Source organism: Chiloscyllium punctatum, chromosome 4, assembly GCF_047496795.1.
Source record: "Chiloscyllium punctatum isolate Juve2018m chromosome 4, sChiPun1.3, whole genome shotgun sequence".
Taxonomy (NCBI): domain Eukaryota; kingdom Metazoa; phylum Chordata; class Chondrichthyes; order Orectolobiformes; family Hemiscylliidae; genus Chiloscyllium; species Chiloscyllium punctatum.
Window position 1 is genome coordinate 101,997,267 of NC_092742.1, and position 144,179 is coordinate 102,141,445.

At 42.2% G+C, this 144,179-nt stretch overlaps 1 protein-coding gene across 4 annotated transcripts; it reads right to left on the reverse strand.

Moving 5' to 3' along the window:
- Positions 1–13,350: 13,350 nt before the first annotated feature.
- Positions 13,351–107,107, reverse strand: LOC140476596 (RNA-binding protein 25-like). 4 transcript variants are annotated; one of them, XM_072569432.1, is made up of 20 exons: positions 106,950–107,070; positions 80,866–81,002; positions 76,027–76,147; positions 75,366–75,415; positions 71,384–71,431; positions 64,846–65,028; positions 64,269–64,326; positions 50,922–51,082; positions 46,140–46,316; positions 40,954–41,037; positions 38,045–38,391; positions 37,389–37,503; positions 34,275–34,364; positions 28,827–28,900; positions 28,589–28,739; positions 26,580–26,898; positions 25,736–26,010; positions 22,815–22,913; positions 20,461–20,508; positions 13,351–14,223 (listed from the first exon to the last, which is right to left on the reverse strand). In XM_072569432.1, the coding sequence occupies exons 3-20, from the start codon at positions 76,130–76,132 to the stop codon at positions 14,131–14,133; spliced, it is 2,478 nt and encodes an 825-aa protein (XP_072425533.1). In that variant the 5' UTR covers positions 76,133–76,147; positions 80,866–81,002; positions 106,950–107,070; the 3' UTR covers positions 13,351–14,130. The 4 variants fall into 4 exon arrangements, with proteins under 4 accessions (XP_072425533.1, XP_072425532.1, XP_072425530.1 ...); XM_072569431.1 differs by lacking the exon at positions 80,866–81,002 and having other exon boundaries at positions 106,950–107,107; XM_072569429.1 differs by lacking the exons at positions 80,866–81,002; positions 106,950–107,070 and adding an exon at positions 106,693–106,881 and having other exon boundaries at positions 64,846–65,016.
- Positions 107,108–144,179: the final 37,072 nt, after the last annotated feature.

The window sequence follows — 144,179 nt, forward strand, 5'->3', positions numbered from 1 at the left end:
AAGCCTGCACAGATCATCATGCCCTAACTAAACCTAAAAAACAAACTTTCTGCCCTTATTTCAGACTGCATCCCTCTAATCTCTCCCTGTGTAACCATGAGATGACTTCTCTCTGCAAGAAAATCTTCCTTAAACTTGCCCCTCCTCACCTTGACCTTGTGCTCCCCTGTAATTGAAACTTCAACCCTGGGAAAAAACCTTCTATCCACCTCAATCAGGTCTCCTCTCAGCTGCTGTTTTTCCAATGAAATGAGTCTTTTTAATCTTTCCTCATAGACAATGCCCTTGAGACCATGCAACATCTTTGTGAATCTTCTCTGCACTCTGTCCAAAGCTTCCACATCTTTCTGGTAGTTTGGCAATTAAAACTGCACACAACAGTCCAAATGCAGCCCAATAAGGGCTTTATATAGCTGCAACATGGTTTGCTGACTCTTGTACTCCACACCTTGGCTGATGAAGGCAAGCATACCATATGCTTTCTTAATCAACTTGGCCACCTGAGTTGCCACTTTTAGGAGACTGTGGATCTGCACACTCAGATCAATCTGTTTGTTAATGTCCTGAAGGGTTCCGCCATTTACAGTATAATTCATAACCAAATTTGATCCTCCAAAATACATCGCCTCTCATTTGTCTGGATTAAATTCCATCTGCCATTTCTGTGCCCAATCTATATCCTGTTGTATCCTTTCACAACCGTCATCACTATCTGCAACCCCATCAACCTCCAGATCATCTGCAAACTTGCTAGTCAGACCACCCACATTTTCCTCCAAACGCAAAGGACTGAAGAGGAAGCATATGTCAGGTATAGACGGGATAGATCGAGTGAATCCTTAGAAGAGTATAAAGGAAGTAAGAGTATACTTGAGAGAAATCAGGAGGGCAAAAAGGGGACATGAGATAGCTTTGGCAAATAGAGTTAAGGAGAATCCAAAGGGTTTTTACAAAATATTAAAGACAAAAGGGTAACTAGGGAGAGAATAGGGCCCTTCAAAGTTCAGCAAGGTGGCCTTTGTGCGGAGCCACAGAAAATGGGGAAGATACTAAATGAATATTTTGCATCAGTATTTACTGTAGAAAAAGATATGGAAGATATAGACTGTAGGGAAATAGATGGTGACATCTTGCAAAATGTCCAGATTACAGAGGAGGAAGTGCTGGATCTCTTGAAACGGTTAAAAGTGGATAAATCCCCAGGACCTGATCAGGTGTATCCGAGAATTCTGTGGGAAGCTAGAGAAGTGATTGCTGGGCCTCTTGCTGAGATATTGGTATCATCGATAGTCACAGGTGAGGTGCCGGAAGACTGGAGGTTGGCAAACATGGTGCCACTGTTTAAGAAGGGCGGTAAAGACAAGCCAGGAGACTATAGACCGGTGAGCCTGACCTCGGTGGTGGGCAAGTTGTTGGAGGGAACAACTGAGGTTGTTCCTGAGGGACAGGATGTACATGTATTTGGAAAGGCAAGGACTGAGTCGGGATAGACAACATGACATTGTGCGTGGGAAATCATGTCTCACAAACTTCATCTGAGTTTTTTGAAGTAGTAATAAAGAAGACTGATGAGGGCAGAGCAGTAAATGTGATCCATATGGACTTCAGTAAGGCATTCGACAAGGTTCCCAATGGGAGATTGATTAGCAAGGTTAGATCTCATGGAATACAGGGAGAACTAGCCATTTGGATACAGAACTGGCTCAAAGGTAGAAGACAGAGGGTAGTGATGGAGGGTTTTTCTCAGAATGGAGACATGTGACCAATGGAGTGCCACAAGGATCGGTGCTGGGTCCTCTACTTTTTGTCATTTACATAAATAATTTGGATGCGAGCATAAGAGGTACACAGTTAGTAAGTTTGCAGATGACACCAAAATTGGAGGTGTAGTGGACAGCAAAGAGGGTTACCTCAGATTACAACAGGATTTGGACCAGTGGCAAATTGAGTTTAATTCAGATAAATGCGAGGTGCTGCATTTTGGGAAAGCAAATCTTAGCAAGACTTATACCCTTAATGGTAAGGTCCTAGGGAATGTTGCTGAACAAAGAGACCTTGGTGTGCAGGTTCATAGCTCCTTGAAAACAAAGTCGCAGGTAGATAGGATAGTGAAGAAGGCGTTTGGTATGCTTTATTGGTTGAGTATTGAGTACAGGAGTTGGGAGGTCATGTTGTAGCTGTACAGGACATTGGTTCAGCCACTGTTGAAATATTGCATGCAATTCTGGTCTCCTTCCTATCGGAAAGATAGTGAAACTTGAAGGGGCCCAGAAAAGATTTACAAGGATATTGCCAGGGTTGGAGGATTTGAGCTACAGGGAGAGGCTGAACAGGCTGGGGCTGTTTTCCCTGGAGCGTCGGAGGCTGAGGGGGGACCTTATAGAGGTTTACAAAATTATGAGGAGCATGGATACGATAAATAGACAAAGGCTTTTCCCTGAGTTCAGGGAGTCCAGAAGTAGAGGGCATAGGTTTAGGGTGAGAGGGGAAAGATATAAAAGAGACCTAAGGGGCAACTTTCTCACGCTACATGTTTGGGATGAGCTGCCAGAGGATGTGGTGGAGGCTGGTACAATTGCAACATTTAAGAGGCACTTGGATGGGTATATGAATAGGAAGGGTTTGGAGGGATATGGGCCGGGTGCTGGCAGGTAGGACTAGATTGGGTTGGGATATCTGGTCGGCATGGACAGGTTGGACCGAAGTTTCTGTTTCCATGCAGTACACCTCTATGACTGATCCCTGTGGAATACCACTACTTACCAGTCTCCATTCTGAAAAACACTCTTCCACCGCTACCCTCTGTCTTCTATGACCAAGCCAGTTCTGCATCCATCTAGCCAGCCAACCCGGAATCCTATATGATTTTATTTTTTGTACTAATCTGCCATGTGAGACTTTATCAAATGCTTACTAAAATAAAAAAAACTACATCCACAACCCTTTTCTAATCAATAATCTTCTAACAAAAGATTCAAAAAATTCAATCAGGTTGGTGAGGCATGACCTTCACGACAGAAAACCAGTCTGCCTCTCCCTAGCTAGTCCATTTTCTTCCAAATGTGCATACATCTTGTCCCTCAGTATCTTCTCCAAGAGGTTCCCTACAGCAGACATCAGGGTCACTGACCTATAATTTTCCTGGATTAACCTTGCTCCCTTTCCTCATTCTCTGAATTTTACTTACCTCTTCTTAGTCAATCCCTTAAAGATCTCCCAGTCTTTGGGGGGTATGAGCTCCTGACCTCTCTGAATTTTGAAGCAGCCGCTCCACAAAAAGTTTATTAAATACTCTGCCTCAGCTGTTTCAGAAACTGGCTTAAACCAGATTAAGCATTAAGCACAATTATTGAATCCTTGACGACAAGATTTCTTTTTTTTGCTCCCAGAATTCAGCTTTTTGTTGATGAAACGATTACGAATGGCCAAATTTTTGATAGTCAGTGAAATGTTTTGAATTTTATACTGAGTTCAGGAGGTTCGGTGATCAATTACTTTTTTGCATATTGAAGGTTTGACAATTTTTAGGGCTTAAATGAGTTTTGATTGATGACGTAAGCATTTCTTCAATTGAATTTGTTCTTCCATTCGTGCTACTTATGAACAAGGGCTTTACTGGCTGGCAAGGATTTATTGCCTATCCCTAGCTGCCCTTGAGAAGGTGGTGACAACAGAAAATTGCAAACAAAGTGACACCCAAGAGTGAGGAACATGGGTTAAGAATGAACATAAAGACACGATGGTGCCAAAAAGAAACCAAAGCCCAGAGTGAGAATTGAAGTCAACAGACAAATCTCAATGACCAAAATATCTCTCATACTTTGGACAGCTTGTCACAAACTGAAAAATGGTGAAATCTAAAGCAAATTAAAAGCAGCTTTGGCAGTCAACATATGTTGACATCATATGTTTTCATATGTCAACATCAAATCAAACTGTATTAGATTTGCTTGAATATGGGCAATGTGTTATTTGTAGCACATATGCAAATCGGGAATCAATCTCTTGTTCTTTGAACAGGTCAGAGCTGATCAGGTTATGGCCTCAACTTTACTTTCCTGCCGACAATGAATGCCCTTTCCACCCCATTTTCAATTGAGAATCTACTTAACTCAGTCTTAAAAATACTTCATCACCCAGTCTCCTTTGCTGTCTGGGTAAGACAGCTCCACAACCACCCTCAGAGGAATGTTCACTTCACCTCCATCTTAAAGACATGAACAACAAAGACACCATTGACAACCTTATTACATTCAAGATGCAGACAGAGTCATACAAGCATGGAAACAGACCCTTCAGTCCAACTTGGCAAAAGTGAGGACTGCAGATGCTGGAAGCCAGACTTTAGATTAGAGTGGTGCTGGAAAAGCACAGCAGGTCAGGCAGCATCAGAGGAGAAGGAAAATAGACATTTCAGACAAAAGCCCTTGCCAAAAGTCGATTTTCCTGCTCCTTCAGTCCAACTTGTCCATGCCCACCAGGCCTCCCAAATTAAGTAGCCCCCACTTGCCTGCATTTGGGGCATATTCATTTCAACCATTACTATTCACGTACCTGCCCAAGTGTCTTTTAAATGTTGTAACTGTACCTGCATCTACCACTTTCTCTGGCAGTCACTACCATATATGCACCATGTGAGAAAACTTTACCCCTCGGGTCCCTTTTAAATCTTTCTCCTATCTTAAAATCTATGCCTTCTAGTTTTGGACTCCTCTACCGAAGGGGAAAAGACCGTTACTATTCACCTTATCTATCCCCCTCTCATGATTTTGTAAACCTCAACCTTATACACTCCAAGGAACAGTAGTCCCAGCCTATGCAGTCTCTCCATGTAACTCAAACCTGCTAGCCTTGGTAACTTCTTTTGTAAATCTTTTCTGCACCTGTTCAAATTTAATACTATCCTTCCTATAGAAGGGCCACCAAACTGGATGCACTTCAAAACTGGTCGCACCATTGTCCTGTACAACCATAACATCACATCCAAACTCCTATACTCAATGTTTCAGCCAATTGCAATGGCTGGCTCTATAGGTCCCACTCAGAATGTTATAGCACAAAGTAGGCCCTTTGGCCCTCAATGTTGCATCAACCTATGAAGCCAATCTGAAGACCATCTATTCAACACTATTCCATTCAATGACCGTTTAAAATCTCTTAAAGTTAGCGAGTCTACTACTGTTGCAGGCAGGGCAGTCCACATCCCTATTACTCTGAGTAAAGAAAGTGCATCTTAACTTCTGTCCTGTATCTACCACCCCTCAACTTAAAGCTATGTCCCCTCATGCTAGCCATCACCATCAAGAGGAAAACACTGTCCACCCGATCTAACCCTCTGATTATCTTACATGTCTCAATTAAATCACCTCTCAATCATCTTCTCTCTAACGAAAACAGCCTCAAGTCATAGACTAAGAGATATACAGCACAGAAACAGACGCTTCGGTCCAACTCGTTCATGCCAACCAGATATCCCAACCCAATCTAGTCCTACCTGCCAGCACCCAGCCCATACTCTGCCAAACCCTTCCTATTCATATACCCATCCTGATGCCTCTTAAATGTTGCAATCGTACCAGCCTCCACCACATCCTCTGGCAGCTCATTCCATTTACATACCTCTGCGTGATAAAGTTGCCCCTTAGGTCTCTTTTATATCTTTCCCCTCTCACCCTAAGCCTATGCCCTTTAGATCTGGACTCCCCGACCCCAGGGAAAAGACTTTGTCTATTTATCCTATCCATGCCCCTCATAATTTTGTAAACCTCTATAAGGTCACCCCCTCAGCCTCCAATGCTCCACGGAAAACAGTCCCAGCCTATTCAACCTCTCCCTATAGCACAAATCCTCCAACCCTGGCAACATCCTTGTAAGTCTTTTCTGAACCCTTTCAAGCTTCACAACATCCTTCCAATAGGAAGACCAGAATTGCATACAGTATTCCAAAAGTAGCCGAACCAATTTCCTGTACAGCTGCAACATGACCTCCCAACTCCTGTACTCAATACTCTGACCTATAAAGGAAAGCATACCAAATACCGCCTTCACTATTCTATCTACCTGATTCCACTTTCGAGAAGCTATAAACCTGCACTCCAAGGTCTCCTTGTTCAGCAGCACTAAGACTTTACCATTAAGTGTACAAGTCCTGCTAAGATTTCCTTTCCCAAAATGCAGCACCTCAAATTTATCCAAATTAAACTCCATCTGCCACTCCTCAGCCCACTGGTCCATCAAGATCCCATTGTAATCTCAGGTAACCTTCTTCACTGTCCACTACACCTTCAATTTTGGTGTCATCTGCAAACTTATAACTATACCTCTTATGCTCACAACCAAATTATCTTCCATGTCCTTTTCCACAGTAAACACTGATACAAAATACTTGTTTAGTATTTTCCCCAACTCTTGTGGCTCCACAGAGGCTGCCTTGCTGATCTTTGAGGGGCCCTATTCTCTACCTAGTCACCCTTATGTCCTGAATATATTTGTAAAAACCCTTTGGATTCTCCTTAATTCTATTTGCCAAAGCTATGTCCCCTTTTTGCCCTCCTGATTTCCCTCTTAAGTATACTCTATGGATTCATTCGATCTATCCTGTCTGTACCTGACATATGCTTCCTTCTTTTTCTGAACCAAACCGCAATTTCTTCAATGATCTATGTTGCTTACACCTACCGGCTTTTCCTTCCACCCTAACAGGAATATACCTTCTCTGGACTCTCATTATCTGATTTCTGAAGGCTTTCCATTTTCCAGCCGTCCCTTTACCTGCAAACATCTGCCCACAATCAGCTTTTGAGAGTTCTTGCCTAATACCATCAAAATTAGCCTTCCTCCAATTTAGAACTTCAACTGTTAGATCTGGTCTATCCTTTTTCATCACTATTTTAAAACTAATAAAATTGTGGTCGCGGGAGTCGGTCAAGTTTTGCACCTTCTCTTGAAGGTACATCACATACTGAATCAGAAACATTTCTTGTACATCCTTAAAATTCCTTTCCATCTAAATCCTTAATGCTATAGCAGCCCCAGTCTATGTTTGGAAAGTTAAAATCCCCCACCATAACCACCCTATTAATCTTACAGATAACAGACCTTCTGATAAATTTGTTTCTCAAACTCCTGCTGACTATTAGGGAGTCTATAATACAAACCCAGTAAGGTGATTATCCCTTTCTTATTTCGCAGTTCCACCCAAATAACTTCACTGGATGTATTTCTGGGAATATCTTCCCTCAGTACAGGTATAATGCTATCCCTTATCAAAAATGCCTCCTCTCTTGCCTCCCTTTCTGTCCTTCCTGCAGCATTTGTATCCTGGAACAATAAGCTGCCAGTCCTGAGCCACGTTCTGTAATTGCTATGATATCCTGGATCCATGTTCCTAACCATGCCCTGAGTTCATCTGCCTTCCCTGTTAGGCCCCTTCCATTGAAATAAATGCAGTTTAATTTATCAGACTTAGCTTGTTCTCTGCTTTGTCCCTGCCTCAACTGTACCAGTCTTAGATTGGTTTCTTTCTTCACTATCTCCCTGGGTCCCATCCCCTTTCCTTCCCCCCCACCCCCCACCCTACTATGTTAAAATCTTCCTGAGCAGCTCGAGAAAATCTCCCTGCCAGTATATTAGTCCCCTTCCAATTCAGGTGCAATTAGTCCTTCTTGTACAGGTCATTTCTACCCCAGAAGGAATTCCAACGATCTAAATAAAAATCCTTCTCCCATATACCAGCTCCTCAGCCATGCATTCACCTGCGGTATCCTCCTATTTCTACCCTCACTAGCTCGTAGCACTAGGAGTAATCCAGATATTACTATTCACAAGAACTTCCTTTTTAAATGCCTACCTCTCCAATCTCCTTTCAGAATTTCAACCTTTTCCCTTCCTATCTTGTCGGTTCCAATGTGTACAATGATCCCCTGCTGGCCCCTCTCTCCCGTGAGAGCATTCTGCACCCTCTTTGAGGCATCATTGATCCTGGCACCAGGGAAGCAATACACCATTCTGATTTTTCGCTGCTGGCCACAGAAACGTGTCTGTACCTCGGACTAGAAAGTCCTCTCACACAATTGATTGCTTGGAACCTGACATATCTCTCATTACATTAGAGCCAATCTTAACAACCAGAAACTTGGCTGTTCATACTACATTCCTCTGAGAATCCATCACCCCCTACATTTTCCAAAACAGCTGTTTGAAATAGGGACATCCTCAGAAGACTCCTGCAGTACCTGCCTACTTCTCTTACCTCTGCTGGAGTTAACCCATCTACGTGACTGTATATGCGACCTTTCTCCCTTCCTATATATAACTGCCTCCATCACATCCCCTTGCTCTTGTAAATTCCTCATTGCCTCTGACTGTCACTCCAATCGATCCATCCAATCTGATAGGATTCACACCCAATGGCATTTATTGCAGATATAATCCTCAGTAACACGTGAGCACTCCCTAAACTCCCACATCCGAGAAGAGGAGCATATCACTCTACTAAGGGCCATTTTTGCTTCTTCTAATCTCCAGACCGAGAAAACAGCACCGTCTTATTCTTCTACAAAACACTGCTCCAGGCTAACTTAATACTGATGGCTTATATTTTTAAGAGACATATCTCAATAAAACATATAATCAAGAAAGAACCCACTCTACTCACTACTGCTACAGCAAGGCCACACTTAAAAACTATTCACTTACCTGTTTCTGTGCTGTGATCTCTCTCAAACAGGTTCCTCCAAGATCAGTTGGAAATTTCACTGTTTGTTAATTTTCCTAGATGCACTCCAACGTCCAGTGATTCATAAATTCAACAGCAAAGACAGTAACTGTGCAGGTTCACTGCTGTGTCAGCAGTGTGGATTCCCTCAGCCTTTCCTCATATGACCTTCCCTCCATACTAGGCAACATCTTACTAAATCTCTTCACCCTTTCAAAAGCTTCCACATCCTTTCTATAATGCGGTGACCAGAACTGTATGCAATACCCCAAGTGCAGCCGCACCAGAGCTTTGTACAGCTGCAGCATGATCTTGTAGCTCCGAAACTCAACTCTCTTCCAGTAAAAACTAACACACCATGTGCCTCCTTAACAACCCTACCAACCTGGGTGGCAACTTTCAGGGATCTATACACATTGACACAGAGAGCTCTCTGCTCATCTACACTGCCAAGAATCTTAACATTTGCCCTGCACTCTTCATTCCTGTTGCTCCATCGAAAGTGAATCACCTCATACTTTTCTGCACTAAACTCCACTGGCACCTCTCAGCCCAGCTCTGAAGCTTATCTATGTCCTTCTGTAAGCTGCAACATATTTCCACACTATCCACAACTCCACCGACCTTAGTGTCATCCACAAATATACTAACCCATCCTTCTACGCCCTCATCCAGGTCATTTATAAAAATGCCAAACAGCAGTAACTCCAAAGCAGATCCTTGCAGTACACCACTAGCAACTGAATTTTAGGATGAACATTTCCCATCAACCACCACCCTCAGTCTTCTCCGGTACCTCTGATTATTTTTGCACAGTTTAACAATGAACCTTGTCATTTTAGTTTATGTAAGGCCTCAGAGCTGGATCCTGTTGTCATCTGAGATCCCACAATTACACAATGAGCAGGGGTCTCTGTCCATTTGAGCAGTAATAGGAGCCTTGACTAACTTTCCTCTCCTAGGTCTCCCAAGAACTAAAATAGAAAAGTGCAATTCTGAAGGACAGTCATACTGGACATGAAACTTCAACACATGCTATATAGATGCAATAGTCTTCTCCAGCACTTGTTATTTTTTTAAATTTCAGAAATCCAGTGTTACACCCAGACCTTGAGTAAGGGTTCCAATTTTGTTACTGTTCCAGGTGAGATACTCCACAGTTCCTGAGAAGAGGAGAACTGCATCCCTTTCTTTATTCACCCAGCCCCTTGGCTGATAGCAACAAAGATTAATCTACCTTTGCTTTCTCTCAGACCCAAATGAACTTATGCTTTAAAAGGAATCAATCTAAACAGGCTTTCTTGAGTTAACAAAGAGTGAATTTACCGATGACTACATGTGAAAAGTATGTGCAATGCAGAGCGTGCGCAGACCAAAGACAAGAGGTGATATAGAAAAGCCATCCTACATTTGCAAAAAAAATGAAGAGAGTCTTTGCAGAGAACCATAAAACAGTTATAGTAATTTGGTAAAACTGAATTTGAACATTGCGGATTAAAAGACATTTTGTCAAAGCGCTTCATCTTGCGCTCATTGGACAATTTGTAAGAAATATCAAAGTAAAGGAAAAATGTGTACCTGATGAGAGGTGAATGCTGATTGGTAAAAGTAATACCATAGAGAATATGCCAGTTAATGATGACTGACAGTTAACAAACAGGTTTAGTTTCAATTTTAATCTGTGCATTATCTATATGGTATAAATGCCTTCTCTTTATTTTGGTTTTTCTTGCAAACTATACTGATGACAGTAAGATGTTAAAAGTTCAACAAAATTCATATTTTTCAGTTACACAATATTTTGGTCACAACATCAGAGTGAAAGGTAGCTCAAGACAGTTACTAAAAGGGAAAGTCAATGCAAATGTGCAGGAGAGGGAATCAGCAGCAAGAATTCATGATGATAGTTGGACTAAATACAGTTAAGTTAACCGAAACCTTCAAGGGCATCAGTATTGGAAATCCATGACAGCACACCTTCCAGAACAAAGAAATCAACAAACAAATGTATCAAGTGGATATCTAAATTGCAGCATGCCACAAGCTGCTTTATAAATGGACAGGTGTCCATGGAGAGTACACGTGTAACAGGTACTTCTTTATAGGGCTGCTGTTTAAATGCTGGGTGTGCAACCAGGATATTTGAAGAGGTGGTGTGCTTCTATTTAAAAGGATGGACACGTGAAGGATAAGTGTATAAATAGAGGGTGTGCAGATGTTAAATGAGCAGTTGCGAAACAGGTTGATGGGGAGGCTATGGTGAAGTGGTCATGTCACTGGACTAGTAATCTAGACCTCGGGCAAGGTCTGGGGAATAAGCTCAAAACCTTATTATTACAAAAAGGTGAAATTTGAATTCAGAAAACTCTGGAATATAAAAAAAACAGCCTAGTGCTGTTGTGGTTCTAGTGGTTATAGCCGGAGGAAACATCACAGAAGCGCTTCACAGGAGGCTCCCAAGCACTGAGGATGTCACCTAGACAGGGGACGAAATGTCTGCAACACAAATTCCCAGCTCGGCGAACAGAACCACAACAACGAGCACCCAAGCTACAAATCTTTTCACAAACTTTGAATCGCCTAGTGCTGACTAGGATGTTGGTTATCAGAAACAAAAAAAAATCTTTACTCGTCTGACCTGCAGGTGACTTGAGGCCCACAGCAATGTGGTTGACTCTTAACTCTCCGCTGGGCAATTAGGGATGCCTACATCCCATAAATGAATTGGTACGTAACAAACCTAGTATTGTAAGAAAGATGAGTAACAGACAATTGTATACCAAACGGTCCAAAAATGCATGTAACTATGACTTAAATGACTGAAGCACTGTCTTAAAAGACAGGCTTCAACTGTGACAAAACAACTACTGGTCAGAGAAACCACTCATGCTACACAACTGACTGGTCTTAGCCCATTCTCATCCGGTTCTGGTGAAATCAGATGCAGCCACTGAAATAGTTATTTTTAAAACATCTTTAAAATTTAACTTCCTCTTTGAATTTGTGGTTAACTAAACTTAGCTGCATTCAAATATATGAAACTCTATTGACTGTGCTTTTATCACTCATTAACATTACTGTGAAACCTATTCAGAAATTCTTGTTGCTCCAAGTGGACATTGGTCCTAAGAATAAAAGGACTTAATTCAGGATAATTCCTCCTAATATAGGAGCTTCCTATTCAGGAAAAAGAAAATCACAAAACAGTTTTTTATTCTGATCCTGAAAGGCATGAGAATAGGACTGACTCAATTTGAGATTACTTATTCAGCTTTCATTGCTAAAAGCAGGAGCAATGGCATAAATAATAACCTGGAGTGATTTAATGGCACCAACTGGAGTCTCGGAAAGGATCATTTTTAATACACTATGAGACTTGGAGATTTGTGAAGTGAAATTGTTTGTTGTCGTTTTCTGGCTTGGTACCATAATTCTGGCAACAGATAGTAAACACTGGGCATCATCACCAACAGTAACAGTACAGTGCAGTATTTCCATTGCACTTCGACCTGCTTCCTTCTCAGTCTTCCAAGAGTCAGGACTCATTACTTTCACCCTGAAACACACTGCTTTGTTTACATATATCCATATTACATGGATTTCACATGAATGTAACCCAGGAAATTTCTCTCTGCATAGTATTAGTAGGTAGAATACTGTAAAAGTCAGAGAAATTTCTACAAACATTGATAAAAATAATCCCAAAAATGCTACTTTGAGAAAAAGAAACATTATTTTTATGTAACCTTTGTAAAGAGTGAAAATGCAGATTGCCAAGCCAGTTGAACACAGATAAAAGCTGACTTAAACCAATCTGTTATTAATATTTCAATTCTGTGGCTTGTTGTGAAAGCAATTAACAATAAATCTCTCAAAAGTCAACCAAAGCTGTCCTTCCCTTCCACGTCCTTAACCTGCACCTGACAATTTCCAACTGTGTTAACTCTGCTCCTGACACAGCACTGTAGTTCAACAATGCAGTTCATCCTTCAATGCAATTAGGAATGGGCAGAAAATGCGGGCCATTGACATTTACATCCCTTGAAATAACGAAAAACAGCTAATAGTCCGGAAGAAATATAGATTTTAACAGCAAAATTCTATTGTTAACATTCTTTACAGTACTAATTCCTGTTTGTAATGCTCAACTGGGATTAGAAAAATTAACTTCACACTCTCTATTGAAAAGGTTAGTATTCATCTATATATGCAAATAGTAGTTATATTTCTTGCAATCTGAATTGTTCTCTTTTCTGTGACTTAGTGTCTGCAACACTGTCAAGCCAAGAATTTCAAACTTATTTTTTAAAAAAAAATACTGGAGGGGAAAACCAAATTTCATCACAGCATGTCAGGACTCCATAGAACACTTTTGATTTTGTGATAAATAATTGCAGCAGACAGATTTTGGAGTCCTCCACACTGCCCAAGTAGGCTGCTCAACATCTTGTTTTGAAGACTTTCTAAAATAAAAGCCTCCAAACCATTCCACAGCAAAATAAACTGCCTTGGGATAAAACTCAAGATAAAAAAAGACCATTAAAGAGGTAGCATTCCTTTTAATGGACCAAATAGATTGTATTTCTAAGCTAACCATGAAGCCATCATATTATAGCTCAAAACACATTACACCCTTTACAAACAAAGGTCATTTAGTTTATTAAAACTTCACCCCAAAGTAATTGTACGAGGCTGACAAAACAATAGCTTGCTCCTTGTATTCTCATCACAGACGATTTTGGCTACATAAAAAAAGGTAAATGTAAAACTTTATGAAGGTTTGATTTCAAAACACATTTTAAATTAAACCTATGTTGGCAACTAAAGGGGATACAGATCTCTTTAAAAAGTCAACTAAGACATTGGCAAACCTGTTTATTTATTTCAAAGCCATTTAAACCCTATTCTGTCGCCTGTTGGAAAATGCAAACATTTTAAATGCAACATTTAAAATATTTTCAAGAGTGTTGATGAGAAAACCATTTCTGCATCTTTCAAAGTATTTTTCTCTCATGAATTACTAGTTTCCAAACAATAAATGTATAAACATCTTAATTCTAACCTGCTCCTCCAATATCACAGGAACAACCTGGATATCAAGTGCAAATTTCTTGCATCAATACAGCACAACCTTCTATAAATGTAACACCGAGAGAACAGAAATCAGTGTGTTGGTGATGAAAATACGCAGAAGCATTCAATTTATAAAAAATAACCAGTCATTTATCTCAGTGAAACAAAGAGGGATGATTTAGGGATATGACAAACCAAAGGAAAGAGACAGGACTTCACATTATCTCTAAAGTAAAAAATACAAGCTTCACAAGTGCCTCTGAAAACAGATGAAAGTTACAATTTTGAAGAATGGAAGAAATGTTTCCAAAAGACATATTCCTATGCATAAGAATTACAATCTATTTAACAAGTCCTATCTTTTTAGCCTCCGTTTCATATATTAATAACCTCCACATCTTCACTATGAAGACTTCTGCTTCTTCATCCAGTACCTGTAGGAAGAAATAATATTTAGCACAAGATAATGTAAAGTAGATCGACACTGAACATCAAGTTTGCTCTCTGAGCTGATGCTGACTCATCCTGTGTTCCATGACCAATCCCAACTCTCTTGCACTTTCTTGTAATTAGCTCATTGAAAGATTTAGATATTGAGTATTATGACATAGAACATAGCAGCACAGGAGAGGACAGGCTCTCGATGTTGTGCTGACCTCTGGAACCAATCTGAAGCCTATTTATCCTACACTATTCCATTTTCATGCATATGTTTATCCAATGATCATTTAAATGCTCTTAAAGTTGGCATGTCTACTACAGTTGCAGGCAGGGGGTTCCACACTCCTACTACTCGGAGTAAAGAAACTACCTCTGATATCTGTCCTATATCTATCGCCCCTCAATTTAAAGCTATGTCCACTCGTGCTAATCATCACCTTCCGAGGAAAAAGGCTTTCACTGTCCACCCTATCTAACCTCTGATTATCTTCTTTGCCTCAATTAAATCACCTCTCAACCTTCCCTCTACGTTCAGAGATATTTCAAATTACAGCTGTATCTAGTCCAGATTTACACATGGCCAGATCATAACAATGAGCAAGAATCCTGGCTGAAGTTAACAAGGGGTTCACTGCCACTGAAAAGACCACTCTTGCGATACTCGAATATCAACACATCAGAATTGTTTCTCAAACCATGTCTGGATGAGTTGCAACTCAAGTTGCTAATTGAAGTGGATAGGATATAGGAAAAGAGGGGGAATTTGTTTTAAAGTTTCCCTCTGCATATGACATGTTGATATACGTTTCATTAGCCAGGGATTGAGTTCAAAGCCTTATGATTGAGGTTAAGCTGCAGCTCTATAAAACCCTAGGTAGACCAAACTTGGAATACTGTGTTCAGTTCTGATCGTCTCGCTATAGGAAAGATGAGGAAGTTTTTGAGAGGGTGCAGAGTAGATTTACCAGGATGTTGCTTGAACTGGAGGGCATATCTTATGAAGAAAGGTTGAGGGAGCTAGGGCTTTTCTCACTGGAGAAAATGAGGATGAGGGGTGTACAAGATGTTGAGAGGCATAGATAGAGTGGGCAGCCAAGAGACGACTTCTCACGGCAGAAATGGCGACCATGAGGGGGTGCAATTTTAAGATAATTGGAGGAGGATTTAGGGTAGATTTCAGTGGTGGGTGCGTGAAATGCACCGTCAGCAGTGGTAGCAGAGCCATACACATTAGAGACATTTAAGCGACTCTTGGATAGGCACATGGAAGTTAGTACAATGAAGGATATTAGGTTAGACTGATCTTAGAGTAGGATAAAAGGCTGGCACAACATCAAGGGCTATACTGTTGTATGTTCTGGATTGTAACGGAAACGTCAAACGACTGCATTAGCTAAAGTAACATGCTTATTCAAGAAAGGGTTTAACGACTGTCCTTGTAACTACAGGCCCATTAGCCTAACATTATTGCAAGCAAAGTCTTTGAATCCATACCAAGGGAAAGAAAAATAAACATGAATAGCTTTTTGGAGCTGTTTGATTAATGAAGAACCGCCACAGATTTAATTGAAAAATGTAGTTACGTTTGTCAAGTATCAGGTTAAAAAAATCACACAACACCATGTTATAGTCTAACAGGTTTATTTGGAAGGAGCAGTGCTCCGAAAGCTAGTGCTTCCAAATAAACCTGTTGGGCTATAACCTGGTGTTCTGTGATTTTTAACTTTGTACACGCCAGTCCAACACTGGCACCTCCAAGTTAAGTATCAGAGTAGACTGAATAAGGGAATGCAATGGAACACATACACGACTGATTTACAAAATGAAGGCATTTGAAATTGGAGGGTATGTCACAATCAGATAAAGAAAATGATTTAAGAAAGTAGGTAGCAAGTTGTGGTGGTTGGTTGTATCACCAACTGGTGGATTGGAGTCAGTTGCGTTCCCCTAGCGTTACCACTCCATCAATGATTTTTTTTTTGCAACTTGGACCTTAAAGTAAATTTGATGCAATCAAATGTATATAGGTTAGCAGAATGGGCAGACAAGTGACAGTTCTCAACACTGAGAAGGGTGGCAGGATATATTCAGAAAGCAATCACTCAAGTATTTGGGATCTTGGGCTTAAATAGAGCCATAGAGTGCAAAAACAGTGATGTTAAGCTGTGGTTAGGCCACAACTAAAGGATTCCATTTAAATTTGTCTCGCCACAGTTCAGACAAGGTGTGAAGGTCCTAAAGAGCGTACAGAGGAGATATACCAGAATCATTCCAGGTGTGCATTCAGTCAGGTTAGCTTGGAAAGGGTGCAGCTGTTTCACTTGACACAAAGATTTAATAGAACCAAAGTGCGTAATACCAGCTTCAGTAAGGCAGACAAGAAAAAATTAATTAGCAGCTAGCTGTACTAGAATTAAGGATATACTTTTCAGATTTCGGGCAAGACTTGACCTAGTCAATGAAGGTGGAGAATGCAAAAGACAAGACTTTGAAAGGATATGGGATAGTCACTTGAAGGAAATAACCTTGCATGTAGGTGTGGGGGTCAGGATGGAGCGAGACTGATTGGATTGCCTTGTGGAGAACTGTTATGGACACAATGAACCAAATGGCCTCTTTCAGTGTCTGAAGTAACTCTGACTCTCAGGGGCGGCACGGTGGCTCAGTGGTTAACATTGTTGCCCTCACAGCACCAGGGACCCACGTTCGATTCCTGCCTCGGCAACTGTCTGCGCGGAGTTTGGCACATTGCCCCCGTGCTCGGGTTTCCTCCAACAGTCCAAACATGTGCAGGTCAAGTGAATTGCAATGCTAAATTGCCCATAGTGTTATCTGCATTAGTCAGAGGGAAATGGATCTGCATGGGTTACTCTTTGGAGGGTCGGTGTGGACTTATTGGGTCAAAGGGCCTGTTTCCACACCATAGGGAATCTAATCTAATCTAACAACTCCATGACCTTACATTCCAATCATGCCTGGTAACAAACTTTCTTATTTCCATACTGCATTTATTACTAATGAAGAAAACATTTGACATGCAAATAGAAGTTGGGAATAAAATTCTTAGCGTGCCCAAGTTCTAATAGGCCTAAGCAAAAATGCAGGGATCTTGAGTGATCACAGGTGCCCTGCCAAACTTTGTCTCTGCCAAAGTTCAGCCAAGTCAAATGGCTGAATCGCCTTCTTACTCAATGATCAGAAACCAGGGTGCAACTGAGAAAAACAATAAACATGGAATAGAAAACAACCTAGCAATGCAGAATAACTCTACCAGTGATCAAAATGCTAGCATCAAATATCATTTCAGGAAGAAAGGAAAAAAGCCAAAGGTGAGGTTGCACTCTGAATAAGGGACAAGATCAGTACATTAATAACATGAGATCTTACATTGAAGGATCAAGACATAGCTGGAGCTAAGCTGCAGCAACAGACTGCAAGCATTAATGGAGCTTTTGTATATTACCAAAAAGTAGCAAAATGGGGAAACCTAATCAACACTAATACTGTGGAGTACAATATGCATTTCTCAAGCTATGTTGAAGAAACAACTAGGGATGAGGTTATTTTAGATTTAGTACTAAACAACGAGAAAGGGCTAAAACCTTGCTGCAAAGGAAGCCTTTGAAAATGGAGACTACAATACCTAGAGTACTACGTGCAGTTTTGGTCTCCTAGTCGGAGGAAAGACATTCCTGCTATTGAGGGAGTCCAGTGAAGTTTCACCAGATTGATTCTTAGGATGGCAGGACTGATGTATGAAGAAAGACTGGATTCGACTGGGCTTGCACCCACTGGAATTTAGACCAATGAGGGAGGAATCACTTGGAACATAGAAAATTCTGATGGACAGGCTAGATGTAAAAAGAATGCTCCCGATGTCGAGGAAGTCCAGAACTAGGAGTTAGAGTCGAAGAATAGGAAGTAAATCATTCAGGACTCAGAGGAGGAAGAATTTCTTTACTCCGTTGTAAACCTGTGGCACCCTCTACCACAGAAAGCTGTCAGGGCCAGTTTAGATTAGATTAGATTACTTACAGTGTGGAAACAGGCCCTTCGGCCCAACAAGTCCACATCGCCCCGCTGAAGCGCAACCCACCCATACCCCTACATTTACCCCTTACCTAACACTAGAGGCCATTTAGGATGGCCAATTCACCTAACCTGCACATTTTTGGACTGTGGGAGGAAACCCACATAGACACAGGGAGAACGTGCAAACTCCACACAGACAGTCACCTGAGGCGGGAATTGAACCCAGGTCTCTGGTGCTGTGAGGCAGCAATGCTAACTGCTGTGCCACCGTGCCGCCCATGATATATTTAAGATATATGTTAGATATATTTAAAAGGAAGTTGGATGTCACCCTTAAAGAGGTCAAGAGGTTCAGAGAGAAAATGAGAATAGGATACTGAGATTGCATGATCAGCCATGATGGTGCAGACTTGAAGGGCCAAATGGCCTACTCCTGCATATATTTTCTATGTTTCTATGAATTTTACATGAAATTTGACGATGACATACTTCATTCTGAAACTAGCATCTTAAATCTGAGCAAAGGACACTATGCAAATTAGGAACCAGTTGACTATGGTGGCTTGAGAAAATACATAAAGGTTTGACAATAGACAGGCAATGACAAATATTTAAAACTATAACAATTATACACTCCTTGAGGGCACAAAAAGCCAAGGGAAAGGTGAATCAACTATGACTAAAAAACAAGGGCTAGACTGCATTGCTTAGAAGGATGTGAGAAAACTGAGCCTGAGCAATTAAGGACCCAGAAAAGGATGACAAAGAAACTGCTAGAAAGAGATCATAAGAATGCTAGCTAGTGAGAATCAAAGGTTGCTTGTAAAAGTTTTTTCACGTGTTAATAAGGGCAAATGTGAACCTGTTACTGCCAGACACAGTGCAGAACAGGGAAACAGCACATAAACTAAGCAAATACATTCAATCTATTTTCACTGAAGATGATACAGAAAATTGCCAAGAAATATGAGCTAACCAAGGAATTTGTAAAGTGGACAGCATGGTGCTGGAAAAGCATAGCCGGTCAGACAGCATTCAAGGAACAGGAGAATCGAAGTTTCGGGCAAATGTGCCCTTCCTGAAGGGCTTTTGCCCGAAACGTTGATTCTCCTGCTCCTCGGATGCTGCCTGACCTGCTGTGCTTTATCAGCACCATTCTCTTGACTGTAATCTCCAGCATCTACAGTCCTGACTTTCACCTAAGGAACTTGTGAAGGTGAGTAAAAAAGTGCTTGTAAAGCCAATTGGATTGAAGGGCTCACAGAATTCTGAAGCAGGTGGCTAGAGATAGTTGATTGGTGTTTATTTCTCTCACACACCAGCAACCTTGCTCGCTCTCAAACCTGCACCAGTGCCCCTGCTTGCAACACACACACACACACACAGTCTTCTCATCCTCATCCTGACTCAAGACTTCCTTTTCTCATTCTGCCCTGAAAACAATCCACGAGTGTCTTTGCCACCAGCGTCACCACTCACTGTGCAAGCCTTCTTGTTACCACAATGCTGAACAAGCCTAGAGTTGATGGCGTGATAAATCATTTCAACAGGTGCAGACAGATCGAGACAAGAACAATCACCATCTGGTCGTGATCTGAAACAATGCCTTAAATGGGAGAAGTAGCAATAACTTGCCATGGCAATAGCACTCTTAAAAATGGCCCAATCCTGCAGGGCAAATAGAATGTCACTGGGTTGCTTCGTTCAACTGACAAAGCCACAATGGGCAATATGATCACCACTTGTTTCCATGAAAGGCGCATACGGATTTGGGAAGTAACCCATTCAAGGGTTTGACAGGACAAACAGGATTGGAATGCGACTGAGAGATTAAGGGTGGAATACTTGAGCAAATTAAGTTTTTAAAAAACAGGGTAGACAGTAACTTTGGATAGAATATCAGCTAGCACCTGGTCAGAGGAGGAATTCTGCAAGCCAGTCAGTCAGTCATTCAAGTGACAATGCAGTGAAGGAAGAGCAAGCAGGAAAGCATAACTTGGAAGGGGAAAAGGAAGACCCGAAATAGTTAAGAGCCACATTAAGGGGGAAGGCTATTCCATCTTCAGAAAACTCAAATCAGAGACCATTAAAACGATGGTAAGTTGGAATTTTGCTTCTGGGGATATTTGTCGAAGAAATAGTACAAATGAGTGGAATATAGATTCTCAGAAAAAAAACAATAGAGAAAAATAGCTTACCATGGCTACATCATCTAAAATGCTCTGTGGTGAACTGTGTGCCATGACCTGTGAAAATACATCAGTTCAGTCATAAGAGATCAAGCTAAATTCAATTCAAATTTTTAACAATATATTTCTGGAAAACACATTCACTGTTTAGTTAATATTCCAAGGACTCATACTGCCAACAGTTTTCACTGCAGCCTGGATGCAGAATTCATAAAATCAGGCAAAATGTGCATGCTGATAAGGTTTCAGAATTCCTTTTCACTGTAGCTATCAGACTTTTCCTATACAAATTCTTTGCTTCTGTTTTTTTTAAAAACTTACTTGCCCTCCAATTTCCATACTCAGTCATAGAACATAGAAAAATACAGAGCAGTACAGACCCTTTGGCCCTCGATGTTGCGCCGATCCAAGCCCACCTAACCTACACTAGCCCACTATCCTCCATATACCTATCCAATGCCCGTTTAAATGCCCATAAAGAGGGAGAGTCCACCACTGCTACTGGCAGGGCATTCCATGAACTCACGACTCGCTGAGTAAAGAATCTACCCCTAACATCTGTCCTATACCTACCACCCCTTAATTTAAAGCTATGCCCCCTCGTAATAGCTGACTCCATACGCGGAAAAAGGTTCTCATGGCCAACCCTATCTAAACCCCTACTCATCTTGTACACCTCTATCAAGTCACCCATAAACCTTTTCTCCAATGAAAACAGCCCCAAGTGCCTCAGCCTTTCCTCATACAATCTTCCTACCATACCAGGCAACATCCTGGTAAACCTCCTCTGCACCCTCTCCAGTGCCTCCACATCCTTCCTATAGTATGGCGACCAAAACTGCACACAATACTCCAGATGCGGCTGCACCAGAGTCTTATACAACTGCAACAGTCTAGTTCTTAATTCTAATATCAAGCTGATATCTGAGATTCATACCATTTGGTTGCTTTAATGTTCTCTCTTACCATCCAGAGAACTTTGTTTACCACGCCATCCCCCCAATAAAATCTTTGAGACTACAGCTTACTGTCATTAAACTCTTTCCTCATTGAAGATATCCGATTGTTCAGTTTCAGATTTGCTGACCAAACTTTGAATCCAAATCCTGGGATAGACTCCATTGAAGTTGGCCCTCCGCAATTAAGTATTTCATACTTATAAAGCTAACAAACACTGATACAATGATCATTTTTGCCTAAGTGTCTGTCCACTGACACATTGATCTGCCTCATTCTGTAGAAGCAAATGTATCCTCCTCTTTGGGATAGGATAATACAGATCAGTCATTTTTCCTGTGAAATTCCTCATTATAACTATTCCATAATTTTTGTACTGCTCCACAATTTCCTTGTAATCTGCACCTCTGCATCCTCCCACTAGTGGAGATCTGCAGGATACACTATTCTGGTATATTTCTTAATTCTGATTCAATATCTTCTGTCTGCAGCCCCTCAAGGGCATCTCTCTCTCTAGAGCTGTAACGTTATCCATAGTACTGTGCCTCCTCCACTCCATCTTTCCTAAACACCTTCCATATATTTAATCACAGGCCCCTGCCTGTATTGAGACAGGTCTGCATCATCACTGCAAACATCCTATGCCCATGTGGTAATCTGTACCTGCAGTCTTACTTACCAAGCATTGTGTCTTTATATACATATATTGCAAATCCAACTTCGATCTCATTGAATTTGTTCCTACTCTAACCTCAGTAAATACCTATTTTCTCTTCTATGCTGTTAGTTTCTTTCAATCCTTTGCTACCCTGGTTCTGTCCTCCAATTGCTACATTCCGGTCCTCTCTATTTCCACCAATCTTCCCCCGGTTACTTAAAATAATTCCCCAACACTAACAAAGTTCTACTAAAGCTGAAATGCTGTGAGACCCACTTTCCCCAGAACAAGTCCCAATGTTAGTGAGTTTTGAGAAGTTTTGTACCTCAGGTTGAGGTTCGGGATGTACCAGCGAGCAAACTTACACACAAGTCCCAACGTTCCAGGAATCTAAGGCTCTCCCTCCTAAACTAATTACATCCATCATGCATTTATAAGTTGCCTTCCTATAACTTCACATACTAATACATGAAATCAGAGATAAGCTTGAAAGCTCCTTCCATTCAGTTGATTTCCTAACCAGATCAATAACTTGTCTGCAAATCAGAGCTTCAATGTGAGCTAACAGTTTCATAAGAATATCAAATGCCCTCTAGAGGCCCATTCAACTAATCTACTTAGACATTCACCCGTCCACTATTCTTGGCACCCATTCAGAACTTTCAGCCAATTTAATCAGGTACATAACTAATAAGGACTGGCTTTAATTTACACAAACATATTTGTTAAAAATCTTGAAATCACCAACCTTTGAACAAACAAAGTCAACTAGTGTTGCTTCTTCTTCACCAATGTATTCTATTATTTTTTTATTGATCCATGGTCTAATGCGTCGGTCCATTAAGTTCTGTGGTAAAAAAAACAACCCAAATAGTACTATTCAATGGCAATCCAGAATCAGTACAATTGCAATCAACATTAAACAGTACATCCAGATACAATCGAGTGTTGAAGTGTACCCACAACTCTATTAAGCAATGAGTTTATTTTGAGAACGAGTGAGTGTTAAGGAGTTACCAGTAACATTAACTGCTGCAGTTTAATTTCCTGCAGTTACTTAATATAACTGCAGGGTTTATGAAGCCAACACAACCACTAACAAAACTGATTTTACTTCAGAATAAATAATCAACAGGACAGGCCTCCTGAACAATATGATTTTCAATAAAAAGTTAGTTGTCTTTGACTGATGTGGACACAGTTGGTCAAAAGAACCTTCTCCCGTGTTGCAGATCTCTATGACTCTAAGAATCAGCTGGGCAGAACTATATAAAACGCACAGCAACAGGCCAAAAAAGCAGAGCACCCAGATGTGTTCAGCATTAACTCCTCTCACCTAACTCATCTTAACCTCCTATTCCCTTTTCCACCAAAGAAATGGTTGCCCTAAAATGAAACTGATGAATCAAAACAAGAAAGTGGAGAAATTCAGGACTAGCATAACCTGTGACGAAAGAAACAGGATTAACGTTTTGAGTCCAATGAATCTTCTTCAGAACTGGACTTGAAATATTAGCTCCTTCAGCAATTTTTGTTTCAGATTCCCAACATTGCAGTTTTGTTTCATTTTACTGATTCAATTATGTTTGCCACAGTTCAGTTTCTCCTGGATTCTTCATTGAATTTATGAGATAACATACCTTCAGCTCCACTTCTCTTCCCCCTCTGATACAAGTGTTATCAGACCAACTTGCACCACAGATTGAGGTGTAGTTTTCTCAAGTGAAACGCTGGGAAAATCAGAGCCATCTGTACTTCAGGCCCTACCATATACTCTAGATGCTCACCAGTGTTTCCACCGTTTCTCACCAGCCATTGTTTCAGGTTGGAATAGATTTAAGGATCGGCGACTTTGGTGTCCTAATGAACACCAGATTGCAAGGATCACCCACTCACCCCTCCATCACAACCTCCGCTGAAATCCATTTTCCAGTGTGACAGCTGTTTCTCTGCCATCTCACATTATGAGAAACCGCTATAGAAATCGCACTGTAGAAGACTGCGCTATGGAAAATCCGCTATACCCGTTCAGCAGAAAGTTTGCATTATGCAAACACTGCCTAAGCCAATTTGTACATTGTAGAAGAACTACCTGCACGTCACTGTCTTCGGGTTGGACTATCCCAATGCTCAACTTGTTGAGTTTTCGTCTTTCACAAACTGCATGCCAGCAAAAATGTTGTGCCTGTACGCAAGTCCCAGCGATCACTTCTGTGATAACTGGCATACACAGCTTCCACTTGCCCAATTCCTAAAGTATCTAGTTCTTTTTTTGTGTATGTTTAATACTCTTCAAGCCCTTATGCTCTCATTCCTGCTTACTTCTCTTGCCCCTCAACTGCCCAAGAGCTCTGTACCACTAATACGAACAGACCACAATCAGGAGTCATGCCCCATGATATCAAAGTCCCAGGTTCTGCTCCTGATAAATTGTTGCCTCTTCAACTTCCTCACCTGCTTAAAAAACTTTTAATCATCACTCCAATATTAACTTTTATTTTTGCCCAATTTGACTTCAAAGAGCCACCTCAAAATGTCCAGTTGAATATTCTAGAAGATATTTGACTGAAAATGTAGTTTAGCTTATTTAATACTCATTCAGTTTCAAGCCGGGAAGCTTCATTTTAACTCAGTGCAATCAGTGCACAAATCTTTTTAAAAAGTTCCAGGACGCAGATCCACATTTTCACTCAGCAGTTAAATTAGCCAAGACCTGCATGCCAGGTTTTGTTGATACGCCTCCATTAGTTTCTGAAATATATTGTTATCAGACAGTTGCGGAAGTAATAAAAGCCACACTAACAGCCAGAGGTGGAAACCTTAAATCAATATACTTCTACCCAAACAAGAGATACAATGCTAGTCGGAATCCCACTACTGCCACCTCAGCAGGGATAAGCTACTCAGACAGGCCAAGGCTGCATTTTGGAATTTTCTGTCAGTATGGATAAATTCATCAAGCTAAGCATTCCCAGGTAATACGGTAAACTGGCTGAGCAGAAATTCAGTTTTGGAGCCATGGTTTCCAATTCAACAACCTTCCAATAAGATACCTGACTCATTTGTTCACGTTCAAGATCTCAACCTGATTCATTGACTTATTATTTATATAACAGTGGGTTTGTTCCTTTCATAGATCATAGAATCCCTACAGAGTGGAAACAAGCCCTTCTGTCCAACATGTCCACACCGACCCTCCAAAAGAGTAACCCACCCAGATCTATTCCCCTGTCCTGTTACTCTAATTTACCCCTGACTAATGCACTTAACCTACATATCCCTGAACACAATGGGCAATTTAGCGTGGCCAGTGCACCTAAGCTGTACATTTTTGGATTGTGGGAGGAAACCGGAGTGCACGGAGGAAACCCACGCAGACACAGAGATTGTGCAAACTCCACACAGTCACCCAAGGCTGGAATCGAACCTGGGTCACTGGCACGGAGGCAGCAGTGCTAATCACTGAGCTACCCTGTCACCCAAGAATTCCTTTAATCGGTCTGGCAGAAAGAGCAGGCATTAAATGAACAAGGACTCTACTTATACATCAATGACAAAACAGTGCAATGTACATTTCTCCTGACAAGCAACCCCAGTATGCTGGAAAATAGACAGGTTACTAAAATGCATATCAGCTACAAGCCTTCACAAAAAAAAACAGAAGTTTACCGTGTCCACAATCGACCAGTCAAGAGGATACGCAAAGAGCTCTGGTTTAGCTGTTGGGATTTTCTCAATCAGATTTTTTATATGTTTCCGTTTTTCTTCTGTATTTACATTTCCTTTAGAAGCACCTTTCTCATCCTCTGAATAATCCAATGGGACAAGTTTCCGCTTACGAGGAACTTCATCACTGTCTTCATCATCAAACTTATTGAAAACACTATCTACTGGAAGTTTCTTTCTTTTGACTGAAATTGTCTGACTTGGACTACTGGAGCCACCTGAGCAGAAAATTGGAAAGAAGTTTCAGTTTCACACATCAATTTACTGCTGACCGGGATCATATGAAGGATCATATTTACCATTAATCAAAGACTGAGTGTCAAATTGTGTGTTGAACATTAATTAGTCTGCCAACTGCTTGGTGACCTGTAACTTGTGTGCACACCTTCCTGCTCATCAAGCTTTCGGATACCTGAAAATTAAACAGTTTTTACTCTAAAGGTTTGGAGTCAGCCATCACGTCCTCATTCCTCAGCATAAGCATAATGCAATGCTAAGTCTCCTCCACACTTGGACTGTATCTGAGCAGGATCTTCGGTGCACACATTCTTATGTATCATAACAAACATTGTTGTGGCCTTTTTAGCTAACAAAGTGAGCTCATGGCCAACAGTAACCATCCAAAAGATTGCCATCTCGTTTGCTTGTGCTCAAGTCAAATTTGGGTTGCGACAGTGAAAAAAAGTGCATGTTGCTAAACATGTTTTGAATGAGAATGTCAATTTCATGACAAAGTAACCCATTACCAACAGCATTAGTTCTATAGTGTTAATTTATAACGCCTAACCTAATTTGAGACTCAGGCCTATTTTAGGCCGCTGCTCCTCTTGCTGTTGGTCTGGAGAGTTCTCATGTGGAATGATAATGCCACAGGGAGACTCGTCTGCTGGTGTATTAGGTGTAGCATTACCACTTGCTGATGAAACAGAAGGGACAGAACAAATTGGACGCAACGTGGGCTTAAGGCAGGGTTTCTGTTCTGGCTCTTCCTCCTCCTCTTCTCGTCGTTCCTCTTTCTCCGGCTTCTCCTCCTCCTCCTCCTCCTCTTCTGATTCTGGCTCCTGCTTGATTGGTTGCTGCCGCCGCCGTTCTGCTTCCTGCTCCATCTATTCACAACAAGATAATAACATGAAACAAGACTGAGTTATTGGCCAGTAAGCCAATCGCCCTCTTCCCTACCAACTAAAAAAAAAGTCAGGAAATGAGAAACTAAGAAAAATCACATTCACCAGCAATGTGGCACTGAATAAACTGCTGGAGATGCGAAGGGAATGGATCCTGACAAACTTCATTCTAGCATGTTACTAGATGTGGCTAGTGATATACATTGATTTTAACACTCCCAAATTCCCTTGATTTTGGGAAGGTAACACTAGATTGGAAGATAGCATATGCTGACTCCTCCAAGGCAACATATTTAAAAAAAAAGTCACAATATTGCTCACAATATTCTAAATGCGCTCTGACGACATCCCAATATACAGCCTCAGCAGTATGCTTGCCCACATACTCAAGCCCTCTTGAAATAATGCTAACATTGCATTTGCCTTCCTAACTACCAACTGTACCTGTATGTCCACATTAAAAAAAATCTTCAACTTCAGATTTCCAAGTCCCTTTGTGTTTCAGATTTCTAAAGCCTTCCACCATTAAGAAAATAGTCTACGCTTCTATTCTTTCTACTGAAGTGCATAGCCTCACTTTCCCATGTGGCAACCCTTCTACCACTTAAAAATCTGCCTTTCAGGGAGGAGAGCGCGGCGTGCTGTAGAGATCAGTGCTTGTACCTCAACTTTTAATGTAACTTATGGTAACCAAATTTGATGTCATTACGAAAGTACTGGAATGGAAAGTTCAGGAAAAAAGACAAGTTATGAGTGGGTAAAGGTGGCAAATAAGAGTATAATAACGATAAAATGTAAAATTGCCCATATTGGCAGGAAGAATAGTATCTAAATGGTGAGAGATTGCAAGCTAAAATTTTTAGAGGAACCTGCGTATTCTCTTGCATAAAGCCAAAAAGATTAGCATGCACATACAGCAAGCAATTAGCAAAACTAATGAAATGAAACAATTTGACAGTGAAATAGAGTACAGAAGTGAAGAGATTATGCTTCAGTTATACTACACAGAGACCACAACAAGAGCATTGGTCTCCTTATTTAAAGGACCTGCAAGTGAGTTGAAGATAGTTCAGAGAAGATTTATGGGACAAATACTTGGAAACAGCAGGTTGGATTAGAAAGGCTATGCTTGTAACTGTTAGAGTTGACTAAATGCTGACTTGATTGAAGCATACAACATCCTGAGGGACCTTCACAGAACACATGTGATGATGTTCTGGGAGAATCTAGAACTAGAGGCTGTTGTTTTAAAATCAGTGGCTACCCAGTTAAAACAAATTAAAAGAATTCTCCATCTCAGAAGGTCATAAGTCTTGGAATTTTTCCTGAGAAGTGGTGGAAGTAAAGTTCGCGATAAAAAAAGAAAGAGGCAAACAGATTCGTTAACCAAAAGGGCGAAAGATTATCCAGGAGAGGCAGGAACGTGGATTTCAAGGTTATAATCAGATTAGCCATGACCTCGTTCAATGGTGGAGCAAGCGTGAGGGAGTGAATGGCATATACTTTCTTTGTGTGCTTTCAAATCAATATTCCAAACAATGCAAGACTACTAGAGATTTACTGTTTTACACCTTCATTAAAATGACATGTCCGCAGTCATGTGCAATTATTACTGACAATTACACTTCAAGAATATACGAGATCAAGCAGTGACTGATATGCAATGACCTACCCTCTGAAGCTCTGCATCTGGGTCAGGATGCCCTTCTGCCAGCAAACGCTGCCGAATCTCCTCGTGCTCCTCCTTCTCTCGTTTGCGGTCCCTTTCGTCAGCTTCTATTTCTTTTTCTCGATCTCTCAGACGCTTCTGCAAAGCGCTCCCTCTAAAGTTAAACAAGAAGATCATTTCATAGAACACAGGCATATGACAATAAACTGTAAACAGGTATTGCAGAAAGACCTCAAATTACCTGTAATACTTTGGATCATCTCTGTCATCATCATAATCTTCCAAAAACTCTTTCAGTCTTTTTGCTTCTTTTGCCTATGCAGTGAAAGTCAATTATTAGCAAGACTTTTATGGTTCTTAATGTTTAACAAGTAAAATCGAACCTCTAACTTTAAAAACAGTGTTATTTCCTTCCTCCATTCCAGCACTGCACTTCAGTATTATGAACAACAGCACTCTGACAGTCTGGTCCCTCGTCTGCAGTACTTGCATCGGAGTCAAAAAGTGTGGTGCTGGAAAAGCACACTAGTCAGGCAACATCCAAGCAGCAGGAGAGTTCATCGGGTAGAGCTTTTGCTCGAAATGTTGACTCTCCTGCTCCTTGGATACTGCCTGACCAGCTGCTTTTTGAGCACCACATTTTTTGACTCTCATCTCCAGCATCTGCAGTCCTCAATTTCTCCTAGTGCTAGCATCGGAAGCCAGTAGAAGACAGAAGCCATAGAAGAATGCCTGAGATTGATCTCTCCTAGCCTTTCAGTCTCACTATCTCCAACTCAGCATGATGGCTGAGCAAAGGGACCGCCTTGAGGAATGCATTAATCACTATCACTGCTGGGTGAGTAAGCTCAACACAAAAGTGAAATCAAAAACTTCCTTTCTACAGTTAAAAATCAACACAAGGTAATAGTCCAACAGGTTTATTTTGAAGCGCTGCTTCTTCATCAGGTGGTTGTGGAGCAGAATCATACGACCCAATTTATAGCAACAGGATTGCAGTGCCATTGAAATGAAATGTGAAACAAATTTAGGTGGTCTTTCATCTTTTACAGTGATCATGTTAGTTTTGGTTTCTTTGTACGTAAATCTCAGAACTTTTTAAAAGTTACATTCTCAAGGTAGCTTTTAACAATAGGCGCCATCTCAGCTCAGATAACCGATTGAAGGTGAGAAGTTAATGTTAGGTCAGACTGATTCAGTGTGACTTACAGAATTTTACATGGATTTATACAGTTTTGGAGCAAAATAAAATGTAATTCTGCAAGTACAAATTCACCTCACAAACATACACGCATGCATGCATGCAGGGGAGACCAAGTGTGTGCATGTGCAGGGGTGAGTGTCTGTGAGAGGGTGAGTGTGTGTGAGGGGGCGTACGTGTGAGCGTATGAGAGAAAGGTTGTGTATGAGGGAGGGTAATGTGGATGTGTAGGAGTGTGTGCACGCACGTGGCCACACACAGGCTTGTGTGAGAGAGCGTATAGTGCAGTGGGGTCACCTGTCGTGAACCTGACATGAACCCAAGGCCCCAGTTGAGGCCATCCCCACAGGTATCAAACTTGGCTATCAGCCTCTGCTCGACCACTGTGTTGTTGCCTATCCCAAAGTCCACCTTGGAGGATGGTCAATCAGAGGTCAGAGGCTGAATGTTCCGGATTGCTGATGTGTTCCCCAACTGGGAGGCGTGGGGAAGGTGCACCTCACTCCACCGCAAACCCACGGATAACCTCACAATGCTATGCTTCTCTAGTTTCCACCCTAAACATATTAAAACAGCCATTCCCTACAAACAAGTGCTACGTATACACAGGATCTGGTCAGATGAGGAAAAATGCGATGGACACTTGGAAGTAGTCAAGGATGCCCTCATTGAAATGGGGTAGGATGCTCACTTCATTGACCGTCAGTTCCGACGTGCTACCTTAACCGGTATCTTAGATTCTCGTTGCACAACAGGTGACCCCGCTGCACTATACACACTCACACAACAGCTCTCTCGCATAAGCTCACACATGCATCCCACACACTCACACCCACCCTTTTACAGGCTTATATCACATTACACACCCACATATTCACTCGGTCTCCCCTGCACGCACACGTACAAGTTTTTGGGGTGAATTTGTATTTGCAGAAGTACATTTTATTTTGCTCCAAAACTGTATAAATCCATGTAAAATTCTCTAAGTTACACTTTAGAAATAGAATCAGTCGGACCTAACAGTGGAATACGGACAGACTTTAACTTCACACTTTCAATGCATTATCTGAGCTGAGATGGCATCTATTGTCAAAAGCTACCTTGAGAATCTAACTTTAAAAAAGTTTGGGATTTACACATGAAGGAACCAAAACTAACATGATCATTCAAAGATGGAAGACTCAAGCTAAATTTGTTTAACATTACATTCCATGACACTACAATCCTGTTGCTATAAATTCTGTATCATATGATTCCACTCTACAACCACCTGAAGCAGCAGCAGTGCTCGGAAAGCTAGTACCTCCAAATAAATCTGTCGGACTATAACCTCCAACATCAGTACCTCTAAATACTTTCTTTCTAAATGGCTCAATGTCATATAAGTAAGCAAACTATAAATCATCTTATCAATGGTTTTTGTTAGAACCTTGGTTGATTGTTCATTATTTTTGATTCATATTTTTCTCAAGTTTATTTTGAAGCTGAGAATTGAGAGCTGAAAATGACCTTTGGACTGTGAGTAGCAAAAAACAAACAAGCTGTTGCAGATTCTTTGACACCAGGGAAAAGCAGTATGATTAACCGGACAGATCTTTGACCATTGACAATGTCTGTATCTGGGAGTTGGTAATAAAAGCCTGGAAAGGAAGATGATGGTCAAACAGACAGGGTCGGAGGAGCTGGCTTTTTGAACTGGGGCTTTGGACTGTGCTTCAGGGAAGAGGGGTTTGGTTGTTGATGCTACAGAATGAAAATTTGGACAAACTCCCTGCCTAACCACGTACTAGCAGCTACTGTAAGTTCAATGAAAAAAAAACTAAATCTTAGGTGTCTAGAATTACAGATTCTGGGATTGATTATTCAACAAGTCTGGTTAGGAAGCATGGGGGTCAATTTTGAGGGTCCTTGAAGTTTTATTGATACTGTATTACAAATACAAGATATTTTTATTCAACCTGTTCAAGTGGGACTTGAAAATGGGTCTCCTGGCTTAGAGGCAGGGATACTCCCATCACACCACAAGAGCTCTCTGTGCTGCAAATATGAAGGTAGAAAAGCTGATTCAGCTGTCTGCATCCATGTCATAATACTTGTACAGCTCAAAAATAGCTGCAAATAGTTGAATTTGTCTATTCTTTTTGCACAAAGGCTCCAACTAACAGCATTGGAAGTGTAACACTATAAGCAGTTCTAAGATTGCAAACACTTAATATTAGTAGTCACTTGATAGACAGGAAGTGAGTTACGGATGAAAAAAGTTACATCAAACCTTTCACTTTGCACTCAGCAGAACAAAATCACAAGAATAGCAAATCTCAAAGGGAATACCAACATATACTGCATGAGAAGAGGTGCCTTATTGGTTGGCAAGTGAGCTCTGATCAGCAGCAGCATTGCTGGAGATAATGCGCCAGGAAATGACCCCCCCACTTCGAACATTCTGTCCCAAACCCTCCTTTCACCCTCCACCCACAAATGCATCGCCGTTCAAAATCACACTTCAAGTCATCGAGATGTACAGCACGGAAACAGATCCTTCGGTCCAAATTGTCCATGCCGCTCAGATATCCTAACCTAATCTGGTCTCATTTGCCTGTACTTGACCCATATCCTCAAAACACTTCCTATTCATGTACCCATCCAGATGACTTTTAAATGTTGCAATAGTACCAACCCCCACCACTTCCTCTGGCTCCTCATTCCATACAAATACCATCCTCTGTGTGAAAAAGCTGCCCCTTAGGTCCCTTTGATATCTTTCCCTTCCGACCCTAAATAGCAAATCTCAAAGTACTGGACACTCTCTCTCCCCCCACCACCAGGGAAAAGACTTTGCCTATTTATCCTATCCACGCCCTTCATGATTCTGTAAACCTCTATGAAGTCACCCCTCAGCCTCCAACGCTCCAGGGAAAACAGCCCCAGCCTATTCAGCCTCTCCCTTTTGCTCAAATCCTCCAAACCTGGCAACATCCTTGAAAATCTTTTCTGAACCCTTTCAAGTTTCACAACATCCTTCCAACAGGAAGGAGACCAGGATTTCACTCAACATCCCAACAGTGGCCTAACCAACACCCTGTACAGCCGCAACATGACCTCCCAACTCCTGTACTCAATACTCTGACCAATAAAGGAAAGCATACCAAACGCCTTCTTCACCATCCTGCGACTCTACTTTCAAGGAACTATGTACCTGCACTCCAAGGTCTCTTCGCTCAGCAACACTCCCTAGGACCTTACTATTCAGTGTATAAGTCCTCCCAAGATTGCCTTTTCCAATCACATGTATCTAAAGTAAACTCCATCTGACACTCCTCAGTCCCTCTGATCAAGATCCCGTTGTAATGAGGTAATAGTCTTTGCTGTCCACTATACTCCAATTTTGGTGTCACCTGCAAGCTTACTAACTTCTCAATAAAATTGCAGTGTAGTCTTCACATATGATGTCTCAAATCAAGTGCATGCTTGTTTCTGGCTTAGCATGCACTGTCTAACCAAAAATTGCTCACTATTGTTATGCTCCACACAACAAGGATTGAATGCTGGGGGGTGGGGTGATAACAACCATTCACTGGTCTTTCTCGCAATCTCTCAGATTTGCTGCTGATTTTTGCTTCACTCAACTTGTGACCTGCACTTCACTTAATTTTTGTCTGCATCCTGCAGCACGGTCGCACAGTGGTTAGCACTGCTGCCTCGCACTGCCAGGGACCCTGGTTTGATTCTGGTCTCAGGCAACTGCATGTGTGAAGTATGCACATTTTCCCCACATCCTCTGGGTGCTCCGGTTTCCCCTCTCAGTCCAAAGATGTGCAGTCTACGTGAACTGGTTATGCTAAATTGCCCACAGTGTTCAGGGATGTGGAGGTTAGGTGCATTAGTCAGGGGTTAATGTACAGTAAGACAGTAGAGGAATGGGTCAGTGTGGACTTGTTGGGTCCACATGGCCTGTTTGCACATGGCAGAAATTCTATGATTTCCCTTTCATTTTGGGAAGGACAACTTGCAGCATAATCTGTCAGGAAGATATTCAGTATTAAAACCTGGATTTCTTTTATGTGAAGGCCTAACAATCACTCTACCTTTGCTCATTATTACTGTACTACATGCACTCCCAATCCTAACAACCACGTTTCCAGATATTTCCCTCATCGCCCTGTAATCCTTTAAAACACATTACAATTGCTTTGTCATCTGCTGCCCAATTCCAGCACATTTTTTTGACTCCTTGCTTGTTGTACTCACCAAAAGGTAGTCAGTGTCCACCTATCACCTGCTCACATCACTTTTTTATTCTCCATTAACTTGAAGACTGCTGCCCCATCTGGTCCAGTTTGGCATCATTTGCACAATATTTCTAAACTAGTGGTGGGGCTCTTTCACAGGGACTGAGCGCCAAATCAAGGACAGAAATAGAATCATTTTTGGGCAGCGAAGTGAGGTCATATGATGTCAATAACCTGATCCCTTTCACATCACACTTACCATTTCTCGCCTTCTTTCTTCCTCCCGTTCAGCTTCTTTCTCATAGTCTCTTGCTTTCTTCCGTTCCCTTATTTCCCAATTTTTAAGACGCTGAATCAAAAAGCCAAAAAGTAATCAAAATAGTTTGAAATAGTGAAGTTCAGAATTCATACTGTAAAACAATCAAGTCAGAGGAGGGAGTGCAGCTGAATTAATTTTCAAGGGAGCAATGCAAGACTGGATAGTCTTGACTTTAATGCCAGGAATATCACAGGTAAAATGGCTGAGTTAAGGGTGATGACTGGTGCATGGAAGTGAGATATAGTAGCAACAGAGATGTGGTTGAAGGAGGGGCTAGATTGGCAACTGAACATTCCAGGGTATAGAATCTACAACCAAGACAAAAGAGGTGGGGAAAAAAGGGGAGGGGACATTGTATTATTGTATTATTAGTTAAGGAGATAGTTAGTGTAGTAAAGAAGGACAACACCTTGGAGGGAGCATCAAAAAGTGCCCAACGTGTTTCAGCTAGGGTGACAGAAAGGAGTAACAAGCCAGCGCACCATGGATAACCAGAGATATTCAGATGTAATGAGAAAAATAAATCAGGCTTTTTGCAGGTATAAGGGGAACACATGAGTACAGGCAGTACAGAAAACGGACAGTGGAGCTTAAGAAAGCAATTAGACAAGCAAAGAAGGGATAAGAGAAAGTTCAGACTGGTAAAAACAGGGAACACCCAAGATATTCTACAAGTATGGCGGCACGGTGGCACAGTGGTTAGCACTGCTGCCTCACAGCGCCTGAGACCCGGGTTCAATTCCCGCCTCAGGCGACTGACTGTGTGGAGTTTGCAAGTTCTCCCCGTGTCTGCGTGGGTTTCCTCCGGGTGCTCCGGTTTCCTCCCACAGTCACAAAGATGTGCAGGTCAGGTGAATTGGCCATGCTAAATTGCCCATAGTGTTAGGTAAGGGGTAAATGTAGATGTAGGGGTATGGGTGGGTTACGCTTCGGCGGGGCGGTGTGGACTTGTTGGGCCGAAGGGCCTGTTTCCACACTGTAAGTAATCTAATCTAAAAAAAAAGTATATCAATAGGAAAAGAACTAGGGAAAGAGTAGGACCTATTAGCGACCAATTATGGGTAATGCCTAGGAACACTGGTAGAGTATTGAACTAATACTTCACTAGAGAATAGGTGTTTAGGTATGGAACCCAAGGAGATGCTGGAGAAAACTCATTCAGGGTATGGCAAAGTATTGAAGGTGTTAGCAGGCTTAAAACTGAGCATATCTCCTTGTCTGGATGAAATGTGTCCCAGACTGTTGTGGGAGGGAAGTTGGGAAATAGCAGGGGTACGGAACCCAAATTTATAATGCCTGTCTAGCCATGGGAGAGGTGCCAGAGGACTGGGGTTTATTTGGTTCCAATATTTGAGAAGGGTTTAGAGATAGACTAACAACAATGGTAGGGGAAATTTTAGGAAAAAATTCTCAAGGTGAGCATTTATTTTCACTTGGAGGGGTTCGGCTTGATCACAGCTTTGTCAGAGAGAAATCAGACCTAACAAATTTGATTGGATTTTTTGAGGTGAACAGGCATGTAGATGAGGATAGTGCAGTTGATGTAGTTTATATAGAGTTCAGCTAGGTCTCACACAGGAAACTTTTCAAAAAGGCAAATTCACATGAAATACAGGGTGACTTGATCAAGTGGATTCAAAATTGGCTCAGTGGTAGGAAACAGAGAGGATGATGACAGAAGGCTGTTTTTGTGACTGAAAGCCAGTAGCATACCACAGGGTTCTGTGCTGGGTTACCTGTTACTAATTAACATAATATCTGGTCAGCATGTATGAGTTAGACCGAAGGGTCTATTTCCGTGCTGTACATCTCTATGAGTGGGGTTGGTTGGGGGAAGGGGTTGGTGTTGCCAGAGTATGCTTGCAGACAGAGATAGTTCAGATACTTAAGTGAGGTTGAGTGTCTTCAATTAACAGCCATGACAACAGGAAATACTGTAGAACAAAGGGACCTTGACTTGTTTGTCCATAGATCTGAAGGTGGAAGGGCATGTTAGTAGGGTGGTGAAAAAGGCATATGGGATACTTGCCTCCTTCAATCGAGGCACAGATCACAAAATCCAGGAAGTCATGTTGGAGTCGCATCAAACTTTGGCGAGACCACAACAGGAGTACTATATGCAATCCTGGTCACCAATTACAGGAAAAATGTGATTGCACAGGAGACGAAAAATGGAATAGACTTGGGTTGTTTTCATTTGAGCAGAGCAGATTAAGGGGCAATCTGATGTGTACAAGATTATGAGGGGCATGGACAGAGTGGATAAGGAGCAGCTGTTTCCCTTAGTTGAAGGGTCAGTCAAGAGGGTTCAAGGTGAGGGGTGAAACTTTAGTGGGCAGATATAAGGGATAATCTTTTTACCCAGAAGGTAGTGACAGTCTGAAATGCGCTGCCTGGAAGGATGATAGAGGCAAGTTGCCTCATATCTCTTAAAAAGGTATTTGGATGAGCAATTGGTACATCGTAACACTCAGTTATGAGCCAGTATGGTAAATGGGATGAGATTGAAGGTTAAGTGCTAATATGTCGATGCAGACTCCATAGACCAAAGGGTTTCTTTTACGCTATGTGACTATGAAATTAATTGGTATAAGGCAAGTGCGCTCGAGCATGCTGTACATATCCTTAACTGACTCAGCCATGCTTTGGCAGAAACAAACCATGAATGCAAAATTGAAGAAAAGGGTGGGCATTGTGTGTCAACTTTTGTTCTGTTCTGGAACGAAGGAGGACTCCAAGAAAACCAACTATTTCCAAGATCCAATACAGCACAACCAAACAACGCGAACCCAACACTCAAACGAAGGAAAAATACTATGTATACTGAAAATCTGAAACAAACATAATGCTGGAGAAGCCCAGCAGGTCAGCAGCCTATGTGGTGGGAGAAACAGATTTGAAGATTGAGGAGTCATTACAGATTTGGAACTCGCTCAGTTTCTCCCTCCAGCTTTCTGATTATTCCTACAATTTCGCCTAAAATCTAAATTTTTACTACACTAAGGCCAATTTGTAATTTTCACTAAAGACTTCCTTTGGCCTTTCAAAAGTTACCTCTTGGTAAGCGTTCTCCTTCTCACGAAGCTTCCGCTCAAGTTTCCGACGTTCATACATTTCTTCCTCATCTTCTTCTCGGTCCCTTTTCTTCTCCTTTTCTCGACTTTTCTCTCTGCAAACATCAATGAAACAGTTTTGGCTGTACAGACTCGACAGGTGAAATTGCTCTACTGTATTCTACGAAACAATGATTCTAATATAAGCAACTGATTTTAACAGGTTCTCCTTTAAAATACTATGATAATAAAACAGAGTTCTTTTGACAGCCCTCATGGTCAAAAAACCTGAAACATTCATTACAGGAGATGACAAACAGCATCAAATTATAAACAGCAGGAAGGAAAACTCAACTAAGTCCAGACAAGCTTCTTGTTTCCCCTTCATTCCCCCTGAGGTTTTATTGGTATATCCAATGATACAGCTTGTCTGCACAACATGAACTTGCTCCCAAATTACTTACACGAAAATCTGGTAAACTTTACAGCAATTGGGTGCCCATGGCATCATATCTTAATCAGAAACATAAAAATAAAACAAGCAGGGCAGGAGTCGGCCAACAATTACATCAGAGATAAGGGTAAGCAAAATAATTACAAGAACTGGAAAAGAAAATTTCTATAGTTAACTAATTTCCCAAAATCATCAGTACAAACCTAGATCTACTACGATCCTTGCTTCTTTCCCGATCCCGGCTTCTTTCTCTTTCTTTATCCCGTTCTCGCTCTCTTTCGCGGTCTCGCTCCCGTTCCTTGTCCTTAGTTCTTTCACGATCACGGTCACGGTCACGGTCTCTATCTCGTTCCCGCTCTCTTTCCCGTTCACGCTCTCTCTCTCTTTCACGTTCACGCTCACGTTCTCGCTCCCTCTCCTTTTCTTTCTCACGTTCTTTCTCTCTCTCGCGCCTTTCTCTTTCGCGTTCACGTTCTTTTTCTCGGTCTCTTCTTTCTTTTTCAACTTCTTGTCTTTCTTTTTCCCTTCTTCCCTTTTCTTCTTCTAGCTTCTAAAAATTAACAAAACAATTCTTACCCATTAGAGGGAATATTTAAAATATGAATTACAATGCTTTAAAGAAGAGTACATAAATCACAAAATCATACTTATTGTACACACAAAATGCAAGTTGATAGAACCTGCTAACTTTAGGAAGGCATGGTACAGTTTAGATGATCAATTACAATACTGATAAAACATTTATATTTTAACTAAAACTTTACAGTCCAGAATTCCTACAAGTAAATGGAAACATCAACAGACTACAATCCATCCTTGGAAGTGATTTGACTTACAGTGGTCTGCTAGGACTTGAACCGTCAAGACTGGATTAACATTGCCTATAAGCTATGTGTCTGGGAAGAGCAAGTAAATTGTTCACAAGTAATAGAACGACCAAGCTGTCAGCACCAGCAGATGCCAATGCTTTAAAAGAATCAACTTTAACAAATTTTGTTACATACAATATATCATTTCTCTCGCATTATTAAACATGACAAACTTTTAAAAATGTCAATATCCAACAATTCAAAAGTATTAAATAATTGTAAACACAAATTCTTACCTCAAGGCTCTTGCTGTTGATCGGTCACCAATGACTCGCAAATCAGCAGACAATCGTGAAAAGAAAGCTTTTACGATACATCAATTTATCCAACCACCACTGGGCAGTGCCAAAGCACTTCAATAAAATCACCACTACCCATTGCTGAATATACTGATGTAACCGCCATAATTAATGTTGAAAGCGATGCAAAAATATGTTTAACAAAGACTAAAAATTAATTAAGTGTAGAAGGACAATCTAGCCTATGCTAAATTATGAAGATGCAAAGGATTAGGGCAAATATTGATGCTGTTAACTTTCAACTCGAATTATTCTAAATTGTTAATGCAACTAATGTGTTAAATTAAACAATATCACCCATATAGAAAGCACAAACATGCAGGAATATTGTGATAAAAGCAACACAAAATTACAAGGGGCTATTCCTAGATGTGATGGGCAATTAATTCAAGTGTAACAAAATATTCCGATTTATATGAACTTACCTCTGCATTTTACTAAATGCTAATATTTTGGTATCAAGTAACAATATATTCTGCTACATACTTACAAAACTCTGATATCCCTCTTAGCTGAGTAGGTTATACTAGGATAAAGAAATATAAAAAGGCGGGCTTCAAGCTCTAGCTCTCCATACCTTTGAATATTTTGTTAAATTCCTCGGGTTTTCAATGCATGTAATAATCCTTCAATTTTCATTTAAACTAGTAAAAGAAATTACGATTAACTTAACTAATTGAGCATTTTTGTTTTATACTACAAAAGATCAAAGTTGCTTCAACATTAATGTGGCCTCTTATGAGAAATTATTGTAGTTGTAAAGGAAGCAGTTTAAATGTAAACATTTAAAACATCTATGATTTTGACACAGCAAATGCAAAATAATGGCAAAGGAAAGGGTAAAGGGCAAAGATAAGCTGGTTGGGTCTTACCTCATATTCTTCAGACTCATCAGTGCTCTAAATGGACACCCCCTGTTAAACTGAACATCTGACAGCAACAGTCTAAAAGACTGCAGCAAATACATTACAATATAAAAGAATCAAAACATGCAAAGGTTGACTGTGCAAGTATTAAAACATCCCAATATTCAAAATGATTGCATTAAACTGCAAGCACTGAAATAAAGAGTTTTTTCAAGATGATTGTAATTAGCTAGACTTTAAGGAATGACCAGTTACACCTTTGCATATTTCTAAGGGGGCATCCATGAATTTTATAAAAAAGAAACTGAAGCTCATACTTACATCCTATCCATGCATTTTCACAAGTTCTGAGTTCATCTTGCTTTAGTCACCATATGATCTCTATCATAATGGTGGGGGTCAATGAATAGATTAGCTTTAAGGGCATGTACATTATTCCATGCATGTTATATGGTACCTGTTTTGGATTTCCCCTTGCCCTAGCTGCTGCTTCAATATTCAAATATATGCCTACAATTCAAAAGTACTACATAACACCACTAACTTTTCCACTAGCCAACTTTTGGGCAGGACTCTATACTTTACTCTCCCTTCCCAAATTTTCTTTAACTTAACAATTTCTAGATTTGACTCTTGTAGTATGAAGTTTGGTTACTAAATGCACTAGAAGCAATAGTAAACTCAATGTATTAAAAGACACAATTAACCACTAGTCTATCAAGTGATACTCAAACTAACACTGACTAAATAAAACATAAGAAATTTAGCACCCACCCACTTCCCCACCCCCCAAAGAACTGATTTCTAGTATTTCTGAAAGAAAAAAAATCAGATTATACGTGCAAGTATTGATCATGGTTTAATTTATTGTCTACTGCCTTGTAATTCAAACTTAAAGTGGGCCAAATGTAACATCCATCCAAAAAAAATAAGGTTGCAAAGGTAAAATTCTGATTGCTTCAATTAAACTAAGAAAAGCTACTTTCAGCAACTAATGAACTATCAGCTTTCTAAAAAAAGTGCAAGTATGTGTAGTTTTTGTGCTCACATTTGTAGAAATAGTGAATTATGGTACTACCTTGTGAGTATCTCTGAATTTGCTAATTTCTCGAGAAATTAGGTCTCTTTTGTCCTCTTCCATCTCCATTGCACTTATGTCATCCTGAAGAATAAAACATGGCTGTCACCAAAATATATTGTTCTCTTTATTATGCCAGTGATACATTTGAAATAAAAAAAAATGCAGGACACTAACAACATGACATCCATAAGGATAAAGATTCAGTGCAAGTTTGGGGGAGGGATCCTTCACCGGATATGGAAAGAACAGACAATCAAGCAAATTTTCTGGATCAAGAAAATGAAGATACACTTCAAATTATATAGTATCTTTCAAGACCTTCAGATGTGATCAAATGCTTGACAATTAATGATGTCCGTCTGAAGTTTGCTTAGAAAGTAGGGACAACGGAGGTATCAAAGCAAGGTCACACAAAAAGCAGGAGAAAATGAGGACTGCAGATGCTGAAAAATGTGTTGCTGGAAAAGCGCAGCAGGTCAGGCAGCATCCAAGGAGCAGGAGAATCGACGTTTCGGGCATAAGTCCTTCTTCAGGAATGAGGAGGGTGTGCCAAGCAGGCGAAGATAAAAGGTAGGGAGGAGGGACTTGGGGGAGGGGCGTTGGGAATGCGATAGGTGGAAGAAGGTTAAGGTGAGGGTGATAAGCCGGAGAAGGGGTGGAGGCGGAGAGGTCGGGAAGAAGATTGCAGGTCAAGAAGGCGGTGCTGAGTCCGAGGGTTGGGACTGAGATAAGGTGGGGGGGGGGGAAAGAGGGGAAATGAGGAAGCTGGACAAAACTGCATTGCATTAGTCAGGGGTAAATATAGGGTAGGGGAACGGGTCTGGGTGGATTACTCTTCAGAAGTTCAGTGAAGACTTGTTGGGCTGAAGGGACTCGACTCGACTCGACTCGACTCGACTCGACTCGACTCGACTCATCCCTGAACACTCATGGGAAATTTTGCAGGTGTTTGAAGAATAAACAGGGGAGCATTTTGCTTGCAAGACCTCATGAAGGAGGTAGCTTGAGAAATTGTGGATGCGTTGATGATTATTTTCCAGAGTGCAATAGATTCGGGATCAGTTCCTGCGGATTGGAGGGTGGCTAATGTTGTACCACTTTTTAAGAAAGGCGGGAGAGAGAAAGCAGGAAATTATAGACCAGTTAGTCTGACCTCAGTGATGGGAAAGATGCTGCAGTCTATCATAAAAGGATGAAATTACAACACATCTGGATAGTAGTAACAGGATAGGTCAGAGTCAGCATGGATTTATGAAGGGGAAATCATGCTTGACTAATCTTCTGGAATTTTTTGAGGATGTAACTCTGAAGATGGACGAGGGAGATCCAGTAGATGTAATGTACCTGGACTTTCAGAAAGCTTTTGATAAAATCCAACATAGGAGGTTAGTGAGCAAAATTAGGGTGCATGGTATTGGGGGAAAGGTACAAACTTGGACTGAAAGTTGGTTGGTTGATAGGAAACAAAGTAGTGATAAACGGCTCCATTTCGGAATGGCAGGCATTGACCAGTGGGGTACCGCAGGGATCAGTGCTGGGACCACAGCTTTTTACAATATATGTTAATGATATACAAGATGGTATTAGTAATAACATTAGCAAATTTGCTGATGATACTAAGCTGGGTGGCAGGGCGAAATGTGAGGAGAATGTTAGGAGATTACAGGGTGACCTGGACAGGTTAGGTGAGTGGTCAGATGCATGGCAGATGCAGTTTAATGTGGATAAATGTATGGTTATCCACTTTGGTGGCAAGAACAGGAAGGCAGATTACTACCTAAATGGAATCAATTTAGGTTAAGGGGCAGTACAAAGAGATCTGGGTGTTCTTGTACACCAGTCAATGAAGGTAAGCATGCAGGTACAGCAGGTAGTGAAGGCAGCTAATAGCATGCTGGCCTTCATAACAAGAGGGATTGAGTATAGAAGCAAAGAGGTTCTTCTGCAGCTGTACAGGTCCCTGGTGAGACCACACCTGGAGTACTGTGCGCAGTTCTGGTCTCCAAATTTGAAAAAGACATTCTGGCTATTGAGGAAATGCAGCGTAGGTTCACGAGGTCAATTCCTGGAATGGCGGGACTACCTTAACGCTGAAAGACTGGAGCGACTGGGCTTGTATACCCTTGAGTTTAGAAGACTGAGAGGGGATCTGATTGAGACATAAGATTATGAAAGGATTGGACACTCTGCAGGCAGGAAACATGTTTCCGCTGATGGGCGAGTGCCGAACCAGAGGACACAGCTTAAAAATACGGGGTAGACCATTTAGGACAGAGATGAGGAGAAACTTCTTCAACCAGAGAGTGGTGGCTGTGTGGAATGCTCTGCCCCAGAGGGCAGTGGAGGCCCAGTCTCTGGATTCATTTAAGAAAGAGAGTTAGATAGAGCTCTCAAGGATAGTGGAATCAAGGGTTATGGAGATAAGGCAGGAACAGGATACTGATTAAGGATGATCAGCCATGGTGGTGCAGGCTCGAAGGGCAGAATGGCCTACTCCTGAACCTATTGTCTATCCTTTTTTCTACCTAAGCTGTCAGTACCAATATGTATGGTAATGTCTTATATGTTTGCTCTCCCCCTTCAGAATACCTTCCAGAGACATCCCTGACCTTGGGGCAGCAGGCAGGCAACATACCATCCCAGAATCTCTTCTGCAGGCAGAGATAACTGTTTTCCTTACACATGAATCCCCTACCACTACAACCTTGCCATTCATCATCCTCCCCTCCTGTGCAGCAGATCCATGCATAGTGCCATGAGGTTGGCTACCACAGCTTTCACTTGCACACAGTCATCTCTCCTAATAATATCCAAAACAGTAAGTCTGTCAGAAAGGAGGTTGACCACAGGTGAGTCCTCCACTACCTACTTTCCTCTATTCTGCCTGGTAGCCAACAATGCCCTTTCTGCCTGCTCAATTTGCACCTGTGGGATGATTATGTCACTGACTGTAGTATCCACAACACGGATGTTCCACAGTGAACTCACCAGAAGTTCCAGCTCTGAAATGTGATTTGCCAGTAGCAGCAACTAGACACACCTCCTGCACGTGTGCTCATCAGGAACAACTTGAGCCGGCTTTGCAGGATATCACAGGTGTGAACTCTGCTGCCGTGGCCTTCCTTTAAGCCCTTTACTCAGCTTTTTAAGAACAGTTATGCTTATGTAAGAATACTATTAACATACTTTCATTTCCCTGCTTGGCTTATGTTTATTATATTAGCACTGCAATTACTTATTTCTGTTGTTTCTTAGTTAATACCTTCTACCAAATAAACACTTACGAAAATCATGCACCAATCAACACACCAATTTTCTGTGATGTCACTGTTTCCACTTGTTTTCTCCAATCAGTAGACACCTGAAGCTGCAGATTTTAAACCATGACTCCCCTCCCTCTGCTTAGTTAAAGCTGAAGAATACAGCCTTACAAAGCATGAACCACACAAAGTGAAAAGCATCTCTTCCCCTCTGCATTCCCACAGAGCTCCAAATTCCCAAACACACAGATGCACTTGGGTTATGTCTCACTTATGATGTGTTCCCTCTCAACTGTTTGTACGAAGCTACCTTTTTTCTTCACATGATGAGACCGTGACAGGGAAGGTTAGCATTTGCATTCCATTCAAAACTGTTCTGTTAAACTTAACCCAAGTAGCTTGGTCAGTCCGCTCAGAGGCCAATTAAGAATCAAAAGACATCACTGTCTGTCTTGAGTCACATTCAAAGCCAATCCAGAAATCAACGCCAGATTCACTTCCACAAAGGACAATGGATAGTTAAGGTGGTAAAGATGAAAAGTTGATGCTTCCCTTCACTGAGCATGGCACTGAACACAAAAGCAGGTACATTTGGTCTCAGACGTTCGATATACACAGTTCTGATAACCGCATCAGAGGAAGTGCAGAATTGCTTGAGAGAATGCAGAGGAGATTTACAAGAATGCTGCCTACCAGCATGAAGAAAAGTCACATAGGCTCAGATTGTTCTGTGAAAGACAAAGGAGGTGGAGTGATGACTTACTGAGGTGTACAAAATAATTCAGGGCTTGGATACAAAAGACACGGAAGTTTATTTCCTCTTACAGAGAGGTTTAATACTTGGGGCACAAATTTAAGGTTATTAGTAGAGTTAGATGGAACGTGAGGAAAGACTTTTTCACCAAGAGGATCGAGGGTATCTAGAATTCATTGTCTAGTTTAGTAGTCGAGGTAGAGAGCCTCAAATCATTTCAGAGGACTGTCCCTGAAACATTATAACCTACAAGGCAACAGACCAATTATTATAAGGAGGTACTAGAATTTTCTGCTGTTCCAAGAACGTGATCAGACTAGTTTGGGTACAAAGACTATGAGGAAAAAAAATTGAACAGGATATCATTGATTACTTAGGAACAGGAGAACTTTAATGGTGGGGGTGGAAAGAAGAGAGAGAGAGAGGGAGGAGGTGGAAGGGGAGTGTGGCGGGACACAGTAAACGAGCGAGGGCGTAGTGCAGAGACAGAAGAGTAGCAAAGCATAGCGTGGAATAGAATCCGTACAGTGTGGAAACAGGCTGTCCACTCCACAATAACACATTCCCCTACCCTCTCCTCCTATATTTACCCCTGACTAATGCACCTAACCTACACGTCCCTGATCACTATGGGCAATTTAACATGGCCAATTCACCTAATGTGCATATTTTTGGATTGTGGGAGGAAAGCAGAGCACTCAAAGGAAACCTACGCAGACATAGGGAGAATGTGCAAACTCCACACAGTCATCTGAGGTTGGAACTGAACCCAGGTCTGAGAGACAGCATTGCTCACCACTGAGCCACCATGCCCTGGCAATTATGTGGAGTCTGAGATAGTGGTGCCAGAAGGATCTAATTACTATCGTAGAGAGGTTAATTGCATCAAGAGTTCAAGTAATCAACAGAACCATAGAAGGAAAATTGGGAAGCAATGTTTGCACCCAGAAGGCATTGGGTCCTGGAACTCAGCCTGAAAGGGTCAGAGACACAGAAGCCTCATCACATTTCAAAAGCACTTAGACATAAACTTGAAATGGAATTACCTACAAAGCTGTGAACCTCCTGTTAGCAAGTGAGAATTCCAGAAAAATCATCTTTCTGCCCAAAAGAGTTAAGATGGAATGAATTAATTAAACATTCATCATTTATGTAACACAAATAAATACCTCCTCTTTCTTTTCCTTTTTCTTCTTTTTGGGATGTGCATCTTGATCTTGAGAAGGTGCATTTAATTCACTGGAGTACTCTCTTATTAGTCCTTCAATTGCTCCTTTCACAATCTGATCTCTTCTCTTGGTATCCTCATCTACAACATCATCTGTTGAATCTTCCGTTTTTGTATCCTTCAGGGTGTAATCAGATTAAAATGAGACATCAAGGGCTGTTCAAAAACACCAAACAGCTTGTAGCTGAGTAACTCCCAGCTGAAACAAACGTCACTTCACCGACGTTTCAGCGATATTAAGACTTGCCAGCACACAATTACAATTCAACAGGCAAAATTTTGTCCTTCTGTTATGATCAACAATGTGATCCAGAAGATTTTTAATTGAGGTTGACCCATTTTGCTCTCAAGATCCATCAAACTAATTGGAAAGCTCATATATATGCAACGTATTTATTCTTTCAGTAAATTTGTTGATCTCTAAAACAACCCGATTTTGAATTTCTTTCACAGGATGTAGTCTGATGGCCGTTGGGATGAAGCAGCGTGGTCTGAAACCTTGTCAAAGAGGCCACTGATCCAGTGAAAAAGTCATTTAAAATACAGGAAAAGTAACCTATTCAACAATAAAAACCACGACAGCACAAATCGGATGTTGGAAACCAAAACACATTGAATGCTGCAGAATAATAAATTCAAATTTGTCCCTGCTCTGTCCCACTGGGATATCAAAGTAGAGTCACAGATATACACCATGGAAACAGACCCTTCGCTCCAATTCATTCATGCTGACCAGATATCCTAAATTAATCAAGTCCCATTTGCCAGCACCTAGCCTACATCCCTTCCTATTACACATCAAAATGCCTTTTAAATGCTGTAATTGTCCCAACTTCCACCACTTCCTCATTCCATACACACACCCACCCTCTGCATGAAAAAGTTCTCCCTTAGGTCTCTTAAATCTTTCCCCTCTCACCCTAAACCTACACCCTCTAGTTTTGCATTCCTTTACCCTGGGGAAAATACCTAGTCTATTTACTCTACCCATACCCCTGACGATTTTATAAACCTCCATAAGGTGACAACTCAGCCTGCAACGCTCCAGGGAAAAATCAGCTCCAGCCTATTCAGCCTTCCACTATAGCTCAAACCCTGCAGCCCTGGCAACATTCTTTTCTGAACCCTTTAAAGTTTCATAACAGCATTCCTATAGTAGATAGGCCAAAATTGCATTGAGCATTCCAAAGGTTGCCTACCCAATGTCCTGTATAGCCGCAGCACGACTGCCCAACTCCTATATTCAATGCACTGAACAAACATTTTCTTCACTATCCTACTGCAAACCCACTTTCAAGGAACTTTCAACCCGCACTCCAAGGTTTCTTTGTTTAGCAACACTCCCCAGGACCTTACTAATAAGAGCACAAGTCCTGCCCTGATTTTCCTTGCCAAAATGCAGCACCTCATATTTAATTTGATTAGATCGATTTATTGACATATATACAAAAGTACAGTGAAAAGCTTTGTGTACGAGACGTACACACGATCATAGTTAAAAATCACACAACACCAGGTTATAGTCCAACATGTTTAATTGAAAGCACTAGCTTTTGTAGCACTGCTCCTTCATCAGGTGGTTGCGGCTCCGAAAGCTAGTGCTTCCTATTAAACCTGTTGGACTATAACCTGGTGTTGTGTGATTTTTAACTTTGTACACCCAGTCCAACACCAGCATCTCCAAATCATGACACAGGTTATAGTAAGCAGGGATGCACAGATCGCGAAAGACTTAGACAAACATTACATTGCACAGGGCATGTGCTAGGTGAGATCAACACGAGCAAGATCAGCATGATGGGAGGCTGGCTCGACCATGCATCAATCTAATAATGGCAGGGAAAAAGCAGTTCCTGACCCTACTAGTGTCCTCAGGCTTCTGCATTTTCTGCCTAATGGAAGAGGTTGTAGATCATTATCAGCATGTGATGGGTCTTTGATGTTGGCAACCTTCCCAGGACAGCCAGCCATGCAAATGGAGTCCCTGAATGGAGGGCTGACTTCCATGATGTTCTGGGGCTATGCACCCCACGTTCTGCAGTTTTGTATAGGCCTGGCCAGAGCAGTTGCCATACCAGACAATTAAGCATCCAGACAGCAAACTTTCAATAGTTCATCTGTCAAAGTCAGGGAGGGTTCTTGTTGACATGCCAAATTTGCTGAACCACCTGAGGAACAGACTGTGTTGTCGTGCCTTCTTGACTGCCACATCTATATCAGAAGTTCTGGATAGGTTGTCAATTATCTTCACTGCAAGGTACCAGACGCTCTCCATCCTCTCAACCATTGTTCTGTTGATGTGGATAGGGGCATGTTCTCCTCCTTTCTTATTGAAGTCAATGATCAGTTCTTTAGTTTAGCCAATATTGAGAGAGGTTGTTCTCATTGCACCGCATTACCAAGCCCTCTATTTCTCTTCTCTATTTTGATGTGTCGATAGATATCTGTCCTACTATGGTGATGTCATCAAACTTGTAGATAGCATTCGTTTGGAACTTGGCAACACAGTCGTAGTACAGGGAGTGCAGATTGAGGACACGCCCTTGCGTGGCTCCAGTGTGGAGTGTTATTGTAGAGGAGGTGTAGTTACCTATCCTCTCTGATTGCGGTCGATGGGTAAAAGGCTGATGTTTTAGTTGCAGAGAGCGGAGCCAAGACCAAGGTCAGAGAGTTTTGAGCTCAGTCTGGAAGGAATAATGGTGTTGAAGATGCAGCTGTAGCTGTAGTCAATGAGCAGGAGTCTGATGCCCTTGTTGCCCAGGATGTTCCAGGGTAAAGTGTACGGCTAGGATATGACAACCAGTGTGAACCTGTTGTTATGTAGGTAGGAAAACTGTAGGGGATTGAGGCAGGCAGGGAGACTAGGGTTGATCTGGGCCACGTGGAACCTCTTGAAGCAGTACACAATTTTGAGGTCAGAGCTGTTGGACAGTAGTCATTAAAGCACACGGCATGTACTTTCTTCAGTATGAGGAGGATGGTGGTCTTCTTGAAGCAGCTGGGGACTTGGGCTTGTAAGAGGGAAAAAGTTTGAAGATGTCGGTGAATACCTCCACCAGTTGGTCGACACAGGATCTGAGTGCTCAGCTGGGGACACTATCTGGGCCTGTCTGTTTCCTTGGGTTGACTCAGAGGAAGACCGATCTGACATTTGCAACAGTGACCAAGGGGAATGGTGTATCTGGGGTTGTCGGACAGGCATTACTGCATCACTGGCATTCTGGTCAAACCAAGCACAGACAGCATTGAGTGCGTCAGGCAGTGATGTGTCTTTGTCCGTCATCTTGCTCTGCTTCATCTATCTAAAATAAAAACATTTGCCACTCCTTGGCCCATCTCAAATTCCCATTTTACTCTGACATTAAATTCTTTGCTCTTTATGACATCAATTTTGGTTTCATCTGCAAACTTACTAACCATACCTCTCATGTTCACATCAAAATCATTTATATAAACAACACAAAGCAGTGGACCTGCACTAATCCTTGTGACACACCGCTGGTCACAGACCTCCAGTTTAAAAAGCAATCCTCCACCATCACTGTCTCCTATCTTTGAGCTAATTCTGTAAGCAAATGGCTAGTTCTCCCTGTACTCCATGTGATCTAACCTTACTAAGCAGTTGACCAGTAGGAACCTTGTTGAACACCTTACTGAAGTCCACGTGGATTACATCCACCGCTTTCATCAACCTTCTTCATATTTCTTCAAAAACCTCAAGTTCGAGAGAGCATAGTCAGCCTCTCCCTAATTTTCCATACACAAAACCATGCAGACAATCAATCCTTGCATTTACAAATACATGCAACTCCTTTCCCTCATGGTGCCCTCCAAAGGCTTGCCCACCACTGATGCCTGGTGCATTGGTCTATAGTTCCCTGGCTTTTCTTTATCACCTTTGTTAAGCAATGGCACCACGTTAGCCAACCTCTAACCTTCCGGCACCTCACCTGTAGCTATCAAAAACACAAATATCTTAGTAAGGGTCCCAGAAATCTCTTCCCTCGTTTCCAACAAATTTCTGGGGTATACTTGATCAGGTGCCAGGAATTTATCCACATTTATGCATTTAAGAAATCCAAGACCAACACCTCTAATATGGACACTTCAAGATATCGCTGTTTATTTCCCTAAGTTGTCGAACTTCGTAGCACCAGGAGTAATCCTAATATCACTACAAAGGACCTACATTTTAATTTCCTGCCTAACTTCCTATATTTTTGCCTCAGAACCTCCTCCTTTTCTCTGCCTATGTCACAAAACTAATTTTTTAAAACAAACGACCTCTTGGAAGTCATAAGTCTACACAGCTGGGTAATATTCTTCCTCCCTTGCGAACTCCACCCCAAGTAAAATGTTCTTCAGTATTAATTCGTGGAGTAAGGGATTTGAGTTCCAACCTCAAAACAGGTCCATTTTGTAATGACCCATTTCTTTCATTTGGTAAGTAATGTTCAATTTACCTTCTCTCAAGCTTCCAAATTTCTTTCCTTCGTAAGAGCTTATTTGCTTTTACTGGCTAAAAGACACTGATTTATTATGGCTAACCAATAGCAGCAAAAAGTCGGACTCAATTCATTGAAAACAAGTTCTTATTCTTTCAATGCCAATTAAACATTAACTGACAACTGCAAGTCAGTGGTTACATTTTACTTGAAATGTAGATAGTATTTCGAATTTGCAACAATAAAACTGTTCAGATATTTATCTGAATGTAACATACCCCATTGACTCCCTTTTTTTTGGCCTTCCACTCATCCAGTTGGGCTTTGGTCTTCGCATCCACCTTTACAAGTAGTTTCTTGTCTCCCACTTGAAGCTCATGCAATAACCTTAAAGCACGTAGTGTGGATTCGGGTTCTTTGTATTCGCAAAAACCAAATGCTACCAAAGTAATGACATGTTTACAAAAATGACATATGACAACATTGGATTTTAAAACGGTTAAAATTAATAAATTTTTGTGCTTGATTATTTGCCTGCTTTACGAGTCTATGAAGAACAGCCAGTAGTTAGCACTGCTGTCTTACAGCATCAGTGCTAGCTGGAATCTCCAAGTCAATTTCAGCATTGGGGACTGTATGGAGCTTGCATGTTCTCCCTGTCTGAATGGGTTCTCACTGGATGCTCCAGTTTCCTCCCACAGTACAAAGATGTGCAGGTTAAGTGGAGTGGCCACGTTAAAAATTGCCTAGTAGGCTCCAGGGACATGTAGGTTAATCATGGTTAAAAACCCAGTTATGAGGATAGGATAGGGAAGTGCGTGCACGCTCATGTTCTTCAGAGGGTCGCTGCAGACCTGGTGGGCCTATTGGCCTCTTTCTGCACTGTAGGGATTCTATGATTCTGAGGATAAAAAAGTAAACTTGACATTTTTGCAAAGAACAATATTCCTAAAAGGCAAACGAAAAAATACACTTCATGTTAACTATCCAACATTGCTGTATTTGGATGCTAAACAGATAAACTTCATCTCTTAAGAAATATAAAGTACGGTATGAACCTTCAAAATACATCATTTTAATCCCTTCTTTTTCAGCACCATTTAAGTGGTTCTGGTTTGACCTGATCTTTTTCCAATTACCCCATAATCATTCTTTTAAAATCCCCTGGACTCGTTTTCATCTCTTCTAATATTGCCAGGGTCTGAAGAAAGAGGAAGGGGAATAAATCTTGCTGAGCCGAACACGAGAAACTCTTCTTTACTCATCTCTTCCTATATCCTCAAGATGCTCAAGCCACTTTATAACAAACCTTTACTAATCCCTGCCGTCCCCAAACATCATCTACATAAATACCGCAGATGCAAGAATTACAGAAAAGAGCTAATGAGTCACTTCTATCATCCAAATGTAGAGAGAGTTAGTTAGGAAAAACAGGGGAGATCTTAAGGGAATAACAGGTCCACAGTTAATATTAAGCATATCCAAAATGGATTTCATAAACAGAGTAAAATCAAGACTAGGCGGACAAATTAAGATGACGTGGCTTGGGTATCCAATGAGTACTAGGACAAGTTTTTATGACAGAACACTGCCAATGTCACAGAAAGGACAAGGTACTTTGAGAACATGCTAAGTCATAGAAACCAAAAGCAGGTGCTAGTTAAACAGTAAGTTGCAGTCAAAAGTAGCAAGTCACCTGTGGTTACTGAGGCAAAAATGGATTGTGATTGCATAAACTCTGCCAGTAATCTTTCACTCCTGCTTTGACATGAATGCAGTACGAGAACATCAGAGCATTGCAAATGCTAAAATAAAACAAAAAATGAAGGTACTGGAGATCTGAAACAAATACAGAAACTGCTGCAAAAACTCAGTCGGTCCAACAGCATTTGTGGAGAGAAAACAGAATTAGTGTTTTGAATCCAGTGAGCCTTTGTCAGAACTGGACATAGCTAAAAAATAAAATGGAAATAAGAGGGTGGTTTCAGCAAGCAGATAGGTGAAGACCAGAACACAAGTGAGAGAAGACAGGAGCAAAGCCAAGAGTGAGAGAAGACAGGAGCAAACAAAGGGACAGCAAGCCAGTGAAGAGATGCTAGCTATGTTAAAACAGGGACTATGAGCAAGTGAAAATGACTTGCTGAAAACAATCCATTTCAGGACAGGACCTGTGGTTGCCAGGATAGGTAACAAACATGGAGGACAGTGTCAACGTTCTGAAACTATCAACTTGATGTAAAAAGCCGATGGTTGAATGGAAAGATGAGGTGACATTCAACATGCAGCTTACTTTCAACCTCACTGGGTCTAGGCCAGACTCAGAAATCTCAGCACATCGTGGTGTATTGAAATGGCAAGCAATACAAATCTCAGTGTCATTTTTTTTACAGGAAGAACGTGAATGTTTTGCTAAGTGGTAAAACAGTCTGTTTGTCTCCTCAAAATAAGAGTATAGGAGAGGATTAGGAAATGGCATTCCGGTAGCAAAACAGTAGATAAGGTTGAACAAAGTGCAGGTGAATCACTGCCACACCTGGAAGGTGTAACAGTGGCCTTGGATAGTAATGATGGTGCTGAAACCAGCAAGTATTGTACCTGCTGTAGTTGTGGGGGGGTACGTGCGTGGAGGAGTGAAGCAGGATGTCCTGGAAGGAACTGTCCCTGCAGAATGCTGACAAGGGAGGGGAAAGTGTGCATCATGGTAGCACTGCTGGAGTGGAGTGACAGAGAACAAGAGGGATTGTATGTGTGCATGCAAGAAAGAGAGGTGGGGGGAGGTGTGGAACGAGGGAACAAGTGTAGGAAATAAGTCAGACACAGTATTGGGCTTTTCATCCATAATGGTAAGGAATCCTTGGTTCAGAGAAAAGATGGACCCTGAAGACCCCCATGAGAATGTGAAACGATCAGAACAGATGTGACGGAGACAGAAAAACTGGTGAATGGAATGGAGGAAGGGCGGTGTGAAAAATATTTAAATCAAGGTAATTATGGGTATTGTGGAATGTTGTACAGGACCTGCTTTAAAAATGGAGAGAGCAATAAAGTTGGTAACAAACAAAGTCAGCCTAAAGTCAATGCTGGGCAAAGTCACAGATATTAAATCTGGGCCAAAATTATTTACGTTTGGACAAGTATTGTGTTTGAGTGACTCAATCAAGTTCTTTGATCAAGCAAGAAAGGCTTGTTGAGGGTAGAGAAGTTGAGTTTCTGTCTTACAAAAGGTATTTGACAAAGTAGTTAACAGGAAGTTTGTTAGAACCAAACAAGTTTTTTTTAGTTAAAACCAATGAGATTTAAGGAATAGTATCAGGAAAACTACCAATATCAAAGCAAAATTCTGCATTTCTTCAAGATATGAAATAAAAACAAGGTGCTGGAAAAACACATCAGGTTTAGAAGCACCTGTGGAGAAAAACACAGAGTTAACATTTCAATTCTGATATAGCTTTTCCTATGACTGTAGAAGGGTGGAAAAGTAATGGGTTTCTGTTGTTAGAAAAAGGAGAAGGTTAGTGAAACAGAAGGGAAGGCTTAGGAAAAATGAGTAGAGGGAGATAAAGATCAAAGGTACCATCCAACAAAATGCAAAGGAACTAGTAATGGTTGTAATGAAAAAGCAAAGCCTTGGCCAAACTAAAACGTTAGCAGTAGAATAAAGGTTAGCTATTACTGAAAGCAAAAATACTGAAAGGGATATTGGTGTAAAACATATAAAAATGAAGATAAGAGCACATGGTTTGAAGTAATTGATCTCAAAGTTGAGTCTGAGAGACTAAGTATTTGATCAGAAAAAAAAATGGTATTATTCCAGCTTGTGTGAACTTAGTTAGAACACCACAGCAGGCCTGGGACCAAAACGTAAGCATGTGAGCACAATGGTGCATTGAAAAAGGCAAGAAAGCAAAAGAACAGGAGATTTGTTCCACAAAGCAGTCACCAAGACTACTTTTGGTCTCCATAATGTACTTGAACACTTGAAATATCGTAACATTCAAGGCTGTGGGCCTTGTGCTGGGAAGTACAGATTTGGCGGTACAGACTTTAACATAGAATAGCACAGTACAAGAGCAGGCCCTTTGGCTCACAATGTTGTTCTGAACACGATGCCAACTTAAACTAATCCCTTCCACCTGCCCTTGGTCCATATCCCTTCATACCTTGCATATTCACATGCTTACCTAAAAGACCCTTAAATGCCACTATTGTATCAGCCTCCATCACCATCCCTGGCAATGCATTGCAGTCTCCTATGACTAAAACAAACTTATCCCTCCACTCCTTTGAACTTATCCCCTCACATTCAATGCATGGCCCCTAGCATTATTTCAACTCAAATTTTACAGACTTCTATCAAGACCCCAGACCATCCATCCTCCCACCCCCACCCCACCCCAGGGGAAACAACCCGAGTCTTTCTACCTTCTGCTTACAGCTCATACCCTCTCATATAGCAGCAGCCTGGTAAACCTCTGCACCCTCTCCAAATCCTCCACATTCTTCCAAAAATGTGATGACCAGAATTGAATGCAATGCTCTTCAGTACAAACTAGCTAAAGTCTTATAAAGCTGCAACATTACAACCTGACTCTTGTACCTAAGTGCTCAGACTAATAAAGGCCGTATGCCTTCTTTACCACCCCATCTACTTGTGGGGTCACTTTCAGGAAGCTATGGACTTGAACCCCACGGTGACACAGTGGTTAGCACTGCTGCCTCACAGCGCCAGAGACCTGGGTTCAATTCCCGCCTCAGGCGACTGACTGTGTGGAGTTTGCACGTTCTCCCCGTGTCTGCGTGGGTTTCCTCCGGGTGCTCCGGTTTCCTCCCACAGTCCAAAGATGTGCAGGTCAGGTGAATTGGTCATGCTAAATTGCCCATAGTGTTAGGTAAGGGGTAGATGTAGATGTAGGGGCATGGGTGGGTTGCGCTTCGGCGGGGTGGTGTGGACTTGTTGGGCCGAAGGGCCTGTTTCCACACTGTAAGTAATCTAATCTAAAGTAATCTAATCTAATCTAATCAAGATCCCTCTAAGTCAATGCTGTTCAGGGTCCTGCCATAACTGTATTCATTTCCTTAAAATTTAAAATCTCCTGAAGTGCAGCAATTCACATTTACCTGGATGAAACTCCATCTGCCAATTCTCTGCCCATGTCTGCAACTGTGTCCTTTGACAACCTTCGGCACTATCCATAACCCCACCAGTCTTTGTATCACCTCCAAACTTACTAACCCACCAATCTATGTTTTCATCCAAGTCATTTTTATATATATATATATATATATCACAAATATCAGAGGTCCCAGTAAGGATCCCTGCAGAACACTACTTGTCATGGACCTTCCGCCTGAAAAACACTACCCTCTATCTTTTACAAGCAAGCTAATTCTGAATCTAAGCAGCTAAGTCACTGCAGATCCCATGAATCTTAATCTTCTGAAATGAGCCTACCATGAAGGACACTTGTTGAAAGCCTTATTCAAAATCCATGGTGACAACATCCACTGCTCTATCCTCATCGATCACCTGTGTCACCTGCCCAGTACAAAGCCAAGCTGACTGTCCTTAATTAGGCCATGCTTTTCCAAATGTGTGCAAATCCTATTCCTAAGAATTCTCTCCAATAGCTTCCTAACCACTGATGGGAGAGTCAGTGGTCCAAGGTTTTCTGGATTATTCCTATTTCTCTTCTTGAACAGGGGAGCAACATTAGCTACTCGGCAGTCCTTTAGGACTTCTCTAGTGGCTAGCAAGGATACAAAGATCTTGGTCAGCAATCTGCTCTTGTCTCTCTCAATAACCTGAGGCAAATACCATCTGGCCCTGGGGACATATCCATCTGTTGTTCAAGATATCCAACACCACTCCTTTCTTGATTGCAAAATGCCCAGGCATTTTCGCATGCACCACATTAATCTCCACAGCCTCTCCATCTTTCTCCTGGGTGAATACTGATGCAAATTACTCATTTAGGATATTGTCCACATCTTCTGCAGCCATGCATAAGATCCCTGCTTTGTCCCAGAGTGGTCCTAGCTTCTTCCTATTTATCCTCTTGTTTTTAACTTGGATTGCCTTTAACCAAACTAGCAAGAGTCCTATCATGGCCTCCTCTTTGCTGTCTTAATTAGCTACAAAAGTTCTTTCCCACTTTCTTTACACTACCCACAGGTTGAGTCCAATTTTAGCTTCCTAAACCTTACACATGCTTCTTTCTTTTCTTCTAACAAAATTCTCAACCCGCCTCATTTTCCATGGATCCCTTAATTTGTCACTCCATCCTTACCTAGGCATGCCGGTCCTGAAAAGTAGGTCCTTAAACCTTTTTTTCGGGGGGGGGGGGGGGGGGTGGGGAGTGCCTCAGTGGTTAGCACAGCTTCCTCACAGCACTAGAGACCCGGGTTCAATTCCAGCCTCCGGCGACTGTCTGTATGGGGTTTGCACGTTCCCCCAGGGTCTGCGTGGGTTTCCTCAGAGTGCTCTGGTCTCCTCCCATAATTCAAAGATGTGGGGGTTAAGTGAATTGGCCATGCTAAATTGCCCAGGTGCATTAGTAAATATAGGTGGAGGAATGGGTCTGGGTGGGTTACTCTTCGTAGAGTCGGTGTGGACTTGTTGGGCCAAAGGGCCTGTTTCCATACTGTAGGGAATCTAATCTACTCTACTCTAATCTAAACAACTGTGTCAAATGTGGAGTTGCCAATAACAGTTGTTCCCAATTAACACTCCCTCGATCCTGCCTAATAGTTGTAATTAGCTCTCCCTAATTTATTACCTTCCTGCAAGGTCCTGACTTATCTTAAAACCTAAGGAGTTGTGATCACTGTTTCCAAAACACTCGCCCACTGAAAGGTCGGTCACCCAGCCAGGCTCATTAGCCAATACAAGGCCCATTACGATCCTTACTCTACTTCGACTATCCACATATTGTCACATAGAAAGCCCTCTTGGATGCACTTGACAAATTCTACACCATCTAAGCCTGTGGCTCGAAGGAAATCCCAGTCAATGTTGGTATGACAACCCTGCTATTATTGCATCTTTCCATAATCTGTCTACGTATTTGTTCTTCAATGACTCAGGGTTATACTGTGGGCCCTCCAACAGCCACCAGAGTGACTGCACCCATCTTATTTTTGTACTCTATCCACATAGGACATAGTGGAGGAGCCCTCCACGATGTCCTAAGTGCAAATGGAACATTCTCCCTGATTAGTAACAAATCCTCTACTTCTTTCACCTCCACATTTCATCCAAGACAACACTGAGCAGTCTCCCTCTCAACCAAGTTTCTGTCATGGTCACATTATAGGCCCACGTACTGATCCAGGTGCTAAGCTCATCTGCCTCACCCATAATACTCCTTGAAACAAATCACTTCAGTCCATCAGTCCCAGCATGATCATTTATCTGTTTCTGCCTGTCCTTCCTTTCAGGATTTTTGGCCCTAACATCCACTTCCCCCTCAATTCCTTCAAGTGCTGACCTGCTGCTCTAGTTCCCAGCCCCCTGCTACTCTAGTTTAAACCTTTCCAAGTAACACTAGTCAAGACAGGAAGAAATGAATTCAGTGGAACATGAAAAATCTGAAACAATGGGTCTACCAAGGCAGTCCTGCTTTTCAATTTAAATGAGGAGGCAGAAGTGAGTTGTTTGGGATTAGGGAACAGTAAGGTGGAGATCAGTGAATGAAAGATCTCCAGAGGAGATACAGTCAGTGACAGTCACAAAAACAATGCTTAACATGGAGGCTGCTGTCTAGGGATGATAGGAATTATGTCTCAGAATAATACCAACACGTTAAGTGACATCAGCATATCTAGTCAATAAATTTGACGAGAAAGTCAGATTAGACTAGAGAGAAAAGTGCACTCAAGTTAGAGTGAGGGAGGGGAACACAGAAAGCCAATGTCACATTGACAGTTCCCACTGGACAGGTCAAGATTAGGTCAAGGACCACAGAGAGAGGTCTAGATGGAGGGTGAAAGGGCCTGGTGAACAGGGTCAGGATTTCTTCCCAAGGAAACTGGCATGAAGGCAAATGTGACAGTAAGTTTAGATCACATGGGTTCCGGGGGAGCTAGCCAGTTGGATACAAAATTGGCTCGAGGGTAGCAAGTTGCAAGAGAATGGTTGCTTTTCTGTCTGGAGGCTTGGGACCAGCAGTGTGCCACAAGGATTGGTGCTGGGTCCACTGCTTTTCACCATTTACAAAAATGATTTGGATGTGAATATGAGGGGCATGGTTATTAAAGTTTGGAGGTGACACCAAAATTGGTGGTGTAGTGGACAGGTAAGGTGGTTACCTCAGTCCAAAAGGATCAGCTGAGCCGGCGAGCTGAGGAGTGGCAGATAGTTTCATTGGGATAAATGGGAGGTGTTGCATTTTGGGAATGCTACCTGACGCAGGACCAACAGTTAACAGTAGGGCACTGCAGTGCGCTGCAGAACAGAGACCTAGGGGTTAAGATACATAGTGCCTTGAAATTGGAGTTGCACGTCGACAGGGTAGCGAAGGCGGCGTGTGGCATGCTTGCCTTTATTAGTGAGAACTAGGTAAAAACAATGACTGCCGATGCTGGAAACCAGATTCTGGATTAATGGTGCTGGAAGAGCACAGCAGTTCAGGCAGCATCCGAGGAGCAGTAAAATCGACGTTTCGGGCAAAAGCCCTTCATCAGGAAGAACATTGAGCACAGGGGTCGTAATGTCATGTTGTGGATAAACAGAACACTGATGAGGCAAATTTTGGAATACCATGTACAACACTAGGTCTCCTTGCTAGAGGAAAGATGTTGTGAAACCTGAGAGAGTTCGGAAAAGATTTACAAGGATGATGCCAGGATTGGAAGGTTTGAGTTGTAGGGAGAGGCTGAATAGGCTAGGGCTATATTCCCTCAGAGGCTGAAGCGTAACCTTATCATAGAATTATAGAAACCCTACAGTGTGGAAACAGTCCATTTGGCCCAACAAGTTCACATCAACCCTCTGAAGATCAACCCACCCAGACCCATTCCCCTGGGCTACTGTTCCAGTTTTACTCCTTGCTAACGCACCTACCCTACACATCCCTGAACACTATGGGCAATTTAGTATGGCCAATTCACCTAACCTGTAACCTACACGATTAGATTAGATTCCCAAAAGTGTGGAAACAGGCCCTTTGGCCCAACAACTCCACAGTGACCCTCTGAACAGTAACCTACCCAGAGCTATTTGCCTCTGGACTAATTAATGCACCTCACACTATGGGCAATTTAGCGTGGGCAATTCACCTGACTTGCACATCTCTGGACTGTGGGAGGAAACCAGAGCACCCGGAGGAAACCCACGCAGACATGGGGAGAATGTGCAAATTCCACACAGACAGAGTCACCTGAGGGCGGAATCGAACCTGATTTCCTGGTGCTGAGGGGCAACAGTGTTAACCACTGAGCCACTGTGCTGCCCAAATAGATTTATGGTCATCGTTCCAGATGTTTCTCGAATTCAAATTATACCATCTCCCATGGCTGGATTCAAACCCAGGTTCCCAGAACATTACCTAGGTCCTTGTATTAATAGTCCAGCGATAATACCGCTCAGCCATAGCCTCCCTAGCCTTTGGAGTGTGAGAAGATTCTGAAACACCCAGGGGAAACCCTGGGGAGAATGTGGAAACTCCACACAGATGGTTGCCAGAGGCTGGAATCGAACCCAGGTCCCTGGCACTGAGGCAGCAGTGGTAACCGCTGAGCCAAGCTGCCGGCCCTTACAAGGGTCTATAAAATAATGAGGGGCATGGATAGGGTAAATAAGGTATTTTGCCCAGGGTGGGGTGGTCCAAAACTAGAGGGCATATGTTTAAGGTGATGTGGAAAAGATTTAAAAAGAACCTAAAGGGTACCTTTTTCATAGAAGGTGTATAATGAGTTGCCAAAAGGTAGTGGTGTACGGTAGGCATCTGGAAGAGTTTAAAAGGCATCTGGAAGAGTATATGAATAGGAAGGGCTTGGGGAAATGGACTAAATGCTAGTCAAAGGGATTGCAATTTTGGTCAGCACAGAAGAGTGGACCAAATGGTCTGTTTCAGTGAGATATGACTCAATGCCATTTTCCACCCACAATTTACTGAAGTGGAGGCATATGGGATAAAACTGAGTCCTTTGATAAGTACCATTTGTTTGGAAAGTCAGAGGGGATAGTGAATACTCTAGTGGCCCATGTACTATATGCATTTCTGGAGTTAGGCTGTCTACTAATATCCATCTTAGGGCTATTGCTCCCACCATGACTTGGGCCGCCATACTTACTCACCATACTTCCTGCATCAACTTTCACTGGAAAGATGGCAGCTGAGAGAGGTCTACAAAATTATGAGATGCACAGATAAGGTGGATTTTCAGAGGGTTTTTCCAGGGTTGAAATTACAATTACAAGGGGGCAGAGGTTCAAGGTGATAGGGGAAACTTTTAGAGAGATGTACAAGGGAAGATTTTCATGCAGAGTGTGGTAGGAGTCTGGTATGCACTGATGAGAGAGGTGGTGACATTTAAGATGCATCTGGATAGTTACATGAATAGGGAATGAATAGAGAGATATAGACCAAATAAGGCCAGGTTTGGTTTTTAGTTTAGGTAGGGCATGATGATCAGCATAGTCACAATGTTGGTTTTTTTTAAGAAAGGTTACTATGTCCTTGAGTTTATTTCCCCCGGAGTAATTGGCCTGGCTCCAACAAGGCTGAGTTTGAAAGTTTTATTGGGGGGCCCATTTTGTTTACCCATAATAGATAATGTTTCCAGACTAAGACTTTCATGTCTTAAAAAACTGGTATAATTAAAGGGCAGTGGCCAGCTAGCTGTGTAGCTAGCCTTCATTTAGATCAGAGTTAGTTGCAACAGGGAATGTGTGAAAAAAAACTGCTGAACTCTCTGCTCTGTCTTGAAACCTGTAAGCCTTTGTTTAATTTTACCTTTTGTGCTAAGGGGTCTGTTTATGGGGATTAGATTAGATTAGATTACCGACAGTATGGAAACACGTCCTTCGGCCCAACAAGTCCACACTGACCCTCCGCAGAGTAGCCCACCCAGACCCATTCCCCTACCCTTTATTTACTCCTGTTGCAAGTATCTTTGGAAGAGCATCATTAAGTCAGCATAGTCTGTCAGGTTTGGATAGGAAGTTATCTGGTATTCTATTTTCTGTTCTTAATGTTTCATTCTGTAATTTTGTAACTAAATTCTGTTTGTTTAAAAAACTCAGCAGTCGGTCCAGCTAATTGAATCCAGGAATATCTACTATATACTTACCTAAAACAAATAGCAAAATTACAACCTGAGCTACCTGCTTAAAAATGTTTTGAGGGGTCGGGCCTGTTCCTGTGTTGTCCTTTCACTTTTGGTTTTCGTTGACTCCTTTCCTTTCTCCCAGTTTCTGAAGTATATTTTCTGATGTTAGTTTCCTCATCATTCTTCCAACATTGCTTCCTTTTTCTGCGCATCCCCCCCCCCCACCCCACACCCCCCACCACCACCCAAACTCAGGATCCCTATCCTTTTGTGGCAAACAAGACCTTCAATCATGTTCAACCCATTTCCTGTATTTCTGCTTTCTGCCCTGTCTGACTTTCCCTTTTGTTTCACTTATCCACTCCTCCCCATACTTAACAAGAAGTTGGTTAACAGCTTAAAGGTAAACAGTTGTTTATTTTCAGATTGAAGGGACATTACAATGTTGTAACTCAAGGCTATTGCAATCACTGTTCTTTTTGATGTGTTCTTGTCACTTGGACTTGAGTATTTGGTATAAAATCAAAGTTTGCAAACAACATTATGTCTTTCAAGGATCCTAACAGTTTTGGAATTCATCAAAGAAGCAAACAGATGACAGAGAAGATTTAACAAAGGCAAGTGTGTAGTGAAATAAAAACAGGTAGTGTTGGAGAAACTCAGCAGAACTTGCAGCATCTGTGGAGACAAAGAGTCCACTATGACTCATTTAGAATTGATGGGGGCTGGAAACGTGGCTTTTGTTTTAAACTGCAGAAAGCAGAGGCCAAACGGTAGCAGAATAATGATACAGAAAAAAGAAATGTTAACTGTAAGTATCAGTAGCAGAAAATAGATCGGCTCTACTAGGAACAAACGCATGCAAGCAAAGCTTTTGGAAAAGTACTTCTGTTTAGGGAGGGGAGAAGTTTCACATTGGTGGTAATGCATTTTGATAGGAAGGGGTAAAGAAAAAGATTTAGATAAAGGAATAAAGTATATAAGCAAATAAGATATGCCACATTCTGGACAGCATTCTTTAGGAAGGATATGAAATGGTTCAAGGGATTTACTACAATAATACCTGGGATAAAGGAGTTAACTGGACACTCAGCATATTCAAATAATGAAAAATTGAAACAGTTCATACGAAACTGTTTCCAGCGTCAGTAAGGTCAATAAGCAGAGAATGCAGATTTTTGCTTGACCAAAATGGACACTTGGTTTATCCCGAATGCTCTTCCTGAAAGGACAATGGAATCAGTTTCAAAGTAACATGGAAGAGGAAATAAATAAGGCAAAATGTGAAAGGGAATGGGATTCATTAGTTCAGCAAACAGCCAGCATAGACACAATGGCTCTAATGCTGTATTTTGCCCTATCATCCTCAAATGAAAACCAAATGATCTGTGGATGCTGGAAATCAGAAACAAAAAACAGAAAATGCTGGAAAAGTTCAGCAGATCTGACAGCATCTATGGAGAGAAATCAGGGTTGGCGTTTCAGGTCAAGTGACCATTCCTCAGAACTCAATTCTCTCCACAGATGCTGCCTGACCTGCTGAGATTTTTCAGCAGCTTCAATTTTTGATCCTATGATTCTAATAGGTCCCGCAAAACTAGTGAACAAAGTAGTGCAATGAGATAACAACATTTGGGTTTTATAATTAACTTTGCATCAATTCCCTGCTGACAGTGGCAAACAGAGGAGCCTCAATTATCTGAAGGACACTGGCAGGGAATATTTTGTTCAGATAATCGAATGCCGGATAACACAGTTTAGCCAAGTGTCGCGATCTTGTACGGATATTCTGAAATTTCGATAATCGACGCCAGATTAACAGGTTCCTCTGTACTCTCTGTCCAAAGAATAGCGCATTCCATTTACCTCACGAATTTGAGGGGAAAATTTCTGCCTACCTTCTCTGGGTAAAGGTAGTACCTCATGAGAAAATCCCTCCATTTATCTGAAAAGTGCCAGGTCAACATTTATATGTCAGTAATAAATCACAATCCCAGCAATATGATGAACTACCAGTCACTTAGGGTCTTAGTTTAACTTTTGGGTGAAAGGTTAATCAACCTAATCATTTGGGAGTCACCACAATAATCTGAAAGGAGTTGCTCTTGACAGGCACCCTATATATGCTCAATAGCTTCCAACACCATGGCCCACCACTCAATGTGGTATTTTGGAATAAGTTTTTGTTAAACATCAAACCAGCCCAACCAGTTACCCACATACCACAAACAAATGAAACAAAAGATTCAAATGGATAATGTACAAGTAATATACTTACAAACAGTCTAAAGTAGGCTAAAGACTCACTTGGTGAATTCCAACTCATTATATAACTCAGTACAAACTATACATACCTTGCAACTTTCCTGAAGCCCCTTGCACTCTCTTCCAGCTTAAAACCAAGCCGCATTTCTGAAAATTGGAGATCATTATTACCATGTTGTTTACCAATTGAATGTCAGCTTTTATAACAACACTGTAAAACACATTACGAGGAACCATTTTGTGAAGTCCACACATGAGCTGTAATCCACAACAAAGAGCAATTCACCACAGTTTATTTTCTAACAATGCGAAACAGGCATTTCAATTTGTGCTTTAGCAATCTGGGATGGGAGGCACAAACATGAATACAGCATCATCTCTACTTGAAAATGAAAATGAAACTGAGGCATTGGAGCCAGGACTTGGTGCAGGAAGACAGGATAGATATTTGTTTGAAGAAAGGGTAGAATTCATTTCTACTGACTTATCTCAATGGTTAGGTAGCCCGAGAGCAAAGATCTGTGTTCTTAAATGTGCCATTACCATCTAGGCACAGCGGCCACACACAGCACCATAACTCAGCCTAAGTCAATTACGCATTAGGGAGACAACTGCATCACTAACTTTAATGATGTTCGCCATATGACATTGCAAAAGGAAACTTACTGCAAGCAACTGCCTGATTAGCATATCTGAAGCTTTCTCAGAGATATTGCCAACGAACACCGTTGTAGTTGGACCACTGTTTTCATCACTATCACGGCTCCTCTGACTAGAATGGTCTTTCCTTGGTCCAATATGCTTTCCAACCATGGGTACAGAGGTTGGTACCAGAACCTGTGTAAAACACTGCAATGTTTGAATCTATTATTCAAGAAATAGAAACATCGAAGACAATCCTTTGTTCAATGTGGTAATACTGGTTCAACATCATATCAAGGAATTAAGGACGCCAACTTTCTGAACTTATTGATACCACAGTCCAATGTTCCTGTACAAATTTCATCACTTTAAATAGAAACAATTTGCTCAGACATAAGTTTAGAGATCATAGTAAACTATGCAAAATACTGCAAATCGTGAACATTAGAGGAAGTGGATCTAAAGTTGCAGGAGAATGGCAATTTGACATCCTTGTGTAGTTCAGTTTTTGTTACAAGAATCATAGTGGATAGATTTCATACTCTTAATTGGTCAAAACAGAGTTATGAAGTGGTTACTCTGATAGATTCTCAGGCAATCAATTTTTCCTGATAGAATGAGATATAATACTCCTTTCTGAACCAACCTGTGTGTGGAGGCTGCAAAGAATGAAGGAAAGGAAAGGCTACAGAGGAACAAAGAAAAGCACTAATGTTAAAAACCGTAAAAGAGGAGAGAGAAAATGGACAGTGACAAAAGTGGGAGAGGATTCTGGGTAATCCAAGATGGAGGACAGGAAAACCTTCTGGCTATAAGAGCTGCTCTTTTTTTGAGGTATTTTAGATGTTGGAGGTGATGTTCTCTAATTCCAGCAGCAGCAATTACTGTTTTATATGCTGTTGCATTATTTTGGAACTTCGGGAAAAAAGTCAAAACAACAGCAGTTTAAAAGGGAGAAGAGCAGACAAAGGAAGTACATGGTGAGGACAGTGCGGGAGGGAGGGAGACAGAGACAGCAACAACGACAGCACCTAAGTTGGAAGGGGACTAATATACTGCCAGGGAAATGTGCTAGAACTGCTTGGGAGGATTTAAACTAGTAAAGGGCGGGGGAGGGGGGGGACTCAGGGAGATAGTGAGGAAAGAGATAGATCTGAGACAGGTACAACTGAGAACAGAAGTGAGTCAAACGGTCAGGGCGGCCAGGACTAATAAATTGAACTGCATTTATTTCAATGCAAGAGGCCCAATAGGGAAGGTAGATGAACTCAGGGCATGGTTAGGAACATGGGACCGGGATATCATAGCAATTATGGAAACACGGCTCAGGGATGGGCAGGACTGGCAGCTTAATGTTCCAGGATACAAATGCTACAGGAAGGATAGAAAGGGAGGCAAGAGAGGAGGGGAGTGGCATTTTTGATAAGGGATAGCATTACAGCTGTGCTGAGGGAGGATATTCCCGGAAATACATCCAGGGAAGTTATTTGGGTAGAACTGAGAAATAAGAAAGGGATGATCACCTAATTGGGATTGTATTATAGACCCCCTAATAGTCAGAGGGAAATTGAGAAACAAACTTGCAAGGAGAGCTCAGCTATCTGTAAGAATAATGGGGTAGTTATGGTAGGGGATTTTAAATTGCCAAACATCGACTGGGACTGCCATAGTGTTAAAGGCTTAGATGGAGAGGAATTTCTTAAGTGTGTACAAGATAATTTTCTGATTCAGTTTGTGGATGTACCTACTGGAGAAGGTGCAAAACTTGACCTACTCTTGGGAAATAAGGCAGGGCAGGTGATTGGGGTATCAGTGGGGGAGCACTTTGGGGCCAGCGAAAATAATTCTATTAGATTGAAAATAGGGATGGAAAAAGATAAACCAGATGTAAAAATTGAAGTTCTAAAATTGGAGAAAGACCAATTTTGACGACATTAGGCAAGAACTTTCGAAAGCTGATTGGAGGCAGATGTTCGCAGTTAAAGGGACGTCTGGAAAATGGGAAGCCTTCGGAAATGAGATAAGAATCCAGAGAAAGTATATTCCTGTCAGGGTGAAAGGGAAGGCTGGTAAGTAAAAGGAAGGCTGGCAGGTATAGGGAATGCTGGATGACTAAAGAAATTGAGGAGTTGGTTAAGAAAAAGGAGGAAGCATATGTCAGGTATAGACAGATAGATCGAGTGAATCCTTAGAAAAGTATAAAGGAAGTAGGAGTATACTTAAGAGGGAAATCAGGAGGGCAAAAAGGGGACATGAGATAGCTTTGGCAAATAGAATTAAGGAGAATCCAAAGGGTTTTTCCAAATATATTAAGGACAAAAGGGTAACTAGGGAGAGAATAGGGCCCCTCAAAGATCAGCAAGGTGGCCTTTGTGTGGAACCACAGAAAATGGGGAAGATACTAAATGAATATTTTGCATCAGTATTTACTGTGGAAAGGATATGGAAGATATAGACTGTAGGGAAATAGATGGTGACATCTTGCAAAATGTCCAGATTACAGAGGAGGAAGTGCTGGATGTCTTGAAACAGTCAAAGGTGGATAAATCCCCAGGACCTGATCAGGTGTACCCGAGAACTGTGGGCAGCTAGAGAAGTGATTGCTGGGCCTCTTGCTGAGATATTGGTATCATCGATAGTCACAGATGAGGTGCCGGAAGACTGGAGGTTGGCAAACGTGGTGCCACTGTTTAAGAAGGGCAGTAAAGACAAGCCAGGGAACTATAGACCAGTGAGCCTGACCTCTGTGGTGGGAATCCTGAGGGACAGGATGTACATGTATTTGGAAAGGCAAGGACCGATTTGGGATCGTCAACATGGCTTTGTGCATGGGAAATCATGTCTCTCAAATTTCATTGAGTTTTTTGAAGTAACAAAGAAGATTGATGAGGGCAGAGCAGTAGATGTGATCCATATGGACTTCAGTCAGGCGTTTGACAAGGTTCCCCATGGGAGACTGATTAGCAAGGTTAGATCTCATGGAATACAGGGAGAACTAGCCATTTGGATACAGAACTGGCTCAAAGATAAAAGACAGAGGGTGGTAGTGGAGGGTTGTTGTTCAGACTGGAGTCCTGTGACCAGTGGAGTGCCACAAGGATCGGTGCTTGGCCCAAGGCTTTTTGTCATTTACATAAACAAGCATAAGAGGTACAGTTAGTATGTTTGCAGATGACACTCAAATTGGAGATGCAGTGGACAGCGAAGAGGGTTACCTCAGATTACAACAGGATCTGGACCAGATGGGCCAATGGGCTGAGAGGTGACAGATGGAATTTAATTCAGATAAATGTGAGGTGCTGCATTTTGGGAAAGTAAATCTTAGCAGACTTATACACTTAATGGTAAGGTCCTAGGGAGTGTTGCTGAACAAAGACCTTGGAGTGCAGGTTCATAGCTCCTTCAAAGTGAAGTCGTAGGCAGATAGGATAGTGAAGGTGGCATTTGGTATGCTTTCCTTTATTGGTCAGAGTATTGAGTACAGGAGTTGGGAGGTCATATTGTGGCTGGACAGGACATTGGTTAGGCCGCTGTTGGAATATTGCGTGCAATTCTGGTCTACTTCCTATCGGAAAGATGTTGTGATACTTGAAAGGGTTCAGAAAAGATTTACAAGGATGTTGCCAGGGTTAGAGGATCTGAGCTACAGGGAGAGGCTGAACAGGCTGAGGCTGTTTTCCCTGGAGTGTTGAAGGCTGAGGGGGTGACCTTATAGAGGTTTACAAAATTATGAGGGGCATGGATAGGATAAATAGGCAAAGTCCTTTCCCTGGCGTCGAGGAGTCCAGAACTAAAGGGCATAGGTTTAGGGTGAGAGGGGAAAGATATAAAAGAGACATAAGGGGCAACTTCCTCACACAAAGGGTGGTATGTGTATGGAATGAGCTGCCAGACGAAGTGGTGGAGGTTGTTACAACTGCAACATTTAAGAGGCATTTGGATGGGTATATGAATAGGAAGGGTTTGGAGGGATATGGGCCAGCTTCTGGCAGGTGGGACTAGATTGGGTTGGGCTATCTGGTCGGCTTGGACAGGTAGGACCGAAGGGTCCGTTTCCATGCTCTATGACTCTAAGAGTGTGAAGTGTATACAGTCGAAAATAAAAGTGAAAGACTGAAATAAATACAGGGAGACAAAAAGCAAAAGCAATGGTGAGCACAAACAAATGTAAAGGAATAGAGATTGACTGAGGCACTGCTCATTGTCAAGGAGAAGAATAGATGGAACGAACAACGCTTACAAGGAACTGACAAAGGAGACAGTCAGAACACAGACAAAAAGCAGAGATACGTAGCACAAAAAAAGATGAAAAGAAGTTTTCCATTTGTATGGTTGAGAACACCACAAATCTAAAATGCATCCCAGAATGCAAAATGCAATTTGTTTATTTAAGTTTCAGAAGGCTAATCAAAGGTTCTGCTTCTAAAATTGCCAATAAAACTTTAAAATTTAACAAGTTCAGGATAGAATACAGTGCTGCATATGAAGGTAAAGTATGGAGAAGCATCAATTGTGGGTATTTTGCTGGATTTGTGGAATAGTGTTCAATAAAAAAAGTGGGACAGCACAGTGGCTCAGTGGTTAGCACTGCTGTAGAATGGGATGTTCTTCAAAGGGTCGCTGCAACCTCAATGGACCCAATGGCCTGCTTCCACACACTATGAATTCTATGAAAAAAGCATACAGTCTCAAAGCCAGAGATAGAACTAAATGGATTCCACCCTGTCAATGTTATAACATGGTGAGGCTTTTGAACATGTTTACATCTTTCAGCGTTTTGTAAGCCTAAAAATTAAACAATTCTGGTGAGGTTATGCTAAGACTATAAAATGGATGGATCAACTGGATCAAATGGAACAGAGTACATAGTTTGTCATTCCAAAAATTGGGAGCTAGAAATGTTGAAAATGCCACAATGAAAAACAAGAAAATTAAAATGAGAAGCAGCTGAGCTGCAAAGTTAGTTTAATTCCTATAAAATATCTTATCCATAATTTCTACATTTAGCGGTCTCACCATGGCTAATCCACAATTATCTCCACAGTTCGTCTGAATAATATCATAGCCCAAATTATGTCTCAACGTTTCCATCATTTAAGATTAGAATATTTATCAATGCACCATTGTCCTTTAACAAAAACTGAACGACTTGTCAAAGAACAAGCATCTGCAATATATATTAAGAACATCGACTCTTGATTGCCACAAAGTAACTTACACAATTACCATAAATTAGCCATTTGCACACAGTAACAGAATCCACTTAGCCAAGTTTTACAATGCAGTTTCAACGTAATTACGGAACACTAAATTCTAACTTAGAGAAAATACATCATGTTGGGTCTATGTAGAAATTAACAAGATACTGTTTTGTGGCATTGATCATAGTCAACAGGGAAGTTTTCCTGATGTTTCAGCAGGGAGGAGGCTGGAAGGTTGCAACTGAGATCTAACAGGACTGGAAGCTTTGTCCATTTCTTCAATCAACCAAAATCTGTTGGCAACACTTGTTCCTGGAAGAATTCTATTCTCCCAGTTTCTCTATTTCTGCCACTTGTTCTAACTTTCCATAATAGTGCTTCCAATTAATCTTCATGTTTCAACAAGCGAAGGATCTCCCCTAATGCTGGTTGACGGCACTCAGCCATGTCCATTAGTGTTCTCAGACTTCTGCTTTCAACTTGAGAAAAACAGCTCTCTTGCTCTTCTTCTCACAAAACAATGGCCTCTGCACTCTTCAAATCAGCCCTGTCATTTCTGCCACCTTCAAGATGCCATGATCAAACCATCGTCTCCTCCCCTCTCAGTACTCCAAAGGGCCATGCCCACCTCAGCAACTGTTGCACTCCTCAATCTCACTCGAACAGCCCTTCCCCACAGCACGTATTTGAGCAAACTACACCTGCTCTTTTGCCTCCTCCCTAGGTCCGAACATTTCTTCCAGATGAAAGTAACATATGAATACTTTCCAATTTAGGAGATCATATTCGCTGCTCACAATGTGCTCATCTCTGCACTGGGCAGACCAAACACATGTCATACCAGCTGCCCAGACCTCCATACAGTCACAACAAGTGTGACCTCAAGTTTCTGATTGTGTTATTTTAATTCACCTTAAAAATATGGCACTTTGAGCATCATACTTGAAACACAGAATTACACTGAAATTATAGCACAGAAACAGGACATTTGGCCTAATTCTGTTTTGGTATTACCTCTTGCCCTGTTGCCATATTTGTTAATTTCCATTTTTCTACCAGTAGTTCTCTTAAATTATGTCATGTTCTCAACTGTATATGACTAATTCCAAGAATTAATTCTGATTACATACAAGATGCCCTTCTCTTTTTGCTGTTTAAATAAAATGTTTGGTGTGAGGAATTAGTGTCCATAATTCTACACATGGAATCTCCAAGTTCAGCAAGGGTGCCTGGAGATTTCACTGAGGAATTAAAAAAAGGTGTTCAGGGAAGTAGGAGAAAAGGGCAAAAGGAACTGATTTCATACAATGATTAATGTTCAGTTATAAACTGCCAATGGCAGCGGTCCCAGAACAGGTTACCTGTTTGCCCTCTGTTGGGCAACGGTTCATGGTGTACAGCATGGAGACCTGAAAAGGGGGAGGGAGACAACAACAGTATAAATACAACATATCTTACAGAACATGGGAATAAGTTTTTGTCACACATGGAAGACAGTTTTACAAATGGCACTTCCTATTCTAAACTGATCCCAGTCTGTTGTTAATCTATTTGCATGCACTAATAAATACACAAAACTTCCACATAAACCACTCTGAATATGGAATGACTTTTCAATGGATGTAACTGAAAATTAAGAAGTTTTAAAAAGGTGGTTTTTCCAAGGATGTTCACTTCAAACAGAGCTCAAATTACAACTCAATCATCAAATATGGTCGTGCTCAACTTAACTTTTTTTTTCTCTCCGAACTGCAAAAATGCCTACTTTGAGTTTACATTTTCACCCATTTCAATTTATACTGCCAGATTCTACTGAAAACTGTTAAGAACATTTATAAACAAAAGCTCTCATCTACACTGTGATTCACAAGACCATTGCTAATTGTCACCTCTGCACTTTTTCGACCTACCCCATATCTTTTGATTCTCTGTGTTAAAGACACAGTCATTAATTTTGAAATAAAAAAAACAACTGAGCACCCACAACTCTTGGTGTAGAGCATTCAAAGGATCTCTACTCTTAATGTTGAAACTATTCATCTGAATCCTTAATTAGTTGACTGCTAATTCTGAAACTATGAACAATAGTTTCCAGACTCTTCAGGCAAGGAAAATAGGCTGCCAGCTCATTGAGGAATTTTACATTAATAAGATCAAATCAATTTTCCTAACTTTCAGATAAAACAGGCCCATTTTGCTCATCTCTGACCTCATCATTACACCCCTATTTCCTATGTTCCTATTAGGCAGCCCTCTCATTTCAGAAAGATGTATTTACCTCAAGATTAAGCAGAGTGTGTAATTTCCCAAGAAAAGTCTTAGATTGGTTCAGAAACCATAAGATAATTCATGAAAGAGATGCAAGAATTTTCATTTTTACTTATTAATGGATCACTTCAATTTAGTTACTTATATTCACACAGTGGCATTAATATTTCATTTAGTGTGAGGCATAGAATATTAAATCAGTCTAATTTCCTTTTCTTTCTTAATGGGATTATTCAAATCATTTATCTTCAGGGATTGCACAAGCTTTCAGCTTTTAATAAACTAAAGTAGTTTGTTTCCAATCAGGAGATAGGTTTTTCCCTCACTCTACGCGAATGGGTCACACTCAGAACAGTAATAGGATTATTACTTCAGCACTCTGGGTTCAAAGACCAAAGTTTCCAGGTCCCTGTTGTAATTGGACGCGAGCACTTCTTAATGGCATAAATTGAGTTGTAGCCAGAGGGTCCCTGACACATTAATACTGGTCTGGGCAGCATTGAATAATACTGCAGAAAAGATTGAATGCTTACAGAAGCAAGAAAGTGATTACAAAAAAATAAACCAATTGTTATGAGCATTCAAAAATGGGAAATAACATTTCTTTTACATTTGGACTGTTCATTTCATTTCTACATTTCAAATAAACCAGTCCTCAACACAAATTTGGTTCTAATCCTCAAAATCAAAACATTTTGAAATAGAAAAATAAACGACTGGAAACATTCAAGAGGTCTGACAGCATCTGAGGAGAAAGAGTGGATGTAATGTTCAGAACTGTGACCTCTCGTCAGTACTCAAGGTCATACGTCTGGCACAAAACTGGCTCTTCTTCCAAGGTTACTATATCCTTGAGAACTTTTTCCCAATTAATTTTTATCCCCCCCAGAGAGGGGACTCCAACTAGGCTGGGTTTGAAAGTTTTATTGGGGCCCTTTTGTTTACCTGAACAGTTTATATCTCCAACCTAAGACTTTGATGTCTGAATAAAAAATGGTCTAACCAAAAGGATAGTGGCCAGCTAGCTATGTAGCTCGCCTTCATTTACATTGGAGTTTTTTTTAAATTCAGTTCAGAACTTTAGTGGGTTCAGTGGCAGCTGAGTGGGGAAAAGGTTGCAGGATCTTTTCTCTCTCTTTCTGCCCTTCTGACTTCACAAACTGCAAGCTGGCTGTGTCATTTTTAGTCATTGTGCTAAGGGACGTGTGTAATGGGACTGTTGGAAGTATTTTCAGAACAGCATCATGACATTGGGTTTGGAGAAGTTATCTGGTATTCTATTTTCTGTTTGCTACAGTTCATTCTGTAATTTTTAAAATAAATTGTTTGCTTAAAACTTGGCAGCCAAACCAGCTACTCTAGAAATATCCACTATACGCTTAGCTCAAACAACCAGCAAAGTTACACTCTGGGCTACTTGCTTAAAAGTGTTTTGAGGGGTCTGGCCGAGTCCATAACACCTCTGAAATTTTAACTGTTTCTCCCTCCAACACTGCCACACCTATTGGGTATTTCCAGCATTTTGTGATATCAGTTCAGATTTCCAGCATTGCTTTTGAGGTAAGGTAGAACTTGCTACCAGAGGTCAGTGGTAAATAGCATACATGTGCTCAAGGGGAATACTGGACAAGCAAAACAGAATCAAAGTTTGCAATGATAAATTGAAATGAAGAAACATTGGAGAAGGGTCAAGAGAAACATGACAATGGCACGGACTGGTTCGTGTGAATGGCCTGTTTCTGTGTTATATATCCTTTGCAATCCTATGTAATAGTAAAGCATTTTGCCCTGTTGTTCAATAGCATTAACATTTAAATTGAGCATCCAGACAGCCGTACACTAAAATACTTTCCCGATGTCTTTTTTCTGTAACAGCACACTGTCATTTGAACTATCACTTTTCAATCTGAACCTTTATGCTTTATGAACCAACCATTAACTAATTCACAGCAACTGCTTAGTCTATTAACAGAAGGCCTTCTGCACTTTCAAATATGATAAATTCTATTTTTTCACGTTTGAAACTATTAAGTTTCTGTCCGACACCAAACATATTTTGTGCTGGAAATCATAACAACGGGGCTGGGAAAATTTAAAGGTTAATGGATGTGATGGAATGTTGGCCTTTACCTCAAGAGAGCTGAAAAGCAAAGGATTACTTCACCAATACTCTGGTTAGACCTCATCTGAAGTGCTGCATTAGTTCTGAGCTTTCCACCTTTACTGCCTTGTCGAGAACACTTTGCTGATTGATCAAAACAATACCAGGAAGAAGACAGTTAATTTTTAAAGGCATGGTTGCATGGACAAAGCTTGCACTCCTCCTTTGAATACAGGTTATTGAGACTGTCCTAATTGAGGTATTTAAAATGACATGGGGAGTCAACAGGGTAAGTATAGTGAAATCAGAACAATTTGGCTGAACTTTAAGATTACACTTCCATCCCCCATGATGTCAAGAAGCACTTCATAAAGTAGTGGAAACAAGGAAGCATTACCCATAACTCCAACAAAAAAAACTGTTTAAAGTGGGGGGGGGGGGGGGGAAATCAACCATTTCAAGACCAAGATTGAAAGCTTTTGGTTAGATAAGGGCATGAAGAAGGGTGACTGGACCAAAGCATGTAGACAGTGTTAAAATATTGATCAAATAAACGAATTGAATTGTGAAACCAGGGCCAAGGAGCTAAATGGAGCATTCTTATTTCAGGCAACATCAGGCAAAGTATCGAATTTCAAAGGATCACTAATTGTAGGGGAAAAATCTCTTCTTTACTACCTGTCAGAACTAGGAAGACAAAATAATTAAAGAATCAAACTTGTGCAAAGAACTAGATACTCTAGTGTTAAATGTTAAAAAAGATTAGCAGGTCCAAGAGTTTTGCTTTAACCATTTATTCCACCTGCATTATATAAAACATCAAGTTAGTCATGGATAAGGGAGCAGATTTTAATTAAAATATCATTCAAACATAATCACAGGCTAACTTCACTTGTATCTCCAATTTGGTTCCAGGCACCATTACAAGCTATCAACATTTTTGGACAATAACACCCAAGCTTGGTAATACTTACAGTTGTGGCAGGTGTCATTATTCCCATTGGTACAGGAATTACAGGTGCCCCTAAAAATAGTAAACATAATGTTGAAAATGTCAAACAGATCTTGGTTCCAATTTAGCAGCTCATGCTACTCTATCCAGGTAGAGATCCACCAGAGCACACATTAAGGCTAGAACTTTTTATATGCCTATATCTCTATACTTTGGGAGAGATAGTGGACTATTACTCCAGAAACCCTGTTCAACTCCCATCACAGTAGGTGGAACTTAAATCAACCTAAAAATTTGGAAAATAAAGCTAATTTTAGCAAGTGACAACAATAATTATCATGAATTTCCCTAAAAGCACATGTGATACACTGATATGTTTTAGGGAAAGAAATCTGTTATTCTTACCCAGTCTGGCCTACACGTGACGCCTTATGCATTGCAATGCGGCTGACACTTAACTGTCCTGAAATGGCCTAAAGATGTCTCTTAGTTCAAGGACAATAATAGATGTGCAACTTATGCTAGCAGTATCCACATTTCATGTAAGAATAAACAAACTACATGTACTCACCAAACTATAAGAATACCTGCACATAAATGATAGCAAAAGACAGACTGCTGAGAAGACACATTTCAGTTTAATTTTTACTGCTTAATGAAAATAATTTATTCAATTTACATACCAGGTGGCACAGAAGGAGGAAATCCTGCAAATTGTGGAGGAGGAATACCCGGTGGTAGTGGAGGTATTCCCAAAGGAGGGCGATTCATGTGTGGTGGAAACGACATTTCTTCAGCACCAACCTACAAGAAACAATAGTTACAAGATTCAAAATTTTCTAACTTTGCTGCAATAAGGCAGATTTGTCAGAAAGTTTACACAAGAAATTAAGACACTTAATTATAATGATTATAACAAAGGCTTTCAGACATCTGCCGTGCCAACAAACATCACAGGCCCACTCAAACTCACCACTTGCCCAAGTTAAACAACATTCAGGGCTCTCTGGGCCATGCTGTTTGACTGAATTGATTGAATGCATCCAGTGCTGTTTTGTCATTATCGCCTCTTGACAGTCACCAGCTTGAAGGAGAGAACCTTGTGATCCCACAATCCAGTTTCTCAGTCCAGAAAACAAACAGTACCCTAGCCCGGAAGAACCCAAGAGGAAATAGCTTCCAATTCCATGAACACTCAAATATTATCTTTGTATTTTGGATCTAATTTGCTAGCTCCCATCTAAATTCTGACCAGCATGCCATATTGGGTATTTTCAGACGTCAGGCCACAGCCACTACATCATCCTCACCAACCCTACTGTCACTTGCTTGCAGCAAAAATGATGAGAAAATACAGTGAAGCATAAAAATAGTGAATGCTCTTAATAATTTAAGTTGGCAAAGTGATGTCAGCAAACAGAGGACTTTGGTTCAAAATAACTTAACAAAAGAAATCAAAGACATTAACAACACCGGGGGGGTGGGGAGAAAGCAGTTGGCCTGATCACAAATTCACTAACGATGAAAGGTGACGGAAACAGATTCAAAAAAGCATTGAAAAATAACGATGAGGAAAGAGTGAGTAAATGAGCCCAGACAGCTTTTTCAAAAGGTTAGGCACAGCGCAATGGATTGAGTTAAGGGATAGCTCTTTCAAGGGTTCATCATAGTACAATGGATTGTTCAGCCTCTTCATCCAAGGCAATGCTGCACAAGCTTGGAAAAGCATTTTTAGAACAACATGATTCAATCTTTACTGAAGCATGATTACGTCAATTTATAAAGTATTTTTACAGACAATTTAGAACAAGTGACATAGAACCTCCTCCTTTCCTCGTCCTGAGGACAGAACACAGCAAATTAGGCAGGAAATTAAAAAGTAGGTCCTCTAGGGTAGTAAAATCTGGATTACTTAGGGTGCCAAAAGCTAGTGAGAGTAGGAATAGGAGGATAGAGCAGATGTGCAATGCGGTTTAGAAACTGGTCCAAGGGAGAAGGATGCACATTTTTGCATCTGAGGAATCTCTTCTGGGGTAGAAGTGACCTGAATAAGAAGAACAGATTGCACCGGAGTTGGAAGGAGTCTAATTTACTGGTGGGGAGATTTGCCAGAGGAGCTCAGGAGAATTTAAACTATTAAGGAGAAGACCCAAGGAAAAAGGGAAAAGAGAGATCAGTTTTAGATTGGTGCAGTTTGACACAATCAAGCAGTCACGGCAGGTAGGAACAAAGCAGAGAACAAGGTAGGGCTGATACAATAAACTAGAAGAAAGTGAGGACTGCATTAAAAGTGGGGATACATTAAACTACATTTATACCAATGCAAGAGGAATGCGACATGCTGACAGATAAGGCAGATGAGCTCAGGATATGGTTGGGAACATGGGACTGGGATATCACAGATATTACAGAAATGTGTCTCAGGGATGGGTAGGATTGGCAGGGTATAGATGCTAAAAGTATAGAAAATGGGACAAGATGTTATGGCTATACTTGGAGGATATTCATGGGAGTAGGTCAAGGGAAATTATTTGGGTGGACCTGAGAAGAGATGATCACCTTTTTGGGATTGTACTGCAGACAACCGCTCCCCTCAAAACAAAGGTCAGCTAGAAATTGAGCAGCAAATTTTAAGGTGATCTCCATTATCTGAGAGAATAATATAGGGGCTAATGGTAGGGGATTTTAACTTTCCAAACAAGGACTGTGACGACCATAGTGTTAAGGGCTTGGATGGAATGGAATTTGTTAAGTGTGCACAAGAAAACTTTGAGATTCAGTATGTAGGTGTACCTACTGGAGAAGGAGCAAAACTTGATCTTCTCTTGGAAAAATAAGACAGGGCAGGTGACAGAGGTGTCCATGGGGAAGTACTCTGGGACCAGTGATCATAATTCTCTTAGCTTCAAAATTGTGATAGAAAAGTATATACCAGATCTAAAAGTTAAAGATTAAATTGGAGGGAGGTCAATTTTGACGGTACAAGGCAACGCGATGGCGCAGTGGTTAGCATTGCTGCCTCACAGCACCAGAGTCCCAGGTTTGATTCCAGCCTCAGGCGACTGTGTGGAGTCGGCACATTCTCCCAGTGTCTGCGTGGGTTTCCTCTGGGTGCTCCAGTTTCCTTCCACAGTCCAAAGATGTGCAGGTTAGGTGATTTGGCCATGCTAAATTGCCCACAGTGCTAGGTGCATTAGTCAGAGGGAAATGGGTCTGGGTGGGTTACTCTTCGGAGGGTGGGTGTGGACTGGTTGGGCCAAAGGGCCTGTTTCCACACTGTAGGGAATCTAATCATCGAATCTAATCAAGAACTTTCAAAAGTAGATTGGGGGTGGATAGTCACAGGTAAAGGGGCAGCTGGAAAATGGGAAGCCTTCAAAAAAGTGACAATGAAAGACCGTATGTCTCTGTTAAGGTGAACGGCAAGGCTGGTAGGCGTCGGTAATGCTTGATGACTACTGAAATTGAGGTTCTGGTGAAGAAAAAGATGGAAGCACATGTCAGGTATAGACAGAAGGCATGGAGTGAATCCCTAGAATAAGAGCAGTTGAGAGGGAGATCAGGAGAGCAAAAAGGGGACACGAGACAGCTTTGGCAAACAGCATTATGTAGAATCCCTTGGGATTCTCCTAATATATGCAGAACAAAAGGGTAACTAGGGAGAGAATAGGGCCCATAAAAATCTGCAAGGCTGCACAATTGTGGAACCGCAGGAAATAGGAATGATACCAAATGGGTAGATGTACCCTAGAACTTTGTGGAAAGCTAGGGAAGAGGGCCCCTTGCTTAGTTATTTGTATTGATAGCCACAGAGGAGGTGCTGGAAGACTACAGGTTGCCTAACACGATACCACTATTTAAGAAAGGTGGTAAAGAGCTATAGACTGGTGAGCCTGATATCAGTGGTGGGCAAGTTGTTGGAGGTGATCCTAAGGGAAAGGATTTACATGTATGTGGAAAGGTAAGCACTGCTTAGAGAGAGTCAACATCCCTTTGCGCATGGGAAATCGTGTCTCACTAACTTGAGTTTTTTTTAAAAGAAACAATGAAGAGAATTGAAGGCGGCAGAACAGTGGACGTGATCGACATGGACTTCAGTAAGGTATTTGACAAGGTGCCACAAGGTAGACTGGTTAGTGAGGTTAGATCACGTGGAATGCAGGTAGAACTAGCCATATGGATACAGATTTGGCTCGAAGGTAGAAGACAGAGGGCGGTGGTGGAGGCTCTCTTTTCAGACTGGAGGCCTGAGACCAGCAGTGTACCACAAGGATCAGTGCTAGGTCGACTGCCTTTTGTCATTGATATCAATGATTTGGATGGGAACACAGGAGGTACATTAAGCAAGTCTGCAGATGACACCAAAATGGGTGGAGTAGTGGACAGGCAAGTAGGCCAAGAAAGTAGCAGATGGAGTTTTAACTTAGATCACTGCATAGATAGATGGGAAGATTGAAGGAGGTGTTTGGTATGCTTGCATTTATTGGTCAATGCATACGAATTAGGAGGTCACATTGCGGCTGTACACGAAATTGGTTACACCACTTTTGGAATACAGTTTGCAATTCTGGTCTTCCTGCTATAGGAAGGATGGTGTGAAACTTCAAAGTATTCAGAAAAGATTTACAAGGATGTTGCCAGTTTGGACGGTTTCAACCAAAAAACGTGATGCTGGAAAAGCACAGCCGGTCAGTCAGCAGCTGAGGAGCAGCAGAGTCGATATTTCAAGCACAAGTTCTCCATCACATTCCTAACAAAGGAGTTATGCTTGAAACGTAGACTTTCATGCTCCTCGAATGCTGCCTGACCGGCTGTGCTTTTCCAGCACCCCACCTTTTGACTCTGATCTCCTGCATCTGCAGGCCTCACTTTCTCTTGGAGAGTTTGAGTTATTGGGAGAGGCTGAATAGGCTGAGGGCTTTCGTCAAGAGAATCAGAGGTCCAGTGGTTATCTTATACAAGTTTATAAAATCATGAGGGGATTAGATAAGGTGAATAGCCAAGATCCCTTCCCCAGAGAGGCAGTGTCCAAAACTAGAGGGCAGAAGTTTAAGGTGAAAAGAGAAAGTTTCAAAAGGAACCTAAAGGGCAACTTTTTCACATAGAGGTTGGTGCGTGTATTGAATGAGTTTCCAGACGAAGGGGAGTCTGGTACAACCACAACATTTAAAAGGCATCTGGAGGGGTATATGAATAGGAATGGTTTAGATGGATATGGGCCCTATGTTGGCAAATGGAATTAGATTAGTTCAGGATATGCAGTCGGCATCGGTGAGTCAAATTGAAGTTATAATCATGCCGTACAGCCCTATGCTGTACTATGAAGACTTGGAGTCAATAATAAAGCAGTAAAGGATAACATTTTACAAAGACTGAACAGGCAAGAGGTTCTAGCTGCTCAAGATCTTAAATTATGAAGGGGTTTTATATAGTTGACACTGATGAGATCCACAAGTAAAATCTAAATTACAGGCTGTAAAAAGACAGCTGATGATAAATCCAATGAAGAATTGAAGAGAAACCTCAGGTGGAATGCACTGCCATGTTGAATGGTCAAAGCAAGTAGCAGTAGGGCTCTTGTGGCACAGAGGTAGGGTCCCTACATCTGAGCTTGGAGGCTGGCGTTCAAGTGTCACCTGTTTCAGAGGTGTCTGAACATCTAAAAACAAAAAAAACAAAGCACAGAGCATTTAGGGGAAAAACTAAAGAAGAATGGGATAAGCAATTGAAAACAAAAGTATGATAAAGCTGCAAACTATGTAACTTTGTGGAGAAAGTGTTGAAGTAGTGACCTTTCAGAGAACCAACAAAAGCCTGAAGGGTCACAAACTTATAAAATTCAACAACATTATGGAAACACACCCTAAGGTATGCATTAACTTGACAATGTAATAAAATCAAATAGACAGGAATTGGCAGAAGTGCTCAAAACATTAACCAAAACACACTTCAGCTTAGGAATCTCCCTTTATTTGAACCAAATTCAAGCCACTCGTATAAGAGTTTTGAAGCAATCCCTTAGAATTCACAAAAAGATGCAATAATTTACATTTCTATCAGGCTTTTTGGACTGCAACATCTCAGCACTTCAAAGGAATACAAATAGAAAGCAGACAAACTAAAGAATGAAAGAATAGGATAGCTGATTAAAAACAAGACAGAGGAGTCCAAATTAAGGAGTATTTACAGAAGAGAATAGTTGTGAAACAAAAAAAATTTGAAGAAAGGAGTTGCAGACCTGAGGCTGAGACAGCTGGGAGCTGGTTAGAGTGTGGGGAATGCAAAAGATTACAGAATTAATGGAATCTAGCAATCTCAAATTGCTATGTGGTTACAGAGTTCAGGAGGGCAAAGAACATGGTTGGGTTTGAACACAAGGATGAGAATTTTATATTTGAGACATTGGTGGTACAGAAATCTTTATGGTTCATCAAGCAAATGGTTCAGTATGACATAGCATGTGCAAGGGATACAGGCAACACATTTTGAATGAACTCATTTACACAGGGTGGAACTGCAAGCACTAACCAGAACAGGATTGGAAATGTCCAATACAATAGTAACCAAACCATTGAAGGTTTCAGCAGCAGATTGTCTGAAACGGATGAGATGATACAGATGACAGTCGGGTGCCCTGCCTAGCTCAGTCTGCTTAGATTCAGAAAATCACATCAGTCAAAAATAATGGCCCAGGTGGTGAGATGGCTTCAAGAGTACAGACTCCATTTATGGCACGTTCCTACTATATTCAATCTTCCCACGATAACTTGAAGAACCCTTTTCTCACCCTTTGCAAGATGTCACACAAGCAATGTGACAGCCAAGTTAACAGAGATGATAGCTAGTCAGTCAGCTACAAGAGTCACAAAATGATTTATGATCAATATACAACTAAGCTACCAATACAGCGTCTTATCTGTTTTACTGTTTTTGTTTCTGTCACATAGAAGAAATGTTAGATGTGTTTGACAAAAAATATAATTAAGGATATTATTCCCTCTATTAAGTATTGAACAAATCACAAGTTATCAGTCACATGCCACTGATAACCTTGGGCCTTTATCAGATTGACTTCTTATTTGAAACTAGATCAGTCTCCCATCTCTCCTACTTTTCAATATTTCCTTAAGCCTCGGACTGAATTAGTTATACAGATGGCTTTTACATCAACTAAGCCTGCATGACTGTTTTCCATCATGCTTCCATCTCAGTAGAGACCAAAAACTTTATTTTGTGGAAATTGAAAATCTGTGAATTTATGAAAAAAGAATGGAGTCACAAAGTTTACAATTCACGCAAAAGTATTGTACAAAAGCAAGGTACATGAATACATATAACGAATCTAGCTAAATAATTTAAAGATGCTCAAACTACAAAAACATGGTTACTCAATCTAAACTAAATTTCTCACTTCAAGTCCCCAAGTAAAATATTTATTAAACTGCTCAAGATTAACCACTTAACCTGGGAACTGTTCCAGAGATTTGTAGGAAGAATTAAGCTTTCTTAAACCTTCTGTTTATTTTTAGCAAGTTTGTTACTGCAAATTTCATCCAACTGTCTCACAGTTGTAAGCAGAGTAAAGCCAGCACACAGAGTAAGGGAAGGTAACAGTATTCTTACATAAGCATAAATAATTATTCAAGAGAGTTGCTCAGGGGCTTGAAGGAAGTCATGGCAGTATTGCCTGCACCTGTGATATGTTCCTCCTGTGCAACGTGGCAGATCATGGAAATTTCAGTTGTCCCTGGTGAACCCATTTGTGGGAGGTTTAGCCAACTGCAGCATTTCTGGGAGATTGCAAATTATTTTAGGGGCAGTGCAACCTGCACAAGGCAGACAGATTGCACCTGAACCAGAATGAGACCAGCATGCTAGTGGATAAAAGTTAAAGCCAAAAAGTAGCAATCAAATTGCTGGGAAGGTACCACAGGGCTCCTTAAGAAACTGAACAGTAACATTTTGGAAAACTTAAAATGTGTGTAAAATTAATAGTGATAGTCAGGGACATCAACTTCAATACAACTGGGGTCAAAGAGATGTACAGCACGGAAACAGACCCGTTGGTCCAACTTGCCCATGCCAACCAGATATCCCAACCCAATCTAGTCCCACCTGCCAGCACCCGGCCCATATCCCTCCAAACCCTTCCTATCCATATACTCATCCAAATGCCTCTTAAAATGTTGCAATTGTACTAACCTCCACCACTTCCTCAGGCAGCTCATTCCATACACTCTGTGTGAAAAAGTTGCCCCGTAGGTTTCTTTTATATTTTTCCCTTCTCACCCTAAACCTATGCCCTCTAGTTCTGGACTCCCCAACCCCTGGGAAAAGAGCTTGCCTAATTACCCTATCCATGCCCCTCAATTTTGTAAACCTCTATAAGGTCACCCCATAGCCTCTGACTCTCCAGGGAAAACAGCCCCAGCCTGTTCAGCCTCTCCCTATAGCTCAAATCCCCTAGTCCTGGCAACATCTTTGTAAATCTTTTCTGAACCCTTTCAAGTTTTACGACATCTTTCCGATAGGAAGGAGACCAGAATTGCATCCAATATTACAACAGTGGCCTAACCAACGTCACAACATGACCTCCCAACTCCTGTACTCAATACTCTGACCAATAAAGGAAAGCATACCAAACGCCTTCTTCACTATCCTACCTACCTGCGACTCCACTTTCAAGGAGCTATGAACCTACACTCCAAGGTCTCCTTGTTTAGCAACACTCTCTAGGACCTTACCATTAAGTGTATAAGTCCTGCTAAGATTTGTTTAACCAATATGCAATACCTCACATTTATATGAATTAAACTCCATTTGCTACTTCTCAGCCCATTGGCCCATTTGGTCAAGATCCCATTGCAATCTGAAATAATCTATGCTGTCCACTACACCTCCAATTTTGGTGCCATCTGCAAACTTACTAACTATAACTCTTATAATCACATCCAAATCATTTATAAGAATAATGAAAAGTAGAGGACCCAGCACCAATCCTTTGGCACTCCACTGGTCACAGGCCTCCAGTCTGAAAAACAACCCTCCACCACCAGGTGAATTGGCCATGCTAAATTGCCCGTAGTGTTAGTTAAGGGGTAGATGTAGATGTCGGGGTATGGGTGGGTTACGCTTCTGCGGGGCGGTGTGGACTTGTTGGGCCGAAGGGCCTGTTTCCACACTGTAAGTAATCTAATCTAATCTAATCTAATCACCACCCTCGGTCTTCCATCTTTGAGCCAGTTCTGTATATAAATGGCTAGTTCTTCCTGCTAACCAGTATCAAAAGCCTTACTGAAGTCCATATAGATCATATCTACTGCTCTGCCCTCATCAATCCTCTTTGTTACTTCTTCAAAAAACCCAATCAAGTTTGTGAGACATGATTTCCCATGCACAAAGCCATGTTGACTTTCCCGAATCAGTCCTTGCCTTTCCAAATAAATGTACATCCTGTCCCTTGGGATTCCCTCCAACAACTTGCCCACCACAGAGGTCAGGCTCACTGGTCTATAGTTCCCTGGCTTGTCCTTACCACGTTTCTTAAACAGTGGCACCACCTTAGCCAACATCCAGTCTTCTGGCACCTCACTTGCAACTATCGATGAAACAAATATCTCAGTATGAGGCCCAGCAATCATTTCTCTAGCTTCCCACAGAGTTCGAGGGTACACCTGATCATGTCCTGGGGATTTATTCACCTTTAAGCATTTCAAGACATCCAGAACTTCCTCCTCTGTAATATGGACAGTTTTCAAGATGTCACCATTTATTCCCCTACATTCTATATCTTCCATATTTTCCACAGTAAATACAGATGCAAATACTAGTTTAGTATCTCCCTCATTTTCTGCAGCTCCACACAAAGGCTGCCTTGCTGATCTTTGAGGGGCCCTATTCTCTCCCTAGTTACCCTTTTGTCCTTAATGTATTTGTAGAAACCCTTTGGATTCTCCGTAACCCTATTTGCCAAAGCTATCTCACGTGCCCTTTTTGCCCTCCTGATTTCCCTCTTAAGTATACTCCTACTTCCTTTATACTCGAAGGATTCACTCGATCTATCCTGTCTATTCAGATATGTACTTCCTTCTTTTTCTTAACCAAACCCTCAATGTCAACCAGCATTCCCTATACCTACCAGCCTTCCCTTTCACCCTAGCAGGAATATAGTTTCTCTTTTCTCTCGTTATCTCATTTCTGAATGCTCCTCATTTTCCAGTCGTTCCTTTACCTGCGAACATTTGCCCCCAATCAGCTTTCCAAAGTTCTTGCTTAATATCATCAAAATTGGCCTTCCTCCAATTTAGAACTTCAACTTTTAGATCTGGTCTACCCTCTTCCATCACTATTTTAAAACTAATAGAATTATAGTTGCTGGCCCCAAAGTGCTCCCCACTGACATCTCAGTCACCTGCCCTGCCTTATTTCCCAAGAGTAGGTCAGGTTTGCCACCTTCTCTAGTAATACAATCCCAATAAGGTTATCATCCCTTATTTCTCTGTTCCACTCAAATAACTTCCCTGGATGTATTTCGAGGAATATCCTCCCTCAGCACAGCTGTAATGCTTTCTCTCATCAAAAATGCCACTCCCCCTCCTCTCTTGCCTCCCTTTCTATCCTTCCTGTAGCATTTGTATCGTGGAACATTAAGCTGCCAGTCCTGCCCATCCCTGAGCCATGTTTCTGTAATTGCTATGATATCCTGGACCCATGTTCCTAACCATGCCCTGAGTTCCCTGTTGGGCCCCTTGCACTGAAATAAATGCAGTTTAATTTATCAGACTTTGCTTGTTCTCTACTTTGTCCCTGCCTGCCCTGACTGTTTGACTTGCTTCTGTTCTCAACTGTACCAGTCTCGTATTGATCTCTTTCCTCACTATCTCCCTGGGTCCAAACCCCTCCCCACCCACCTTACTAGTTTAAATCCTCTCGAGCAAATCTCCCTGCCAGTATATTAATCCCATCCCAATTCAGGTGCAATCCGTCCTTCTTGTAGAGGTCACGTCTACCCCAAAAGAGAGTCCAATGATCCAAAAATGTGAATCCTTCACCCAAACACCAGCTCCTCAGCCATGCATTCATCTGCTCTGTCCTCCTATTCCTGGCCTCACTAGCACATAGCACAGGAGTAATCCAGATATTATGACCCTCTAGGACCTCCTTTTAAAATTCCTGCCTAAACTCTCTAATCTCCCATCAGAATCTCAACCATTTTCCTTCCTATGTCATTGGTTCCAATGCTGGTCCCTCTCCCCCTTGAGAACATTCTGCACCCACTCAGACATTCTTGATCCTGGCACCAGGGAAGCAACACACCATTCTGATTTTTTGCTGCTGGCCACAGAAACATCTGCCTGTACCTCGGACTAGGGAGTCCCCTATCACAACTGATCTCTTGAAGTGCAATGTACCCCTCATTGCATTACAGCCAGTCTCAATACCAGAAACTTGGCTGCTTGTGCTACGTTCCCCTGAGAATCCATCACCCCCTACATTTTCCAAAACAGCATACCTGTGTGAAATGGGATTAGCTACAGAAGACTCCTGCACTACCTGCCTACTTCTCATTCCTTTCCTGGAATTAACCCATCTATGTGACTGTATCTGTGACTATAACTGCCATCCATCACATCCTCTTGCTCTTGTAGATTCCTCATTGCCTCTGTCTCTCCAACCGATCCATTCGATCCGATATGATTCGCAACCAACAGCATCCAATGCAGATACAATCCTCAGTCACCCATAAACTCTCCCTAAACGCCCACGTCCAACCATTTTGCTCCTTCACAATCTACAGACCCAGACACTGTCTTATTCCTCTACAATACGCTGCTGCAGATTAATAGTTATGGCTTATATTTTAAGTTTAATCAAGAGACATATCTCACTAAAACATATAATCAAGAAAGAACCGACACTAATTGGCGGCACGGTGGCTCAGTGGTTAGCACTGCTGGCTCACAGGACCAGGGTCCCAGGTTTGATTCCAGTCTTGGGTGACTGTGCAAACTCCACACAGACATTCTCTCCCAGTGTCTGCCTGGGTTTCCTCCGGGCGCTCCGGTTTCCTCCCACAGTCCAAAGATGTGCAAGTCAGATAAATTAGCCATACTAAATTGCCCATTAGATGCATTAGTCAGAGGGGAAATGGGTCTGCGTGGGTTACTCTTTGGAGGGTCGGTGTGGACTGGTTGGGCCGAAGGGCACATTTCCTCACTGCTGCAGACTTACTGTAAGGCCATGCTTAAAATATTAACTTCTGCTTCTGTGCTGTGACCTCTCCGAAACAGGTTCCTCCAAGATTAGTAGTGAATTTCACTGTTTGTTAATTTTCCCAGATGCACTCCGATGTCCAGGAATACATGAATTCAAACAGCAAAGGCAGTAACTGTGCAGGTTCATTGCTCTGTCAGTTTCTTTCTCTCTCTCGCTCTCTCTCCTGCACTGACCTCACTGTGTGCTTCTTTTGTCTGTTTTTCTCCATGTTAAAACTACTGTTGTTTTGACTTTTTTTTTCCCTCCAAAGTTCCAAAACAATGCAACAGCATATAAAACAGTAATTGCTGTTCCTGGAATTCGAGGAAAGCACCTCCAAAACCTAAAATACCTCAAAAGAAAAGGAGCAGCCTGATACAGCCAGAAAGTTTTCCCCCCCAAGCTCCATCTTGGATTACCCAGAATCCTGCAGTCACAGAGTGCATGGCTTCGCTGTAGTGGAATTCTTAAAATGCTTCCAAACACTACCTTAAAAAGCTATTTTTGAACACCGCACAAGAGAGGGCAATCCAAGATTTAATTTTAGGGAACAAAGCTGGGAAAGTGTCTTAATTATCAGTAGGGGAGCATTTTACAGTCAGCGATTATAACTCTGATAGATTCACGATTGTTATGGAAGAGGATAAAAATGGGCCTGAAATAAAATTTCTCAGTTGCGGAAAGCTGATTTCAATTAGATCAGATATGATTTGGCCAGGATGTGCTGGGAACACGTCCTTGCAGATGAATCTAAGAATCTCAGAACAGTGGACACATTCAAGGAGGAAACATGGAGAGTAGAGGCCAACATGTTCCAATAAAGAGAGACAGTGGGGCTGTCAAATCCTGTGAACAATGGATACCAACAGATTTATATAACATTGAACATCAAACAACTCTAACCCTCTATGCCCTGACTGTTCACGTGCCTAAATGCCTCTTAATGTATCTGCTTAAAACTTTGTTAATGTAAATTGGGCTCTTTGATTTATTTTAATACTGAAAGCATCATTTTGGATAGCTTTTAAACTGAAAGTTATCCACAGTCATCGAATGAACCCATAGGGGTCAGTGTTGGGGCCTTTACTGTCTGTGATAGATTTAGACTTGAAGGTTGACCAGTAAACTTGCAGATCTCAAAAAAGTTAGTGTGATTATACATAGCAAAGAGGATTTAGTCAGGCTGTTGAGATGGGCTGATCAGTGGCAAATGGAATTAAATTCAGATAAATGGGAGGTGATGGACATGGACAGGTCAAACAAAACAAGGAAATACATGATGAATGACAAGACCCTTGAAGGATCGGGGGACCTTGGCATGCACATACATCGGCTCTTTAAGGTATCAGAACAGATGTATAATGATAAAGGCAGCACATGGGATACAGCCAACTGTGTTTTAACTGACACCATTGATAAACAGGCAAAAACTATATACAGCAAATACTGGAAGTTTACTCTATTATTTCTGTGATGTCAGAATCATCAGTTGAGGGTGCGAGTTAAGAGGCTCTCTGCATTATTATTTAAGTGATTTCTGCTGTAATTGGTGATAGGTAGACCCCTGCCTCATATTTCAATTTGTCTGTATTGTTACATTGGTAGAATATTCTGGTTGATCAATCAGTACATGCCTGGTCCCACAGGTGCCAGTGAATGAAAGGCTTGTGTACTTGCCTTTATTAATCAAGATTAGTTTAAAAAACAGGGAAGTGATATTGGAACTTCTAAAACTTTAATTAGGCCTCAGCTAGAGTATTGTGTGCAGTGCTGGAATCCACATAATAGGAGGAATGTGATTACACTGGAGACAGTACACAGGAAATCTACCAGGATGCTGCCGAGGATGGAGAGTTTTCGTTATGGAGAGATTAGACAGACTGGGGTCCTTAGAGCAGAGAAATTGAGAGGGGTTATGTCTGAGATGTATAATATAGCTAGGGTAGACAGGAAAAAAACATTTTCTTTGATGGAAGGACCAATGGCAACACTGCACAAATTTAAAGTAAAGGACATTAGATTTAGAGGAAATGTAAAGAAAAGGCTTTTCACCCTGAATGTGATGCAAATCTGCAACTTACTGCTTATAAGGGTAGAAAAGGAACATCACAACATTTAAGTGGTAAGTCGATGTGTACCTGCAATGCCAAGACACACATGGCTATGAGCCAAATGCTGGATGATAACACTAGGACAGACAGGTTTTCAACCAGTGCAGACACAATGGACCTCCATGACTATGACTCCTCAATTAACACAGGCATGCCTGATGTCCTAAGCATTGCCACCTTGGAGCAGAACTGTGCTGATTTCATTTGGAGCCCTATATTTAAAATATTCCCTTCTCCGCTTGACTAAAACTACAAGACCAACTCACCGTTGAGAGTTCTTCAACTGATGAGATTTAAAACTCTAATGCCCAAACACTGAAGTGGACCTCAATATTGATTATGCAGCTACCCGAAATCCTTGGGGCCAGTTGTTTTTTGGATTGCAGAATAAATGACATTTTCATAGTGAAATGAACAAAAGTTCCGAACAGCAGCCCACGTGTGAATAGTATGAGCGCTGAGACACAACTGATGCCTTCCAGCGTTGGGCCATGCCACAGCGGCACATCTAAATGACGTGGGTCAAGTGGCTGTGGAGTTGGGTCACCCATTCACATGTCAAACAACCTTGTAATACAGAAAAAAAACTTCACAAAAAGAAACTTCGGATTTCGGATAAAGGATGGTGTACCTATACTAGACGTTTCCTACATTTGCTTCTAAAATTAAAAACCTAGACCCTCCTACTCAAAACCAGAGCAGTACCCATAATCAACCCAACGCTATTAACATTTTGTTGATCCTTTTTTCCTATTTCCACCTTCAAGAAAATTTTTTAATTCCTCGCTGGCCACAGGGGAAGCATGAGGAGACTGCAGAATGGTTAATATGGTCCCACTCTTTTTTTTTTAAGAAGAGTGGTAGAAGTGAACAAGGAAATTACAGGTCGGTGAGTCTCACATTCATGGTGGGAAACTATTGTATTGAAGGAGTGAATTAATACTCACTTGGAAAGGTATGGGTTAATTAGGGGTAGTCAGGATGGCTTTATCAGAGGGAAGGTATGCTTACCAAATCAGTTAGAATGTTTTGAAAATGTGATGAAGTGTGTGGTTGAGTGAAGTTCAGTTAATGGCGTTTATGTGGACTTCTGACAAAGTCCTACATGGGTGACCGACTGATCAGGTGAGAACACAAGGAAACTTGGCAAGAAGGATCAGAACTGGCTGAGTAACAAGATAGAGGTATAAGGTCAGAGAGACTGGAGGAAGGTGCCCAGCAGTACACGACAAGGCTCAGTATTGAGACCCTTGTTGCTTGTTATATACATCAAATATATAGATAAAAATGTGGGAGGAATGTTAAGTGAATTTGCATATGACATCAAGATGGGTACAGTAGTTAATAGTGAAGACTGCAGGTTACAAAGATATAGATAGGTTGGTCAAGAGAGCAGATTGTATTTAACCCTGTTCAGTGCAGGGCAATGCACTTTGGAAGAAACAACAAAGCGAGGGAATATTCAATGAATGGCAGGACACTGGATAGCTTAGAGGAACAAAGGAATCTTAGGGTAATTAATCATAGATCCCTGAAGTCAGCAGGCTACCTGAGTAGCATAGTTAATTCTGCATACTGGACACTTGTCTTTCATCAGTGGTTGCATAAGGAAATAATGTTGGAGTTCTACAGTGTGTTAGTCAGGCCAGAACAGGAGAGAGGAACCTCAATTATCCAAATGAGATGGACGGGCACCATTTCATTCTGATAAATGATTATTCAGATAATCACTTTTAGCTTAAATGGGGGAAGCCATACCGATCTAATGCTGTGCTTTACTGGGGAATTTATTTAAATCTATAATTTTCATGAGTCTACCATTTAAACAAACTAATCTTTGCAATCTGCAAATTACAGGTTAAAACAAGAACTAAAGTCTTACCATGACATCCCAGCATTAAACAAGGTCCCAAACAGTTTTTACAATCGCAAGACCATTTACAGTATCAATTTCCAGGAACTCAGTCTTGGAAGAGAAAGACAGAAGCCATGCCTCGCACATGCATTTACGCTCTGTGTTTTTAAAAAATGAACAGCTTGGTAAAGTGGTGGGAATACTGTAAAATACATTTTTGCAAAGGGCTATGTAACAACACTTAAGCTAAAAAATATCCAGTCGCTGATGCTTGAGCTGCTTGTGTTTCTTTGTTTTTGCCAGCACTTTCACATCATCTTCAGTACAGGTAACTTGATGTAACTTTTTTTAGATTAGATTACTTACAGTGTGGAAACAGGCCCTTCGGCCCAACAAGTCCACACCGACCCGCCGAAGAGCAACCCACCCAGAGCCATTCTCCAACATTTACCAGTTCACTAACACTATGAGCAATTTAGCAGGCCAATTTACCTAACCTCCACATTTTTGGACTGTGGGAGGAAACCAGAGCACCCGGAGGAAACTCACGCAGACACAGGGAGAATGTGCAAACTCCACACAGACAGTCGCCTGAGGCGGGAATTGAACCGGGGTCTCTGGCGCTGTGAGGCAGCAGGGCTAACCACTGCGGGACCTTGAAATCTTCTTCGGATAATCAAAGTTCCTTTCTCCTGTGTAGTTCTGGTCACCCTACTAAGGAAGCATGCGATAGCAGGGTGCACCAGGATGCAGCCTGGGATGAAGAAACTGAGCTATAGATTGAAGGGGGACTTGATTGAGGTGTGTAAGATTACGGGGAATATAGGCAGTTTGAAGACCGTGCAGCTGCTCCCCTCGGTTGAGGGGTCAACTACCAGAAGGTAGTTTTAGTTTTAGGCTAAGGCGCAGGAGATTCAGAGGGAATTTGGAAAAAGCTTTTTCGTACAGCGGGTGATGGAAATCTGCAATGCATTGCCTGGAAAGCTAGTGGAGGCCGGAAAGCTTACTACCTTTAAGAAATATTTGAATGAGTACTTCAAAATGTCATAATATTCAAGGATACGGGACAGTAAATTGGGACTAGTTGGTGCAAGGGCCTTTCAGCTCTGTACAAATCAAGTCGCTAGAACAAAGCACGTTCTCAGAAGCTGTAGAGAAACCATTTATTCATCACCTGAACATAAATTTGAGAAAAGCATATCATTGAATCACTACAGTGTGGAAGCAGGCCATTCAATCTATCAAGCACACAGCGACCCTCTGAAGAGCATCGGTCCCAGAATCCACCCGCCTCACTGTATCCGTCCCTGCATTTTCCCATGGATATTCTGCCTAACCTGCACATCCCTGGACAGTATGGACAATCCATATCTTTGGACCCTAGTAGTAAACTAGAGCATCTGGGGAAAACACACACAGACTTGTGTCTGCGTGGTGTTTGCACAGAGGATGGAATTGAAGCCGGATCCATGACACTGAGGCAGCAGTGCTCGCTACTGAACTACCATGCTGCATCCCGGTTATCAATTAGACCATCTGTTTCATTGACCAATAATAATTCAACCTCCTGAACTGACAGCAATCAAGTTCAACAGAGAATTGACACCTGGAACCTTTTGGCCTGAATATCTTTTTACTAGAGGTAGCACTTTTTTTCATGAGGCCAGCAGTTGATAACACAGTTCAAGCAACAGAGTTGAATGACTTGACTTGGATTCGGGTGAACCAAGGAGGGGGGGGGCCTCTTTCACAGCACCTCCACAGGGCAGGCCAGCAGACAACTCCATTCTTAAGCAAAAGGTTAAGTGTAGCGTGCCCATCAAACACTCCCATTACAATTATTACACTGGATACATATAGAGTAAGCTTTGTCTATTCTTTCAAAAATGAAAACAAAAAATATACCTCAACATTGTTTGTTTGATGGGGACAATCTCAGGACAAGTACAGCACATGGCTTGTATCAAATTAAAACTCCACCTATACTGTCCCCCATCGGTGAAGTACAGGCACACCATTAGATATAGATTAGATCTCCCTCTACGCATCACCAAACACTTCCAGGTCAGGGACTGCAGAGAGATGGACACCGAGTAATACTGCCTCTATTTTTTCAAACCGAAATTAAAGCTCTAACAACACTGTACCGTCAAACAGACTCTGGACAGACACAGCCAGAGTGTTACAGACTAACGGTCCACCTCAAAGCTCAATTGCTTCAGCTATCACCCAAGAACTACAATAATTTCAGCACAACTACAACTCTCCTGTCTCAACAACTCAGCCTTTTGACTGCTTGCTAATAGCTGCATCAGTTACCTTCAGGCATCTCGTTTTCAATCTTCAATCCCTGTTAAAGCACCTTCAGCTCATTCATATCCGCCTTTAAACTAATCAGTTGAACCTACAGCTGTCTGAACCTACAGCTATGTTGATTCAAATTACACGTTTTGTTTTCTGCAAACAATCAGAATTGGAAGCGGCCACTCAGTCCATAATAATGCTCCATGGAGAAAAATTGTTATTATTAGATATCCACTGGAAGTTTATTTTCATGACATGCTGATCAAAGTTCCTTGTGCAGTCATCTCCCTGTTATGAAGACGCGGCCGTACTATACCTTTAAGAAAGTAAAAGCTAGCAGTGACAGCACCAAGTGTTCTCAATAAGACACAATGTAATATGTGCTCCAGCTACTGGGAGCTGGTTCCCTGGAAACGACAAAACAGATTCGAATTAGGCCAATCAGTTTAAATTATACAACAAAAAAATACCAAATTCCATTCAAGTCTGAACTGAGTATATTGACGTTCTTAAAAACCAATGACACACTCCAATGCTTTGGGATATAAGACAGAGGAAAACTAAACAGTCGGGGGAGAACTGCCACCAACCCAACAGCTATAGTCTGCAAGTGAGAACTCAGAGGTACCTGCACAGAGAAAAACCCTCAACTGACCTGGAGAGACAATCTACTGACAAAGACTAAGAGAAGATTCGACTGCTTGCTGGTTTTAACATTTGAATTTTTCTGTAAATCTTAATGGCAGTTTTGTCAAACTAATACTATAGAAGAGAAGGTAAGAAGATAGGTTAGAAGAAGGAATTGTAAACAGCTGTTAATTATTCTCTGTTATTCTTTTAAGAAATAAAGTTGTTAATTTTTACTTTAAATAGTTCTTGGACACTACTTTTTATAGATTACTGCGCGGGATACATCTTTTCTGAGTCGCTGATTTTAAATTAAGCAGGAGGGTTTACTCCATGTCATAACATCCCTCATAGGCAGCAAGTTCCAGTCACACTCACTCGCTAAGAAAAGGCTCTTTTTCACCATCTCTTTTTCTAGCCCAAAACCTGAATCGGCTGTACTATAGCTCTGGTACCTAAAAAAAAGGAAGGTCTTTCCTTTGTTCACTTTATTGAAACATGTTATAATCTTGTATACAAGATAACATTGAATGACAACCTGCTCTAGCTGTTTGTTGAAATTTGAAACTTAATTCTGGACAATGAAACAAAGTTAGATCTGATCTACAGATAACTGGCCTAATATTATCACAACAGACGGCTCTAGCAGTTTCTTCTTTGCTATAACTGACATTAGTTTAATATATAAAGACTTTTATTAGCAACTTATAAGTCTAACCCTGGTTCACCTGAGAACGTGTATAGGGTATAAGCAGGCAGGGAAAAAGTTCTGAGTTTTATGAAACAAGAAGTTCCGCTGAGCACGACTCAGATCAGATAAGAACTTGCAGTAAACAATGAGGTGCTGGAGGTAAGGGTAATGGCTTAACAAGGTGGAAAAGCATTCATTATGTGGAGCCATTTAACAAGATGAGGTAGCATTCAGCAACTGAGGTCAGTTTAACAAGGTGAAAAGTATTCATTACGTGAAGCCAGTTATTCATTGCGTAACAGCAGATGGTTTAATATTTAATGTTACCAGTCTCTGATCGTAACGGTAACCCAATTTATATGTATGTTGCCTTATCTGGATGCTCCTCCCTGTAAGATGGCTATATAGTTCATTGAGAAACTGCTCTTCCAGAGAAGACAGTGAACTCATGCCCCTGCGTACATGGGCAATCGTTCTCTCTCCCTCCAGGGCTCAGAATAAAGATGAAAGAAGTAAAACTATGCAGTGTCTGAGCATTTTCCTTCAGCTAAAGGGGGAACGGAACAACACACCTATACAAAGTATAGCCATTGTCAGCAATGATAAACATAACATGTTGCTTACCAAAGCAAAGTTGAGTTAAGCTGGTATTTTTTCAATCAATTTGAGAATACTATTTAAAAACATTTGTGCTTCTTGCACACATTGTCGTTTTGGTCGAATCAACGTTCTCAAAGAAATGTAACTTTGACTTGTTACCAGCTCAAAATGTTTTGCAAATGAAGTGGTTCCTTTGATGCCTTTATAACTTTAACCATAAACAGCTCAGCTACAACTTAGATAATTTCCACACTTACATCATCTCAATCATTATGATAGCAGAAACCATGTCAGAAACAAGCAATTTCCTAACATTCTCTATTCCTGCGAGTTAATTAATTGGATATTTTTTAAAAGTTCTCCCAGTGACTCCACAGTCAGAATTTGGCAGTTCAGAGCTGATCCAATCTACCAACATGACACTATTTCTCAGTAAAATATCACCAATCCAAGATATTTCACAACTTCCATAGGATACAAGATCCAACAACATATTTCTGGTAAGGAACAGCTCCTTAGTGCTGTGGTAGTGCCTGTACCTCTAACACAAAAGGCCCATCTGCCCCAAAGGTATGTTATAAGATGGTCAAATCGGTTCATTAGCAACAACTGGTTGATCGGAGGATATAATTCTCGTTTTAGTGCTCTTACAGCAAACAGGTAGTGTCTCTACTCTAGATCAGGAATCCTGGTAGGGGCATGGGAACAAATCCAACTTTGTACTCAAGTCAGGCCGGTGTGCTCACCAGTCCATTAACATTGGAACTCCGTGCAGAATAGAACTGCAAGTGTACTTGCACCGCATCTGGTGCCATGGTACATGTTAGCTGCTCACAACCTTTTCAAGGCTAATTAGGAATGGACAATCATTTGGACAGTCAAGCCCATTTCACCATTCAAAAAAATTGAGACGAATCATTTTACTTCAAACTTCCACCTAACCAACAAAATCCTTCTTGCTCATCAAGAATATTCCAAGATTCTGCACCCACTGCTAAGATTTCCAAAGATTCCCAATCGTCAGGGGGAAAAAAAGCTATCTTTGGTATGTTTTTGATTCATTCATGGAAGATAGGCCGGTATTATTGCCCATTCCTAGTTGCCCTTGAGGTAGCTGCCTCTTGAACCACTGTAGTCCATTTGGTTTTGGAAGATCAACAAAGCCACGAAAGAGGAAGTTCCACAATTCTGGTCTAGCGACTCAGCAGGAACGGTGATATATTTCCAAGTCAGGTGGTCAGTGGCTTGGACAGCAATTTGCAAGTAACATTTCCATGTATTCCTAACCTGGATCAGGAATCAGGCTATTTTCAAACTTGTAATGAGGTAAAGTTAGTAAATGATATCACTGTAAAAGATCCCTTAAGGAACAGCAACTATAACACGGAACAATTTATTCCGCAGTTTGAGAGGGAGGAATATGGGTCATAAACAAACGTGCTAAGCTTAAGTGGGAGGAATTTCAGTGAAATGAGGGCAATGCTAACCAAAGTGGACTGGGAAACTGGTTGAACAGTAAAAACAGTTGAGAAAAGATATAAGAAATTATTTCATGGAAATATATATCCCAGTGAGATAGGAGGATTCTAGGAGTTAAATAAGCCAACCACAGTTAACCTAGGAAGATAAGGACGTTAGATTCAAAGAAATAACATAAAACATGGCAAAGACCAGGAGTAAGACAGCAGATTGTGAAGATTTTAAGTAGTAAAAGACAACCTAAAATAGAACGAGAGATAAACTTGGCATGTAAACTTGGAAGTAATATCAAGAAAGAAATTCTTTAAATATAGAAAAATTAAGAAAAAGGCTTAAGTGAGAGAACAAAGCTGTGGAAATAATAATAAAAAATAACCAGGAAATGGAAGAGGCAATAATAAATACTTTGCAGTTTTTGGAGCAGTAGTACTATGCTAAAATAACATTGCAACGTTACTAAATGAAGCAGCAGCAAAAGAAAAAAAGAGGAAATAAACACCAAAAACATCATTAGAAAAAAAAAGTGTTTGAGAAATGAATGGGGCTAAAAACCTCAAGTCCCCTGGACACAGTCAGAGTTATAGAAATTTACACGCAGAAATTTATCATTTAGTGCAACTCATCCAGATATCCTCAATTAATCTTGTCCCATTTGCCAGCACTCGGCCCATATTCATCAAAACCCTTCCTGTTCACATACCCATCCAGATGACTTTTAAAAGTGTTGTCCCACCAGACTCCACTACTTCCTCTGGCAGCTCATTCCACACATGCACCACCTCCGCAGGGAAAAAAGTTGCCCCTTAGATCTCTTTTAAGTCTTTCCACCTCACCCTAAACCTATGCCCTACAGTTCTGGACACCCCGCCCCTAAACCACTTCAAGGAAAATACCTTGTTTTGAGAATTTATATAGTGTATGAGCAGGTAGGGAAAGAGTTGCGCTTTGAGTCTTGTGAAACAAGAGGTTCAGCTAAGCATGACTCACATCAAATAAGAACTTGCGGTTAACAATGGGGTGCTGGAGGCAAGGGCAATGGGTTAACAAGGTTGAAAAACAATCACTATATAAAGCCATTTAATAATATTGCAACCATTCAGTATGCAAGGTCAGCTAACAAGGGGAAAAGCATCCATTGTATGAATCCAGTTAATAAGTTTAAGAACGTTCATTGGATAACAGTAAAAGACTTGATCTCTGCTATTGATACTCATTGATTGTAACAGTCACCCAATTAATATGTATGTTGCCATATCTGGATGCTCCTCCCTGTAAATAATTATATAGTTCATTGAGAAACTGCTGGTCCAGAGAAGACTGTGAACTCATGTCTCTGTGCACGAGTGATCGTTCTCTCTCCCTCCACAGCCCAGAATAAAGACAGAGGTAAAGCTACACTGTGTCTGAGCGTTTTGCTTTGACTGAAAACGGGACAACACACATATTCTAATATTCAAATTAGACACTGCTTCTACTTAGCAGAGACTCAAACAAACTCTGCCAACCATCCAACCCAAACTTTGGGTCCGCTATGTGGATGACACCGTTGTCATCACTAAACAAAAACAAATTAGAGGAAACCTTCTAAACCATTATTACTACCCTTATTGGCATAAAATTCACTAAGAAGATGAAAACAACAAACCCTGCCATTCCTAGATGTCACAGTAGAGCCAACAGCCAATGGGGAACTTCAAACCAGTGTCTACAGGAAAACAACACATACAGAGCAAACATTGAACTACAGAAGCAATCACCCCAACATCCACAAATGCTGCTGCATCAGAACATTATTCCAACGAGCCACCACACACTGCAGCATAGAAGAACAGAGCAGCAGAAAATCACCTATACTGTGTATTCAAAAGGAATGGGTACCCTTGATTGAAACCTCAGGAAAAGAATCTAACAAACTGACCAAGGAATCCAAATTCGCTCAATAGTTTCCAATTTGGGGATAGAAACTAATGTTTATGGATAACTTTATGGATAGCTGTTATTCAGATCAATGAGTTTAAACAGAGGTGTTAAAATTTGTATGGTTTGATAGAAAGGGTGATTTGAAATTAGTTCCAATGACCAGTATGAACAGGATGATAAAGTTAAAACAATCACCAACAAAAAAATGGAAAGGGTTCAAAGATTACTCTCCTTCAGATAGTGAATGCGACACGAAAATACCCTTACAATCAGATTTTCCAATAATTAAAATGCTGTGGATAATTATTTCAAAGACAGAGTGAGCAATAAGGAAAGAATATTAACATTTTGAAAATACACCCATTTTCATCCTTCAGTCCAAAATGAATTCTCACTTATACACGCAAACTTCCAACTGTCTTTTGTAACTGGTTCCTTAGTAACATTCTGTTCCCAACTTCACACGATGTAATGCCTCTCTTAACAAGTTAAAAATCACACAACACCAGGTTATAGTCCAACAGGTATAATCTGGCATTGTGTGATTTTTAACTTTATCCATCTCAGTCCAACACTGGTTCTTCCACATCTCCTAACAAGGTATTACTTGCAAACTTGGATATACAATTCCTGCATCCTTTTACCCAAGTTGTTGAACAGGTAAAATGTTCCTCACACCCCTCATTCTCCATTCTGTATTTGATTTCACCAAGCAATTTCTACCCCAATCAAAAAATGACAAAGGTGAAGTCATCAAAATTAAACTGAAGACAGACAAAAATAAAAGTATTACTGAGAAGGCAATCTAGTAGAATCTTTTGAACTGGAAATCAATTGAGGGCCTAATCAAAACAAATTAAGTGCCAATGGGTATGCAAACAAAAAAGAAAATGAAAACATCTACAAGGAAAGTACTTGCTCATCAGTTAGAGACTGAATCTCACGCGAAACCTTACCAACTGTCTTTTGGAAATTAATACAATAATTAATACAGTAATTCCAAAGACATTCCATGTTAATGTTATTAGTGATTCCAGTTTTAACAGGGTCCACTAAACAAGACTCATTTAGCAAAGTCATACTACCAACTGCTCAATCACTGTACCTTTAATGACCGTTTCTACCAGCTTTCCCACAAATAACGCAGAACTGGCATGTATGCATCAGCAATTTTCTAGTCTAAGTGACAATTTCTGAACAGAAATAGAGATGATAACCAACTCGCCTGTAATTTCAACCTTCTTTAAGCACCCTGGTATGGACATGAAGTCGTGAAGATTTAATTATACAAAGTTCTATGTGTCTCCCACTATTAGTACTTCGTTAATGAACCCAATGAATTTTTCATTCCCTTTCTCAACTTTATTCTCAGCTTCCCTTCCATTTCAGGTATCTTACCATTTTCCTTCACTGTGAACATTTCAGAAACTTATCTATAACTTTAAATCTATGGCCATACCCAACCATGAACAGGTGTCAATTTTACTTAGAGATATTTATGAAAATATTTGTATCAATGCCATGCTTTCTGATCGTTCTTTCTGTAATCTTAATATTTTCTTTGTGACTTTGTTTTCTAAGCTTCATGCAGTCTCGTGGACTACTACTTTCCTGCTATTTATCGAAGTTACTTGCTTTAGCTTTGCATGGAATTTTACTTGACATGTTGACCATGATTGTTTGACTGTATAAGTGAATTTTTTGGCCTTTTGGGAGGTATTGTATGAAATCCCTCCAATTGTTTTTAAGTTTAGAGGCATTTGACCCAACTCATGACATTATAGTGTACTTTATTCCATTCAAAGATTAAAGCATGTATTAACGATTGGATCTTTATCATAGAACCCAGAGTGCGGAAAGAGGCTATTCAGCCCAAGGATTCTGCACCGACTCTCCAGTCAGCAATTCACCAGATCCAAGCCCCTACCCAATTCTCATGTCTACCTCATCTAGCCCGCATATTCCCGGACAATTTAGCATGGTCAATCCACCTAACCTACACATCTCCAGACAGTGGGAGAAAACGGAGCACCTCAAGAAAATGCATGCAGACACAGGGAGAATGTTCAAACCTCTCAGTCACTCAAGTATGGGATCAAACCTACATCCCTAGTGCTGTGAGGCAACAGAGCTAACCACTGAGCCATGCCATCCAAAATGGGCAGCACAATGACTGTGGCTTGCACTGCAGCCTCACAGTGCCAGGGTTCGACTCCCGCCTCTAACGACTGTCTTTGTGGAGTTTGCAAATTCTCCCAGTGTCTGGTGGATTTCCTCCGGGTGCTCCGGTTTCCTCCCACAATCCAAAAAAAGGGTGAATTGGCCATGCTCAAATGCCAGGTCGGGGTAAACACAGGGTAGGGGAATGGGTCTGGGTGGGTTACTCTTCAAAGGGTCGGCGTGGACTTCTTGGGCTGAAGGACCTGTTTTCATACTGTAGGGAATTTAATCTAAAACCCATTCTTCCCAAACTTTCACAAATTCAGTATTGTATGATTCTATTTGCAAACCAGGCAGATTAAACCTGAAGTAAAATCTTGAAAGTAAAACATCCCTGGTAGGAAGAGAAAGTCAGAAAGATTGACAATATGCTGACCATCATGACATGATGCCAGCAGGTCCAGCTACAAACCAAAGGCCAAAATCCTCTCAACTCACAGGATACTCTCAACTTCAACAACCCCTCAACCTTGAATCCACAGCAGTAGTTGATATTCTCAGAGGTCTTGCAATACATGTATGGACAACTGTCAATGCAACAGGCAATCAAACATAAAAACTAAAACCTGTGACCCCAATGTTGGTCCAGCTGAGGGTTTCAAAGATGTTCGGTTTTTTTTCCTCACTTCAACACTTTGTAGGAAAAAGAACTTGCTATCCCCAAACTCAAATGTGACGAGTAATTACCTTCAAGGACGGAAATAAGTGACTAAAACTTCTGAAGTATTCCTCATCATGACTACAGTAGAAAAACTTCTAACATTTTTCACCGACATCCCATAGCTACCGAAATCCTCTCAAACACTTGTGGCTTCACCCCTTCCAGAAAAATGCCTGATGCAGCCCTACATACTTGGCAAATCCAAGAAAAATGCCAAAGACATCAGGAACTCTTCATGGCATTCATTCATTTGATCAATGCATGTGACTCAATACGTCAAAAAATTCTGATGTTTGTCTTCAAAAGATATTATATTCAAAAAACTTTTTCAATAATATCTCAAATAGAATCTTCAAATCTACACCAGTGCTAAGTGAGGCTTGCGACAAACACCATGTTATTTGAAATCTGATAGTGCTATTCTTTTGTGCCAGTATTAAATACTGATGGAAACTCTAATCACAGTCACCTCCATAACAAGATGAAACTGACAATCATACACATATGATCTACGTCTGTGGTTCCTGATGAAGGGATTATGCCCAAAACGTTGATTCTACTGCTCCTCAGATGCTGACTGACCTGCTGTGCTTTCCCAGCAGCACATTCTCAACTACTTCTGGGGGTGACTGGTATGCCATTGCCCATTCTGTACAGGAATTGCAAGTTACTGTCAATTTCTTCCATTCCGCATAAAAACTTGCCCCAACGAAAGACGTACCAATTCGCACCTAGAAAACCAAATATTTCACCTTGAATATAGATTGAAGGAAAGACTCAGCATATGTTTCCCATAGGTTGGCAGCCACCTCTCTCAAAAAGTCACCAATGACTAGGAGTCGCAACACCTCATCAGGTACAACAACTCAGCCTTCTGCAAACTACTGCAGATAAACAAAGACCTCCACAAGTTGAAGAGTGTAGTGCTAGAAAAGCACAGCCAGTCAGGCAGCATCCAAACAACAGGAGAATCGACATTTTGGGCTTAAGCCCTTCATCAGGAATTCCTGATGAAGGGCTTATGTCCAAAATGTTGATCCTCCTGCTCCTTGGATGCTACCTGAACTGCTGTGCTTTTCCAGCATCACACTCAGAGTCAGAGATGTACAGCATGGAAACAGACCCTTTAGTCCAAACCATCCGTGCCGACCAGATATCCCAACCCAATCTAGTCCCACCTGCCATGACCCGGCCTATATCCCTCCAAACCCTTCCTATTCATATACCCATCCAAAGGCCACTCACATGTTACAATTGTACCAGCCACGGCCACATCCTCTGGCAGCTCATTCCATACACATACCACCCTCTGTGTGAAAAAGCTGCCCCTTATGTCTCTTTTATATCTTTCCCTTCTCACCCTAAACCTATGCCCCCTCGTTCTGGACTCCCCGACCCCAGGGAAAAGACTTTGCCTATTTATCCTATCCATGCCCCTCATAATTTTGTAAACCTCTATAACGTCACCCCTCAGCCTCTGACACTCCAGGGAAAACAGCTTCAGACTGTTCAGCCTCTCCCCGTAGCTCAGATCCTCCAACCCTGGCAACATCTATGTAAATCTTTTCTGAACCCTTTCAAGTTTCACAACATCTTTCCAATAGGAAGGAAACCAGAATTGCATGCAATATTACAACAGTGGCCTAACTAATGTCCTGTACAGCCACAACATGACCTCCCAACTCCTGTACTCAATACTCTGACCAATAAAGGACAGCATACCAAACGCCTTCTTCACTATCCTATCTACCTGTTACTCCACTTTCAAGGAGCTATGAACCTGCATTCCAAGGTCTCTTTGTTCAGCACACTCCCTAGGACCTCACCATTAAGTGTATAAGTCCTGCTCAGGTTTGCTTTCCCAAAATGCAGAACTTCGCATTTATCTGAATTAAACTCCATATGCCACTTCTTAGCCCATTGGCCCATGTGGTCAAGATCCTGTTGCAATCTGAGGTAACCCTCTTTGCTGTCCACTACACCTTCAATTTTGGTGTCATCTGCAAACTTACTACCTGTACCTCTTATGCAAATGACAAAAAGTAGAGGACCCAGCACCGATCCTTGTGGCACTCCACTGGTCACAGTCCTCCAGTCTGAAAAAACAACTCTCCACCACCACCCTCTGTCTTCTACCTTTGAGCCAGTTCTGTATCCAAATGGCTAGTTCTCCCTGTATTCCATGAGATCTAACCTTGCTAATCAGTCTCCCATGGGGAACCTTGTCAAATGCCTGACTGAGGTCCATACAGATCACATCTACTGCTCTGCCCTCATCAATCTTTTTTGTTACTTCATCAAAAAACCTCAATCAAGTTTGTGAGACATGATTTCCCATGCACAAAGCCATATTGACTATCCCGAATCAGTCCTTGCCTTTCCAAATACATGTACATCCTGTCCTTCAGGATTCCCTCCAACAACTTGCCCACCACCGACATCAGGCTCACTGGTCTATAGTTCCCTGGCTTGTCCTTACCACCCTTCTTAAACAGTGGCACCACATTTGCCAACCTCCAGTCTTCCAGCACCTCACCTGTGACTATCGATGATACAAGTATCTCAGCAAGAGGCCCAGCAATCACTTCTCTAGCTTCCCACCGAGTTCTCGGGTACACCTGATCAGGTCCTGGGGATTTATCCACCTTTAACCGTTTCAAGACATCTAGCACTTCCTCCTCTGTAGTCTGGACATTTTGCAAGATGTCACCATCTATTTCCCTACAGTCTATATCTTCCATATCCTTTTCCATAGTGACTCCGACTCTGATCTCTGGCATCTGCAGTCCTCACCTTCGCCAAAGGACTCCACAAATCAAGTCCTCATGTAGAAAGCAGCTGCCAGTACCATACTACAGTGACATTTGGACTATGCATCAGTGACACAAAACACCACTGGAAAAATCCTCCAGACTAAATGGGAGGATTAAGGCCAGCTCCAACAACCTCCTACAAAATCAATTTCAATGAACTGGAAATGATGCTTGTGGCAAAAAGCATTTGCATAACCAGGTTCACACTTTTCTCAATCTTCAAATGGGCCAGAGTTCAAACGAGACCAAAGAAAGTGATTCAAAATGCATTCTGAAGTTCTGCTTAAAATGTGACAGCATTGACCAGGACAAACTTGCTACTATTCCACATAAATGACAACAACTTAGTCATCATGCTGCTTCAAGGCTTTAGTCACAATGCCCGAATGATTACCACAGTAGTAGCGAAAAATAAACAAATCTTATACACTGGAACCTTGTATTCCATGGTGACATCCTGCCTCATACAGCCAAACTTCTGTGGGATTGAGAATCAGCCTATTTAGTCACACAAAGGCATATCGCAGTAAGTCAGAACCTCAAACTGAGGGATAAGATGAAGACAGGTTTGAAATTGGTTGGAGCTCCCCAGGTAAACATCAAACAGACTGCACATGCAGAAGACCTGAAACACACAAAAACAGTAACAACTGGAGAAACTTAACAGGGCTGGCAGTGTTGTGGAGAGAAAACAGAACTAACATTCAGGCTCGTAACCCTCAGAACTTCAGAAAAACGGCTCATTAGACTTGAAACATGAACTGTTTTCTCTCCACAATGGTACCACACTTGCTAAGTTTTGCCAGCAATTTCTGTTTTCCAATAAATATCATATCCCCAGCAAGAAATGAAAATCTTCAGTAATAAGTGTGCAATAGTGAACAATTCAACACAAGTCGAAACAGGTGGTCCTTTGAACCAGGAGTTTATGAAGTATCAATACCAGAATTACTTAAATAATCCTAACCTTCTACCTGTACAAAAAACAATTAGTTACTTACCTGTGGTGGAAAATTAGCCTTGTTAAAAATATACACACTTTATTCTAAAAAAAACAATAGCACTTTGCATCTCAGTGTAACAATTTACACATCAAACCTGGCTCCTCCGTACTCTTAATATAATCTTAATTTATCCAGAGCTAATTATTACCTTTCCACTTATGTCACAATCCTTTTATCAGATTTATACTCAATGCTTTAGTGGCTTAAAACTGCGATCCCGATGCAAAACTGTGGCAGAGGGAGAAGCCGCAGAAAACTGGATAAGACGAAGAGTGCAGTGGTTTCTGCTGAGAATCCCTGACTCAAGGTGGCTAAAAGGTAAAGGCCACGGGAAAGGAGGAGAGACGAGGACTGGCATATTCAGCAGGCCGGCTCTGCGGCCTAAGGAAAGGCCACCATTTTGTGGCAAAGTTTTATTGTGGCAACTGTACCATTTAAACAGGAATGATGTTGTTGTTGGTGGTGGATTGAGGAGGAGACACGAACGTGCCACCCACCCCCCAACCCCCCCACTGAAGGCTGGCAGAAAGCACCGACAACTCTCTGCTCTCCTCCCCGCCAAACCACCCCCGGAGGGGTGGGGAACACAGAAAAAAGGGGGCGAGTTAAGGACACTACCCTCTGGAAATACCAGAACGCTGCAATTTGATTTGATTTGAATTGGGGGGTGGGGGGAGGGCAGGGGGAGAGGGGGAAGGGCTCAGCTCAAGCCCGGGGACCTCCACAAAATGGCGAGAGAAGTCAGGGCCCTCCGACGCTCACAGCCCGGCGGCCTCTTGCCCCCCGCGCCACGCCGGCTATTTCCTCACCCGCGGCGTGAAGTAAGGCAGAGGGGCCCGGGCCGGTGCCCGCGGCCTTCCGGAAGGTGCTGGAGCCCGCCATGATCCAGGCCCCCACTCCCTGGACAAGCAGCGCCAGCGCTCGGCCCCCGGAGCTCCATTCGCAGGCAAGGCCTGAGCTTTCCAGCCCCCACCCCCCCACATCGGGGCTGACAAAAGGCCGATCTCGCCGGACGGACACCGCGCGATCGGTCACCCGACCGTTTCCGGGCCCCGCGAATACTCACCAGCGCGGGCTGCACGCTGGGAGCCCGGGCAAAGAGGTCTCGGCACTCGCTGGCCGCGGACTGGGCAGCAAAAAAAAAATCCTCAGGCACTCGGCCTCCTCGCTCCCGGAACAACAGCCCGTAGGCCCTGCGTCACTGCGTGCGCGCCTCCCAGAAAACGTCATGACGAACGCGCAACCCCGCCACCGGTCTTGGCAGCGCCCGCGGCCCACGGGCTTTGCGCGGTCACGTGGACGAGCCCGCCACCGACCTCCCCATCCGAAATAATACCTTCCTCAATCTTTGCAGCATCTTTCAATAAAAATCGTCGCCCTCTATAACCCCCTACAACCTGAGCTCACAATACTTCCCCCCCCCCGTCAACATGCCCATAAACAATTTCTACCCCCAAAGAGACTCCATGCCCCCACACTGCCCTGTAAACACCCTTCATACCTCTACCCTTCTGTAAACATCGTCAATACCACGCCACAAACATCCTCCACATCCCCACACTGCTCCATTCCTCCCCCCAGGAAACACCTTACATACCCCCAAAGGTCCTCCATAGGCCCATAAACATCTTCCATACTCCCAAAGATCCTTCATACCCTCACACAGCCCTGTAAACATCATCCATACCTCCACGTTCCCCACCCCATAAACATTCTCCATACCTCCACCCCATCAGAAAACAATGTCCATACATCCACCCCCCGACTCCGTAAATATACTCTATACCCACCCCTGCAAACATTCTCCATATTCTCTCAGAAACACCCCTCACCCTGTAAACCTCCTTCCCCCCCCCCCCCCCCCCATAAAGACTTCCAGTCGTGGAGATGGACAGGAAACAGTCCCTTCGGTCCAACTCGTCCACGCCTACCAGATATCCTAACCTAATCTAGTTCCATTTACTAGCACTTGGCCCACATCCCTCTAAACCCTAATTGTTCATATACTCATCCAGATGTCTTTTAAATGGTTTGATTGTATTAGCCTGCACCACTTCGTCTGGCAGCTCATTCCATACACACACACCGCCCTCTGTGTGAAAGAGTTGCTCCTTAGGTTCCTTTTATATATTTCCCCTCTCACCCTAACCTATGCCCTCTGGTTCTGGACTCCCCCACATCAGGGAAAAGACTTTGTCTATTTATCCTATCCATGCCCTCATTTTTTATAAAACTTGATAAGGACCCCCCTGAGCCTCTGACACTCCAAGGAAAACATCCCCAGCCTATTCAGCCTCTCCCTATAGTTCAAACCCTCCAACCCTGGCAACATATTTGTAAATCTTTTCTGATCCCTTTCAAGTTTCACAATATCGTTCCTATAGGAAGGAGACCAGAATTGCACGCAATATGCCAAAAGTGACCCAAACAATGTCCTGTAAAGTCGCAATATGATCTCCCAACTCCTAAATTCAATATTCTGACCAATAAAGGAAAGCATACCAAACACCTTCTTCACTACCCTATCTACCTGTGACTCTACTTTCAAGGAACTATGAACCTGTACTCCAAGGTCTCTTTGTTCAGCAACAGTCCCCACGACCCTACTTTAAGTGTGTAAGTCCTACTCTGATTTGCTTTTCCAAAATGCAGCACCTCGCATTTATCTAAATTGAACTCCATGTGCAACTCCTCAGCCCATTGGCCCATCTAATCAAGATCCTATTGTACTCTGAGGTAACCTTCTTTACTGTCAAGTACACTCCAATTTTGGTGTCATCTGCAAACTTACTTACTGTACCTCCAGTGTTCAATTCCAAATTATTTACATAAATGAAAAAGTAGTGGACCCAGCACCGATCCTTGTGGCACACCACTTGTCATAGGCCTCCGGTCTGAAAAGCAACCCTCAACCACCGCCCTCTGTCTTCTCCCTTCGAGCCAGCTCTATATCCAAATGGCTCGTTCTCCCTGTATTCCATGAGATCTAACCTTGCTAATCAGTCTCCCATGAGGATCCTTGTGAAACGCCTTGCTAAAGTCCGTATAGATCATGTCTACCATACTGCCCTCATCAATCCTCCCTGTTGCTCCTTTAAAAACATCATTCAATTTTGTGAGAATGATTTCCCACGCACAAAGCTATGCTGACTATCCCTAATCAGTCCTTGCCTTTCCAAATACATGTAAATCCTATCCTTCAGGATTCCCTCCAACAACTTGCCCACCACCAACATCACCGGACTTTTCCTTATCATCTTCCTTAAATGCTGGATCTTGTTGACTATGAAATCTTTGTTTGGGATTGTTAACCTGGGCCAATCAAGAAAATCCTGGTTAAGCCAATATAACCAGGGGATGGCATAACTGGCCATAAACAGATCCAGGCAACAATCCGTGGAGGGGGTCATTAGGGCCGACTGCCTGCCCCTCTTCCGCGGTTACCTTAGAGCCCGGGTGTCCTTGGAGAAGGAGCACGCGGTGTCCACCAACACCCTGGAGTTGTTCAGGGAGAGGTGGGCGCCGCAGGGAGTGGAGTGTATTATTTCTCCCTCCAACTCTATTTTGATTTAGTCCCTACCCTCCCCTTCACTGTTTTGATCACACAGCATTGCCCTGTGGTTTGAAGGGCAGTGCTTGTCACTAGCCACTCGGGTGTTTTTCATATCTTCCTGGTGGTGGAAATTGAATAAAGATTCGTGCACTTTATGTCCTTCACTGTGTTTTACACCTGCACACACACACACACCATGGGTGCTGGTGAAAAAAATAAGCACTACCGCAGTTAGGCGGTAGTGTGGGGGTTAAATAAAAATAACCAGGGGATTCACACAGCATTGCCCTTTGGTTTGAAGGGCAGTGCTTGTCACTGGCCACTCGGGTGTTTTCCCCCATTGTGTGGAGAGAAAAAAAAAATATAACCAGGGGATGGCATAACTGGCCATAAACAGATCCAGGCAGCGGGCCGTGGAGGGGGTCATTAGCGCCGACTGCCTGCCCCTCTTCCGCGGTTACATTAGAGCCCGGGTGTCCTTGGAGAAGGAGCACGCGGTGTCCACCAACACCCTGGAGTTGTTCAGGGAGAGGTGGGCGTCACAGGGAGTGGAGTGCATCATTTCTCCCTCCAACTCTATTTTGATTTAGTCCCTACCCTCCCCTTCACTGTTTTGATCACACAGCATTGCCCTTTGATGTGAAGGGCAGTGCTTGTCACTGGCCACTCGGGTGTTTTTCATATCTTCCTGGTGGTGGAGAGTGAATAAAGATTCGTGCACTTTGTGTCTTTCACTGTGTTTCACGCCTGCACACACACACAATGGGTGCTGGGGAAAAATAAGCACTACCGCAGTTAGGCGGTAGTGTGGGGATTTTAAAAAAAATTTTTAAAAAAAATATATTAAAAAAAATTAAAGGCCCACCTCCACTGCTGCAATCAAGGGCCTGCCAGGACTTGCCAGAGGCCTGCTTCCACCGCTGTTGTTGCCTGACGCCGGTCTCCACCGTCGCTGCCTGGGACTCACCTTGGGCACATCCCCAGGAGGAAAAAAAAATATAACCAGGGGATGGCATAACTGGCCATAAACAGATCCAGGCAACAATCCATGGACGGGGTCGTTAGGGCCGACTGCCTGCCCCTCTTCCGCGGTTACGTTAGAGCTCGGGTGTCCTTGGAGAAGGAGCACGCGGTGTCCACCAACACCCTGGAGTTGTTCAGGGAGAGGTAGGCGCTGCAGGGAGTGGAGTGCATCACTTCCCCCTCCAACTCTATTTTGATTTAATCACTTCACTGTTTGATCACGCAACATTGCCCTTTAATGAGAAGAACACTGCTTGTCACTGGCCACTTGAGTGTTTCCTTTCTTGAATAAAGATTTGTATACTTTGTGTCTTTCACTGTGTCTTACACCTACAGTCACACAAAAAAAAGAAAAAAAAACCACAGGATGGCCAAACTGGCCATAAACAGGTCCAGGCAGTGGACCATGGAGGGGGTTGTTAAGGCCGATTGCCTGTCCCTCTTCCGCCATTAGGTTGGAACCTGGGTATCTCGGGAGAATGAGCACGCAGTGTCCATCAACACCCTTGAGCTGTTCAGGGAGAGGTGGGCGCTGCAGGGAGTGGGGTGCATTATTTTCCCATCCAACAATATTTTGATTTAATCCCTTCCCTCCTCTTCACTGTTTGACCATGCAGCATTGCCCATTGATGAGGAGGGCACTGCTTGTCACTGGCCACTTGGGTGTTTTCTTCCTGATTTTGGAAATTGAATAAAGATTTGTACACCTTGTGTCTTTCACTGTGTCTCGCACCTGCGCACATACAACATGGGTGCTGGGGAAAAATAAGCACTACTGCAGTTAGGTGGTAGTATAGGGGAGAAAAGAAAAAAAAAATATAACCAGGGGATTGGAAGCTCCTCAGTTCAGGGAAATGATTCCATGCTGGCTGGCTACCCACAGAGAGTGCACTTGTGCACAAGTAAATAAAGGGGGAAAAACTTAGCAATGGGATACTAGTTTCTGTAAAATTATTTCAGTGGTAATGGGAGAAAACAGGACTTGCCTGAAATAATTTGCTTGCAACAGCCATCTTGGAGTTGGGGTAAGTATTTCTGGCATCTTGCCTTTATTTGGGAAGCATGACACATTTGATCCTGCTGTTGAAGACTGGGCCCTGCATGTGGAAAGAATGCAATATTTTTTTCTGGGCAATTGACATTAAGACAGATAAAAAGCAACAAGTAATCATTTTGGCTGCTTGCAGACCTGCAGTATTTTCAGGTATAAGGGGCTTATCTTTCCCAGAGGTACTAGACATTAACTCCTTCCAAGAGTTGATGGAGTTAGTTCATGAATATTAGGGGCCCAAACCTCCTAATTCCAGAATGCTATTGGTTTTACTTGTCTGTTCAACAACTGGGAGAATTTGTATCGGGATTTTTGATGAGGTTAAGTTGACTGGCAGAGGCATGTGATTTTGGGTTGACCCTGAATGAGGTGCTGAGATTTGGTATGTGGGATTAATGAGAAAATCATGCAGCAGTGCCTACTAGCTGAAGCCCAACTGGACTTCAAACAGGTACTGCAACCATATATTGAAATCATTCGGATGATTGCAATGTTTGAGCTGAAGAAGAAGCCACTGTGAATATACTGAAATTCCTTAATTCAACAAAATGAAATCCACCAGTGAAGCAACAAAAATAGTGGAAGATATCACCAATCGCAATGGATCCGCACTCTGGATATTGCAGAGGGCAAAGGATACTAGTAGCATTTATAGAACTTCAGTGTCAAGGTACATTATATGTATGTCACTGTCTGTATTATATAATTTTTATATCTCCTCCTTCATTACAGAAAGTATAGATCTTATATTCCATTATAAATTGTGTACATTATGTTACATTCCAGAGCTATGCATCATAATTCAATATAGAACTTTTCTTTTGCATTTCCAGTTTTGATCATACCTGTCAAAATCTACATTATACAAGTAGGTTTCATTTCAGAACATGAATGTCACAAGTTGATATAGCACATGCATACTACTAGGATCTCTATTCTAGAAGATGTGTAATCAATCTCCATTACAGAGAGTGTACACTGCCATCTTCATTTTAGTCCTTTGTGTTTGCCAATGTCCTCCTCACGGATCACAGGGCAGAATACCCAAGTAGAAGTCTCTTGCAGTCTGATCATTTGCCTGCTTCTATAAGTGTTGCAACACGCATTGGTCAGTACATTGGAGTTAGGAAAGTCAGGTTGCAGTTGGGCAGGACATTGGTTTGGCCATATTGGAATATTGCGTGCAATTCTGGCTTCCCTCCTATCAGAAGGATGTTGTGAAACTTGAAAGGGTTCAGAAAAGATTTACAAGGATGTTGCCAGGGTTGGAGGGTTCGAGCTATAGGGACTGGCTAAATAGATTCGATTCAATTCCATATCATGTAGAAAAAGGCCCTTCGGCCCAACAAGTCCACACCAACCCTCCAAACAATAACCCACCCAGACCCATTTCCCTCTGACTAACACACCTAACACTATGGGCAATTTAACATGGCCGATTCACCTGACCTGCACATCTTTGGATTAAGGGAGGAAACCTACACAGACAAAGGGAGAATGTGCAAACTCCATTATATCCCGAGGCTGGAATCAAATCTGGGTCCCTGGCGCTGTGAGGCAGCAGAGCTAACCACTGAGCCACTGTGCCATCCCTGGGTCTATTTTCCCTGGAGTGTTAGAGACTTAGGGTAACCTTATAGAGGTTTATCAAATCGCAAGGGGCATGGATAGGATAAATTGACAAGATCTTTTCCCATGGCTTTTTTTCCCAAAAACCAGAGGACATAGGTTTAAGGGGAAAGATTTAAAAGGGACTAAAGGGACAACTTAAGGGGAGGCAATGGCCTGGTAGTATTATCGCTCGACTATTAATCCAGAAACCAAGAAAAATGTTTTGGGGCCCTGAGTTCAAATCTCGCCTCGGCAGATGGTGGAATTTGAATTCAATAAAAGAAATCTGGAATTAAGAGTCGACTGATGACTATGAAACTGTTGTCAATTGTCAGAAAAACCTGTCTGGATCACTATTGTCCTTTAAGGAAGGAAATCTATCATCCTTATTTGGTCTACAAGTGACTCCGGAACCACAGCAGTGTGGTTGAGTCTCAACTGCTCTCTGAAATAGTCCAGTAAGCCACTCAGTTGTAACAATCGCTAGAAAGTCATAACAAAGAAATGAAACCAGAGGGACCACCTTGCATTGACCTTGGAACTGGAAAAGACAACGGCAAGCAGGGCAGCGGTAGATGTCTGGTTCATGGCCACTGCCATCCAACGCCCTAAAATGGTGGTGCTCGGACCCGACGTAGTGCACCAGTTGGGAGAATGTTCAGGTGAGCGGTGGAATCCCATCTGCGCTCACCCCTGCCCAGATGGAATTTCACATTGGTCCCAAGGTCCCGTACTCCCCCCGGGAACCTGTCCCCCACAACCTGAGCTGCCTCCGGAATTTTAGTTTTATCCCTTTTAAGGACGCAAAAAGGCAGGCTCCATGATGCTGCACAACATCCACCTCTTCTCCCTCACCCACCGCCTGGACATGCCTTGGCATGCCCATTTGCCACCAGGCGGTGGCGATCCCCAGTGGAGGGCTCTCTCCGTGGGAGTCCTCCCCCTTTCTCTCGGGGATGTGGGGTGGAGGGTGCTGCACGCAGCGGTCCCATGCAACCGCATTTTGCGGTGGCTCACAGACTCTCAGCCCAACTGCTTGTTCTATAGTGTCCGTGGACCATGTATATATTGGGTGTGGGTGGTTGCACTCCCTTTTTGGTTTTCTTAGAAACCTCCTTCTCTGTTTTTCGGTGCACTTCAGTCCCATGCTCCTGATCTTCGGACACCCGGTACGGAGGGGGGAGGGCAGGTCTGAGGACCTCCTCATGGGTCTGCTCCTGGGCCTGGCCAAACTGGCCATAAACAGGTCCAGGCAGCTGGCTATGGAGAGGGTCGTTAGGGCCAATTGTCTGCCCCTCTTCCACAGTTACGTTAGAGCCTGGGTGTCTCTGGAAAAGGAGCACAGGGTGTCCACCAACACCCTGGAGTTGTTCAGGGAGAGGTGGGCGCCGCAGGGAGCAGAGTGCATTATTTTCCCCTCCAACTCTATTTTGATTTAATCCCTGCCCTCCCCTTCACTGTTTGATCACACAGCATTGCCCTTTGATGTGAAGGGCACTGCTTGTCAATGGCCACTTGGGTGTTTCCTTTCTTCCTGGTGGTGGAAATTGAATTCGTGTACCTTGTGTCTTTCACTGTGTCTCACACCTACACACACACAGCATGGGTGCGGGGGGAAATAAAAAGAAAAATAAAGAACAGGAGTAAAAAAAAAGGAGTGTTGGCCAAATTGATTAAAAAAAGAAAAAAAAGAAAAAAAAACCAAAGAGTTGGAAACTCCTCCCTTCAGGAGACTGTGTTTGAGCTGGCTAGCTAAAGCCAGTGTGTACTGTTGGTTTCTTATTTTTGGGGAACCTGATTCCTGAACTGGCTGATCTATGCAGTCAGTTTGTTAACTGGTATTTTTTTTCCACTGAGGACAGATTTCTCAACTAGCTGATCTACACAGTCAATGTGTTACAGGTATGTTTGAGTTCACATTAGGGAACTGTTGTCTCACTAGCTGGTTACAGCCTGTGTGTTATTCTTTTCCTGTGCTGATTTTGTGGCAGGGCTTAATGCTTGCACTTTTTTTTGCATGTGTTTCTACTTTTTTTTTGGTGCTTGGACTGAGCCGATGTGGGATACTGCACCTTTCCAAGTGAACGGTTCCTCTACGGGTAACAGTTCCCCTGTGGGGAGACTAGGCCTCTGTAAAGTCTGAACAGCTGTATGTGTGCTGGGAGGTGAGCATTTGCTGCCTGTTGGAGTGGACTATTCTCTGAGTTTAGATTAGAGTGATACTAGAAAAGCACAGGTTAGGCAGCATCAGAGGAGCAGGAAAATTGACGTTTCAGGCAAAAGCCCTTCATCAGGAATAGAGCAGAAGGGCTTTTGCCCGAAACGTCGATTTTCCTGCTCCTCAGATGCTGCCTGACCTGCTGTGCTTTTCCAGCACCACTCTAATCTAGACTCTGCTTTCCAGTATCTGCAGTCCTTGTTTTTACCAATTCTCTCTGAGTTAACTACACTTTTATAACTAACTGTATTCGAGAGTGGGCCTGGTCCTCTGAGGATGGACCAAGCCTCTATGGAGACTGAACACCTGTGTGTATGCATTTGCCACCTTCAGGAGTGGACTCTGCCTTTGATTGTGAACTCTGCTTCAAGCAATGGATTCTGTGTACCGGAGAGGGATTCTGTTCCTGGGAATGGACTTTGCATTCTGAAAAGAATGGTGATGGATTCTGTGTACCAGAAGGGACTATATTTGTTGGTAATTGACTCTGTCTTGTTGTTTGTTGGGTTCATCTCCTGCACTGTCCGGTGTGTCCTTAGTCTGGCAGGCCTTACTGGGAGTTGGGAGACTTGTAGATTGTCCTGAAAGATGTCACCCTGAGAGCCAGAGGGTGGGTAGGCTGTCCTGATTGCTGTCATCTGGGGTGAGGAAACAGGATGCTGTTCTAGAGGTGGCCGGAAGGGGCACAGAGTGGACCAAAAGCCAGAAGGTGGGTAGAAGTGGGCTGCCTTTGAGTGGCTGGAAGGTGGGAGGGAAGGGTAGCTTGCTGGTTTGGCAGAGATGTTTGTATTATTTGCCTTAGTGGATTGTTGGTATATGATTGCATTTACGGTTTCATTTTTTGATCATATAAAGTGAGGTTTGAGATTCATTCTTGTTTCCCTTGCGAACTGGTCGGACAGTGGGATTTGGGGTCTGGCCTTGCTGCTCCTTTTTCCCTGTAAATTGTTTCTTGCACATGGCTGTTCATGTTCACTGTATTTTGTACTATTTAATTAAAATTTAAATAAAAATTATAGCCAGGGATTGGAAACTCAGTTCAGGGAACTGACTCCAATGTGGCTGGCTACCTACAGAGTGCACTTGTACACAAAGGGGGAATTAATGACAGCATGTAGGCCTCTATAGTTATTTTATTCATACTCAGTACCCCTGCCTTGCCCTCCCCATCCGTGTAAATATTCCATGCCCACTATAAACACTTAACCTCAACCTCTCCCATAAATACCCTCCCCCTCTACATTCCACCCCCTCCCACCCCATAAAGACCCATATTTCCTCTAGAAGGACCCTCACCATATACAAATTTCCCCCCACTTCCTAAACATCTTCACCCATGACAACACCCTGTAAACAGCCTCCCTATGTGTACACTCCTGTAAGTGCTCCCACCTTCTACACCTCACCCTCACTGATCATGTGCCATACCAGAATTTTGAGAGTCCAGGGCAGGGGAGAGTGCTTTCCATCATTTAAGTTGAAGGTGCTGGGGAAGCTGAAAAGGTCTGAAGGTGGTTTTTTAAAGCAATGACCCACAAACTAGTAAACACCTTTCACCAGTTCCTCACAAAAGGTTGAGGACCTGACCTCCACAGCTGACAGGATGAATGTTATCTACAAGATAACCTGCAAAGACTGAAAAACACTACATAGGATATATAGATGGAAAACTGTTAGATTAGAGTGGTGCAGGAAAAGCACAGCAGGTCAGGCAGCATCCGAGGATTTTCCTGCTCCTCGGATGCTGCCTGACCTGCTGTGCTTCTCCAGCACCACTCTAATCTAGACTCTGATCTCCAACATCTGCAGCCCTTGTTTTTACCTAGGAGGAAAACTGACCATATGAGTGCACGAACATCAGCTCGCCACTGCCAGACACAATCAGAGCATTCTCATTTCCAATCACCCAGACAACAAAGGACACAAATTCAACTGGAATGATGTAACCATCCCAGCACAGGCAAAACAGAGGACACAATGTACAAACCACTCATTCAGCGTCAAAAGTACCAAAAAACAGATATAAATAGTTTTTTTTTGGCGGGGGGGGGGGGGGAAGCCAGACAACCAACACCTTATCAAAGGGGAATTGATGATGTCACCTAGCAAGGCAATGAAACATTTGCAGAAAAACACTGGCTCAGTCAACAAATCCATAACTTCATTGAAGTAGGTTCTTGAAGATTTTGAAGCAGTAACAGGATTGATGAGGGAAAGGCTGTTGAAGTAGCATACATGAGCTTTTAAAAGGTGTTTGATACAATATCACTCAGCCTTGAGAAAATTGATAGGTAATGGAATAAAAGGGGCAGTCACCACATGTATTTAAAAATTTGGAAGGAAGTTTGAGTGGAAATCCCCAGGGTTGGTTTTGGGACTCTATTTTTCTGATAGAGATAAATGATCTTGATTGTGTTGTTCAGGGGACAATTTCAAGATTTGTGGATGGCACAAAAAATTGAAGAATTGGAAACTGAGGGGTACAGGACAACACTTTGAAAGAATATTGACAAATTAAATAGAGTGGGTACAAAGGTGTCAGATGAGGGGGAATATGGAGAAATGTGAGGTGGTCTACTTTGGTGCAAATAACATGGAGAGACCGTATAAAGTAAAGGATGTGCAGGATAAATACGTGCATAAGTCATTAAACATGGGACAGAGCTATTAACCAGGCATACAGTATACTAGGCTTCATAAATAGAGACAAACTACAAGAGCAGCGAGGTTATAATGAAATTACAGAAGACAGTGATCAGACCTCAGGTTGTATACAGTTCTGAGTGCCACACTATAGAAAGGATATGCATGCACTGGAGAGAGTGCAGAAGAGGTTTGGGGTAATGGCTACAAGGATGAGTCACTTCAGGTATTGAGTCAGAGTCATGGAGGACAGAAACAGGCACTTTGGCTCCAACTCATCCATGTTGACCAGGTTTCCTAAATTGACTAGTCCCACTTGCCTGTGTTTGGCCCATATCCCTCTAAGCCTTTCTGATCCATGTACCCATCCAAATGCATTTTAAATGCTGTAATTGTAGTCACCTACCACTTCCTCTGGCAGCTTATTCCATATAAGCAGCACCCACTGAGAAAGATTGCCCCTCCTGTCCCTTTCAAATGTTTCCCCTCTCACCTTAAAGATCTCTTCCTGGAGATTTGAACTCCTCAATTCTGAGGAAAAGACCAGCTATTCAGCTTTTTTTATGCAACTCAAGAGTTTATAAACCTCAAAAAGGACACCCCTAACCCTCTATGCTTCAGGGAAAATAATGTCCCATCCTAGTCAACCTCTCCTTGTAACTCAAATATTCAGTCTCAATAACATTCTTGTGAATCTTTTTTGCACTCTTTTCAGTTTAGTAACATCTTTCCTCTCGCATCAGAACCAAAATTGTACACAGCACTCCAAATGTGGCCTTACTAAGGTCTTGTACAGTTGTGAGATGATGCTCCAACTACTGTGCTTAATGTTCTGACCAATGAAGGCAAGTGTGGCAAATATCTTTAATCTGTCTACCAGTGACGCCATGTTCAAGGAAATACATACCTGCACCCCATAGGTCTCTTTCAGTTTGAGAACACTCCTCAGAACCTTATCATTGTGTACATCTGTCCTGGTTTGTCTTAACAAAACACAGCACCTTGCATGCATCTGAATTAAACTACATATGCTATTCCTAAATCCATTGGCCTCATTGAAGATCCCATTGTACTCTTAGATAACCTCCATTGTCCACTAAATGATTAATTTTGGTGTCATCTGCAAACTTACTAATCACGCCTCCTTTATTCTCATTCATAACTTTACATAAATGACAAACAGTGGAATCAGCACTAATCCTTGAGGAGCACCACTGGTCACAGGCCTCTCGGCTGAACAACAACCTTCTACCACCACTGACCTTCTCCTACCACGGTCACCTTTAAGCCAATTTTGTACTCAATTGGCTAGCTCTACCTGGATCCTATGTGGTGCAACCTTATTTCTTGGTCTACTTTGCAGAACTGTGTCTTCATGGACTTTAGCAACTCCTTCAACGATGTCTACTGCTCTGCCTTCATCTATCTTCTTGGTCATCTCTTCATAAAAATGCGTTCAACTTAGTAAGACACGATTTCCCATGCACAAAGCCACGCCGACTATCCCTATTCAGTCCTTGCCTTGCCAAATGCATGTAGATCCTGTCTGAAAATCCTCTCCAATAACTTACCATCACTGATTAAAAACCAAAAGAACTGCAGATGCTGTAAAGCAGAAACAAAAACAGAAGTGGCTGGAAAAGCTCAGCAAATCTGACAGCATCTGAAAAGACATCAGAGTTAATGTTTCAGGTCTGATGACCCTGCCTCAGATGTTAAGATCACCGTCTGTAGTACCCAGGCTTTCCTGTGCCATCTTTTTGAATTAATGGCACCATATTAGTTTCCCTCCAGTCTTCTAACGGCTCACAGTGCCTGTCGATGATACAAATATCTCCACTAGAGGCCCTGTAATCTCTTCCCCAGCTTCCCACAATGTCCTGATATAGACTTGATTAGGTCCTGGGAATTTATCTACTTTTTTTGCACTTTAAGACTTTGAGCACCTCCTCTTCTGTAATGTGAACACTTCTCAAGTCATGGGAGAAAATGAGGACTGCAGATGCTGGAGACCAGAGAAGAGTGTGGTGCAGGAAAAGCACAGCCAGTCAGGCAGCTTCCAAGGAGCAGGAGAATCAACGTTTCAAGCATAAACCAGACCCTGATGAAGAGCTTGTGCTCGAAACGTTGATTCTCCTGCTCCTCAGATGCTGCCTGACAGGCTGTGCTTTTCCAGCACCACACTCTTTGATTCTGATCAAAGACATCACTATTTCTGTCAGAGTTCCCGAGTATTCATGTATTTCTCCACTGTAAATACTGACATAAAATATTTGTTTTAAGATCTCACCCATCTCCTGTGGTTGCACATGTAGTAAGTATTGTTGAACTTTAAAGGGGCAATATTCTCTCCCTAGTTACTCTTTTGCCTTTAATATGCTTGTAGATCTCTTGGATTCTCCTATCTGCCAAAGCTACTGCATATTCCTTTGCAGCCATTCTGATTTCCCTCTTAAGTCAACTCTGACACCCCTTATACTTCAAGGGATTCACTTGATTTCAGCTTTTTACACCGGAGATATACCTCCTCCCAACCAGAGGCTTAATCTCTAATCATCAAGCATTCATTACTCCTACCAGCCTTACACTTTGCACGAACAGGATCATGCTGGCCCTGAACTCCTGTTATCTCATTTTTTTGAAGTCTCCCACTCTCCCTTTACCTGCAAGCAGCCTCCTCCAATCAACTTTTAAACATTCCTACCTAATATCATCAAAATTGGTTTTGCCCCAATTTAGAACTTTAACTTGTGAACCAGGCCTATCCTTTTTTCATAACTATTTTAAAACTAATAGAATTATGGTCACCGGTCCCAATGTGCTCCCCCACTAATACCTCAGTCACTTGTCTGGTCATATTTCTCTAGAGATCAAGTTTTGCTCTTTCTCTAATAGGACCATCTACATGTCGATTGAGAGCTTTCTTGAACATACAAATTTTACCTGTCCAGGCCCTTAATACTATGACAGTTTTAGTCTGTGTCCAGAAAGTTAAACTCCCCTGGCTATTACAACACTTATTCTTAAAGTTATTTGTGGTCTCCTTACATATTTCCTGCTGAGTGTTTAGGGCACCCATCATAAAATGCCATTAAAGAGAGGATCCCTTCTTATTTCTCAGTTCCATGCATAGAGCATCACTGGATGGTCCCTCAGGAATATCCTCTAAAACTGAATCCCTAGCCCCATCAGCTAGCCACTTATTGATCTGTCCTATTCTTCTGTTCCTATACCCACTAGCACCTGGTAGGGGGAGTAATCAAGAGATTACCACCTTGAGGTCCTGCTTTTTAACCTCCTGCCTAGCTATCCCTATTATTACTCTGCAGGACCTCATCTATTTTCCTACCCACATTGTTGGTACCAATGTTTATGAAGACCTGTGGCTGCTCAGGTCCCCCTTTTGAGCATTCGTTGCAACTGCTGCAGGACATCTTTTCACCCTGACACTAAGGAGGCAACATACCATTATGGAGTCTCACTCACGGTCATATCTGTGCCCCTGATGAGAGTCCTCTATCAGAATTGCTGACATGGATTTTTCCATGTCCTGCTTTACACCATTTGTGGTGCCAAGGATCTGGCTACTGCTGCTATTTTGCTCTGAGAGCTAGCCTCTTTAGCAGTATCCAAAATGGTTTGAGAGGGGTCTCAGCAAACTCCTGCACTACTTGCCTATGTCTCCTAATGGTCAGTCTACATGACTGAACCTGTGGTGTGACCACCTCCCTGAAGCCACTATCACACTTCCTATTTCCTGTAGGCTTCTCAGTGCATCCATTCTTTAGATCTGATCAGGAGCACCTAGACCACAAAGCAGCCCCTTGCAAAACTAGTTGAAACAAGACCACAACACCTCTCTCCCCCATTTGCCTAACCTCCCACACTTACCTCAACTTCCATCATTTTCACTCTCTTGCAGTTCACACTCAGTGCTGGGAGCACTTAAAATCACAGAATGTGGAAACAGGCCATTTGGCCCAAGAAGTTCACACCAACCATCTAAGAGCATCCCACCCAGACCTATTCCCCTCCTTTTATATTTACCCCTGAGTAATGCACCTAACCTACACATCCCTGAACACTATGGGAAATTTAGCATGGCCAATTCACCTAACCGACATATCTTTGGATTGTAGGAGGAAACCAGAGTACCCAGACAAAACCAGCACAGACACAGGGAGAACGTGCAGTCCTCACACAGACAGACAGTCACCAAAGGCTGGGATCAAGCCTGAATCCTCAGCACTGTGACTCAACAATGCTAACCACTGAGCCATCCTCAGGGCCTTGGTTTTATATTAGAAGATCTGCCCTGCTACAAGAACCACATCTATTCTGTTTACTTAATTTAAGTTAATGAGCTTGATTAGCTATGGCAAGAGTAGAATTTGTTTAAACTTTCCTTAGGCCTGAAAGAAAAAAATACCCTTTAGTTTTTATCTTTTCCTTACCCAAAGTTTTATATTTTAAGAAGGCAAAAGATTAAGATTTATACTCTTAAACTCCCATACTTAGCTCAACTCCCAGCATTTTCATTCTCTTCCATTTGTGTTTTATAGCATTGGAAAGAAAGGTTTTTTATAAAGAGTGAAGAGGTGGGGACTGCATTCCTTGGAGAGAAAGTGAAAAGCAAGTTTGATTCAAGTTTTCAAAGTCATGAGGGATTGGGACAGAATAAACAAGGAGAAACTATTTCTTCTCAAATGCAGAAGAAGCAAATGAGAATGGAGAATTTTTTTTTTTACACATAGTAGTTAGGGTACGGAATGCGCTGTCTGGAATTGTAGCATATAGGATCCCTACAGCGTGGAAACAGGCCATTTGGCCCAACAGTTCCACACCGACCCTCTGAGGAGTAACCCACCCTGACCCATTCGCCACCCTATTACTCTACATTTACCCCTAATTAATGCACCTAACCTACACGTTGCTGAACACTATGGGCAATTTAGCATGGCTAATACACCTAACCTGCACATGTTTGGATTGTGGGAGGAAACCAAACACCCAAAGGAAACCCATGCAGGCATGGGGAGAAAGTGCAAACTCAATACAGACAGTTGAGAGAGGCTGGAATTAAACCCGCGTCCCTGGTGCTAGCTACTGAGCCACCGTGCTGCATTCAATTGATGCATTCAAGAGAGCGTTGAATAAATATTTAAATATAAATGATATGCACAGATACAGGGCAAAGACAGGAGAGTGGCACTGAGCCATGTTACCTTTTGGAGAACTAATGCAGACACAATGGGCACTGTAATTAGTAATTCTCTAAGTTAGGGTGGGAGTAAGATTCTCTGATTCTCACAAAGTAATTCCAGACCAATTTGTCTTAATATCTAAATCAATATATTTAAAAGCCTTCAAAAATCTGACTTCCACCTTTAAAATCTATACTGAACTTAGCATCATAGAGCTGTAAAACATGGAAACAGACTCTTCAGTCCAACTTGTTCATGTTGACCAGATATCCTAAAATAAATCTAGTCCCATTGTCAGCATTTGGCCCATATCCATTTAAACCCTACCTATGCATATACTGATCGAGATGCCTTTTAAATGTTATTGTACCAGCCTCCACCACCTCCTCTAGCAGCTCATTCCATACATGAACCAGCCTCTGTGTGAAAAAGTTGCCCCTTAGGTCCCTTTTTAAATCTTTCCCCTCTTACCCTAAACCTATGCCCTCTACTTTTGGATTCCCTTTTACTCCAGGGAAAAGATTTGTCTATTCACCCTATCTGTGCCCCTCATGATTTTATAAACCTCTATAAGGTCACCCCTCAGCTTCCAACACTCTGGTGAAAATAGCCCCAGCCTAGTAGGGAGATCCCAATTGCACACAGTATTCCAAAAGTGGCCTACCCATGTCCTGCACAGCTGCAACATAACTTCTCAACTCCAATATTCAATGTATTCACCAATAAAGGCAAGCAACACCTTTTTCACTATGCTATCTACCTTGGACTCCATTTTCAAAGAACAATGAATATACACGTCAAGGTCTCTTTGTTCAGCAACACTCCCCAGGATCTTACCATTAAGTATACAAGGCCTGCCCACATTTGCCTTTCCAGCCAAGGCAACACCCCCGCCACTACACACTGTCTTGTACCTTCGAGCTAATTCAGTATCCAAATGGCTAGTTCTCCCTGTATTCCACGAGATCTAACCTTGCTAACCAGTCTCACGTGAGGAACCTTGCTGAAGTCTGTATAGATCATGTACAGTGAACTGCTCTCCTCAATCCTCTTCAATACTTCTTCAAAAAACTTAATCAAGTTAGTGAGACACGATTTACCACGCACAAAGCTATGTTTATTACAATACGATATACATGAACTGAGTAGATGGGCTGCTCAATAGCAAATGAAATTCAATCTGGATAATGTGAGATAATGTACTTGGCCAAACAAGGCGAGGGAATACATTATGAATGGTAGGACCCTGGGAACATTGAGGATCAGAGGTACATTGGTGTGCATATCCATTGGTTTTTTTAAGGTATCAAGATAGGTAGATAAAGTGGTTAAGAAACCATATATGATACTTGACTTAAGCATTCAATCAACTTTACTGGACTTTTGTACAGAGCTTAGAGTTTAAGATCTTGGGTAGTTATACTGGAATTGGATAAAACGATTAGGCCGCAGTTAGACTAGCGAACCCACATCAAAGAGTGAAATATGGCAGCACTGGAGCAGGTGCAGAGGAGACTTACCAGGATGTTGCCTGCTATGAAGAGATTGGATAGACTATGAACAGAAACAGAAATTGCTGGAAAATCTCAAGAGGTCTGGCAGCATCTGTGGAGAGAAATCAGAGTTACAGTTTTTTTGTCGAGTGACCCTTCATCAGAACTGATGGTAGCTAGGAAAAAGTTGCAGAAGATAGGGTAAGGCGATGGGTTAAGGAATAAATGATAGACTGGGGCTGTTTTCCCAGAGTAGAGAAGGCTGAGGGGGTACATGATAGAGATATATAAAATTATGAGGTGTATGTATAGTGTAGATGGGTAGAATTTTCACCTTGGTGAAGGGATCTGAGTAGAAAGAATAGACTGAAGGTAAGGGGCAGGAGATTTAGAGCAGGTCGGAGGAATTCATTTTTCACTCAGAAGATGGTGAGAATTTGGAGGCTGTTAAGGGCAGTAGAGGCAGAAACCCTTATATCTTTGACATATTTAGATGTGCACTTATGATGCCAAGGAATCAGCATGGCTGTGTGCTGGAAAATGGGGTTAGAATAGCCAGGTGGTTCTTTTTGACTGGCATGGATGTGGTGGGTCAAAGGACATTTTTCAATGCTGAGGATGATTCTATGACACCCTCCCACTCTGTCTTCTGAAAACATGGAGATACTACATTTATTTCCCTCATTATCATTTACTGTGAATAGCTGGGGACCCAAGCACTGAACCCCTGTGGTACCCCACTAATTACTGCCTGCTGCTAAGAAAAAGATCAGTTTGTTCCTACTTTCTGTTGCTGTTGGCCATGCAGTTCCCTATCTGTGTCGACACACTATCCCCAATTCCATGTGCTTTAGTTTTAAGTGTTAATCTCTTATCTGGGACCATCTTCAAGGAACTCAGTCCTTCAAGTAATTTTTTTCTCTTTCTGATTATTGTACCTGCCATTTCACATTCATTATTTAATTAGAATGTCTGCATCATTCTTCTCATTTGTGAAGATGGGACTTTGTCTTCACAACAACTGCATTGGTCGCTTCCACTTATATTTCATGGATCGATGGGTCTGTGACAGGTGGATTGGTGACAACTAGGTCAAACACAATTTGCCATTTTGTTGGTTTCCTCACCACATGTTACAGATGCAATTTAGCAGCTATATCCTTATGGAAGATACAGAATGTGGGGAAACAGATGGTGACATCTTGAAAAATGTCCATATTACAGAGGAGTAAGTGCTGGATGTGTTGAAACACAAAAGGTGGATAAATCCCCAGGACCTGATCAGGTGTACCCGAGAACTCTATGGGAAGCTAGAGAAGTGATTGCTGGGCCTTTTGCTGAGATATTTGCATCATCGATAGTCACAGGTGAGATGCCGGAAGAGTGAGAGTTGCCTATCGTGGTGTCACTGTTTAAGAAAGGCGGTAAGGAAAATCTAGAGAACTATAGACCGGTGAGCCTGACATTGGTGGTGGCCAAATGTTTGGAGGGAATCCTGAAGGACAGAATTTACATATATTTGGAAAGGCAAGGACTGGTTAGGGATAGTCAGCATGGATTTGTGCGTGGGAAATCATGTCTCACAAACTTGCTTGTGCTTTTTGAAGAAGAAAGAAAGAGAATTGATGAGGGCAGAGGGGTGGATGTGATCTATATGGGCGTCAGTAAGGCATTTGACAAGGTTCCTAATGGGAGACTGGTTAGCAAGGTTAGTTCTCATGAAATACAGGGAGAACTAGCCAATTAGAAACAGAACTGGCTCGAAGATAGAAGACAGAGTTGTGGTGGAGGGATGCTTTTCAGACTGGAGGCCTGTGACAAGTGGAGTCCCACAAGGATTGGTGCTAGGCCCACTACTTTTTGTAATTTATATAAATTATTTTGGTGTGATCATTGGAGGTGTTGTTATTAAGTTTGCAGATGGCACTAAAATTAGAGGTGTAGTGGACAGTGAAGAAAGTTACCTCAGAGTACAACGGATCTTGATCAGATGGACCAATGTGTTGAGGAGTGGTAGATGGAGTTAATTTAGATAAATGTGATGAGCTGCATTTTAGAAAAGCAAATCTTAGCATGACTTATATTCTTAATGGTAAGGTCCTAGGGAGTGTGCTGAAGAAAGAGTCCTTGGAATGCAGGTTCATAGCTCCTTGAAAGTAGAGTTGTAGATGGATAATATAGTGAAGAAGGTGTTTGGTATCCTTTCCTTTATTGGTCAGAGCATTGAGTATAAGAGTTGGGAGGTCATGTTGTGGTTGTCGGTTGTTCAGGAGATTGGTTGGGGGACTTTTGAAATATTGCGTGTAATTCTGGTCTCCTTCCTATTGGAAGGATGTTGTGAAACTTGAAAGGGTTCAGAAAAGATTGGAGGGTTTGAGCTATAGGCGGAGGCTGAAGAGGCTGGGACTGTTTTCCCTGGAACCTCGGAGGCTGAGGGGTGACCTTATAGAGGTTTATAAAATCATGAGGGGCATGGACAATATAATTAGACAAGATCTTTTCCCCAGGGTAAAGGAATCCAAAACTAGAGGGCACAGGTTTGGGTGATGGGGAAAGATTTAAAAGGGACTTAAGGGGAAGTTTTTTCACGCAGAGGGTGGTGCGTGTAGGAAATGATTTGCCAGAGGAAATGATGGAGGCAGGTGTAATTACAGCATTTAAAAGGCATCTGGATTGGTAGATGAATAGGAAGGTTTGGAGTGATATGGGCCAAGTGCTAGCAAATGGGACTAAATGAGGTTAGGATACCTGGTTAGCATGGATGGGTGTTTTTTCCATGCTGTACATCTCCATGACTCTATGCCTCTATGACTTAACCATCACGGTCAGCAGTGGTGCATTGAACCACTCTGGTGGATATTGAACTCCCCCACCCATTATGTGCCCTTGTCACTCGCAGTGCTTCTCCCAAGTGATTTTCAATATCAGGGAACAGAATCACCAGCTGAGAGAGGACATTGTGATATTTAGCAGGTCTCTTTGCCCATGTTTGACTTTATGCCATGAGAGTTCATGGCATCCTGAGCTGATATTAAGGACCCAAAAGCAACTCCCTGCCAGTAGGATGGAGTTGACCAGGATGGTGATACTGGTGTCTAAGGCAATATCTCTAACATATGATTCTGTCACTATGGCTATGTCAGGCTATTGCATTTGTCTGTGGGATAGCACTCCCAGTTTTGGCACAGTACCCTCTGATGTTTTCACAGAATCCCTACAGTGTGGAAACAGGCCATTTAGCCCATTGCACGCAGCCCCAACCCCCTTTTCCGTTCCTTGTAACTCTACATTTCCTTAGGCTAACGCACCTAATCTATACATCCCTGAACTATCATGGGCAATTTAGTATGGCCAATCCACCTAACCTGCACATCTCTGGACTGTGGGAGGAAATCGGAACACCCAGAAAAAACCCACTCAGACAAGAGGAGAACATGCAAACTCCATGCAGACAGTTGTCTGAGGGTGGAATTTAGTGCCAGGGACCTGGCACTGAGAGGCAGACTGAGCCACTGTGCTGCCCAAGGAAGGCTTTGCATTAGGGTTGGGCTTGCTGTTTTGCTTTGAGAGACTCGGTTAATGAGGGAGAAAGCTTGGTGAGAAGGAGAAACTGGAACCAGATGTAACAGATGTAACAAACATAAAAGGGAGGAGATGGGATTCAAAGAGGAATTTGGCAGGGAAGATGATGGAGCAGGAATGGTAAGAGTTTCAGGGAAAATTTGGGAGACGCAGCAGAAACTCATCCCAAGGAAGAAGAAACATACTAATGGAGGCAACCATGGCTGACAAGGGATGTCAGGGACAGAAATAAAAGCAAAAGGAAAGCATACAAGGTGGTAAAGATTAGTCAGAAGCCAAAGGATTTGGAAACCTTTACAAATCCAGTGGAGGACAACTAAAAAAAGCAATAAGCGGTAAGAAGATGAAATAGGACGGTTAGCTAGTTATTGTTTTTAGATATATAAAAAGGTAAGAGAGTGAAGTAAGAGTAGATATTGAACCACTGGAAAATGCAGTGGGAGAAGTGGTAATGAGAAACAAAGAAATGGCAATGGAACTGAATTCATATTTCAGTCAACTGGGTTCTGAAGAAGGGTCACTCAACCGGAAACATTAACTCTGATTTCTCTCTGCAGATGCTGCCAGACCTGCTGAAATTTTCCAGCAATTTCTGTTTTTGTTTCTGATTTACAATGTCCGCAGTTCTTTTGGCTTGGCCTCTGGAGAAGGTGTTAAGGAAGCTGAAAGATCTGAAGGTGAATAAATCACCTGGACTAGATGGACAATACCATGGTGGTGATCTTTCAGGAATCAGTGGAGTCAGGGAGGGTCTCAGAGGACTATAAAATGGCTAATAGATGGGAAGAAGGCAGAAGGTGGCAAATTAGATGGCAGTTAGCCTGACCTCAGTTGTTGGTAAGATTTTAGAGTCCACTATTAAGGATGAGATTGCAGAGTACTTGGAAGAACATGGTAAAATAAGGCTGAGTTAGTGTAGCTTTGTCAAGGGATGTCATTCCTGAAAAATCTGTTAGAATTCTTTGGGGAGCTAACCAGACAAAGGAGATCCAGTGGACATGAACTATTTGGATTTCCAGGAGACCTTTGACAAAGTGTTGCACAAAAGGCTGCTAAATAAGATAAGATACCATGGGTTTTAGGTGCTAGGTACTGGCATAAGTCGATGATTGGTTGACTGGCAAAAGGCAGAGTGTAGATAGCGGGGTCTTTTTCAGATGGCAGCTGGTGATTCATGAAGTTCCACAGGGGTCAGTGTCTTCACAACAATTATTCATCTTGTGCATTAATGATTTGGACAACAGAACTCAGGGTTTGTTAATAGGTTTGTAAGTGACACAAAGATAGGTGGAGGCATACACAGTGATGAGTCGTCGAGAGGATACTTCAAAAGATTCGGAGGAGCCGGTGTTGGACTGGGATGGACAAAGTTAAAAATCACACAACACCAGGTTATAGTCCAACAAGTTTATTTGGAAGCACACTAGCTTTCGGAGCGACGCTCCTTCACAATCACCTGAAAAAGGAGAGTCGCTCCGAAAGCTAGTGTGCTTCCAATTAAACCTGTTGGACTATAACCTGGTGTTGTGTGATTTTTAACTTCAAAAGGTATAGACAGACTAGGAGAGTAGGCAAAGAAGTGGTGGATGGGAAAGTATGAGTTTATACACTTCGGAACAGAGGCATGGACTATTTTCTAAATGGGGAAAGGATTTGGAAATCTGAATAACAGACTTAACAGTCCCAGTTTAAGATTCTCTTCAGGTTAACAGGTTCAGTTGGCAGTTGGGAAGGCAAATGCAATGTTGGCATTCATTTCAAGTGCTAGAATACTACAGATGTCCAGCTCAGGCTTTCTCAGGTTCTGGTCAGACTGTATATAGAAAACTATGAGCAGTTTTGAACTGAATTGAACTAGCTTTACTGTCACATGTACTCACATAAATACAGTGAAACATTTATAAGTTGCCACTTATGACGCCCTCTTAGGTACAAAGATACCTAGGTACAGACTCTTGGGTCCGTATGTGATGGAGTTTGTAAGGATGAGGGCGGATCACTTTGAAACTTAGGGAATATGACTGGATAGGGTGAATGTGGTGAAGATATGAGGGTACAGCCTCAGAATTAAGGGACACCCTTTTGAAAAAGAGATGAGAAGGACTTTCTTCAGCCAGAGGGTGGTGAACCTGCAGAACTCATTGCTGGAGAAGGCTGTGGAGGCCAAGTCATTCAGTATCTTGAAGACAGAGATAGATAGGTTCTTGATTTTTAAGGGGATCAAGAATTATGGGGAGAAGGCAGGATAATGGGTTGAGAAACACCAGACATGAGCAGACTCAATGGGCTAAATGGCCTAACTATGCCCCTATAGTTTATGGTTTCAGACTGAGTTGCCCATCTGATTTTGTTCCTTTCTTTGGGTTTGTAACAGCTTTATGAAATGTTGTGGCTTGCCAATTCATTTCAAAAGAGCAGATAAGCATCAATCATGTTGCTGCGAGTCTGGACCAAGACATAGGTGAGATTGGGTAAGGTCAGCAGATTTTGTTCCCTAACCAAGGTGACATCTGAGTAGTATTATCATTGGACTATTAATGCAGAGACCTTGACAATGTTTTGGGGAGAAAGTGAGGATTGCAGATGCTGGAGATCAGAGCTGAAAATGTGTTGCTGGAAAAGTGTAGCAGGTCAGGCAGCATCCAAGTAACAGGAGAATTGACGTTTCGGGCATAAGCCCTTCTTCAGGAATGAGGAAAGTGTGTCAAGCAGGCTAAGATAAAAGGTAGGGAGGAGGGACTTGGGGGAGGGGCATTAGAAATGCGATAGATGGAAGGAGGTCAAGGTGAGGGTGATAGGCCGGAGTGGGGTAGGGGCGGAGAGGTCAGGAAGAAGATTGCAGGTTAGGAAGGTGGTGCTGAGACAAGGTGGGGGGAGGGGAAATGAGGAAACTGGAGAAATCGGAGTTCATCCCTTGTGGTTGGAGGGTTCCTAGGCAGAAGATGAGGCGCTCTTCCTCCAGCCGTCATGTTGCTATGGTCTGGTGATGGAGTCGTCCAAGGACCTGCATGTGGATTGGGAGGGGGAGTTGAAGTGTTGAGCCACGGGGTGGGGACCTTGGTTTCAAGATCCTGCCATGGCAGATGGTGGAATTTGAATTCAATTACAACCTGGAATTAAGGGTCCAATGATGGCCATGAAATTATTGTTGATTATTGGAAAAATCCATCTGGTTCACTAATGCACTCTTGGGAAGAAAACTGCTGTCCATTTCTGGTCTTTTCCCACCCCCAACTTTGTCTTCAGCAAAAATACAATATTTTCCTTGCTGTTAACAGTTCTGATTGGACTCAAAATATTAATTCTGCTTTCTTTCCATAGAAGTTGCCAGACCTGCTGAGTTTCATGGAATCCCCACAGTGTGGAAACAGGCCCTTTGGCCCAACACCAACTCTCTGAAGAGTAACCCACCCAAACTTATTCCCCTACCCTATAACTCTACATTTCCCCTGATTAGTGCACCTAACCAACACATCCCTATGAGCAATTTAACATGGACAATTCACCTAAACTGCACATCTTTGGACTGTGGGAGGAAACCCACGTAGCCATGCGTAAACTGTACATAGTTGGGCGATGCTGGAGATCGGAAACAAAACCAGAAATTTCTGATGGCACCTGGTCCCTGGTGCTGTGAGGCAGCAGTGCTAACCACTGAGCCACCATGCTGCCCACCACTGAGCCAGCGTGCCATCAGCAATTTCTGGTTTTGTTTCAGATCTCCAGCATCAACCATTCTTTATTTAGAATTTCAGAATTGACTCAGCTGTGGCTCAGTAAGTAATACTGAGTCAGAAGGAGTGGGTCCAGAAACCCAATCCAGGCCTAGGAGAGAAAATCTAAGATCTGACACTTCAGTGTAGCTTTGAGTGTGTCAACGTTTGTTAGGTGATAACCAGAGACTCTTTTCGTGATAGACCTGGCTTGGCCAATCTGGATGGGTTCTGCAGTCTCCACTCATCAGAAAATACATCAGAACAGTACACTCAAGATGATGCCCCAAATAGTCACATTCTATTGTGCATCACACCCCTTGGTGCTGCAAAGTGGACACCATATTACAAGGGGTGAGTGCAAGGAACATCTGCAATCCTCAGGTTATCAAAGTTTGTTGAAGCCTTTCATGGAGCCAGGTAATGAAGAGACAGCCAAGGGATATCAGGAACAATCTGCTTTCCACAAAGTTCACACAACATTGACCACTGATCAATCACCTAACCGCACCCATGTTTGGACCTAGGCATACTATTATTCCTTGCAGAATTAACTATAGATGTGCATCTTGTACCATGTAGGATAGAATAGGGAATGGACTCAACAGTGTTTGCTGGGATCAAGAGTATTTTAGTGGTATGTGTACATTCATATAACAGTCAATTATTATCATTTAGCCTCATTTTTAAAATGCATTGATAATAGCTGGGCGGCACGGTGGCTAGCACTGCTGCCTCATAGCGCCAGAGACCCGGGTTCAATTCCCGCCTCAGGTGACTGACTGCGTGGGTTTCCTCCGGGTGCTCCAGTTTCCTCCCACAGTCCAAAGATGTGCGGTCAAGTGGATTGGCCATGCTAAATTGCCCGTAGTGTTAGGTAAGGGGTAGATGTAAGGGTATGGGTGGGCTGCGCTTCGGCGGGGCGGTGTGGACTTGTTGGGCCAAAGGGCCTGTTTCCACACTAAGTAATCTAATCTAATCTAATCTAATCTAGCTATATTTGAGATGAGCAGCTGCTAAATGTAAGAGTCTATATTTTTTTATAAACTGAAAACGGGATATGGAAATTTCACTGCTATAACTGGAATACCAGGACAGTTTTGAAACTTAAAATTAAAGGATAGCATACATGTTTTGAGCTGTATGGTCCAATATTGCTTTTTGAAGTAATAGAGGGGAGGAATGAGAGACTGAGTGGCACCAAGAGGCTTTGGGATTTAGGACGTCTTGCCCATTGATAGACCTGATTGGTTGAGATACAGTGTTTAAAAACTCTTACGTGTCAGAGCAACAGCGGAGAGAAACATCCCAAGCTTGCAATCAGAAACCATCTCATGTTCAGGCTCGGGTGTACCTGGAAGAGGTGGGCACCGCAGGGGATGGAGGGTTTTATTTCCTCCTCCAATTCCATTTTGATTTAGTCCCTGCCCTCTCTTTCACTTTTGATTTCACATAGGCATGGCTCACTCTGGGCTTTGCTTACCACTGGTTCCTTGGCCACATGGGTGATTTTCCTGGTGGTATAGTAATAATAAAATTATTTACACTTGGAGTTTCACGGCATCTTGCACCTACACATACACAAGATGGTGCTGGAGTATAAGCGGCAATGGTGCAGAGGGAACAGGAGGGAAAAAATAACCGAAAGAAAAATAAACCATCTCTCTCTCTCGGTCTCTGTCTCTTACCCCCCTGCCACCCCTTTCTCTCTCCCTCTGTGGGAATGAGATAGAGAAACTAAGAAAGCTGAAAAGATAGAATACTAAAGGAAGAGAAGACTGAAGTCCACTTAATCAACCATTATTTACAGACAATACAATGCCATCATTGTTTAAAAAAAAAAGAACTGTATGAGAACATAGTATTCCAACTAACAGCCTGAACTCTTATCTCTATAATTTTATTTTATCTGTATTCATTTTCAACCATAGTAATATGTATAATTCCATTAGTCTTTTCTTTGCCTTAATCGTGTGTGTTTGGGTGCTTTGGAAGGGTATATAGTTTAAGCTGTGTAGTTTCAGATGAGAAATCCTTTCTTTTCACTGATGTTGTGTAAGTGTGTTACAAGAAATGGAGTTGATTTTCTGTTATTGGCAAAATCTGTTGTGAATTACATTTATCATAAATTGCAGTAATTTTGGGTGGTCTCATTGGGAATTTGTATACGTTTATACATTCTGGGATAATTTGTAGACAGTGGGGCATGATATTCTTCTAGCTAAGTTTGACATTAAGGCCAATATTATCTCAAATACAAAGATGAAGGAAGGTGTGGTGATCATGTCAACTTTTAAAGTCCTATTTCATAGAGTGATCATCACAGAAGTAACAATTCATTTGTAGTTTAACAAACAATGCACAAAAATGAAGCATCTGCATTATGTTATATAATTCATCATATCACAGAATCCCTAGTCTCCCATCAAGTCTGCATTGAACCCAAAGGAGCATTATACCCCGACCCCACCCCACCCCTATTTTTATCATAGTTAACTCACCTAACTTGCACAATACAGGCAATTTTTTTTTGTATCGCCAATTTGCATAACCTGCACACCTTTGGACTGTGGGAAGAAACTAAAGCACTCAGTGGAAACCCATTCAAACATGAGGAAAACATGTAAACTCCACATAGTCACCCAAGCTGGAATTGAACCCGCTTCTGGGTGATATGAAGCTGCAATGCTAACCACTGCGCCATGTCATTCCTTGGAGATATCTCCATCTTATCTCTGAGCATCACATTGCAACCAGAGGTTGCCATTGGTCACAACTGAACGGAACTAGTGATTAAATACTGTACATAAGAGCAGATCAGAGACTAGGAAATAACTTACCTCCTGACTCCACTCTCATGAAGGCACAAGTCAGGAGTGTGATAGAATACTCCCCACCTGCCTGGATGATTGCAGCTTCAACAACATTCAAGAACCTTGGCACCATCCAGGACTAAGCAGCCACTTGATTGGCACCAAATCCACAAAATCCACGACCTCCACCACCAACATTCAGTAACAGCAGTGTGGACTTCCTACAGTATGCATTGCAGAAATTCATGAAAGCTCCTTAGACAACATCATTAACCCACAACCACTTCAATGTAGAAGAAGGGCAGCAGACACATGGAAACACTGCCATCTGCTAGTTCCCCTCCAAACCACTCACCAGTCTTGGATATATATTGCCATTCCTCAGTGTCATGGCACCAAAATCCTGGTACTTCCTTACCAACAGCACTAGAGGAGTTCCTAAATCAACCAGACTGCAATGGTTCAATCCCACCACCTCCTCAAGAGCAATTAGAGATGGCCAGCACAGCCTATAAACCATGTATGAATGAAAAAAATAAGGGAGGGCCAAGCTTGACCATTACAAATAATGCCAGGATAGACCCAAACAGTTCCTAGTAGATATTAACAATTATAAAAATGACTTTCATGAAACAGGTGAATAAATCACCATTTTGCACACCTACTTAAACTTCTCCTGCCACTTTGTCTAGGTACAACCCCAACATCAACATCCGAGGTGGTCATGCCTTATTATCACAGATAACCGTGGTGGGTATCGTTATGAACTAGGCCAGACCACTCAAAACATTCTTAAGCAGGCAACCCAGACAGTACCTTTGCAATTTGAATATTACCCAGAGTAATTTACCTAGGTTGACTACCACGTTTTAAAACAGATAAAAATTTATTCACAAAATTATAGAATGAAACACAAAGAACAGAATACCCACAGAACTTATGGTGGCTTAGTGGTTAGCACTTTGCCTCATAGCCCCAGGGATCCGGGTTCAATTCCAGCCTCAGGCAACTGTCTGTTTGCATGTTCTCTCTACGTTGGTGTGGGTTTCCTCCCACAATCCAAAGATGTACGAGTCAGGTAAAATGGCCATGCTAAATTGCCCATAGTGTTAGGTGCATTAGTCAGGGGTACATATAGGATACGGGGAATGGGTCTGGGCAGGTTTACTCTCCGAAGGGTCGGTGTGAACATGTTGGCCCAAAGGGCCTGTTTCCACACTGTAGGGAATCTAATCTAATTCAATCTATCCAAACTAGACTTAATTATACTGTTCTGAATAAGCACACCAATAAACAAACTTCTTAAACACAGTAAAAATGAAACATAGGCTTACAGGTCGAAGTTAGAAGGGCAGAAGAAGAGCAGGTTTAGCACCCTGAAATGGTAAAGTACAATTTCAGTGACAACCACTGCCTGGACTGTATGTATTCAAATCACACATCGTAAACGGTCAGTTGCACAATACATCCAAACACACAAAAAAGACAAACTTCCACAGGATTTAGCATCAATTCCTGTTTCCCATTACAACTGAGCGTGACTATTCTCTTCTGGCATAGTTGCTCACTCTTAACATACATTGTTGTTGACCACATAAAAGACTCCTATTGTAGTTGTGAGACTGGCACTTACGCCAGTGGATTGGAACAGACCATTGATCCATTTCACACACTGGATCCAAGTTCTTGCACAGACCCCATGGTTGCTTCCCTCTTCTGCCACCTCTCTCTAGCCAACCTTTGGCCAGCAGGAGAGCCTACTGATATCAGCCACAATAAAGAATGCTTCCCACCTTTCTCTGACAACTTCGAGAAAACCCTACATGGGGGCTGAATCATGCAGCGTGACTGCTTGGGCATAGATTGACAGCAGAAATAACAGTATTGGTAGTAGACAGGGAATGGAAATGATCAGTGAAGATGTCTGAGGAAGGCATTCTTCAAACGGACTTGAAATTCGGAGTCAGCACCAATGGATCTCGGAGGATGAGGGTTCCAAAGAATCATGACCCTCAGAAAAATAACTCCTCCTTCTTGGCTTTTAATGGGAATCCCCTGCTCAGACAGCACACCAGAGCAGAAGGAGAAGTGGAATTGTGCCAGTGACTTGTGAACTCGAGGTCTGCAGTCGTGGATCTAGTGAGTAAGCAGTATAGCTGAGGTCTTGGTGCTTCGATACTTTTACCAAAACAGCAAGCATATTCTCAGAAGTAGGTCAGCTCCATGAGAAAATAAGATCAAAAAGGCTGTCAGCTCAGAAAAGTTCATGGGTATTTCCCAGCTTGTGAGGTTAGCTCCTAAATAGAAGTCTGGATTGTGTTGGTAATTAAAGTTTGCAAGTAATCTCAGGAATCCTAGGGAATACCACTCTGGAATGACCAGGACATGAGCAGTTGTTGAGGAAGTGCTAATGTTAGCTCTTCACAAATAAAGAATTAGAATTGGACTTGTGAAAGAGGCAATATTTCAATGAAACTTGGTGACCCTCAGTATCACTGAAGTCTGGATGTGCTGCTGAGAAATACATGGGATCTCTCTTGAACACATTTGCTATTCTACATAGGGTGCTCGACTACATTTTGACTGTTAACTCATATTTACCTCATGTTAACCTTAATGCTAACTTCATGTTAATTCTGATGTTATAGCATCAGTTGCATAGGGTATTCGTCAAACATTTTACAGTTAAGCTTTTGTTGTTTCTTCAACACTATGAAATTTTATTGTTTTTATTAGAACAAAGAACATTACAGTTCAGGACCAGGCCCTTCGGCCCTCCAAGCCTGCACCAATTCAGATCCTCGATCTAAATCTGCCACCTATTTTCTAAGGATCTTATCCCTTTGCTCATTCATGTATCTGTCTAGATACATCTTAAAAGACACTATCATGCCCACCCCTACCACCTCCACTGGCAACACATTCCAGGCACCCTCCACCCTCTGTGTGAAGAACTTTCCACGTATATATCCCCTAAAATTTTCCCCTCTCACTTTAAATTTGTGACCCCTAGTAATTGAGTCCTCCACTCTGGGGGAAAAAAGTTCTTGCTATCCGCCCTGTCTACACCTCTCATGATTTTGTAGCCTCAATCAGGTCCCCCTTCAACCACCTCCTTTCCAATGAAAATAATCCTAATCTACTCAACCTCTCCTCATAGTTAGCACCCTCCAGACCAGGCAACATCCTGGTGAACCTCCTCTGCACCCTCTCCAAAGCATACATATCCTTTTGGTCATGTAGTGACCAGACCTGTACTCAGTATTCCAAATGTAGCCAAACCAAAGTCCTATACAACAGTAACATGACCTGCCAACGCTTGTACTCAATACCCCGTCCGATGAAGGAAAGCATGCCATCTGCCTTCTTGATCACTCTACTGACTTGCATTGCCACCTTCAGGGAACAATGGAAGTGAACACCCAAATCTCTCTGTACATCAATTTTCCCCAGGACCTTTTCAATTACTGTATCATTTGCTTGTGAATTGCATCTTCCAAAACGTGTCACCTCTCATTTTCCTGGATTGAGGTCCATCTGCCATTTCTCTGCCCAGCTCTCCAAACTATCTAGATTCTGCTGTATTCTCTGACAGTCCCCTTCACTATCTGCTACTCCACCAAGCTTAGTGTTATCTGCAAACTTGCTAATGAGGCAACCTACACTTTCCTCCAAATCATTTATGTATGTCACAAACAACAGTGGTCCCAGCACAGATCCCTGTGGGAGACCAGTGGTCACAGGTCTCCATTTTGAGAAGCACCCTTCCACTACTACTGTTTCCTGTTGCCCAGCCAGTTCTCTATCCATCTAGCTGGAACACCCTGGACCCCATGTGACTTCACCTTCTTCATCAGCCTATGATGGGAAATCCTATCAAAAGACTTACTAAAGTCCATGTGTATGACATCTATATCCCTTCCCTCATCAATCAACTTTGTCACCTCTTCAAAGAATTCTATTAAGTTGGTAAGACATGATCTTCCCTGCACAAAACCATGCTCCTATCACTGATAAGCCCATTGTCTTCCAAATGGGTATATATCCTATTTCTTAGGATCTTCTCCAGTAGCTTCCCTACCATTGACATCAGGCTCACAGGTCTGTAGTTACTTGGATTATCCCTGCTACCCTTCTTAAAAAAGGGGAGAACATTAGCAATTCTCTAGTCTTCTGAGACCTTCCCCATGTTCAAGGATGCTCAAAGATATCTGTTAAGTCCCCAGCTATTTCGTCTCTCACTTCCCTCAGTAACCTGGGATAGATCCCATCCGGTCCTGGGGACTTGTCCACCTTCACGCCTTTTAGAATACATAACACTTACTCCATCTTTATGCCGACATGACCTAGAGTAATCAAAGATTTATCCCGAACCTCAACATCCGCCATGTCCCTCTACTCGGTAAATATTGACACAAGGTACTCATTAAGAATCTTACCCATTTTCGCTGACTCCACACATATCTTTCGTCATTTGTCCTTGAGTGAGCCAACCCTTTCCCTCATTACCATCTTGCTCCTTGTACATGAATAAAAGGCTTTGGGGTTTTCCTTAACCCTGCTCGCTAAGGATATCTCATGACCTCTTTTAGCCATTTTGAGCAGAGGCAAACTTGTGTGTAAGGAACCTGCAGCATTGCTGAAGCCTCCCACCCCACCCCTGCCCACCATCCGCGCCACCTCCCCCTGTCCGCACCCCAAAAATCCCCTCTGGGGCAACCAGTCTTGACTGCTGCTGCCTTTGGGAAGTGAGTCTCCAAATAGCATGTGCACAGGTGCACACACACACACACACACACACACACACACACAGACAACTTTTTACTGCAACATTTTGTCAAGTTCCACCTTTACCCTGTACAGAACAGTGTTAGATAAATTATCTGGGGAAGGAGGGTTCAGGGTACATCCCTATGTAGAACTCCAGGGAAAGAGTGGAGGGGAGGGGGGGGGGGCGGAGAAAGAGAAGGCAGTCAGTCATTTGCAGACAGTGCCTGGGCTCCCATCGATGTCCAGGACTGTTTTTGGCAGCATTTCAGCAAGCTGAGTTTGTTTTTAATCATTTTAAACTAAAGACATGATCAGTGTTGGAAACATGTCTTTGATATAATCTTTCTATTGGCACCTTGAGATCTCCTTTAGATAATCCCATATTTGGATAATTGAGATTCAGATAATCAAGGTTTCTCTGTAGTTGGCATTCCCCCAATTTAGCACTCTTCCTTTAGGACCACTCTCGTGTAGGATACACTCCACGTGTATCCTAAAACTTTTGGAATTATGATCACTATTCTCAAAGTAAGCCCCTACTGAAACTTCAACCACCTGGCTGGGCTCATTTCCCAATACCAGGTCCAGTATGGCTCGTTCACAAGTTGGACCACTTACGTACTGCTCCTGGATGCTCCTTACAAATTCTGCCCCATCCAATCCTTCAACACTAAGTGAATCCCAGTCAATGTTGGGAAAATTAAAACCTCCTATCACCACCATCCTGTTGTGCCTACATCTTTCCATAATCTGTCTACATGTTTGTACTTCTGTCTCACACTCACTGTTAGGAGGCCTGTAGTACAGCCCCACATTGTTACCACACCCTTCCTATTTCTGAGCTCTGCCCATATTGTCTCTTTAAGTAGCTGTGACTGCTGGTGAAGAAGGTGAAATGGCTGCTGTGACATTGACAGGATTGCCTACTTCTGTTCCACATTCACTTCCTTTCAGTTAGAGTTGACCCATGGCCTGAGTGGCCTGTGTGCTGGTTCAGAGCTACAGATTCCACTGAATACAACACATGATGTTACAACCTTCGCCAATGAGAGCAGTACAAAGCAGTGGGCATTTAAGAGGAGGGCAGGTTGTGGTTTCAGGGATCCCACTCAGAAACAAAAATCCACAAGTGATATTGCTGGGGAGCATGCAAAAAATGACCGCAAGCTTCCAACACACCATCATGATCCCTGGCCTATATTTCTCACTTGGATTTGTTACATTGCTCCAGTGATGTTGATTGTAAGCGGAAAGAACAGCAATTCATTTTCCACTTGGGGATCCCGCATCCTTCAGGACTCAATATCGAGTTCAATAATTTTAGGGCCTGAACACATTTTTCTATGTCCTTTACACACTCCAACAGCACAGGCCTGGTCATGACATGGATGGTTTTCAGAACAGCCAACCCATTTTAATCTACTAATGGCTCCCATTATCAGCTTTTCTTTATCCCTGGCTTACCATTTTGCATCCCTTTGTCTGTCTGCCTCTCTCTCCCTTTCTGGGCTCCATCACCACCTATCTCGCACTCCTTTCCTCCCCACCCTCTGTACCACCTTTTCCTAGCTACTATCAATTCTGAAGAAGGGTCACTGGACCTGAAACATTAATGCAGTTCTCTCTCCGTAGAGGCTCCAGGGGTAGGCAATGGAACTCTGGCACATTGTCCGTCCCTGCTGCTCAGAAGGGAAGGGAGAAGAGGAGCAGAACATTTGTCATTGGGGACTCCATAGTTAGGGGGATAAATAGGAGGCACTGTGGGAATAAGAGAGACTCACAGTTGGTGTGTTGCCTCCCAGGTGCCAGGGTTCATGATAGACAGGATAGATTGAGTGAATCCTTAGAAGAGTACAAAGACAGGTAGAATATACTTAAGAGGGAAATCAGGAGGGCAAAAAAGGGAACATGATATAGATTTGGCATATAGAGTTATGGAGAATCCAGAGGGTTTTTACAAATAAATTAAAGACAAAAGTGTAACTAGAGAGAATAGGGACCCTAAAAAAAAATCAGCTAGGCGGCCTTTGTGTGGAGCCGCAGGAATTGGGAGACACACTAAATTTTGCATTAGTATTTACTGTGGAAAAAGACATGGAAGATATAGAATGTAGGGAAATAGATGGTGACATCTTGAAAAATATCTATATTACAGGAGGAGGAGGTGCTTGATGTCTTGAAATGCATAAAAGTGGATAAAACCCCAGAACCTGATCAGGTGTACCCTAGAACTCTGTGGGAAGCTAGACAAGTGATTGCTGGGTCTCTTGCTGAGATATTGGTATCATTTGTGGGCGGCACGGTGGCACAGTGGTTAGCACTGCTGCTTCACAGCGCCAGAGACCCGGGTTCAATTCCCGCCTCAGGCGACTGTGTGGAGTTTGCACATTCTCCCAGTGTCTGCGTGGGTTTCCTCCGGGTGCTCCGGTTTCCTCCCACAGTCCAAAGATGTGCAGGTCAGGTGAATTGACCATCCTAAACTGCCTGTAGTGTAGGTAAGGGGTATGGGTGGGTTGCGCTTCGGCGGGGTAGTGTGGACTTGTTGGGCCGAAGGGCCTGTTTCCACACTGTAAGTAATCTAATTTATAGTCACAGGTGAGGTGCCGGAAGACTGGAGGTTTTGTGGTGCCACTATTTAAGAAAGATGGTAAGGATAAGTCAGGGAACTATAGACCGGTGAGCCTGATGTTGGAGGAAATCCTGAGGGACAGGATGTACATGTATTTGGAAAGGCAAGGACTGGTTAGGGATAGTCAACATGGCTTTGTGCGTGGGAAATCATGTCCCACAAACTTGATTTGAGTTTTTTTTTGAAGAAATCACAAAGAGGATTGAGGAGGGCAGAGGGGTGGACGTGATCTATATGGACTTCAGTAAGGCGTTTGACAAGGTTCCCCATGGGGGACTGGTTAAGAAGGTTAGATCTCATGGAATACAGGGAGAACGGACCATTTGGATACAGAACTGGCTCAAAGGTAGAAGACAGAGGGTGTGGTGGGGGGTTGTTTTTCAGACTGGAGGCCTGTGACCAATGGAGCGCCACAAAGATCAGTACTGGGTCCACTACTTTTCATTATTTATAAAAATGATTTGGATCTGAGCATAAGAGGTATAGTTAGTAAGTTTGCAGATGACACCAAAATTGGAGGTGTAGTGGACAGTGAAGAATGTTACCTCAGATTACAATGGGATTTTGATCAGATGGAACAATAGGTCGAGTAGTGATAGATGAAGTTTAATTCAGATAAATGTGAGGTGCTGCATTTTGAGAAAGCATGCATTAGCAGGACTTATACACTTAATGGTAAGGTCCGAGGGAGTGTTGCTGAACAAAGAGACCTTGGAGTGCAGGTTCATAGCTCCTTGAAAGTGGAGTCGCTAGTAGATAGGATAGTGAAGAAGGCATTTGGTATGCTTTCCTTTATTGGTCAGAGTATTGAGTACAGGAGTATGGAGGTCATGTTGCAGCTGTACAGGACATTGGTTAGGCCACTGTTGGAATATTGCATGCAATTCTGGTCTCCTTCCTATCAGAAGGATGTTGTGAAACTTGAAAAGGTTCAGAAAAGATTTACAAGGATGTTGCCAGGGTTGGAGGATTTGAGCTATAGGGAGAGGTTGAATAGGCTAGGGCTGTTTTCCCTGGAGTGTCGGAGGCTGAGGGGTAATCTTATAGAGGTTTATAAAATCATGAAGGGAATAGATAGGATAATTAGACAAGTTGTTTCCTGGTGTGAGGGAGTCCAGAACTAGGGGCATCGGTTTAGGATGAGAGGGGAAAGATATAAAAGAGACCTATGGGGCAACCTTTTCACACAGAGGGTGGTATGTGTATGGAATGAGCTGCCAGAGGAAGTGGTGGAGGCTGGTACAATTGCAACATTTAAAAGGCATTTGGATCGATCTATGAATAGGAAGAGTTTGGAGGGATATGGGCCAGGTGCTGGCAGGTGGGACTAGATTAGGTTGGAATGTCTGGTCAGCATGGACAAGTTGGACCAAAGGGGCTGTTTCTGTGCTGTACATCTCTGTGACTCTATGTCTCTGATTGTTTTTTTTCAGGATCCTTGAGGGGGAGGGGGAGCAGCCCCAAATCGTGGTCCACATAGACACTAACAACATAGAGCATTCTGCTAACTCTCTTCAGGAAGATTTAAACTAATTCAGTAGGGGAATGGGAACCTAAACTGTAGTTCCAGTATATAAGAGGTTGAGAGTAGCGAGGTCAGAAATAAGGTTTCAAGGTTGCAAGAGGGCACTGGCAAGCAAGACATCGGTTTGAAGTGTGTCTACTTCAATGCCAGGAGCATCCGGAATAAGGTGGGTGAACTTGAAGCATGGGTTGGTACCTGGGACTTCAATGTTGTGGCCATTTCGGAGACATGGGAAGAGCAGGGACAGGAACAGTTGTTGCAGTTTCCAGGATTTAGATGTTCAGTAAGAACAGACAAGATCGTAAAAGGGAGGGAGGTGTGGTATTATTAATCAAGGACAGTATTATGGTAGAAGAAAGGACGATTGAGGACTCGCCTTATGGAGGTAGTATGTGCCGAGGTTTGAAACAGGAAAGGAGAGGTCACTCTGTTGGGAGCTTTCTATAGGCCTCCGAATAGTTCCAAAGA

What these genes read in the sequence shown, in the direction of transcription:
- LOC140476596 (XM_072569428.1), bottom strand. Translation starts at nt 106,866, where the DNA reads ATGTGGGGGGGTGGGGGCTGGAAAGCTCAGGCCTTGCCTGCGAATGGA. An exon ending in AAAAGGAAAAGAAAGAGGAG is followed by an intron (nt 41,038 to 46,139) that starts GTATTTATTTGT and finishes TTTATTCTTCAG; the next exon opens with GATGACATAAGTGCAATGGA. An exon ending in GATGATCCAAAGTATTACAG is followed by an intron (nt 28,740 to 28,826) that starts GTAATTTGAGGT and finishes GTTTAACTTTAG; the next exon opens with AGGGAGCGCTTTGCAGAAGC.